At 47.8% G+C, this 144,179-nt stretch overlaps 1 long non-coding RNA gene across 1 annotated transcript; it reads right to left on the bottom strand.

Annotated features, from left to right (window-relative positions):
- Positions 1-45,069: 45,069 nt before the first annotated feature.
- On the bottom strand, positions 45,070-93,389 carry LOC121290314. Its single transcript, XR_005945765.1, has 4 exons — positions 93,334-93,389; positions 60,285-60,398; positions 56,909-57,000; positions 45,070-45,341 (listed from the first exon to the last, which is right to left on the bottom strand). It is a non-coding gene; the product is annotated as an uncharacterized LOC121290314 (long non-coding RNA).
- Between the last annotated feature and the right edge of the window lie 50,790 nt (positions 93,390-144,179).

Below are 144,179 nucleotides of genomic sequence, written 5' to 3'. Positions count from 1 at the left end.
GTCCTTAAACTGTTCAGGCCGTCCTGGTTAGCATGAGACTGGAGCTCCAAGGTGGCATCTGGTGGGAGCGGGTACCTGGTACCCATCCCTCCTCATTATATAGATTGTGGGTGCCTATAAAATCCTCCCATTACCTATCATCTGGCATGAAGGTGATTGCTGCCAGAAAATCCTCCCGCTATTTCACCCTCTTCTACAAGGGAAAAGTTGGCTATGTGTGGCACCATTAAAAAAACTGGGAATATTGCTTCAATGCCAAGGCAGTTTGTAGCCGAATTGGATCTTCAAATGTTTGTGCCAGAGAACTAATCCCCTCTTCCCTTGGACATGATTTTTTCATTAAGATCAAAGAATGTGCTTCAACACAATGTTTTTATTACACACTGTTCAGCTGATGGTTGGTGTCTTTGCATTTTCAAAATCAAATATGCAGAGGCTTGAATTTCACATAATCTGCACCATAAATTTGTAGATTTTGGGATAGATTTTTGGTTTGGGCACTAGTTACCCAATTGGAACTGCACTCATAAGGTTACAGTTCAATTTCTGCTAAAATTCATTTGCACAAAATCTTCCACGCATTATAACAGAGGATAATCATTTCTTTTCACTCAAAAGTATTCCCTAATGTAGTTACATAATGGTGACCTGGTATAGTTTTATTAATATTGCTAAAAATGGGTTTATCACTGATAATAACCATTTTTAATAAGTGTCCAGTCCTCCACCTTGAGTATCTGATGTAATATTGCTGAAAATGTCAGATATTACTTGCCTCCATATGCAGCAACTTAAGGTAGCCACCTCCTTTCCAATGTCGGCTGCAGCCCTTTAGATGCTGCTGATGCGTCAGGTATCCTATATTGGTTCATGGCACCTTTAGAGCCATAAGGCGGGCTAGAAGGCCAATGAACTGAGTCCATACTGCACTGATGCAAAGTTCATTGGACACTGTTGCCTCTCACCCAAAATTTACCCCCTCATTTTCTGTTCAGATTAGCAAACACATCATACACTTGACCGGTTTGTAGTCATCGACAGATTGTTTCTGCTAGTCAGGGAGTCTAAAACACGGGGGGCCAGTCTCAGGATAAGGGGCTGATCATTTAGGACTGAGATGAGGAGAAATGACCTCACTCAAAGGGTAGTGAATCTTTGGAATTCTCTAACCCCAGCAGGCTGTGGATGCTCTGTCACTGAATACATTTAAGGCTGGGATAGACAGATTTTTAAGTCTCTCAGGGAATTAAGGGATATGGGGAGTGGGTGGGAAAATGGAGTTACAAACATACAAACATACGAAATAGGAACAGAAGTATTCGCCCCCCCCCCGAGCCTGCTCCACCATTCAATAAGATCATGGCTGATCTGAGTTGAAGCCCAGGATCAGTCATGATCAGGTTGAATGGCAGAGCAGGCTCATTGGGCCATATGGTCTACTCCTGCTCCGATTCCTTATGTTCTTGTAACTCAGCCTAAGTTGCCTCTTAAGTTTAGAGCTGATTAATTTTCACAACATATTATACTTCAAAGCTTCATTGTGATTTGAATGATACTTATATTGCAAAGATAAATGGAGGGAAGGTTAGTGTTTTATGGACTCATATATATTTGCAGATAAGTACTGAGATAAAACTATGTTATCCGTTTGTGCAAGATTATGCAAACATTGTAAAACAGAGCTGCAGATTTTTAGGAATTATTATGGACTTTTATTTATTCTTTCATGGGATGTGGGCGTCGCTGGCTAGGCCAGAATTTAGGGCCCATCCCTAATTGCCCTTGAGAAGGTGGTGGTGAGCTGCCTTCTTGAACTGCTGCAGTCCAAGTGGTGTGCGTACATCCACAGTGCTATTAGGGGGGAGTTCCAGGTATTTGACCCAGTGACAGTGAAGGAACAGTGATATATTTCCAAGCCAGGATGGGTGAGTGACTTGGTGTTCCCATGTGCCTGCTGTCCTTGACCTTCTAGGCGTTAGAGGTCATGGGTTTGGAAGGTGCTGTCGAAGGAACTTTGGTGAGCAGCTGCAGTGCATCTTTTAAGCGATATATACTGCTGCCACTGTGCATCAGTGGTGGAGGGAGTGAATGTTTAAGGTTGTTGATGTGGTGCCAATCAAGTGGGCTGTTTTGTCCTGGATGGTGTCAAACTTCTTGAGTGTTGTCAGAATTACACTCATCCAGGCAAGTGGAGAGTATTGCATCACACTCTTGACTTGTGCCTGATGGCTCATAATGTTATTTTTAAAAATTGCATGACACAAACACAGTATGAAAGAATTTTGCAAATTAAAATTCATTCCGGCTGCAGCAAATTAAAAAAATAATTTTGCTCAGAATGGATAAAAATGATGAGCTCTTTCAAGTGCATTCAAAATGCACAACCTAGTCAGGGAAGCAGAGCAGAAAAATTGCTTATCCCACAAATAAATGAATAAGAAAACTATTTCCACTTCAATGTAATGATAAGCCTTAATTTAAATAAAGATGAATTCAAATTTGGCCTTTAACTTCAAATGACATTTCGAAGCCAGTGTTGCTTTGTTGTGTAGCTGTGGTGATAGAGGAAGGGGCTGCAGCCAATAACAAGGCCAGTTGTCTCTTGAATTGAATGCTTGTAATTGGAGAATGTGCAGACTGTGTTGTCCCAAGTATCAGTGAGCAGTAACACATTTGTTCTGAAGTTCACTCCATTGAGTTGATGGGCAGAGGTCAAAGTCTGTGCATCTGTGACTGCCCAACCAGTACTCCTTTGTGTGCAACCCCATCCTGGGAGCAGCCATTCTAGCAGTCACCCCTGAAAACAGCTCCATCTGAGAGAGGGTTTCTAGAGGGCTCTGTGTTTATAAGCTCTGTTGTGAAGTTGTCGTCATTTCCTAAGCTAGGGTTTTTAGAGTAGATAATGAGTCTCTTTATGTCCTTACTTAAAACATCAGCAGTGTGTGATGCGTAGATCCAGGAGGTGACTATGGATGTGGAAAGGAGACCTCACGTGTAGAGCTGAGACAGGGACACAGAAATTGGAGGGTGGGGGGAGCGTACAGTTGCAAAGGCAATTTAATTAAAGATTGAAGATGGCAAGGATGAGGAAGAAGCTGCTCAGTGCAAAAGTGAGGAGAAAGAAGGAACGATTGGGCATGGCTAAAGGCCTTGCAGAAGAAGCAGATCAAATGGCAGGAAACACGGTAAGTGTAGCAGAAAATGCCCAAGGGAAAGTCATGGGCATGAGAAAGAAGTGCACTTACTCCGGAACGGTGGCTGAGCCCTGGAAGAGCACTGGTAGAGTTCTGGAAGAACACTGGAAAAGTACTGGAGGGGCACTGGAAGAGACCTGGAAGAGTTCTGGAAGTGCACTGGAAGAACACTGGAAGAACATTGGAAAAGTACTGGAAGGGCACTGGAAGAGTACTGGAAATGCACTGAAAGAGCATTGGAAGAGTACTGGAGGAGCACTGGAAGAGTACTGGAAGAGTTCTGGAAGTGCACTGGAAGAACACTGGAAGAGCACTGGAAAAGTACTGGAAGAACATTTGAGGAGCACTGGAAGAGTATTGGAAAAGTACTGGAAGAGCACTGGAAAAGTACTAGTGCAGACAGAGGGGAGAACAAGGGTTTGAGTGAGAAGAAGTGTTAATGAGAGGAACCAGCAGGAGAAGGAAGATAGCGGAGGAACAGAAAGCTTTACTCTGTGCACTCAGCTGGGTGTGTTATGTGGAAGACACCACTGACTGTCTCATCAGAAAGCTCTTGCAGAATGTTGCTAAGTAACTGGTGTAAACAGTAAAATCTGACCTATTGGTACTGTGGAATGCACAGCACTGGGGAGAAATGACGTCGATAGCAGACAGCAGCAGAAATCCTGATTTGAAAACAAACATCTCAAAGGTCACCTTTGTCAAGATTATGGCAAGAAAGACTGCTCTGTATGGGGGAGGGGCAACAGACCACTAACTAGAGGGTCAAGTCGATACAAGAGGCCATGGCACTATTCCATAATATGGAGTCTGCTACCCACAGAGATAGCCAAACGGAAGTAGCATAGCGGAAAGGTAGTAAAAAAACATTTAACCTGCCATTTACGGAACCTCTCACACATTCCAATGACCGTTGATGCAAAGAGAGTTGGAGGTGTCAGATTAAGTTACTTTAAGTAGTTCAGTGTACTTAGCCCGAACTGGTCCAGTGAACTGCTGCAACTACAACACAAAGGAAAGTAATGAATGGGCTTGAGAAATTAGCACAGTGAAATGAAAAAGCGGAGAGCCTGGAGAGATGCAGTTTAGCAGTTATGAAGATTGATCCCAATTCTTCACACACTGCTCTCAAATGTTCTCTCAGCCGTTCTGCTGGAAAAGGTGCTTTATATAAACTGTGCTTTAAGCCACATTACTGTGTGTCAGATTAAAAAGCAAAGCATAGGATAATCCGTTCATTCAGTGCATAGATGTTTGGCTCTCTCCTTACAGAAAAAATAAGGGGCAGATGGTCAGTGAGTCTCAGCTTGTGGAACAGGGTCACCCCTTAAAAATTGCAGATCATTGGCTGGTGTTTTACAACACGATGTCATACGATTAAAAAAGTGTCAAGCAGGTACTGCCACTATAATGCACAGGCCTATTATTCAGAAGTGACTTTCTACTCCTTGACCTGTTTTTTGATTTACGTCAGGCAGAAGGAAGGAAGGTTTCGATTTTCTACAGACTCCCAAGTGAAAATAATTCTCTTAGTCTCTGTGAAGCCTAAGTTCGTGCCATCGCAAATTTGGCATTAGTTTTATTCAGTCAATTCCGAATAAGGTAGTGTGAATTGAACCTAGAGTTATCAGTTTGTACGAATTTTAAGCCACTGCTGGAAACACCCTAGTTGGTGTTTTGAAAAGTCTAACATGTACAAATGTATAAAGTTATAACAGATCAGTGTGCATACAGATACCAAGTAGATATGGTATCATAGCGTAGTGGTTATATTACTGATTTAGTAATCTGGAGTCCTAAATCAGCAGCATATGAGTTCGATCCTAATGCAATAGCCTGAGAATTCGAATATTAAAAAATCTGAATTGGAAACAACTGGTTTTAGTGAAAGTGGCAACTGGTTCACTTATGGCTCCATTGGAAAAGGAAGCTTACTGTCCCTTCCTGGTCTGACGTCAGTCCCACGCCAATGTTGGTGCTTCTTACCTGATCCAGCCAGCTACTCAGTTGTATTAGGCTGTTATTGCCAAGATTCAAGGAGAAGGCCCACCTCCAGCACCTTCTCAGTTTTATCATACACTTTCTTTTCCTCAAAAATTGAAGAGAAGAAAATCAGACAGTTAAAAATGGACCACCAATGTGTCAGTTTGGCACTCGTTTGACCTCAATATTCCTGAACCTTCTGCATTGCGTGAGGAGAGGGACACGTTGAGACGTCCACTTAAGTTTCTCACACTTCAGCTTGCAGGCTCATAAATTCAGGTTGCTGCAGCTAATTTAAAAGGCAGCCTGTCATTTTACTGAACGAATTGAAATAACATGTGCATCACAGATAACACAACTGTTGGCGATTACTGTACTGTCGCTTGATCTTGCGGCTAGGGTCAAATTCTGAAACTAAACTGAGGTGAACTCTGAGATTTCATCCAATTCAGAAAGCTCCGAAGGATTCAATTTAGAATAATGCAAATTCAGGAAGGCTGAAATGACTGCAGCTCTTATTTTCCCAGAAGAAAGCTCTGAGGGGACATTTAATAAAGGTCTTTGTGTAAAGTCTCAGCCCTGAAAGTTTAACCCTGGGCGGAACCATCTCAGATTTGCACTAAGTGCGGCTGAGGGCAGGAAAAACGACATCTTACCCGCTGGCTGCAATGGCGGCTTTTCACTCCGTGTCGTCCCAATCCCGCCGCATTAATTATGCATTCCCGGGAAACACGCCGTTTCCATGGCAGGCAGGCTCCGATTCGCCTGTTACATTGTCACCTCGCCGCTTCATCACGCCAGGCACCACATTTAAAGTACAGCCGCACTCAGTGCTTCCAGCCCAGGACTGCAGCAAAGACATGGCCCTGACAGGCAAGAAGACTGCAGCCCTCGAGCGCCTTTTGGACACAGTGGAGGCCCCCCTGTGATGTCCTCTACCCTTACTCTAGCCGCAGAAAGGGGCAGATACATTACTGCTCCGGCTTGGTAGGTGATGGCAGTGGTGATCAGTGCCAATGCTGCACAGAAGAGGTTGGTCATCCAAAGCAGAGAGAGGATGAATGATCTCACCCGAGCAGCCAGGGTATGGGAACCAGCTCATCACTCTAAACTCACACACTCACAAGCCCATCACACATTCACTGGTATCTCACTCACTGCTAGCTCAAGGGACATCACCACTCACTCTCTCACACACACACCCTCACATCTCCATCTGGCCTCATCTCCTCTGGAGACTACTCCCCAGCCCTCACCATCTTGAGGCCACTGGCACAGATCAACATGTGCCCCCACACACACCCTGGGATATCCTCCTTCCCCAGTACAGCCCTTGCCCTGCAGCCTCTTCCCTTGCCTGAGGCCACTTCTCCCCCTTCTCTAAGCAAGCCCTTGCCCTGCAGCCATTGAAAAGCCAGCCATGCATGGCTGATCTGATAAGTAGAGACCTGCCCCTGAACCTCCCTAAAAGTGATGTGGTGCTGTCTGTGAAGCCTGGCGCTGATGACTTCGAGTGCTGACTGAGGCAAGGTAGGCAAACACAACTTGAAATCCCAAGTGAAGTGCAGCCCACCAGGTGCACGTCTTACATATGCCGTTGTGAAACACATCGGCGTGTTTTCCTGCCAACGTGGGTGGATGATGGAGCAGTGGGGGGATGAGTCCAGTGGGCTAGCCTTATGATGATCTGCCGTTGTATTACAATGAAGTTCCCGATGTCCAATGGCAGGATACACGGTCCATCATCGATGGGCTGAGCGGACCATCACAAACTGGTTTCACAATGCTGTGATACTGGTTTCTGGCCTTCCTGTCATATTGTCCGCTCAGGCCACCAAACACACCCAACACCAGTGGGCACAAAAAATTCCACCCCCTGTTTCTCGATCCACAGAAGATGCTAGACCTACTGAGTGTTTCCAGCATTTGCTGTTTTTATTTTAAGTCTTTAAGGATTTATGTAGATAAAATGAGATGGACTTAGTGCTGGCAACAGGACTCCCACTGTGGGGACCGAAATCAGAAGGGGGTCAACCAGTTTTCGTGGTCACTAGGTCCCGAGCCACATCTTGTTGACTGCAGCAGAAGACCCAGAGACCCAGCCAGAGATCCAGACAGGGACCCAGCCAGAGGCCTGGACAGGGACCCAGGCAGAGGCCCAGACAGGGACCCAGCCAGAGGCCCAGCCAGATACCCAGCCAGAGGCCCAGACAGGGACCCAGACAGAGGCCCAGACAGAGATCCAGACAGGGACCCAGCAAGGGACCCAGCCAGAGACCCAGCCAGAGGCCCAGACAGAGACCCAGCCAGAGATCCAGAGAGGGACCCAGCCAGAGGTCCAGACAGGGACCCAGCCAGAGATCCAAACAGGGACTCAGACAGGGACCCAGCCAGAGGCCCAGCCAGAGACCCAGACAGGGACCAAGCCAGAGGCCCAGCCAGAGACCCAGACAGGGACCCAGTCAGAGCCCCAGCCAGATACCCAGCCAGAGGCCCAGACAGGGACCCAGCCAGAGGCCCAGACAAAGTTCCAGACAGAGACCCAGCCAGAGGCCCAGCCAGATACCCAGCCAGAGGCCCAGACAGGGACCCAGCCAGAGACCCAGACAGGGACTCAGCCAGAGACCCTAACAGGGACCCAGCCAGAGACCTAGACAGAGACCCAGCCAGAGACCCAGACAGGGACCCAGCCAGAGATCCATCCAGAGGCCCAGCCAGAGATCCAGACAGGGACCAAGCCAGAGGCCCAGCCAGAGATCCAGACAGGGACCCAGCCAGAGGCCCAGCCAGAAATCCAGACAGGGACGCAGCCAGAGACCCAGACAGGGACCCAGCCAGAGACCCAGACAGAGACCCAGGCAGGGACCCAGCCAGAGACCCAGAAAAGGACCCAGCCAGAGACCCAGACAGGGAGCCAGCCAGAGATCCAGCCAGAGGCCCAGACAGAGATCCAGACAGGGACCCAGCCAGAGATCCAGCCAGTGGCCCAGCCAGAGATCCAGACAGGGATCCAGCCAGCCAGAAACCCAGCCAGAGATCCAGCCAGTGGCCCAGCCAGAGATCCAGACAGGGACTCAGCCAGCCAGAAACCCAGACAGAGATCCAGACAGGGACCCCGCCAGAGGCCCAGCCAGAGACCCAGTCAGAGACCCAGACAGGGACCCTGCCAGAGACCCAGCCAGAGGCCCAGCCAGAGATCCAGACAGGGAGCCAGCCAGAGGCCCAGCCAGAGATCCAGACAGGGACCTAGCCAGAGGCCCAGCCAGAGACCCAGGCAGGGACCCAGACAGAGACCCAGGCAGGGACCCAGCCAGAGACCCAGAAAAGGACCCAGCCAGAGGCCCAGCCAGAGATCCAGCCAGAGGCCCAGCCAGAGATCCAGCCAGGGACCCAGCCAGAGATCCAGCCAGAGGCCCAGACAGAGATCCAGACAGGGACCCAGCCAGTGTCCCAGCCAGAGATCCAGACAGGGACCCAGCCAGCCAGAAACCCAGACAGAGATCCAGACAGGGACCCAGCCAGAGGTCCAGACAGAGACCCAGACAGAGACCCAGCCAGAGGCCCAGCCAGAGACTCAGACAGAGACCCAACCAAAGACACTGTCAGTGACACAGGCAGAGACCCCGCCAGAGGCCCAGCCAGAGACCCAGCCAGAGACCCAGACAGGGACCCTGCCAGAGACCCAGCCAGAGGCCCAGCCAGAGATCCGGACAGGGACCCAGCCAGAGACCCAGACAGGTTCCCAGACAGGGACCCAGCCAGCCAGAAGCCCCAGCCAGAGACCCAGCCAGAGACCAGACAGAGACCGAGACAGGGACCCAGCCAGAGGCCCAGACAGAGATCCAGACAGGGACCCAGCCAGAGGCCCAGACAGAGACCCAGACAGAGACCCAGCCAGAGACCCAGAGACCCAGCCAGAGACCCAGCCAGAGACCCAGACATCCAGTCAGGTGGCCAGACAGAGACACAGTCAGAGACCCAAGTCAGAGACCCAGACAGAGACCCAGTCAGAGACCCAGACAGAGACCCAGACAGAAGACCAGTCAGAGACCCAGACAGTGACCCAGTCAGAGACCCAGTGAGAGACCCACACAGAAGGCCAGTCAGAGACCCAGGCAGAAACCCAGACAGACACAGGCAGAGACCTAGACAGACAGCCAGTCATAGACATAGGCAGAGACCCAGTCAGAGACACAGCCTGGCCCAGACAGAGACCCAGACAGAGACCCAGTCAGAGGCCCAGACAGAGATGCAGGCAGAGACCCAATCAGAGAGCCAGTCAGAGATCCAGAGACCCAGACAGAGATCCAAACAGAGACCCAGTTAGAGACCCAGACAGAGGCCTAGTCAGAACCACACACAGAATTTTAAAGGCACAGGAGAAGCCCATTCAGCCCATCATGTCTGTACCAGCTCTCCAAATGAGCATTATGACCTAGTGCCTTTGCCCTGCCTTTTCCCCATACCCCTGCACATTGTTTCTATTCAAATAATCATTTAATGTCCTCAAATGCCTCGATTGAACCTGTCTCCACCACACTTCCAGACAATGCATTCCAGACCCGAACCACTCGTTGTGTGAAAAAGTTTTTTCTCACGTAACATTTGTTTTGCTAATCACTTTAAATCTGTGCCCTCTTGTTCTTGAGCCTTTTACGAGTGGGAACAGTTTCTCCCTATCTACTCTGTCCAACCCCCTCATGATCTTGAACAGCTCTATCAAATCTCCTCTTAGCCTTCTTGACTCCAAGGAGAACAGCCCCAACCTTTCCAATCTATCCTCATTGGTTGTAATTTCTCATCCTTGGAACCATTCTTGTAAACATCTTCTGCACTCTCTCCAATGTATTCACATCCTTTTTATAATGTGGTGCCCAGAACTGTACACAATATTCCAGCTAAGATCTAATGAGTGTCTTATATTATTTCAGCATAACTTCCTTGCTCTTGTACTCTATGCCCCTATTAATAAAGCCCAGGACACTATATGCTTTATTAACTGCTCTCTCCACCTGTCCTGCCACCTTCAATGATCTATGCACAAATACCTCCAAGTCTTTCTGCTCCTGCACCCATGTCAAAATTTCAACATGTCTCTCCATGTTCATCCTACCAAAATGCATCACCTCTCACTTCTCCACATTGAACTTCAGCTGCCACCTATCTGCCCACTCCACCAACTTGCCTATGTCCTCTTGAAGTTCCACACTGTCCTGCTCACAGTTTGCAACACTCCCAAACTTTACATCATCCGCAATCTTTGAAATTGTCTCCTGCACACCAAGATCTAAATCTTTAATATATATCAGGAAAAGCAAGGGTCCCAATACTGACCTCTGGGGAACTCCACTACAAACCTTCCTCCAGCCTGAAAAATATCCATTGACCATTAGTCTCTGCTTCCTATTTTTCAGCCAATCTTGTGTCCATGTTGCAACTGTCCCTTTTACTCCAAGAGCAATAACTTTTCTCACAAGTCTAATGTGTGGCACTGTGTCAAATGCCTTTTGAAAGTCCATGTATACCACATCAACAGCATTACTCTCATTGACCTTTCCTGCTGCCTCTTCAAAAAACTTCAGCAAGTTAGTTAAACATGATTTCCCCTTTAGAAATCCATGCTGGCTCTTCCTTTTTCATGTTTTTCCATGTTACTACTAAATCTACCCCAGGTAATTGTTTCTAGAATCTTGTCCACCGCTGAAGTTAAACTGACTGATCTGTAGTTGCTGGGCTTATCCCTACAACCTTTTTTGAACAAGGACGTAATGTTTGCAATTCTCCAGTCCTCTGGCATCTCCCCTGAGTCTAGGGAAGACTGAAAGATTATGGCCAGTGCCCCTGCAATTCCTACTCTCACTTCCTTTAATATCCTTGGATGCATCTTGTCCCGTCCCAGTGCCTTGTCAACTTTAAATATCAACAGTCTGTTCAACACTTCCTCTTATCAATTTTGAACCCTTTTAGTGACAGAGTTTCCTTGTCTGTCACCATGGCCTGGGTAGCATCTATCTCCTTGGTAAAGATGGATGCAAAGTATTCATTTAATACCTCAGCCATGGCCCCTTCATCCATCTGTAAATTCCCATTTTGGTCCCTAATTGACCCTACTCCTCCTTTTACTACCCTTTTACTATTTCTATGTCTATGGAAGACTTTGGGATTCCCATTTATATGGCTGCCAGTCTTTTCTCATAATCTCTCTTCACTTTTCCACAGCAGTACATGTCCAATCCAACAAGAAAAGACACAAACACAAAAATAAAAATAGCTGGAAAATAGCTGTATGACCTAAGAGTCATACAGACTTGAAACGTTAACTATGTTCCTCTCTGCAAATGCTGTCAGACCTGCTGAGTTTTTCCAGCTATTTTTATTTTTGTTTTTGCTTTGGACTTCCAGCATCCGCAGTTTTTTGCTTTTAGAAAAGACACACTTTTGGACCTGATTCTTGGAAAGTAAAAATATGTTTTTTCACTTCCCCTCTGAACCTTCTGTATTCCTCTTGGTTCTCAGATGTATTTCCTATCTGACACTAGTCATAAGCACACTTTTTCTTTTTTATCTAAATTTCTATCTCTTTTTTTGTCCAGGGAGCTCTGGATTTATTTGCCCTACTTTTTCCTTTTGATGGAATATACCTTGACTATGCCCAAAACCAATTTGTTTTTGAAGGTAGCCCATTGTTCAGCTACTGTTTTTCCCGTCAATCTTTCATTCCAGTCTATCTGGCTCAGCTCTGTTCTTGCCCCATCAAAGTCGGCTCTCATCCAGTTAATTATTCTTACTCTGGATTGCCTTTTGTTCTTTTCTATCATCCTAAAACGTACTATACAATGATCACTGTCTCCTAACTGTTCCCCCATCTACTTGGCCCACCTCATTTCCAAGAACCAGGTCCAACATCTTTTCTTATTGAATTGGACACATACTGCTGTAGAAAACTTTCCCGAACACAATCTAGGAACTTTTGCCCTTCTCCACCCTTTACACCACCACTATCCCAGTCTATATACGGGTAATTAACATTACCCATTATAACTACTCCATAATGCTTGCATTTCTCTGTAATTTCTTTGCAGATTTGTTCTTCCACATCCTTCCCATTGGTTGGCAGCCTATACAGTACACCAAGCAATGGAATTGCACCCTTTTTGTTCCTTAGTTTGAGCCAATTTGATTCTGTCCTTGAACCCTCTGGGACATCCTCTTTCACTGCAATGCTCTCCTTAACCAATACAGGCACCCCTCCTCCTTTCCTTCCTTTCTTATCTTTTCTGAACACATTGTGCCCGGGAATATTTAACACCCAGTTCTGCCCTTCCTTGAGCCAGGTCGCTGTTATTGCTAAATTATATTTCCACATAGCAATCTGCACTTGAAACTCCCCAATCTTATTTACGCTCCGTGCATTCACATACATGCATAGTAATCCTGATTTAGATTTTGTTACTTTCTCCCTCACCCCGACTTCACCTGTTAACTTAGTATTAGAACCGGACAGAGGCTGAGGCAGAAACCTAGACAGAGACCTTATCAGAGACCCAGACAGATCCAGACAGAGACCCAGTCAGACACCCAGCAGAGACCTAGGCAGAGACCCAGACAGAGATCCAGTCAGAAACCCAGGGACCTAGTCAGACCCAGTCAAAGACCCAGACAGATCCAGACAGAGACCCAGTCAGACTCCCAGCGGAGACCTAGACAGAGACCCAGTCAGACCCCCAGCAGAGACCCAGGCAGAGACCCAGACAGAGATCCAGTCAGAGACCCAGGGACCTGGTCAGACCCAGTCAGAGGCCCAGTCAGAGACCCAGACAGATCCAGACAGAGACCCAGTCAGACACCCAGCAGAGACCTAGGCAAAGACCCAGACAGAGATCCAGTCAGAAACCCAGGGATCTAGTCAGACCCAGTCAAAGGCCCAGACAGATCCAGACAGAGACCCAGTCAGACCCCCAGCAGAGACCTGGACAGAGATCCAGTGAGAAACCCAGGGACCTAGTCAGACTCAGGCCGACACCCAGTCAAGGGGCCAGTCAGAGGGTCAACAGCCTCAACAACATCAGAGAATAGTTAAAATGTGGAACTCACTTGCTACCTTTAACAAAGCAGTTGGGGTGTAATAGCAAAGAGATGTTTAAGGGGAGGGGGAGAAAGGATTACCCTGATTATGCTGTTGTATTTGTGTGGGAGGAGATGCATGTGAAACATGGGGCAGGACTCTCCCCTCGTCAGGTGGGTGCGGCAGACGTACCTGGGAGCAGCCGTGAAACAGGCCGGCCCGCGATCAGGCTCTGACCGCAATTTCACACCGACGGGCCCACCCAGTGTGAAACACAGCTCCGCACTGACCGGGAAGGGCTGAGCTGGAGCGGGGGCGGGGCCTGCCAGCTGCCAGCTCCAATGGCGACCCGGCGGCCATTTAAAAGCAGCCCAGGCAGCCCCCGGATGGCTGCCATGGAGGGCGCCCCCGGCACGATGGACCTGAGTGCAGCTGAACATGGCAGGCGGGAGGGCAGGTCGGGTGGGCACTCGGCCCTCTGCTTCTCTGATGAGTGCCTCTCTGTCCTCCTTTGGCTACCAGGAGGGACACCCTTGTCCCCAGGGATGGGAGGAGGAGGACAACGCACCTCACAAAGAGGGCACGGGAGGAGGTGGCAGCGTTGGTTAGCAGCCATAACGTGGTGTGGCACACATGGGTGCAGTGCCATAAGCACTTCAATAACCTGCTGCGCTCAGGAAGGGCAAGTGGGTCAGTATTGGCATGGGTCAGTGCACAGATGTGCTAAGGGCTGGCCGTTCCCCCCCCCCCCCCACCCCCCCCATGGACCTCAGGGGTGCTAGAGCCTGAGTGTCATACGTCAATCACACCAGAGCTGGCCAAGGGGGTGAGCGCTGGCTGCTTGGACTGGGTGCCTTGCAGCTCGAGGGCCACGACTCGGATATGTCCTGCGAGGTGTTCCTCAGCTGGGGTTGGCCAGGCTGCAGTGGCGCTGCAGATGGAGAGTGGACTCATCAATGCTCCTCTGTCCTTTCAGGAAAAGATGGCCCACAACAATATTGAAAGGTCACGGACCGGTGGAGGCCCTGCTAACCTCCGATTCCTTTCCAGGCATGAGCAAGATGCCCTAGAGCTCGAGAACCCCATGTGCAACTGGGCGCGGAGAGGCTGGGGTGCCAAACAGAGGTAAGAGCGCAGTGCACAGAGGTGAGAAGTTCAGCTTGTGCAACCATTCTAGTGAAGTCTCTTCATTGATGTGAACCTCAAACCTGGAGTCCCCGTTGATCATTGGAAGACGAGGGCACCATGATTCAGATCTCCATTGTCTCACCAGGGTGCCTGGCATGTACAGTGACCATGTGATGACTTTAACTTAATGTCCTTCTTCTCCTTTTTAGGTTCGCCAGCAGGCGTTTGATCTCCAGACCCCAAAGGGCCACCCCTGACATCGGAGGACCACCAGCATCATTTACACCTGTTACAGCTACTCTCTGAGACAGGCACCAGTGCAGATACCAGCACCTGACTGGGCATTAGATCAGCGCCTAGAAAGTTGGTGCACAATGGTAAGGGCACTTCACAATTGCTTGAGGTGCAGGTGGAGGCAGAAAGTGCTCAGGCAACAGCAGTCAGAGGACAGCCAGGATGATGCTCAGTCAAAAGCAGATGATGAGCCTCTGGAGTCGTCCATTAGGCGGCAGATGCTGAATGTGCAGGAGGATATGGTGGAAATCCATGAAGGTCTGCGTGCCATGGTCTCTGTGATGTGGAGTGTGAGCACGGCATTGACCCTCATAGTCGAGCACACTGCCTCCCCCATGGAGAGAGTAGCGACTCTTATGGGGAGGCAGCTCCAGGAACAAAATGAGGGGTTCCTGGGGCTGCGCTCGGACCTGCAGCCCACACACAGGCACTGACCTCAGGTGGTCAGTATCCGTATGTGATATGGATGAGGAACCCAGTATCCCAGTTAAGTACCCATCCATCAATGGCGAGTAGGGAGGTCTACAGTCCTCATGTTGGCACACGAGCTGCCTGTCATCACTGCGGGCTCTTCTGGTGCACTGGCTGATGGTAGCAGCTCCTCCGCCCTCTGCCAGTGACTGTGGCACCTGATGAGGCTACAGCGACTGGGGAGGTGCCAGCCGTGGCACTGGCCACGCCCTCCCAGGCAGGGCCAGCACAGGCTCCATTGGGCAGAGGATGACCACCAAGGTCATCAAGGTCAACAAGACAGCAGAGTCCAATGCTGGTGCCAGCGAGGGGGGATCACCTAGACGTAGCACTCGCAAACATAAGTTAAAGGCACTATGAGCACAAGAGGGTAAGGTCACAAGTGATTTTATGTTCATTTTTGTTTACTTTATGTATACTGGTCTGATGTGGATACCAGAAATATTTCTGTTAAGATTACTGAACTGTCAGAATGACATAAATTGTGTTTTTGTCATCATGGCCTGAATATGCTTCATCTTTTTTTTTATTTCATTGGTGCAGGGTACACCAGTATGTAATACTGGACGTAGGTGCCTCTGAACTTTATTGCACAGGCACTGAGTGTTCTCTGTGTTCATACAAAACGGTCATTTCAGACATCCAGGTTAGATGTGGCAGCCCTGGCATGTGTTTGAAGCTGATTTTTGGCAGCCTAGCTGAAGCAGCATTGGATCAAGGCATCTCTGACGTCCCTTCCTCACTGGAGGTTACCAAGGTCTGGATCCACGCCCTCAGCTTTCTCCTCACCATGCTCCTCTTCAGACTCACTACTGGACTCATCAGCTATAGCCTGTGGAGCTACGTAAAGATCCTCTTCCTCCTGTGGGTCCCCCCTTTCCAGTGCCAGATTGCGGAGAGCTCAGTTTGCAGCCACTCTCAGTGACACCCGCTCTAGGAGGCATCGTAGTGCTCCCATTGAACAGTCCAGGCATCGGAAGCACATCTTGAGAAGACCTATGGTCCTCTCTACCACCGCCCTTGTGGAGGCATGGCTCCTATTGTAATGCCTCTCTGCCTCTGTTCTTGGGTGGTGGAGAGGTGTCATGAGCCACCACTTCAATGCATGGGCCTCTCCTCTCACAGGCCTCTCCCCTGGAAGCTGCATTGGGACACCAGGCCTCCTCTCCCTTCTGCCCCTCTCTTCCTCCTCAGAGGAGGTACCTCCAGCGGAGAGCACAATCCCCATTACCAGGGTGAGGGAAAGCTGTCTGATACCTGGAGGGGTCCACATGGTCTGAATCCTCCGGGCGCCTGGCAGACAGCAATAAATCCTGAAATGAAGCCCGGAAATGCTAAGAATGAAGCCCTGAACAGAGATAAAGCTGCCAAATACCAATAAGCAACCAGCTGCAAACTATCTCCAAAACTCCTCACTACTCACACTGGCAATGCTGCTGAAACTCTTTATCCCACCCTTGGGTGAGGTTTTTGAAAATGTTGACTAGCTGCCTGCCTGTTTTATCCATGGGACGAGTAGAAAATTGCACAGGCAAGGAAAAGTCACAGTCAATTGGACTGCTTGGGGCCTTAAGTGGCCACTTAAATAATGGTGGGCGCCGCTCCAGCACCTTCCGAGAGAAATATCGCACGTCAGGACACTCGCCCAACATCATCGCGCATTATTTTACTCCCATGCAGGTTGGGCACACACCCACCCTCAGGATGAAAACTTCTGCCCATAAACACCAGTGCAGACAGCTGAGCTAAATAGCCTGTTTCTGATCTGTAAATTCCTTATAACTTCTGGTGGACAAAAAGGCAGACTGGAGAAAAGGAACAGTATCTCCCTAAAGTTTCATACCTCGCTCCTTTCCTCTGCAGAAAGGAAAGGAAAGAATTTGCATTTATACAGTGGCCTTCATGACCTTAGGCCGTCCCAAAGCCCTTTCCTGCCAATGAAACGTTTTTGAAGGATATTTTCCCACCATTTTCCATCTCAGATGGCCTCTGCTATCCTGATGGGCAAAATCTACAAGATTCTTCCTTTTAAAGTAAAAATTTCTTTCAGTTTTACTTCAAGGTGTGAAAGGGTGCATAGGATTCCTATCAAATAAATAATAAGCTGTTGAATATTTTGTGACTCTAATGGTCTAATAATCAAGACTGCTTGCATCCATTTTCTCTGAAATTTCAGTGGGAATCAACTCATACAGATGTCCACATCCGATTCTCCACACTGTCATTGAGTCGAATTTTAACTGGCAAGAGGAGCTGGGCTTGGGTGCAGGCAAGGAATTAAAGCCCCAAAAAGTGGTGTTGGGTCAGCAATCCAACCCAATTCCCTCCACTTCCAGGTTTAACCCTGGGCAATTTGCAGGTGAGTGGGGAACCCCCATCAAGCTGTTGGGTAAGTAATCAAAATGGTTGAGCTGCTTACATCACGCAGATCAGACCGTCCTGTGAATGAATGTAGCCTACGAAAATCTGCTGAAGGATTCAAGGCTTAACACCACACAGTGTCGAGGCTTGGCTGCCCAACTTGGATTTAGATTTGAGTAGCTGCAGGATGTCATGCACAAGATGAAGACTTAATTAAAATATTCAAAGTGACAATTCACTGAGCTTATAACCCAGTACTCAGGGGCGCCGGGGGGTTGGGGTTAAGTTCTGCCTGACTGGTGTCGGGGTTGGGGGGGTGAAGGGTGGCAGGGGGTGATCAGAGAGCAAGTGCAGCCCTGCTCTGAGGTGACATTTGAGGGTGTGGGTGAGTGCTGTGATGGGACTTCAGGGAGGGTTCCTCCAGATTCCTCTTCAGAGGTTTCTTCGAGGCTTGATTGGAGGCATGGACTCCGTTAGTTGTTTCCCAGATGTGCCTGCGAAGGGGAGATAATTAGTACATGGCAGTGACCTGTGAAAGAGGACACATCACCCACAGCATGGTTGTCTGATGGATGTTGCACAGTGGATCCTCACTTGGTAGAGCAGCGCCAACCTCACTGTCAGCACAGGACCGGTCCCGGTCATTACCGGCCAGCTGGATGACTCTGGTTTCAAAGTCCACGAGGACCCTGATGTCGGGCATTCCGCCACCAGTCTGTGACCTCGCCCTCTTGTTGTGTGCCAGCTTGTCCTGCATGGTTCGAGATGGAGAAAGTCTAAGCAGGAGGCCTGCCAGGCCAGATGACAGGTGTGGGTGGTGAGTGGTCCCATGGACAGGATAAGGACAATGATGGTGAGTGTGGGAAAGTGAATGGTGATGTCCCTTGCACTGGCAGTGAGTGAGGGCCCTGTGGGTGTGTGATGGGTTTGTGAGTGTGTGAGTTGAGAGCGATGAGAAGAGTGACTTACCCTGGCAGAACGGAGGAGATCATTCATCCTCTTGTGGCACTGGATGGCCGTCCTCTTTTGCAGGGCATTGGCACTGACCACCGCTGCCACCACCTCCAAAGCCAGGCTAGTGCTGTTGCTGCCCATCCTGCAGCCAGAGCGGGGGTAGGTGACATCCCGATGGCCTCCACAGTATCCTAAAGTTGCCCGAGAGACGTGTTGCTGAACCTGGGGGCTGCAGTCTCCTTCAGTTTCAGGGCATGTCTTCCTTGCAGCAGAGGTGAGCTGGAAGCACTGAGATGTGTGCTTGTGGCTGGACTTTAAACATGGTGCCCGGTGTGATGCAGTGGCGAGGTGATGGCAAGTGGGCGAATGAGAGCCCACCCACCATGGAAACGGTGTGTTTCCCGGGAATGCATAAATAATGAGGCAGGTTTGGGACAATATGGCATGAAACCCCCCATCGCGGCTGGTGGGTAAAACATCGTTTCACCCACCCACTACCACACTTAGTGCAAATCTGGGAAAATTCCCGCCGGGCATGTCTGATCAGCAGTGGCTCCGGAGGTTCAGGCTTTCACAGCAGGGATGGTAGGTCACTGCTGATGTCTGCAACCTCCTGGCAAGGGAGCCCTTTCCCAGTGGGCTGAGTAGGCATGCATTGCCAATGCTGACAAGGTACCTGAGACACGGTTATGAGATGGCACAAAAGATGAGGGAGTGTGTTGGATATTCAGATGAGAATGTAAGGAGGTGCCTGGAAAAAGAGGAATGAATGGAGTTGCAAGTTATCTTGGTCCAAGAAGTGCTGTGCAGGTGAATGTTGAGGATGTCAAGAGAGTGGGAGCTGGCACCTGAAACTATTCTTCTACTCATGTTTCCTTCCCTTCTGAGTTACTTAAACCTCTTGGGGTACTGTCTCCATAGGAATGTAGGACATGGGAACATGGGACTTAGTATCAGCAGTAGGCCATTTGACCCTTTGAGCCTGCTCCACCATTCAGTAAGATCATGGCAGAACCTGGTTGTGGTCTCAATTCCACTTTGCCATCTGCCCTCTCATAACTCTTAACTCCCTTGCCTTTCAAAAATCTGTCCCACTCAACCTGGAATAAGTTTAATGACCCAGCTTCCACTGCTTTCTGGCAAAGATAATTCCAAATTCTAATGGAACTCTGAGAGAAAAATATTCTCTTCATCTCCATCTTAAAAGGGAGATGTCTTATTCTTAAACAGTGTCCATTAGTTCTAGTGTCTCCCACAAGAAGCAACATCTTCCTGGCATCCACCGTATCAAATGTCCTCAGGACCTTATATGAGTCAATAAGATCTACTTTCATTCTTCCAGACGCCAATGAGTATAGGCCCAACCTGTTCAACCTTCCTTCATAAGTTAAGCTCTTGCTCCCAGGCTAAAGGGACCACATTGTTCACTCCCTCGACCACTTCCATCCATGCCTGGTTAGGTTGAGAGGCTGGCCTCTTCCTCCCACCCTTGGCAATCACCTCATTTTTCTCCCTGACATCCTGCAGCCAGACCTCCAGGTAATAGTCAGAGATCCTGGGAGATAGTCTTCTCAGGTCTCTTATCCATTCCTGTGATTGCTGAAGCCACAGGGCTCAATATACAGGTTCAACCATGCTGATCCCTGCTGGGGCCCATTTACTTAGAAATCCTTCACAGATTCAGCAAGTCATCCCACCCACCCTCTGCTTGACTGGGAAACCCAGAAGCAGGACGCTAAGACCATTGCTGAGTTCTAGAGCCAGGGCAATGCTCACTACTGAACCAAGTGTGTTCCTTGCCCACTGCTGGCCTCCCACCTATTGTCTCTCTGTGGAATCCTTCGCTCCATCAAGGTCTGTGTATTTTCCAGTACAGGAGGATGGATTCACATATCTGTTTAAAAGCAGCTGGTCTATTACTCTGCATACAGTTGGTTATGTTATTGGTCCAATTATCCAGCATATGTGATTTCAAATACTGCCAATATGACAGTTTGAGAATTTCAATTCAGTCTAAAAAGTTAAAAAGTTGACATCAATAAAAATCCCATTGAAACTACTGGATTATTGTGAAAATCCATATAGTTCACTAATGTACTTACCTGGTCTGGCCTATTCCATTCCTACACCAAAATTGTTGACTCTTGACTGCCCTGTGGACTGGCCTGGCAAAGCACCAATTTGTATCCAGGCTGGGCAATTGAAGATGGACAGTAAAAGTCAGCCTTGCCAGTGCCACCCACATCCCCATTTCAGAGTGAATTTTTAAAAAAATCATGAGAGGAGCTTCACTTGGTTTTGTTTTTATTCTTGAGAGGCCTGTTTCTTTATCACTTTTTGCTTCAGCTACGATACAATTGATAATAAGACCAACACTTTCTCCGCTTGCAGTTATAATTAGCAACAGCAGCAATGGAATCTGACTCAAATCAGGAGGATGTAATTAGTGCCTGTACTGACGTGACATGGCAGTAGTGCACTGTTTGCACTTGACAGCAAAGGTGCTGTTCTGTACATTGACGACGTGATATTTAGCTCAATTGTACCAAAATGTAAATTATTATTTCAGCTGAGCTCCCACTATGCTGACCTACAGTGAGATTTGTGGTAACTAAGGAAAGGGGGGAATGATTACCTCAAAAAAACAGATGCACAAGATTATTCAGAGGGAAATAATAAAGCAATTTATTGACTTTAGCCTGCTAGGAACATCAGGCACTCACTGGTTTTCATTCTATAATATGTTTCAAATCAAAGGAAGTCTGCTTTGAATGGGCCTTCCAAAAGAATCAGAGCATAGAAACAGGAGTAGGCAGTGTAGGCCCTTGAGCGTGTTCAGCCGTTCGATTAAATAGTGGTTGATCTGCATTTTATCTCCATTTATCACCTTTGCTCCATTTCCCTTGATGTCCTTACCCAACATAAATCTATCAACCTCAGTCTGGAAAGTTCCAATCGATCCCACAACGTTTTGTGGAAGAGAGTTGCAGACCTCTGCTAATCTCTGGGTCAGGAAGTACTTCCTGATTTCCCTCCTAAGTGACCTGGTTCTAATTGTTCCATTGCTCTTGAATCCCCCATCAGAGGAAATAGTATTTTTGCAACTGCCCTGTGGAATCCTTTTAAAATTTTAAATGCTTCGATTAGATCAAATCTCAATCTTGTAAACTGAAGGGGATACAAGCCAAGTGTATGCAACTCTGTTATTGTAATCTAACCCTCTAATTCGCAGAGATAAAAACAAAAAAACTGCAGATGCTGGAAATCCAAAACAAAAACAAGAACAGAATTACCTGGAAAAACTCAGCAGGTCTGGCAGCATCGGCGGAGAAGAAAAGAGTTGACGTTTCGAGTCCTCATGACCCTTCGACAGAACTTGAGTTCGAGTCCAAGAAAGAGTTGAAATATAAGCTGGTTTAAGGTGTGTGTGTGGGGGGCGGAGAGAAAGAGAGAGAGAAAGAGAGAAGTGGAGTGGGGGTGTGGTTGTAGGGACAAACAAGCAGTGATAGAAGCAGATCATCAAAAGATGTCAACAACAATAGAACAAAAGAACACATAGGTGTTAAAGTTAAAGTTGGTGATATTATCTAAACGAATGTGCTAATTAAGAATGGATGGTACGGCACTCAAGGTATAGCTCTAGTGGGGGTGGGGAGAGCATAAAAAATTTAAAAAAAATTTTTTTTTAAAAAAAAATGGAAATAGGTGGGAAAAGGAAAATCTATATAATTTATTGGGAAAAAAAAGGAAGGGGGAAACAGAAAGGGGGTGGGGTCCGGACTGAATATTGAATTCAACAACTTTAGGTCGTGAGCTCCCTCCCCCATCCCCACCCCCTTTCTGTTTCCCCATCTGGGGATGGGGGAGGGAGCTCATGACCTAAAGTTGCTGAATTCAATATTCAGTCCGGACCCCACCCCCTTTCTGTTTCCCCCTTCCTTTTTTTTCCAATAAATTATATAGATTTTCCTTTTCCCAACTATTTCCATTATTTTTAAAAAAAAAATTTTTTTTTTAATCTTTTATGCTCTCCCCACCCCCATTAGAGCTATACCTTGAGTGCCCTACCATCCATTCTTAATTAGCACATTCGTTTAGATAATATCACCAACTTTAAATTTAACCCCTTTGTGTTCTTTTGTTCTATTGTTGTTGACATCTTTTGATGATCTGCTTCTATCACTGCTTGTTTGTCCCTACAACCACACCCCCACTCCACTTCTCTCTTTCTCTCTCTCTCTCTCTCCGCCCCCCACACACACACCTTAAACCAGCTTATATTTCAACTCTTTCTTGGACTCGAACTCAAGTTCTGTCGAAGGGTCATGAGGACTTGAAACGTCAACTCTTTTCTTCTCCGCCGATGCTGCCAGACCTGCTGAGTTTTTCCAGGTAATTCTGTTTTTGTTTTTGCCTCTAATTCGCAGTATCATTTGGAGAGCCACACAGCTCCCATCTGCAATTCTGTCCTTTCTGTACTCCAGGTAACATGATAAAAGACACCAGCCCCTCTGTATAAAGAAATTCAGAAATACCATTTTCCATTAGCTCTTATGTGATTAAAGCTGTTCTTGTTTGTCAATGCTGAGTTAATGGTTACTTCACGCACTGCATTCGAAGAAGTTCTTGCACGCAATACACTTTACATAAGCAAGTTGTTGAGCTGCAAACAACATGAACGGTGAGCATAGTAACAAATAAAATTCTTTTTGCAGGCATTTACTATAGATTATGACCCATTTATTTCATATACAGGAACCAGAGTAAAAGAAAGAAAAACATCTTGCATTTATATAGCGCCTTTCACAACTTCAGGTCACCCCCAAAGCCTTTACAACTATTGAAAAAAATGATCAGTTCCTCTGTTTAAAGTGTTTGTAATGGGATAAACATTCATAATGACACCATGTGAACTGTCCCCACCCTAACTCTTCATCTGAAAGTGCTATGGGAACTTCAGTACCTACTCGAGAGAGCAGAAGGGACCCTTAACATCTCATTCAAAAGACAGCCCCTTTGATGGTGCAGTACTCTCTCAGCACTGAACAGAAGATTTACACTTAAATTTCTGGGGTGGATCATGAACCCATAACCTTCTGACTCAGAGGTGACAGAACTGTCTCTGGGCCACAGCTGATGTAGCCTCTCAAGCCTGTTCTGCCACTCAATTAGATCATGGCTGATTTGTCTCAATTTCTTTTACCCTCCTTTGTTCTATGTCCCTTACATCTCTCTGGGGTTTCTGCTGATCTGCTGCCTGCAGTAGATGGGGAGAATCCCTGTGGAAATCTCAGGCGGGGTGTCTGGAATTCCTCACCTTCTCATAGCTTCTTTGCTGTTCAACAGCCTCAGCACCAAGCCTGATAAATGCTTCAATGTAACTGTATACTTGATAAAATGGTGGCTTCATCAGTGCCAGCACTTAGACCCCATGACAATGACCCCATGTGTCCTTCTTTACACTTGGCTTCTTATATGCATCAACCAGTGCAAATATCCAGAGAAATGTCTCACCTTCCTCCTGGGCCTTGGATCTAAACCTTGACTTTAGCAACTTCAGGCTGTAGTTGTTTCCTCCATTTCCTAAGCTGTTACAAATGTCCCCCTCCTCTTCCGTTATAGAACTGATTTTATTTCCCCTTTATTCTGGCATTGCCATTTCACTTCTATATTGATGATCTTTGTATATATAAGCACTAGCGTTTACCTCAAGCTTAAAAACTCTGGTTGTTAATGAGTGTAAATGTTTAAGAACAATGTATAATAATCATTAGCAGACCGGACTATTCACTCTCCCTTCTTCACTTGGTCCCATCCTGTTCATGGCATGTGGGCATCACCGGCTAGGCCAGTATTTAGGCCATTGCTGTCACATGTAGGCCAGACCAGGTAAGGACAGCAGATTTCTTTCCCTAAAGGGCATTAGTGAACCAGATGGGTTTTTACAATGTTGTCATGATCATCATCAGATTTATTACTGAATTTAAACTTCACCATCTGCCATGGTGGGATTCAAACCCAGGTCCTCCAGAGCATTACCCTGGGTCTCTAGAATACTAGTCCAGTGACAAAACCACTACATCACCACCTTCCCTACGTGACTATCTATTTTTCCTTTCTGTATGCTCAGGGCCTACTGCTTATTTCCAGCAATTTCTACTTTAGCGCGAGCAAATAGCTGGTTACTTGACAGTATTAGCAATAATTACATACATTTAAACTGTAACACACTTCTCTTGTTGTTGTTGATGAGATGTCAGACGCGATGTCAGCTGCAAACAGCAATGAAGATTTTTCCAAAAATAATTCCTTCTTTTTCCAAGTGAATAGCTTGCACTCTGTTTTAAATGAGATGGGTACAACAAGGCGCAGCTGAAATTAACTGGCACAAGGATAAATCCCGGGTTAGCTTTGGGGCCGCGATTGGCCCCCGGCTACCATTTCACGCTGGCTGGCCAATTAACGGCCAGCTCAGCACTGCCAGGGTAGGGGGCGGTGGGAGGAGACCTGTCCACAGGCGCGGTTGAGCACTGTGAGAAAGCCCCCCTGAAGGCAGGCAGATGCCCCAGGGAGCTGCAGACCTGAGAAAGCTAAAATACAAGATTTAAAAGCCGAAAAAGAGAGTGTCCGTTCATCGTAATCAATCACCCGGGAATATGGCCGATAAAGATGCTGTCTACGAGAATGCGTTTTTGTTTTATCTCATCACAGAAATTTCATCCCGCCCTTGGATGAGGCTCGATGAAAATTTGCAAAGTCCGCCTGAGCGATTTGCCTGTCCGCCAACTGTAAGGTTGGACAGGCAACGAAAAGCCGGGGACAATTGCGCCGTTAAAGGGCTTCATTGCCCTCTTAATTGTCGGCGGGCGCACTTCCAACTTATGCGCGTGCTCACCGAGCGAAATATCACACGAGTGCTTGATGGCGTCAGGACGCTCGCCCAGCATCTTCTTGTGCGATTTTACGCGTGATCGGTTCAGGCGCACGCCCACCTGTGGGACGTAAAATTCTGCCCCTGGGCAATGGGGGTCAACGGTTATGTATCCCACTCCAGCGAGCCGGGCTGGTGGGCTAGTTCTGCCACCATTTCATACGAACGAGGCAAACCTTGAACAAACTCTCGCTATGGAACGTCACCACCGTAGCTCAGGGACGGGTGGGGGTGGGGTAGACAGGGGGATGGTGTGAGTGGGTGGATAGGAGGGTGAAGGGGGAGGATGAGGGTAGAGTGGTTGGATGGGGAAATAAAAGAGGAAGGGGGGGATGTGGTGGGAGACTGGAGGGGATGGAGGAGCAGGATGGGGTGGAGGGTATGGGAGGGGTTAAGGGGAATGCAGGGGGATGATGGTGGAGAGGGAGAGATGGGGAACAGGGAGGGGAAATATTGAGGGGAAGATAGAGGGGAGGGGGAGTATGGAGATGGAGGGGAGGATAGAGGGGAGATGGGAGGTTGACTATGGAGATGGAGGGTGAGGATGCAGATGGAGGGGAGGATAGAGGTGGAGGGGAGGATAGAGGGGAGATGGGAGGTTGACTATGGAGATGGAGGGTGAGGATGCAGATGGAGGGGGAGGATAGAGGGGAGATGGGAGGTTGACTATGGAGATGGAGGGTGAGGATGCAGATGGAGGGGGAGGATAGAGGGGAGATGGGAGGTTGACTATGGAGATGGAGGGTGAGGATGCAGATGGAGGGGGAGGATAGAGGTGGAGGGGAGGATAGAGGTGGAGGGGAGGATAGAGGTGGAGGGGAGGATAGAGGTGGAGGGGAGGATGAGGGAGGCTGAGGACGGAGATGAAGGGGAGGGTGGAAGGGGAGGGGAAGGGGTGGAGGAGGCGGAGGGTGAGGATGGAGATGGAGGGTGAGGATGGAGATGGAGGGGAAGGATAGAGGTGGAAGGGAGGATGGAGGGATAGGGTGAGAATGAAGATGGAGGGGAGGATAGAGGTGGAGGGGAGGATGGGGTGAGGGTGAGGATGGAGGGAGGGGGTGGACGAGGTGGATGGAGGAGGAGGGAGGATGGAGACGGAGGGGAGGGTGGAAGGGGAGGGGGAGGGGTGGGGTAAGTGGTGGGTGAGGATAGAGGTGGAGGGGAGGCTGGAGGGGAGAGGGAGGATGGAGCGGGTGGATGGAGGTGGAGGGTGAGGATGGAAGTGGAGAGGGAGGGGATGGAGGGGGTGAGATGGGTGGGGGTGGAGGGTAAGGGTGGAAGTGGAGGGTGAGGGGAAGTGTGGAGGGGGTGGATGGAGGTGGGGGGGTGGTTGTTTGAATGAAGGGGTGGAGGGAAAGATGAAAGAGGGTCCATGTGCCTGAAACCTTCCTGCCCTCGCCCACAGCCCATCACATTGTAGAAGCAGGTCCCAGTGACCAGTCTCATTTCTGTGACTGAATGTACCAGGAGGTTCGAGCAGGAGAATTAAAGGAACATAAACCACATAGGGGAAGCTGAACTATCATCCTCTTTGAGTCCAGTTTTTCTGCAGCTCTCAAAAGGTTAATTGTACTTAGTTTATATCAGGTAATTAATAAGAAGCTAACTTTAACAGACATGTTCCAATGAAGATTTTGTGTGGAACAGTCATTATATTTTTAACTTGCAGGACTTAGGGGACTGCAATTGTTTTGTCACATCTCATTTCTAATTTTACTGATCCAACGATAATTCTGATCCATAGCCAAAATAATAAGAGGTCCTGTCTGGAAATTCTTTGCAGCTGACTTGATCCCACATCAAACCCATTGAGATTTTTTCAATGAGCCGACTGCCAGGAAATTGGCTTTGTAAGCCAGGCAAGTATTGTTCATGACCTAATGCAGAAATTATTGCCAGTCCAATCTGAGTAATTTTGATGTGGGATTTTGTGCAGAATGAGACCACGGATATCTACACCCATGGCCAATGGGGCGAACCAACATTTTTCTCAAGCCCGGAGAAGTGCTGAGTGTTTCAGCTTTCAAACTTGGTGAAGAAGATTTAAGGCATCATTCTGTGACTACACAGGAACGCAGATCTAAGATAAGGCTACAGCCCTCGTGGCCTCGATTCTCCAGCCCAGAAAGAAAGGATTCCCATTTACATAGCGCCTTTCACAACCTGAAGAAGTCCCAGAGCATTTCACATTCCATGAAGTGTAGTCACCATTGTGATGTAGGAAAAACAGCAGATCTTTGTACACAGCAAGCTCCCACAAACAACAATATGATAATGACCAGTCAATCCGGGGTTTTTTGTGATGTTGACTGAGGGATAAATACTGACCTGGACAACAGGGATAACTCCCCTGCTCTTCTTCAATATAGTGTTATGTGATCATTTATGTTAACCCGAGAGAGCAGACAGTCTCATCTGAAAGATGGCTTCTCGGACAGCATCAACCTGAATTAGGTGCTCAAGTGTATGAGGTGGGACCTGAAGTCCCAAGGTATGGAATTTGTGTGAATAATTCCACCGCTCCAAGATGTGAGGTGCACTTGGGGGTACAGGTCAGGATCATGACTGGAACTACCAAAGACATTTTTCCAGCATGCTTAATGTCAAACCTATGGGGTACTGATGGCATTTTCATGGGTGCTGGGGCTGCACCTTATCCTTCATATTGTGCCTGAGGAGGCCCAGATTATTCCTATCAGGTGACGAGCAGTCAGCACATACTGTGGCAGGGTCAGCACTGAGGGTCACAGGCTGTATTCCAACTATAGGCCAGGCTGGGCAACCTGTGAATAGTCGAGGTCTTATGAACTCTAGATCCATCTCCATGGAAGGAACGCACAACAGAAGGTTCCATTTAAGCAGGGAAGGACAAAGAGGCAAAGGAGGTCACTGTAAATTTTAACCGGAAGGGTTACGATAGAGTGGGTCCACGGCTTTCTGGATGAATAATCCTGAGGAATTGAGCTCAAATCCCATCATGACAGTTTGAAAATTGTAACGATGTTTTTAAAAAATCTGGAATATGTCACTTTTCTCAGTTGATCACAGCCAGTTTCTGTTATGTTGAGTGACTGTATTGAACAGGGCCTCTGCCATTTGCGTGAATTTAACAAAATTACAGATTTCTCCTCAACCAGCATTCTCCTACTGAAAGGGGATTAAAAATCACCTAATCTCTTTCTCCTCATATCATTAAATAAATGAGCAGAAAATAATCAGTTGTATAACAGCATTTTAAAAATGATTTTCTAAGTTCCAACCTTGAAGGCAGAATAATTATTAACTGAGGTATCGCAAGACGTAAAAGTAATGTAACACTGAAAAGATTCAGTACAGCCTCAAGGTTAAAGGTATCCAGTAACACAGGAATAAGTTTAACACTTCATTCAGTGTTTAAACTAAGCTTCACTTACAGGTCACTTAAAGTAACTGCCTATTCATACATAGTAAGTGAAAAATATAATCTGCACTAAGAATGAATACACTTAATAGACGCCTGCAGCATAACACATGCAAAGTGCCACTTATAAAGACCCTAATGTTCCCGATAAGAAATAGAAAACCATTCCTTTTTATGCAATGGGATGTCTTAGGGATCAATCTCTCTCACAATATTCAAGCTGAACAGTCCACAATATCGTCACATAATTCCCCTAGCTCAACTCGCAAGCCCATCTCAGCTCCTCAGTGGTGGCTATTTCACCTCTGTCAACTGATTCAAGCCCCACTCCAGAGACTCCAGCACTGAAACAAGGCTGGTGCTTCAGTGTAGTACTAATGGACTGTTGGAGGAGCCTTTTGATGGAGAGGTGTTAAATCCATGCCCCGTCAGTTGATAGAAAAGATTCCATGGCACTATTTTGAAGAAGAGCAGGGGAATTCTACCCAGTGCTCTGGTTAATATTTATCTCTCAATCAACATCGCAAAAAAAACACATTAGCTGGTCATCATCACATTATTGATTGTGCGAGCTTGCTGTATGCAAACTGGCTGCTGTATTTCCCTAAATTACAACAGCAACTACACTTCAAATATCCTTCATTGGCTATAATGCATATTGGGACATGCTGAGGTCATGGAAGGTGCTATACAAATGCTTTCTTTGCAGGTTGCTGCACGATTGCACACAGGCAGATCATAGAAGAAACCTTCCTTGTGCACAGCCTGTTTCCAGTAATGCATGCTCTTCCAGATTGCTGCACACCCATGCAGCTTGGTTGTGTGGCCCCTCAGTTATGCTGTGAGGCTAGTGGGTCCTGGGGCACTCCTACCCCGCCCTGGTTCCACATGAACTTAATTTTTTAGAAAGCATAACCTTTTTCAGTAGTGGCTGGTTACAAGGCTGCACCTAGGCCTAGAGAACCTGAGGCTTGAGGGAAGCAGGTCTGATCAGTACGGCTCATTTCCCTCAACAGAAAAGTATGTCTAGGTGGGGTGTATAACAGGCTGCCAGCTCGCTATGGTCTGTTTTGACCTACTACCCAAGATCAATTTCACCCATTCCCCCATCCGCAATATCTGAGAAACTAAGACTACAAGAGTGCCCTTGTATCTCTGCTCCCAAAGCTCAGTACTAGCTGAGTTGTCAAGGGGAGTTGTCAAGAGAGTTACATAATGCATTTAGGTCCTTAGATACAGAGAAGAGCAACCGACCTGTATTTTGGAATAATTATCCAGCACAATCTGACAATTTAGATATAAATTGTAAAGTGATTGGTGGCCATTTATAATTTTTACCCAAATCTGCACATTCCAATTCCACGTTGCATTTTATTTGTGTGACTCACTGGAGACAGTCTAAACCAAATTCCTAGTTGAATCTACCCAGGACTTGGGCTGGAATCTTGTGCTGTAGCTGGTGGTGAGCTTGGAGGTGGGAAGGACAATTAATTAGGTAGGATGGTGGTGTACCTGGGCCCCACTGCCTTCCATATGAACATACAAACATACAAATTAGGAGCAGGACTAGGTCATTTTGCCCCTCAAGCCTTTCTCTGCCATTTGATAAGATCATGGCTGATCTGATTGTGGCCTCAACGCCACTTTCTTGTCTATCCCCTTCAACTCCCTTGTAGTCAAGAATCTACCTACCTCTGCCTTAAAAATATTCAACAGCCCGTCCTGTAATGCTCTCTGGAGAAGATAGTTCCACAGGCTCACAGCCCTCTGAAAAGAAAAATTTCTCCTCATCTCTGTGTTAAATGGGAGACCCCTAATTTTTAAACTGCGTTCCCTAGTTCTAGTCTCTCCCATAAGGGGAAACATTCTTTCAGCACCCACATTTTCAAATCTCCTCAGGATTGTGTATGTTTCAATAAGATCACCTCTCATTCTTCTAAACTCCAATGGATACAGGCCCAGCCTGTCCTACCCTTCCTCATGAGATAATCCCTCCTCTCAGGAATCAGTCGCATGGACCTTCATTGAACTGCTCCTTGTGCAATTATCTCCTTTTTTAAGTAAGGAGACCAAAACTGTACACAGTATTCCAGATGTGGTCTCACCAACATTCTGTACAGCTGTAGCAAAACTTCCCTACTTTTATCTTCCACTCTCCTTGCAATAAATAACAACATTCCATTTGCCTTCCTAATCACTTGCTGTATTTGCATACTAACCTTTTGTGATTCATGCACCAAGACACCCAGATCCCTCTGAACCTCAGAGTTCTGCAATCTCTCTCCATTTAGACAATATGCTGCTTTTCTATTCTTCCTGTCAAAGCGTGCAGGTTCACATTTTCCCACATTGCGCTCCCTCTGCCAAATTTTTGCCACTCAGTTAACCTGTCTATAATCCCTTTGCAGGTTCCTTATATCCTCTTCACAACTTAACTTCCTACCTATGTCCCTGTCATCAGCAAATTCAGCAACTATACGTTTGGTCCCTTCATCCAAGTCATTGATATAGATTGTAATAGTTGAGGCCCCAGTATGGTCCCTGTGTTACTCCACTCATTGCATCTTGCCAACCCGACAATGTTTCATTTATGCTTACCCTCTGCCTCTTGTCAGTTAACCAATTCTCTATCCATGCTAAGATGTTACCTTCTACACCATGAACTCTTATTTTGTGCAGTAACCTTTGATGTACCTAGTCAGATGCCTTCCGGAAATCTGCCCCCCTCTGTCAGAATCAAGTGCTGGGCAGGCAGACCCATTAATGACAACTTAAGGGCCTCATTGCGCTGCTGGTATTAACCCAGCTGCAGGTGGGCCTGTCTCCATGCCGCAGGTGTGGCAGCTAAAACCGTGTGGCCAGCCTGTCACCTCCTCTGGGAAGGGGTCCCTCGATCAAAGGCACTCAGCCCCCCACCCCCCACCACATGACTTACCTGTGGCCTGGGTTGCTCCGCGATCAGGGGACTCTAGTACCTGTCCTTCCGGCAGCAGCCATGGCCTGCCCAGTGACGTGGCTGAGCACAAGAGCTGCCAGCCTCTGATTGGCTGGTGGCTCTTACCAGCCCAGGGCCAAACAACAGTAAAAGCTGGGAAATAAAAATACTGGTCCAAACTGTTTTTTCCTTCTTGGAGGTGAGATTCCTGCCCCTCTCGGCATCTTGATTCCAGGGGTAGGCCCTGCTGCTGGCCTCGTCACTGCCTGATTGGCGTGTGGCTCGGCGGGCCTCCCCGAAAAGAGGTAGATCGGGCCTCTCACTGGCTGTCCGACAGGCAGACCAGACCCCTGGCCCCTCCCTCAACAAGATTCCGCCCAAGGCACGGGGCATGAAACAGGCTGCTGTTTGACTACGGGCCCATCTTGCATAACTGCCCAGCACCATCGAATGAGCGGAACCTGCGAGCTGTTCAATGGGACCTATTTACGGCAATTCTAAAGGTGCCACCTTCTCAAGAATGTATGGGAAACTTTTTTGTTGGTCTGGAGTCAGAACACCACTTCAGAGGAACTGGTCACCAAGTGGCACCGTTATTGCACGCGCGGGTGGTGCAGACATATCCACCATCTTACGCTTTAAGGTTTCCTTTAAAGCTTGCCAAGTACTTTTTCAGGAAGGTGGTTCCCCTTTACATCATTGCATCACACCCTGCCAGTACTTCATTGAAAACAAAGATTGCAGGGAAGCTGGCACTGTAAAGATTAAAAGTTTAATCACACGTGTGGCTCCTTAAATAGATACTCTGTGAGCTTTATTGTTTCATGTTATTCAGAGAACGCTATGAATAGTTAATATTTCAACAGCCAATTGGCACATTTGTTATTCTCATTAAGCTTTATAATCCTGTATTCATGATTGTAATACTGTTTCAATGCTTTACACGTTAGAAAACGCTGGCAAAATAATTTCACTGTTTTTCTTCTGCTTTCCCATTCATTCCTTGTTTCCCCAGCGAATTAAAACTGTGACAAGGTTCAACTGAGATGGTATCTAGAGAATTCCAAAAATGGCACAAATCTCTCTCATTTCTGTGTAGCGTCGGGCAGTAATTAATGTTATGCGCAAGTTGTTTTACGCTGTGAGATTTAGCAGTCACAGTTGTGGACAAGCAGGGCCCCTTGCAGCAATGAATAAAGAAGGCTTTGCTCTAATATCAGCAGGCAAGCTTGCTGTTGTCTAGGAGACCCCTCCCCAAGCCAGAAAAGCACAAAGTGACTCAGTGTTGACAGAGTGAGGTTATAATTGAAGGCCAGAATCTGAAGAGATTAGCAATATTGGACAGCTCTGCCACCTGCTTCCCGGCTGCAAACTCGGGGCTTCTGGCTGTTTGGTGCTGCCCCCTGTTGGTTTAGCTACAAATACCCTTTGGTAACGGTGGGTGGAATCGTCCCAAATTTGCACTAAGTGTGTTACCTGGCAGTAAAACGACGCGAGCCGCAATGGAGGGTTTCCATGCCGAATTGTCCCAAATCGGCCGCCTTAACTTTGTGTTCCTGGAAAACGCACCGTTTCAATGGTGGGCGGGCTCTCATTCACACACCACACCATCACCTCGCCGCTTCATCAGGCCAGGCGTCATATCTATAGTCCAGCCACGCACATATACATCCCAGTGCTTCCAGCCTAGGACTACTGCAGAGAAGATGGCCATGAAAGTCAAAAAGACTGCAGCCCCCAGGTTTAGCGGCACATCACTGGAACGCCTTTTGGACTCTGTGGAGGCCCGCCGTGATGTCCTCTACCCCCGCTCTGGCCGCAGGATGGGCAGAGGTGTGACCAACCAGGGTTGGTAGGCAGTGGCACCAGTGGTCGGTGCCAATGCTGCGCAGAAGAGGTTGGCCATCCAATGCAGATAGAGGATGAATGATCTCATCTGTGCCACCAGGGTAAGGCAACCATCTCATCACTCTAAACTCACACTCACAAGCCCATCACACACTCACTGGCATCTCACTCACTGCCAGCTCAAGGGACAGCATCACCCATTCTTACACACGTACCCCATTACATATCCATCTGGCCTCATCTCCTCTGGAGACTGCCTCCTCAGCCCTCACCATCTTGAGGCCACTTGCACAGATCAACATGTGCCTCCGCACACTCCCTGGGTTACCCTCCTTCCCCAGTACAGCTCTCGCCCTGCAGCCTCTTCCTTTGTCTGAGGCCACATCCTCCCTTCCCTGCAGCCATTGAAAATATATGGCTGATCTGGTAGGTAGATGCTTACCTGTGAGTCCCCTAAAAGTGAAGTGGTGCTGTCTGTGAAGCCTGGCGCTGATGACTGTGAGCGCTGATCACAGCAAGGTAGGCAAACACACCTTGAAGTCCAGAGCGAAGTGCAGCCCGCCGGATGCATGTCGCTTATGTGCTGTTGTGAAACACGTCAGCGTGTTTGGGCAGCCGATCCAGCGGTTGGGGCGAGGGGGGGGTGGGGGGGGGGGGGTTTGGTGATTCCTTGGGCTGCTGTATTACAAAGAGTTTCCTGACATCCGATGGCAGAGAATGTGGCCCACTATCGGAGGGGCTGAGTGGATGATAACAAATTGGTTTCACGCTGTCGTGAAACTGATCGCACCATATTGTCCGCTCACGCCGCTGAACACATCCAACGCCGGCGGGCATGGAAAATCCGGGGTGGTGAAACATGTCCACATTTAGAAGAGCAAGCTTGCATTTATATCATTCAGGAGGTTCCTCGCAGTGAATAACGCCACTGTTTCACAGTTAAACTAAAGTGTTGTGCCTGCTGGTGGCTGTGGGAGGAACTACACTTGAGTTTCTTGGGTAGGTTCATCCATTGGATTGGACATTGGCATAAAAATAGTGTAAAATGGGTGTAAGTAACTGAATTGCATGGAAACCCCATTCAGCCTGCACACTTCAACAGATAATTGGGGGAGAACCAAGTTGGAAAAGAACGAAGCTCAACTCTTTCACTTCGCTCTCGCAGCACATCTCATTGCTGCATGTGGGATTTGGTTCTTGTGTTTGCATAAATACCGACAAAAATAATTCATTGATGCAAAAGACATTATAAAAATCTATAGTTTTTCCTAATTAAAGCTTTTGAATATATATACATTGCCATTTGACATTACCATTTCAGATACCAGCCATATTCACGGATCTTTTCAGTTAGGTTACTGAATGAACCCCATTTGTGCTGCATTAAACTCTGAGGGAAGAAGGATTATACTGACAATTTAGCCTATCTTTTAATAAACTATTTATTCATAAGAGGCTAGAAATGACAGCTTTAGGACAGTTATTGTTTTTGTATTGTCAGATCTTTACGATGAAGAACACTGTGATGCAATGGAAAGATTCAGAAGCTGATTGACAGTCGGTCAGACCGTGACATCCATGTTCTTTCCAAGGCCATAACCATCTTTATACTGTAATCAGTTCCATTTAGTGGGAGGGCGTTATCGTCCCCCACAACCCATATGATGAGTAGTGGGGCTTACCCTCACCCCCACCGTCAACCCAGAAGTCAGAGCAGGAGCTCACCAGGACTATCAGGAGTTGGGTTCAAACCTGGCAGCTTCTGATCCAGAGGTGGGATTGACACCACTGAGCCAAAGGCCTTGAGTTTTAACTCACCATACCCAATGAGTGGAACAGCAGCCAGGAGAGAACTGAAATTGTGAAGCATGAGGAGATATTCAGCTCTTGCTGGATATAATTTCAATACATTAACAGCTCATCCCTCTTTAATAAACTGCCTTCCACCCATATTGCCTGTTTCTAGCAGAAAGCAGACTCTAATCTGAGCAAATTTGAGGCCATAGCTGATTAGATATGATTGGAGCAAGAAAGGAAATCATAGAGGACTTCTCTCCACACTTAGCAAGAGTATAGAATAAGGTAGCAAGGAAAATCATTGTCAGGGTTAATATGAGTGGGTGGAATATGTGGCTAAGTGATCTACTGAAGAGAGATGTGATGGAGGGGTGGAAGACAGGGAATAGAAGGGCAATAAAAAAGGAAGGGGCATGTTAGTTATAAGAAATATTTTCTTCTTTTGTAAGAGACACTGAAGTAACAGTTGTCGTTCACTTGTAGCACTCGGCCTTTGAGGTTCTGAATTCAAATTTCACTCCAGATACTTGGTGTTCATAATCTAGGTTGACACTCTGGTGCAGTACTGAGGGTGTGCTTCACTGTCTGAAATGTTGTCTTTCATACGAAAGTTTAAGCCGAGGATCAATCTGCCCTCTCAGGTGGTTGTAAAAGATCCCATGGCTATACCTTGAAGAAGCAAAGGAACATTTCCTGTTGTTCTGGCCAATGATTATCCCTCAGCTAACTTCGAGCATTTTGTGAGAAAAATTCAACCTTGCATATTGTTATAGAGTTTATTTTCCAGGCAACTTTTCTTAGTGACACATTTAACTTTATTTACAAGACAGCAGCAGCCACCACATGTGTGCACCTAACTCTACAACGGAAGGAGAACTCTCTCCTAGATGTTCCCCACGCTGCTAGCTCATTGGTTTACACAGATCATGTGATTTTACAACACAGGATTATTCTTAAAGCCACAGTCCTACATTTATCCAAACTATAATTGCTACATTCCTCCCCCTTTAACTTCTCTGTACATTTTGTATTTACACGGATATTTATCTCATGACATTACAATATTTACGCAGGTCATGAAATTACAAGTTCAGTCTTTCAGGTGGTTTCCTGATCCGTATGGAATGTCGCAGCTCCATGACTTCAGATTCTTTTTCAGGAACCACATTCGCTGGAACAGCATTAACATCAGGTACCTCATTAGGCACAGGCAGCTCACTGTCTTCCACTCCGACAGAGACATTGGGCATGTCTATCCCTGGTTGAGAAACTTCAACAGGAACCACAGGTTCAGCAATGGTTACAGGTGGAACATCATTTTGTTGGGGTATCTCCCTGCTTCTTAAAAGATCCACATGCTTATGGGTGATCTGGCACTCCATTTCCACATGGTATGACAATGGCCCGGTCACAGAGCTTACTTACCGGGTAACCACTTCAGTCCTCCACTGAAGTTCCTTGCATATCCTGCTTCTCCAACAGTAACTTGTCGCTCACAACTATGCAAATCATGTGTTGCTTTTTGGTTCCCTTGACTTTTCTCCACCTTCCCCTCCAAATTGGGAAATATTAGTTCAAAGACGGCACCTCATCAGTAATTTTGCAGGTGTTGCTCCTGTCGTAGTGTGGAGGAGTCGTCCTGTAGTGAAGTAGGAAACAAGCAAGTCTAGTTTCCAACAATTCACCTATTAACATTTTCATTCCTGCCTTAAAAGTTTGTACTGCTCTTTCCGCCAGTCCATTAGTTACGGTGCAGTCTTCATGTGGGTGATAACATTGAGGCTGATAAATCATTGAAACTCAGCACTCATAAACACAGTACCATTATCTGAGACGATTACCTCTGGCAATCCATGGATATAGTTATTCTATAGTAGTGCCTGATTTTAACGACTTAACCTCATAAATGTCTAAACACTTGGAATGAACATCTATAATCAGTAGAAACATGGTTCCAAGGAAAGGGCCAACATAATTACTTGCGTTGTCATAGCCTCCAGGGCTGTGGGCCAAGTGCTGGAAAATGGGGTTAGTGTTGTCAGATTTCTGTTGACCGGTGCAGACACGAAGGGCCGAATGGCCTCCTTCTGTGCTGTAAACGTCTATGAGTCTATGAGTCTATGAGTCTAACCTATGTGCAATCTCACCCAGAGTCTATCAGACCCACTCCCATGGGTGTAATGGACAGCACCAGCCACCACATGTGTGCGTCAAGCTCTATAACTAAAGAAGAGCTCTCTCCTAGGGGTTCCCCATGCTGTTAACTCCAAGCTATAATTACTACATATATGTTGCTAATGACAAAATGATCTTACTCCCAATCAGATCCACAACTCATCCACATTTTGATGGTAAGGTATTAAAACATACTGACGATAAGTCTGACTTGGGCAATAACCAATTGCAGCCTGTTGTAAACTCAACAGAAGTGAATCAGGCTGTATTTGTTTTTATTTATTCACACAGGGTGCGTATTTTGAGCAAGGCCTGCATTTATTGCCTAATTACCCTTAACTCAATAGCTTCCTTGGCCATTTTTGTTGGCAGTTAAGAGACAACCACATTGTTTTGGTGATGGAGTTACATGTAGGTCAGACTGATTATGGACAGTGGATTTCCTTCCCTAAAGGCATTAGTGAACCTCGTGACAATCCAATAGTTCTACGGACCATCACTGCTGATACTAACCTTTTATTCCAGATTTATTAGTTAATTGAATTGAAATTCCCCAACGGGATTTGTAACTCAAATCCCCAGGTCACTACTTCAGGCCTGTTGGATTACTAGTCCAGTCACATAACCACCAGTATTTATATGGGTTACAGACCATGACAAGTTTCTACCCCACACCTTCCTATGTTTTTGTTAGGCCTTGGCTTCCCAGTAACCCTTGTTGCCCAGTGGAGTGCAAGGGATGGAACAGCTTGTGAGCAGTGAACTCCTCTTCACCTGACTGGTCCATCTTTAAACTTAGATGCAAATGCCAGACATAAGAAAATTGTCCTGCAGTTCTCATTCAAGTTCATTTGAGTCAGGTACACCCATCCTGACATGACTTCAAACTGGAAAACCCATTCAGAACAAATCCGGGATATTCAAATTGTTGGCGGACGTGAATTGAGTTAACAATCGACTATCATGTCAACCTTTGCTGAGGACAGCTTTCTACACGCTTGGGGAAATTCTGAGATTGTGAAAGATGCTACAGCTTTAAATGGTATCCAGTGCCCAAGAAGCTTGATAATATTACCAATTATTGCCAATGTTAATATCTCACATCCAGATAACTATTTAGGTTAACCTCCTTCGGCCAAATTTGACCGTTTCCTCCACATGTTTCTAGACAAGAGGGCCTCTCTTGTCAGAGTATTCCTGTGACCTTAATTGTTTCGAAAGGCAGCATAGGGATTTCCTGTTGGTAGTGGCTGCATGTGTGACTTGAAAAGGGAGGTGAAATCCTTGTCCAGATTAAAAGTTATTTCAGACCAAATTGGCTTTAAAAGGTGCCAGCATTAGGCAATGAACCAGCATGATACAACACTGAAATAGCCCCACTCCTCCTACTTAATGCTCATCATAGTTGCAGGAAGGCATTAAGCTGGAGTTAAGCACGGTACTGTGCAGGTACCAGGGGAAAGCGTCCTCCTTCAGGACAGCCGCTAAACTAAGGATCAGTTTTGCCCACAGGTAGATGCAAAAGACCCCATGCAATAAATGGAAGAGGGCTAGGTAATCTCCCATTGTCCTGACTAACATTCTTCCCTCAAACAACATTTACCACTTGTATAAGTTTCTTATGCACAAATTGGCAACCTTGTTTGTTGACATGTTAGCATGGCAGATGCAGTATAATGTGGACAAATGTGAGGTTATCCACTTTGGCAGCAAAAACAGGAAGACAGATTATTAACTGAATGGCTATAAATTGAGAGAGGGGAACGTGCAACGAGACCTGGGTGTCCTCGTACACCAGTCGCTGAAGGTAAGTATGCAGGTACAGCAGACGGTAAAGAAGGCAAATGGTATGTTGGCTTTCATAGCGAGAGGATTCGAGTACAGGAACAGGAATGTCTTGCTGCAATTATATAGGGCCTTGGTGAGACCACACCAGGAATATTGTGTGCAGTTTTGGTCTCCTTATCTGAGCAAGGATGTTCTTGCTATGGAGGGAGTGCAGCGAAGGTTTACCAGACTGACTCCTGGGATAGCGGGACTGACATATGAGGAGAGATTGAGTCGGTTAGGATTATATTCGCTGGAGTTCAGAAGAATGAGGGGGGATCTCATAGAAACCTATAAAATTCTAACAGAACTAGGCAGGGTAGATGCAGGAAGGATGTTCCCGATGGTGGGGGAGTCCAGAACCAGGGGTCACAGCCTGAGGATACGGGGTAGACCATTTAGGACTGACATCAGGAGAAATTTCTTCACTGGGAGAGGGTTGAGCCTGTGGAATTTGCTACCACAGAAAGTAGTTGAGACCAAAACATTGTATGTTTTCAAGAAGGTGTTAGATATAGCTCTTGGGGTGAAAGGGATCAAAGGGTATGGGGAGAAAGCGGGAGCAGGCTATTGAGTTGGATGATCAGCCATGATCATGATGAATGACGGAGAAGGCTCGAAGGGCTGAATGGCCTACTCCTGCTCTATGATAACAGTAATTGTAATTCAAATATAACTCAATGGCTGCAAGGCATTTTGGGATGCCCTGAGGAAGTATCACTTTTTTCTTTATTATTCTGTTCACTTGGTTAGGAAAAGGCAACATTTGCAATTACACAAGGAAATGTTGGGTAACTGGAGATAGCTCTTTTGTGCGAGGGAGCACTCATTAATGGAATCCCACAGGGATATGGCTTTAGCTGAGAGCCTCTCAAGATTGTCATTAAAGATAGGATTGAGGGGATTCAGAGTGGAATTTTCAATTTTGTTGATCTGAACAAAACTCTGTCAAGGGGTGGGGGGGCGCGGGGTGGAAATTATCCAGGGGGAACTTAGATAATTTAGCATTTGAATAGGAAATGGTATGAAATATATTGGCAAACGTGAAAGAGTTCATAATGATGTGGAAATATTAGCCCTTTTTACAGCTCTGCTGCTCCCCACACACTCTCACACTTCTCCCTCCAGATTCAATCCTTGTCCAGCTGCATGCAGTTGAACTGCTAGTGGAGGGGGGGATACAGGGGAAGGACCTGCAAAGCCTTTAAATGAAGCTGAAAGACACCATTACATATTATTCAATGAGAGTGAATATACATATTCAGATTATAAAGTGACAAAGTGTGTTCACCTGCACAACCACTTGTGATCAGAATTTCTTAACATTTCTAGGCCTACCATTTCTTCTAGGTGCTGCCCTGACATCCGCAGCAGGGGTGGAGACAGCCTGTGCAATGGTTGGCCCTGTTACCTCTGATGACTTCGGCATGCATCCTCCGGAGAGCTGAGGCCTTGAGGCTCCTGGCCTGCTTTAACTATCCTCCTGTGGGCCAGCTGCTCCCTCTGCAGTGACAGAGGATGAGGTTGAGGGGGTCACAGGCAAAGGGGATTCAGAGAGAGCAAACAGCCTGTGAGATTCCTGATTGGGTAACCCAGGGGTGTCCAGCTGCCTCTCCTCCTCCCTTTAAATGCCCGATGGCCCATGCCTGTCTCCTTGAGGAATGGAGCACCTGGATGATGAGGTGTCCTGTCTTTCCCTCGCGTTGCCACTGCAGGAACTCACCCATGGCTACCACAATAGAGTGCAGGTCTGTGTGCATCTCCGTGTTCTGCTGGACCAGGGTTTCCATGGTGTCCACCATCCTTCCCATAAAGGCCTTCATGTGCACACATGTGGGCACACCACTTCATCAGAGAGCAGGCAGAAGCACACCTACAACTCGCGTGCCACTCTGTTGAGGGCTTCTAACAGCTCTACATGATGTTCCCCCGCCTTCTGCTATCTCTCCAGGATGAGTTGGGAGGCCGAATGCAGAGGCTCCTCATCTGACTCGGACCTCACAGATGTCTCTTCCCCAGCAGTCCTCCGAGTGCCAGGAGCTCGGCTGAACCTGCCTCCTCCTGCTGCGGACATGTGTCCGTGCAGTGACCACCAGATTGTGAACCCAAGCCTACTCTAGATCTTGTTCCTACCAAGGTGTGTGTCTCTGCGCTGGTGGAGGGTGTGGGTGAGCGCAGTGACAGGTCTTCCAGGCTGCTTATTTCCAGCTCTTCAATGGCGGAGGTGTCCTCTTGGCTGGAGGTGAGGACCTGGATGGAGCTGAGGGACTAATTGGCTGAGAGAGTCGGTCACTTGGCAGAGCTCCCAGTGAACCAAAGTAGAGATAATTACTGCATGACAGCAGAGTCAAAAGCAGACAAAAAAGCACTCACATTCATGCTGAGAGAGGGATAATGTGGTGCAAGATCATAACGTGGGTATTCACCACTGACCTCACCGTCACTACAGGCAGGGTCCACGTCCTCACCAGTCAGCGTGATGACACACTCCTCAAAGTGAGAGAGGGGCCTAATGTGGGTCACTCCACCAAAGTCTGGGATCTCACACTCCTGTTGTGAGCCAGCTTCTCCTACATGAAAACAGATGGAGAGAGTGTAAGCAGGATGCATGGCACCGTGTGGAATGTTTGTGTGGTGAGTGGAGCCATGGACAGGATGAGGACATGAGCTCGAGAGGGTATGAGCCTGATGGAGATGTGAGGGTGTGTGAGAGAGTTAGTGGTATTGTCTCTTGAGGTGTGAGATCCCTGTGGATGTGCGATGGGTTTGTGAGTGTGTGAGTTGATGAGGTGGTTGACCTACCCTGGTAAAATGGATGAGACCATCCATCCTCTTCCTGTACTGGATGGCTGACCTCCTCTGTGCTCCGAGGGCACTGACCACTTCTGCCGCTGCATCCCAGGCCAGATTGCTGACTCTGGTGGACCTCCTGTGCCAGAGTGGGGGTAGGGGACATTGCGACGGCCTTCCTCTGTGTCCAGCTGGTGCCCCAGAGAGGCACCACTAAACTTGGGGGCTGCCATTTTCTTTGCTTTTGGAGCCATCTGTCACCTGGAGCAGTCCTGGTCTGTAGACATGAAGTAGGCTGCGCTCTGGTGAGATTTAAATATGGTGCCCGGAGCGAGGAAATGCTGAAGTCAAGGCGTAGCGGACAAATCCAAGCCCGTCTGTCAGCGATCTGGAGTGTTTCCCGTGAATGCATCATTAATGAGGCAGGATACACCAGCAATGGGATGATATGGCACAAAAACCTGCCATTGCAGCCAACGGGTAAAACGTTGCTTTTCACATCCACAACCACACTTGTGGCGAATTGTCCCAGATTCACCCTGTGTATTCAATCATGTTAACTAATGGAAAACATATAGAAACTGGAAAAGGCCTTTAGCTTCCAGAATAGTTAAACCCTCTGTTACTTATGGATTTTAGAAAAGGGGAAATTTCACTTCACTATCGTCGGGGAGGGAGGGGAAGAGGAGGGAGGATAAAGGGGGAAGGAGGGATAGAGGGGGGAGGTGGAGTGGAGGGGTAAGGGCTGGGAGGGTGTAGGGGTAGGAGGGGTGGTAGGGGTAGGTGGTTTGGTGATAGAAGGGGATTTAGGATGGCATGTGGAGGTTGGAGCAGTGGACGGGGGTTAGGGGGAAGGTCAGGGGTGGGGCTAGGAGGGGAGATGGTGGGTAGAGGGGGTAAGGGTGGGTGTAGGAAGGGTTGGGGAGAAGAAAGTGGGGGTGAGGAGGGAGGTTGTGACTTGGAAGGGGGTGTGGGTGTTTGGAGTGTGGGGGTTGGGAATAGAGTGGGTGGGGGTAGAAGGTGTGGGTGGTAGGGGTGGGGGTAGGTCAGTGTGGAGAAGGAGGTGGGTAGGGGTGGAGTGTATGGGGATGGGGGAGTGGAAGATAGGATGGAGTAGGAGGTGGGAGAGGGTAGGGCGTTGGGGGCGTTGGAGAGGTTGAGCTTAGGATGGGGTGGCGGAGAGGGGTGTGGAGGAGGTTGAGTGTAGGTGAGGGGTGGCCCCCACTAGTCTTGAGACTAGTCCATGTCTGGTACCCATGTCTGAAAAAAGCTTTTTAAAATTATGGTTGATTCCAAACATATCTATCTTTAATTAAATTCAGAGCTGTCCCCTCTGTGTGCAAAGTGGGTAAAAGGTTTTGAGCCTTTTTCTGCCTGTTAGCAAGCTGTAATCATTTATTCAATTCTAAATTTAAGGTCCTATTTACATATGGATTCTACCTAATATCTATACTGCATCTAATTATATCTCTATGCCCCCTGATACCAGAAATTGGGACATGTTCACTACCAGGCCGGCCCATACTAATTGCTGGTACATGCTCTTAATCACTCCGCAGAGGCAAGTCTCCAGGTACGGGCTGTGTGGGATTTACTTAACTTCCAACAACAACTTCTACCTGTGCCACTTAAACATGCCAATTTACTTCCGTAAGCACACTTGAAGCTATCTGAGATCGGCATTCTATGTCAATCCAACATCAATGATGTCAGCTGAGCGGTTGCTGTTTGCAACAGATGTGGTTTCAGGTCAGTTTCTTCACTTGATCACTTTCAGATGTCAAGTGATGACTTAAAAATCACTTCCGAACACAGAGTATCACACCCAAGTGCACATTAACACTGTTGTTCACAGAATTCGGTCAAAGTTTTCAGGTAGGGTACGAAGATAACTCAAACAATTTTATGCCTTGGTTACAGGTAATACTGAGTGCAGTACATGTTTCCTTCAATCCCTAAAAGCTTCCTATTCAAATGGAACTCAGCCTTGGCTCAGTTTTGACATCCTTGCATCTGACTTAGAAGGCCACAGGTTCAGGGCCCATTCCAGAGACTTGAGCATGTAATCCAGGCTGATACCTCAGTGCAGCAGCAAGGGCAGATGCATAGTCTTTTTGGATGAGACGTTAAACCAAATCCCCATCTCTCTTCATCGGTGGACATAAAATACCCCACAACACTATTCGTAGGAGATCAAAGGAGTTCTGCCCTAAACAATCACACAACCACCATCACTAAAATAGTTTATCTGATCATTTATCACTATGCTGTTTGTGGGATTATGCTGTGGAATGAAAGAAGGAATGAAGATTGTGTATTTATATAGCTCCTTTCACAACCTCAGGTCATCCCAAAGCACTTTACATCTAATAAAGTGCTTTTAAAGTGTAGTCACTGCTGTAATATAGAAAACACGGCAGCAAATTATGCACAGCAAGCTCCCACAAACAACAATGTGATAATGACCAGATAATTTGTTTTGGTGATGTTGATTGGGGGGATAAATATTGGCCAGGACACAGGGGCTCTCCTGCTCTTCTTTAAAATCCATGCCATGTACCTGAGGGAGGAGATGGGACCTCCTGAAACTTGAGTACATATTCTAGGCTAGCAGTTTAGCTCAGTATAGAGGGAGTCCTTTCAGAGCTGCTCCCTTTCCAATGTAATGTTAAGCCAAAACCCTATCTGTCCTTGCAGGTGGGCAATGAAATGTCCATGGCTTGCATTGTGGTACCATAAATTTGTGGATTCCAGCAATAAATAGAATGGTACTAGTCCTGATCTTGGAGCAGAGGGCAACAGGATAAACAACACCGGTACATTTATATTATGCCTGTAACATAGAACATATCCCAATGGGCTTTATTGCAGAAGGTAAATGAAAACGCGGTGGCCAAGGGTTTCATCCTTGTCAATCAGGCCCAGTATAAAGTCTTCAAAGTGTCTGGGAGCTTTTCAAACTGGATCCTGCTATTTTATCCTTATGTATTCCTTCAAGGAACAGGAATTCCTGAAAAGAATCAAGTGTGTACAATGATATACACACAGCCAGCAGGTTCCTCCTCCACCACTGCCACCTCCAGTCATCCCTCTTCCTTCCTTCTACGTGCTAACATCGTTTGACCTAAGTACTGAGATGTCAACTTCTGCTATGACATGGCATGTTGGAATTGTTACTTGGGAGATACCTACAGGAACAGAAGCAGAAGAGAGACATATGTCACAATGATTTACCACCAACTTCACAGAGTGTTAAAAATTGAAACGAAGAGGGAAAGGCAGACTTTTCATGCAGGTTTCTTCTGATTTGGAGAATGAATGTTACAAGCTCCTGACAATACATAAACTTTGTTTACCAAGAACCAGCAAGATGTACAGTGATGAGAGCCTTTGGCCTTGAGTGGCAGGTCCTGCGAAAGACTGGTTGCCTCACAACAGAATAATGCATTGTGGGTGATCTACTATGACACCCCTAGAACTGTGAAGCAAATCATCCAAAAACTGAAGCCATACCATGGAAGGCCTCATGTATTGCATTTATTTCTCTCTCTCTTTAGATGGTAAAATATCAAAAGAAATGCGGAGAAGTCTGAGCCAGTTAGATTTATTCCACATCATTTCCCTCTAAAAGCAGGAATGCTGTAATTTTCATCCATTGGAATGTCCCCCTTTGTAACGCAAATAAACAGTCTGAACCAAAGGGCAAGCATGGATTGGTAAGGAGCTACACATGGAGAGAGGTCTCCAAAGATCCTGAACATGAATGCTCTAGTCAGAACAAGCCGGGCTCTTAAAGATATTGCATTCCTTGTCCGGTTCTTTTCAGAGTTTGAGAATTACTGTCTGTGCCATCGGTGTAAACTGATCCCAGCTCTCGACGGCTCAAATCAGCAACTGTCAAATTCAATAAATCTGCATGTCAAAGTAGCACACCATCCCGGCGTGGTCACATATCACTGTTCCTCCATTATTCCCTGGGTCCATAGCCTGGTCTTCCTCACTTTAACAGCATTGTGGGAGCACCTTCACCATATGAACTGCAGTTGTTGAAGAAGCTGGCTCACCACCACCTTCTCAAGGGGACCAAGGGATGGGGAATCAATGTCACTTTGCCAGCAATGCCCGATACCTCGAGAATGAACAGTGAAAAAAAATCTCCACCAGAATTGTAACTTGGAGCTATGTGAAGCCTGCGTATGGAAGAGAGATCATTATTTTTTCTTTCCAAGACTTTGGGTCTACGGCTGTGTTAAATTACAGTGTAGATTTTCATTGATGTTCAGGGAATGAGAAGGAGCCAAGTTTAGAATGGAGTGTAACTGAATAGAACAGACCCACAAAGAAAGGGAAAAAAAACGTGCATTTATATAGCACCTTTTGCAACCTCAGGATGCCACAAAGTGTTTTATGGCCAATTAATTACACTTGAAATGTAGTCACTGTTGTTACACAGCTGCGAATTGTGCACAGCAAGCTCCCACATATTGCAATAATCATCAGATAATGATTCACTATTTGGCAATGAAATGATCAAATTCCCTGATCTTGTAATTGACAATTGCAAAAGTCATTACATAATGATTTCATGTAATAAACATCAACAAAAGTTTAAAAGACTACACAGTTGATTTCAGTTTTGGACCCAAGCACATCATTGAGTGACCATCCTATCCAAACTTAGGGGCTCAGTGTGGGTGGGGATTGGCCCTCAATCGGGCTTAACTGGCACTGCGGACATGAGCTGCAGGGATTAGGAATGCCTCCACGAGCAGTTCGCTCAGGCAAAGAGACCAGCAACATCCCTGACACCCATGCACTCCTGCCCTCTGGGTCCCCTTACCTGTCTAAGTCACACCCTCCGGTCCCTGACCACCTTCCAAATCAGAAGATCCTATCCTAAGCAGTGTGACTGCCTCCGGGTACAAAGCATCCAGGTAACCATCCCCCTCCCTGATGTGTCACAGTGTCCGCAGCTCAGCCTCCAGCTCAATGACTCTGAGCCAAAGCTCCTCAAGCTGCAGACACTTACTGCAAATGTGCTTGCTCTGGATAACACTGGTCTGGCCTCATTGCCATGGATCTAGGCAGGTATACATGCAACTTCAGGCACATTTATGGCATATTGCCGGTCCGCATTTGCCACATTGGGCTGGTATCATCCCATTCTGGCCATTAGCTCTTCACCCTTATCCACCCCAGCATTGAGACCAATCTTCCAAACATTAAAAAATGTCTTTGGGGTTTGGACCTCAATGATGTCACCCCCATCTGCTCTTAATGAAGTGAATATGGAAGGAAGGAGGAGTAGTCACTACTGTAATGTAGGAAATGCAGCAGACAATTTGTGATACATGGTCTCACACACAGCAATACAATAATGAGCAGGTAATCAGCTGTTGAGCGATGTTGATTGAGGGATAAATATTGGCCAGAGCACCCTTCCTCAAGAAATGCCGTGGGATCTTACAGATCCATCTGAACAGATCAGCATGGTCTAATGTCTCGTCTGAGAGACAGTGGCACCAACAATGTAGCCCAACCTCTGTAGTGCCCAGGAGCACCAGCCTTGCTTATCAAGTCTCCTAATTAATTTTAAGAATTTAAACTTTCTACATTTTATCAGGACGTCAGCAAAACAGTTGTCTCTTCAATACTGTCACTGCTGTTTTAACACGATTCCAGGTGTACAGAGGCATGCAGTATAATTGACCTCGCTACGTAAGAAAGTATCAATATCAAGCCAATATATCAATCAACAACACACATTGAGAACAAGGAACAATGGACTAACATTCCAGTGAACAAATCTTTCTGGGGAAACCTTGAAAACTAGCAGAACTTCCCTCACATCCATCTCAATTATGTGACCTGACTATATAGCCGATGCAACAAGTAAAACTTCAATTTATATAAGACTTTCAACATTGTAAAAAGTTCCAAAAGGCACTTAGACAGAATCAGACATAAATTGAACTGGGCCAAAGACCAAGTGACCCAAAAGCTTGGTCAAAGCGGTCGATTTTGAGGGGAGAGAGAGGGATCGATGGAAAAGTTTAGGGAAGGGATTCCAGAGCATATGGTCTAAACAGCTGAAGACGCAGCCACCATTGGTGGAGTGAAGGAAGTAGGTGGACAAGGCTTCAGAGTTGAAGGATTTCAGGAATCTCAGCGGGCTGTCAGGCTGGAGGTAGTTACAGAGATCAGGAGGGGTGCGGTAAAGAACAAAGGCAAAATAAAATTACAAGAAGCAGACAACATCATAAAGGCAGCCAATAAAGTAAATAGTAATCCCTTCAAATGGAAGTCCTTTGTCAGATGTGCAGAAAAAATAAACACAGAGGAACATTCAACCACTCTATTTATTGTTTTTTCACCTCTCATTGAACTCCTGCAGACTGATAACAGGACCAGCAGACAGCAAAGCTTCAGTAATAACAGATGTGTAAACTGTACTGAGGCTAACATATGTTTGAGCTGCACGCCAAAGAATTCATCCCCATAGCATGTAATCAGAATCAATGCAAAACCGTCTGAAATGCTGAATAATAACAGTTCTGGCAACAGATTCCAGCTACAATCAGTTTTACTCCAGGGACCCAAAGTGCCAACAGTCCAACAACAACGGTATTTTTTCCCATTACTTCCAACTCTCCTTACTGTACTGCATTATAAAACACCCAAAAAGTGATGGGCAGGGACAGACCACTAGTCCATCGAGCTTGCCCCACACTCATGTGGCCAAATTTGCCCAGCTCATTGGTGACAGCTGGGGAGGCAGGAGGACGGGCAATATGGTGCGGGAAAGCATCTGCAGCGGAGCTTGACGTCTTCCCACCATCATGGCACATATTGCCAGTGGCGGGAACCTTAGTGGCAAGGCTGCCCATCGAGCAGCCAATTGAATCATTTAAGTGACCAATTAAAGGTCAACTCCTACCCCTGTGGGAATTTTATCCATGTTGGGAGGGCCTGCTGCCACATGGGGAGATCGCCAGGTTCACCCCGGGGGCAGCACAGTGCGTTCCGGGGGCCAGTCTTGATGGGCACTCAATGACCCATGGAGGGGCCTCTCTGCAGCAATGGCATGTGCGCCACAGCCCCCTACCCTCAATCATCAGTATCTACCTGCCTGGCCCCGGCTGCCCCCTAAGACCAAACTCACTTCTCTTTGAGTGAGGCAGGTCATTGACACGCCCTCCCCATCCCCACCTCCCTGGTCATGCAGTCTCAGAACTGGCCACCAGTAGCAGTGGCGCTGCTGAGGCTGCCAAGCTGTTGGTCCACCGCTTGAGCCGGCAGCTCCTGGAGGGTGGGCACCCATCCTCTCACTTAGACGCCACCGCCAAAATGTCACCCCAGGGTCTCACCAGCCACCGGAGCAAGGCCTCCCTCTTTCAGGAGTTCAAGTTCCCCCGAAAAATTCAGCCCACGATGTCTGTAGCATGGTGAACCCTCAAGCTGTCCGTTGAGTTTAGCTTTCCCTTCCTCCAGCACTCACTCAAGCCAAAACACGGACTTTCAAAAGGTTTTCATTTTTTTGTTGCTGTAACATATTGGGACAAAAAAAAAAATCAGGCAAAGACCAAAATGGAAGGAGAGGGAGGAAGAGAGAAGGGCTGGAAGAAACGTTTAATGTCCAATGCAACACTTTCAAAATAAAAACAAATAATGCTAGAAATACTCAGCAGGTCAGGCAGGAGAGAGAAGCAGCGTTCATCGGGAGAAACCTTCATCTCCCCACAAGGACCGGTTTGAACGCGGGACCAGAAGGAATTTCATAAAAGTAGCCACCAGTTCACCGGGCTGACACATTCCCAGCTTGGGTGATTTTCCCAGAGGCAGATCACAGCAGAGGCTTTTTTTTTTAAACAAATCCAATCCTCTTCAGAGGGCGTCTCAAGATGGATACACAGTCACGTTACCCCTCCAATAGTGGCAGCACCCAACTCTGGTTGGGGACTGTCATCCTTCCAAAGCTGCAGGTCCTCAGATGGGGCCTGTGATCTCAGGTATCTGCCTGCCACGCTTAAGTGGACAACAGACCCGGAGGTGACCTCTTAATTGCTCACTTCCAGGAAGATCGCCCAGACAGGCACACAACAGCCAGTGCAAGATCAGGACCCCGAAAAAAATCCCAACCTTCAACTATCCCTTAAAGTGCACAAGGTTACCCCCAACATTTGAGGCCACTGGCCTTTTGTCACTGTTAGAAGTTAGAGATTTCATAATTTAGAAAAACAAGGTAAAAGTGACAAACAGAAATCCCTTCAGAAGGAAGAGCAGAACCAAGGTGGGCACTCCTGGAAGGGAAACAAAAACAGAATTACCTGGAAAAACTCAGCAGGTCTGGCAGCATCGGCCTGGAAGGGAAGTGGAAGTGAATTAAACACTAATAAAAAAGTAAAATACTGCAGCATGCTGCAAATCTGAAATAAAAACAAGATGCTTCTGATTTGCAGTTATAGTAATGTAGTTGACACAGCAATCAATTAGCAAAGTTCCCCAAAGAAAAGGCCTCCTTCTGTGCTGTAAGATTCTGTGAACACATGCTCCCTCAGTTGCACACTGACTTAAGGGTCAAATCCTAAACACTCAGCCTTCTGATTAAATGGCAGAAGTGCCATTAATGGAGCCAAGTTGGCATTCAACACAAAGTCAACATAGGAAACAGAAATTAATATCCTTTGAAAGAGAGCGGTAGAGTGTGGTATTTCCTGGAATTTCCCACCTAAGGGGAAAGAGTAATTTTAATGTTTGGTGACAGTGTAAACCAGCCAATAGCAGATAAACCTTCTGTTAGGCATTCTGCCCAATGTTCCTTTCCATTGATTTCGGTGGAGTGAGAATCAGTCGTGGTGTATAATGTACAGCTAATTTGATAGCACCCATTGTTTTTTATTCTTTCATGGGGTGTGGGCATTGCTGGCTTAGGCCAGTATTTATTGCCTTCTTGAATGGCTGCAGTCCATGTAGTGTAGATACACCCACAGTGCTGTTAGGGAGGGAGTTCCAGGATTTTGACCCAGTGAAGAAACAGTGATATAATTCTATGTCAGGATGCTGTGTGGAGGGGACCATGCAGGTGGTGGCATTCCCATGTATAAGCTGCCCTTGTCCTTCTAAATGGTAGAGGTCGCGGGTTTGGCAGGTGCTGTCAGAGGAGCCCTGGTGAGTTGCTGCAGTGCCTCTTTAAATGGTTCACGCTGCTGCCAATGTGCATCGGGGATGGAGGGAGTAAATGTTGAAGGTGGTGGATGGGGTGCCAATCAAGCGGGCTGCTTTGTCCTGGAATGTGTCAAGCTCCTTGAGTGTTTTTGGAGTTGCACTCATCCAGGCAAGTAGAGAGAGTTCCATCACATTCCTGACTTGTGCCTTGTAAGTAGTGGACAGGCTTTGGGGAGTCAGGAGGTGAGTTACTCACCACAGAATTCCCAGTCTCTGACCTGCTCTTGTAGCCAGTATTTATATGGCTAGTCCAGTTCAGTTTCTGCTCATTAGTAACAACCAGGATGTTACTAGTGGGGGATTCAGTGATGGTAATGCCTTTGAATGTCAAGGGACGATGGTTGGATTCTCTCTTGTTGGTGATGGTCATTGCCTGACACTTGTGTGGCACGAATGTTACTTGCTGCTTGTCAGCCCAACACTGCATGTTATCCAGGTCTTGCTGCATTTGGGCATGGACTGCTTCAGTATCTGAGGAGTTGTGAATGGTGCTGAACATTGTGCAATCATCAGCAAACATCCCCACTTCTGACCTTATGATGGAAGGAAGGTCACTGTCTTGAACAATTGGCTTCCCAACTCTGTTTATCCCTGTATCCCTGCTGGAGCCAGCATCAGAGGGCAGAAAGGCTCCAGCATAAAATGGTAAATGGGCAAATAAAATCACCAGTCACCATCGGACACACCCTCTCTGACACTGACAGAGAGATCTGGGACACAACCTCTGATCACCTTCCCTGGCAGAGGTAAAATAAAAAGACCACAAAATATGAAGAAGCAGGAGGTCATTCTAAAATATTACACAGAAAAAACAGTGAAAATAAAAATCAGGAGAATTAAAGCAGGCTCCCAACTCGATTTCACACCGAGTCGAGGTTTACCCCAAAGGCCTTACAGTCAAGTCCCGGAATATTTGAGTATGAGCACCTAATGTATCTGTATTGAATTCCTAACAATGTGGTCATGATATAAAATAGATTAAAACCTCCATTTTAATAATGAGCAATTGCATTTCACATTACTTTGGAAACAACATTGCTAGCAGAGCTCTGAGGCAAGCAGAATTTCAACTTTTCCATATTGCAATACTGACAGATTCATTTAAAAAAAAAGTAAAACACTTCTCATTTCCTGCCATTTGTTTTTCCAGCTGTTAGCCCAGCCTCGGTCACCGACAGTGAGTCTGGCAGGTTAATTTTACATTGCTTGACATTCAGATGAACAATAATGTTTTAACAAAGGCTGGACATTTTGTAGTTTATAGAACCAGCGCATCATAAAACACAAGGAAGTGTCCTTTCAACCCGTTGTGCTTGTGCTGGCTCATTGAAAAGGTTAGCCAATCAATTCCACTCCCCATAGACCTAACAATGTTTCCCTATCAAGTATAGATGCAATTTCCATCTGAAAGTTACTATTCAATCTGCTTCCATCATCTTTTCAGGTAGAACGATTCCAGGTCAAAACAATTCCCTTTTGTACAAACATATTCTCACCTCCCCTCTGGTTCTTTTACCAATTACCTTATATCTCTGCGTAGTGATGCACCTTATTTACTCTATCAAAACATCTTATTAGTTTTGAACATCTCTATTAAATCTCCCTAACCTTCTGTATTGTAAGAAGATGAACTCTAGCTTTCAGGTTTCCCCACATAACTAAAATCCCACATCCCCCGCTAGCATTCCAGTAAATCTCTTCCCCAAGGCTTTGACATCCTTCTTAAAGTGTGGCGCCCAGAAGTGAACACAATGGGGTGAATTTTACTAGCCCTCTGGGGCAGGCTGGGGTGGGGAGGGGCAGGTGGGGGCCCGTAAAGTGGCAAGGGAAGCTGGGGTTGGTGTGTCCATCATCCTCCCGTTACCATACCATCTTGCCAGTGATGGGGAAGGTGGCAGGTGGCCCGCCTGCCAAGAGGCCCATTGAGCCCCTTAAATGGCCAGTTAAGGGCCTCTTCCTGCTGCTGGTATTTTTGTCCTGCATAGGACCCCCCCCCCCCAAACCCCACCATTGTGGCAATGGCCAGCCCCACCCAATGGTGCTTCCTGCCCTCACTGCCCAACAACCCCTTCGCAGGACATGCCTGACTGGTACCAGCATCCCCCCCCAGGTATCACTTACCTGGTCGTGAGGGTGGTGTCCATCCACAGTGCCCTCTTCTTCCTGGTACAGCCCCAGCAGTGGCCACCACTCCCTCCGATTGGCCAGAGGCTCCTGGGGGGACGGGCGACCATCCTTCGTCAGCTGCTGCAAGGCTAAGGCCCTGGAGCCTGCTTTCAGTCCCATTGCGGTGGGATTCCCACTGTGATGACAAAATCCAACCCAATATTCCCACTGAGACTCAACCAGGGGGTCCAGGCAGCTGGGAAGCTCAGGGTATGGTCCTGGCCTTATTTAAATATTCCAACATTGTCCCCTGCCCAAATCCAGGAGGGCTGATGAGCAGGAGCAGGAAATTGGCAATGGAGACTTAGGGCACTGGGGCTCCTAAGGAACAACCTCAGCATTGGTGAAGGACTTGGGCAGGCCAAGGCCAGAACACAGAGAAAGAGTCATGTCAGCGAGTGGGGATGCCTGGTGGGGGGAGGGTTTGAGGAGGACCATTGCTACATTCCCTACCCTATGAGGAGTCTTCAAAGTAGACCTCTTCTGTGGCATCTTCTGGCCAGTTGGCACCTCCCGCTGTGCCTCAGCGGTGAAGTTCTGTGCAGTGCAGGACACCCTCTGATGTCACATTAAAAATGCATCACAACTTTGGAATTCAAATTCGGCCCCCACCTGCCTGTCATGGGAGCCTCGGCCTGTTCCATAGCCAGCCAAGTTAAATTGGCTCCAGGCAGGGGTTGAGTGGCTTCAGCTTGGTAAGTGGGTTTGGCCTAACCGTAAGCCCTCATACTCGCCATTCTTGCTGAGCGAGGGGATTCTGGGTTTGACGGTGGAGGTGTTAAAAACCCGGTTCAGATGTCACCTGAGGCTGGCAGGAATTAAAATCCATTCAAGTGTTATGCAGGCCCCATGAACTATTCCCAACAACCAATTACTGCAGCACGCCAATCTCGTTGCTATATATCATTCTTAAAAAAATAATTGTGTCATTGCTAACTGACACTCAAAAGATTAATGCCACCCCAATTGAACAAAAGGCAAACATGAAGGATGTTCTTTTAGTTCATTCTCAGGATGCGGACAAAACTGGCAAGGCTGGCATTTATTTACCCATCTCCCATTGCCCCCATGAGAAGGCAGTAATGATGGTGTGCCGCCTTCTTGAACTGTTGTGTAGTGAAGGTGCTTCCACAGTGCAGTGAGATAGTCAACAACAAACCAGATTTTATTCCCCACCATGGATCAACTCTGAAAAAATGCAAGTTGCAATCGGTGTGGCTGCTAACTTCAAATTTAATCGACTAATTTAATACATATTGTGGAGACATTTGGTAGCTATTTATTTTTGAATTTCTACTTCTGGCTTACGCAGCTGTAAGTAGATAAATTAAGATTTTAATTTTGGCAGCTAGTGTAACTCAGTAGGAGAGAAGATACTGCCCTTCAAGGATAAACTGAATGCCACTTTATTTAACCACTATAAATCACATCAGTTATTCAATGATTTAAGTATCTCTCAAATATCCACTAATCAGTACTAATGCTGCTCACAAGTATATTTATACAATCTAAAGTGGCATTTCATTTGGTCAAGGGCTAATCATCTGTGCTATGTCTAAAGGAGGCTGACAGAATAATTGCAAACTAACTGTAAATTGACAAATAATCAAATTTATGCAGTCTGGTCCCCAGTAAGGAAGAACTCTGACCAGGCAAAGCATGGTTTATTCAAGGGGTTCAAAGTTCCTGCCTCGGCTAATGCACTTCAGGCCGTTGAAGAACACACAGTCCCGATTTGAACTGGGGTTGGGGGAACGGTTTGGCATCAAAGCCCCGTGTTGCATCCTCAATTTTACACAACAGCAAAATCAGTGAAGGACAGGATGGGGTGCAGGCCCCCAACAGGCCTTGCTGCTGCCAGGCAGGTACCGGTTACAATCAAAAACAGTCTGGCGATCTCCAACTAAAATGTGAAGACAATAAGGTACAGGAAGTTGGAGTGAAAAACTGAGCAGAGGATGAGTGCTAGATTGTTTCGAGTTAAATGCTCACAACCCTTCGGAAGAATGAATAAAGGACTGGCTTTTAGACAATGACCTTAAGACGTCACAAAGAGATTGCACTTCCATGTAGGCCAGAAACCCTATGCTATCCATATAAAGCTGGTTGCAAAATAGTTTCATATGAACATCAGCATTCAGAGCAAAAATAAAAATACCTGGAAAAACTCAGCAGGTCTGGCAGCATCTGCGGAGAGGAACACAGTTAACTTTTCAAGTCCGTATGACTCTTCAACAGAACTAAGGAAAAATAGAAAAGAGGTGAAATATAAGCTGGTTTAAGAGGTGGGGGGGTGGGACAAGTAGAGCTGGATAGAGGGCCAGTGATAGGTGGAGATAACCAAAAGATGTCACAGACAAAAGGACAAAGAGGTGTTGAAGGTGGTGATATTATCTAAGGAATGTGCTAATTAAGGGTAGAAAGCAGGACGAGCAAGGTACAGATAGCCCTAGTGGGGGTGGGGTGGGGGGAAGGGATCGAAATAGGCTAAAAGCATTCAGAGAGTCTTTTAAAAGGATGTACTTTAATGCGCTTGCATATTTATGAAAGTCCTCCATTAAAATTGCCATCATTCTTTTACAGCCTATTGTGGAGACCCAAAGCAATGACTTGTTAAGTGAAGATAATAACCTTCCATCGTTCATCATTCTCACAAATACTAAGAGGTAAATTTGTTTTTGAGAAGATCATCGTTCCTCAAAGGACCTGGCTGATTCCATACATTGTGCAAATTGTTTCATTTTAAAAATTGCACCACAGCTGCAGCAATAAAACGCACGAGGGATCCCTGTTAATGAGCATTAATACTGCTCCATATTTTCAATAGAACATAAACCTCCCTGCGTCCCGCTGGTGTGATTCAATTATTGATAAGTATATTTCAAACCCATCTATTCATGTTCTTCCTCCATAGTTATCATAAGCAAACATTGTTTAATAGGAGCATAGGAGCTCTGATAACACCTCTCAACTGAAGGCTATAGTTGGAGCCAATATCTTGATATTGTGAAATAGGAAGAATGAAAGAAAGGTTTACATTTCTACATTGCCTTTCACAGCTTCAGGAGGCCTCAAAGCACCTCACTGACAATGAAGTACTTTTGAAGTGTAGTCACTGTTGCAGTGTAACATAAGGCCTTCTGCTCCAAGAAATAACATTGGCAAGGGACCAGAAGGAGCGGTTGTTAGAAAGACAGGAAAACAGCAGGTGACGTTCCTTATCAATAAATTTAGTAGGCCTAATGGTGGATTGAAAGAAGCTACAAGAAATAAAGCTGGCTCGGGATGAAGACAACAGCTGAGATGAGCAGAATGTTTACATACATTTAATCACTACATATAATTTAATTTAATGAGAACAAACCTCCTACTGTTTGCCAGCTGCTGCCCCAGATGATCCTCTTGCAATTTACATGAAGCCCCAATTCACCCTCTTCTGATGGTCCATTTGCAGTTCTAACAGAGATAGAAAACATAGAAAGAATTGCATTTATGTAGCACCTTTCACAACCACAGGGCATTCCAAAGCACGTTTACAGCCAGTGAAGTACTGTTATCAGTGGTAGTGTAGGAAACACAGCAATCAATTTGCACACAGCCAGCTCCCAAGAAATGTGATGTGATAATGACCAGCTCATCTGTTTCAGCGATGTTGATTGCAGAATAAATATTGGCCAGGACGGTCAGGATAACTTCCCTGCTCTTCTTTAAGTTATGGCATGAAATCATTTGCATCCACCTGAAAGAGCAGATGGAGCCTAGTTTTAGAAGATTCATTCAAAAGACAGCACTTCTGGAAGTGCAGCACTCCCTCAGTATTGCACTGGAGTTCCTGTGTTAATTTTGTGCTCCAGTCTCTGAAGTGGGATTTGAACCCATAACGTTCTGACCCTGAAGTGGGCAGGATAACAACTTTTTTTAAATTCATTCATGGGATGTGGGCTTCACTGGCTGGGCCAGCATTTATTGCCCATCTCTAATTGCCCTTGAGAAGGTGGTGGTGAGCTGCCTTCTTGAACCGCTGCAGTCCATGTGATCTAGGTACACCCACAGTGCTGTTAGGAAGGGAGTTCCAGGATTTTCATCCAGCAACAGTGAGGGAACGGCAATATATTTCCAAGTCAGGATGCTGTGTGACTTGGAGGGGAACTTCCAAGTGGTGGTGTTCCCATCTATCTGCTGCCCTTGTCCTTCTAGATGGTAGTGGTCATAGGTTTGGAAAGTGCTGTTGAAGGATCCTTAGCGAATTCCTGCAGTGCATCTTGTAGATGGTACACACTGCTGCTAATGTGCGTTGGGGATGGAGGAAGTGAATGTTTGAGGATTGGGTGCCAATCAAGAGGACTGCTTTGTCCCGGATGGTGTAGAGCTTCTTGAGTGTTGTGGGAGCTGCAGTCATCCAGGCAAGTGGGGAGTATTCCATTAAACTCTTGACTTGTAGATGGTGGACAGGCTTTGGAGAGTCAGGGAGTGGGTTACTCATCACAGGATTCCTAGCCTCTGGCCTGCTCTTGTAGCCACAATATTTATATGGCTAGTCCAGTTCGACTTCTGGTCAATGGTAACCCCCAGGATGTTGATAGTGGGGGATTCAGTGATGGTAATGCCATTGAACATCAAGGGGCGATGGTTAGATTCTTTCTTGTGGGAGATGGTCATTGCCTGGCACTTGTGTGGTGTGAATGTTACTTGCCACTTGTCAGCCCAAGCCTGGATATTGTCCAGGTCTTGCTGCATTTGAACATGGACTGCTTCAGTATCTGAGGAATCATAAATGGTGCTGACCATTGTGCAATCATCAGCGAACATCCCCACATCTGACCTTATGTTGGATGGAAGGTCATTGATGAAGCAGCTGAAGATGGTTGGGCCGAGGACACTACCCTGAGGAACTCCTGTAATGATGTCCTGGAGCTGAGATGACTGACCTCCAACAACCACAACCATCTTCCTTTGTGCTAAGTATGACTCCAACCAGTGAAGAGTTATCTCCCTGATTCCCATTGACTGCAGTTTTGCTAGGGCCTCTTAATGCCACATTCAGTCAAACGCTGCCTTGATGTCAAGGGCAGTCACTTTCACTTTACCTCGGGAGTTCAGCTCTTCTGTCCATGTTTGAACCAAGGCTGTAATGAGGTCAGGAACTGAGTGGCCCTGGCGGAACCCAAACCGGGCGTCAGTGAGCAGGTTATTGCTAAACAAAAACTATACTGAGCTATGGCTATGGCTGACACTCCCAATGACCTTCCTGGCCTACTCTACTATTTTGTCAAACCCATGGGGTTGGATTTTACGGTTTGTTTGAAGGCGAGGAGGCTTTTATAAAATTGAGTGCATGGCCTGCCCACCCCTTCCCACCTGCCCCCAGCCTGTCTCTAATTTTATGGTGGGTGGTGGAGGTGTTGAGTGACCTCTCCCCCTTGGGCCTATTGAGCCCCTTAAGTGATCAATAAGTGGCCAGTTAAGAGCCTCATCCCGCTCCCAGCCCTGCCATTATTTTACCCATGGCAGGGGAGGCACAGGCCAAATGCGAGGGCTGGAAGTTTTTACTGGGTGAGCTAGTGTTGTGTAAGAAAGGGGGGACCTACTTTGGGGAGTTCCCTATGCCCATAGGAGGCATCCAGCAGCCCCCTTCCCAACCAAGGTTAGCCTCCCCCTTTAACACTCCCCCACTGACCTCCCAAACCTGGCATTCCAGGCAGGCCCCACCAATACCCCGGACGTATCTTAAGTCTGACTTCCATAACCTCCTCTTCTACAGGAGCTGCCTGTAATTCCAGCTGTGGCCACCACCTGAACCTGAAACTGCTGCGACTATAGTGCTGCCGCCCAATCAGATTGGTTGACAGCTCTCTAAGGTGGAAGTCCTTCCCCAGATGGGGGTGGAGGTGGGGGGCGGGGGGGGGGGGGCCAGAAGTCTTGCCCTGAACCAATTAGCACCTTGCCAAGTGTAAAATGGCTGCAGGGCATCCAGCTTTTTTGCTGCCGGGCCCATGACTGACATTTTAGTTGGGGGTTGGTGGGGTGGGGGGGTGGGGAACATAGCGCCCTGTAAAATCCAGCACACGATGTCTGAAACATCATGGCTAGACTCTTGATCCAGAATCCCCACCACTACTTTTCCCTGTCCCTCACTCATCCCCACCTTCCCCTCCAGCCATGTAGTCTCCTGGGACTGGCAAAAAAAGTCAGAACCTAGAGTCAATAAGGAAGAAAATATCATGGAAAATCAGCACTCTCCCCACACCATTTGCCAACACTTTGCAGAGTCTTCCTACTCTGGGGTAAAAACAAAGTCTTTCACGTCCAGTCTGTTGATACTCTTGCATAGCTTAATCTCATGCCTCCTGGTCCTTGCGGTAAGTTGCCCATTTAAGTTGTTGATGGCTTCACGGAGTATTCCATAATGGGATAGGTTTCAGGCCAAAGTCTTTGCACTTCCTGCCCTGGTGCTAAAACTGATCCTACACAATAATATTTTGGTCAGCGCAACAGTCAAACTACAAATATGACTCCTTTATCACTGAAGGCTGGGACCCAGGTTTCTGGTTCAGAGAAATGAGACTTCGACATTGACCAGATGTGATCTGAATTTAAGCTGGCCTGGTGAGGTGACAGCCCAAAGAAACAATTTCCACTTTGACAGACTTGAAGACGAAACAGCTACTAATTCTGTTCACAAACAAGTGACTCAGGAAATTTCAAAGCATATGAGGTATTATTACAAGATGAAAACTTACCTCCTTTTCAGGCACCAGCCAGTTTCATCAGTGAAGTATGCCTTTAAAGTGTCCGTCCTTGTCTAGACGGGTACAGTAGTTGTGGTTTTGTTGCTAGACTAGTAATCCAGAGGCCTGAGATTAATAAACGTGAGAACATCAGGGCAGTTTGAGAATTTGAACATAAAAAATTTGGAAATACTGTAAGAAGCTGATATTAGTAAAAGTGACGATGAAGCTGTTGGTTTTTTATTAAATCCCAACTGGGTAAAACAATCACCTGCCCTTACCCTGCCTAGCCTAACTCCAGTCCCACACCAAATGCTTTCTGGAGTGACCACGCAATTGTTTTAGAATCACTACAAAGAATACCAAGAAGAATTTGTCTAGAATGAGATTACTTTGGCACGGATATGGGGACATCCCCCAGTTTACTCTAAGACATCACTAGGTCTTAACCAGATTGAAACAACATCTTGTTCAGAGCCAGCACAGTTAGGATTCTCTTTGTGGAAATACCGAAGTCTCACTGCTCAAGTTGATACACAACATTAGAAAGTGGGACAATGAAGCGTCTACAAACAATAGTCAAATTAGTTCTGGAATATGGTGTTGTGCAAACCAATTAATCTCCATGTATTCAGTACTTCAGTAACCAGAACTATCTGATCATTATTAACAGTTCAAAGATCAAGTGTTGGATTAGCATTCCAAGAGGAAAACCGAGACAGGAAAGCACAGAGTGCTGGAGGTTGAAATTATTGGCATTGATTGGAAGACTTGTGGGAATGATACCTCATTACCAACTCTGTCTAGCCAACCAAACCTGATGGGTTGTGAGATCCATTTCAATAAATCTAGTCATTTGCAGGAGGTCACCAGTCCACGAAATCTGGTGGATTATTATAAAAACTCAACTGGTTCACTGTGATATGCATCAGGAAGGGAACCTCCCACTGCTACCATGGTCTGGTCTCCACATGATTCCAGTCCCACAATACGTGCCTGTATATGAGGGAGTGAATTCCCATGAGCATTCTCCTGCTCGTCTACTTTAGCTTTGATGGAAGTGCCCATTGCAACCCCGGAAAATCAGCATCATGAAGTCATGGTGGAGAAGTGAGAAAAACCCCCATGGAAAAATCATCCCATTAATGCCCTTGGGTCAGTCATGGATGGACAGTCACATCCAAGGACAAATAAATCTCAAGTGTCTGATAGTTTTCCTGTCCATAACTTTCCTTTCACTAATTTGAGCAGTTTGGCCCAGTGTTCTGCTATGTCTTGAAGTTGCGTTCTTGCTTAACTCTATTGATGGATTGAATAAGGGCTTCTTCCAGTCACAACCTTTCGAATTGAAAGGATCCTAGTTTGTCCAGACTTTCCTTGTAACTCAACCTGTTGACACCAGGAATCAATCTGGTCTTCCTTCCCCACAGCACTTGTATGAGTGGAATGATTTGTTTCTCTTATGAGATGGTGACTAAAGCTGAACACAGCATTCAGGCCCGAGCAAGATACTGTCTGACTTTTAATGACTCATCTGCTTGTGCAGAGCTCAGCTCCCAGCCTGTGACTGTTAAACATTTCAAAAGCATGAGTAAGAGCATCAATCCAATTAAAACAAAAACAAAAATACCTGGAAAAACTCAGCAGGTCTGACAGCATCTGCGGAGAGGGACACAGTTAACGTTTCAAGTCCATATGACCCTTCATCAGAACTAAGACATATAGAAATGAGATGAAATATAAGCTGGTAGAGGGGATAGGACAGGTAGAGCTCGATAGGGGGCCAGTGATAGTTGGAGGCCAAGAAGAGACTGCCAAAGATGTCATAGACAAAAGGACAAAGGGGTGTTGACGGTGGTGATATTATCTAAAGGATGTGCTAATGGGGACATTAAGGATAGCAAGCAGGACAAGCTAGTAGCAGATGGCCCTAGTGGGTGTGGGGGGGGGGTGTCGAAGGGATCGAAATGGGCTAAAAGGTGGAGATGAAACAATAGATCGAAATAAATTTTAAAATATGTGGAAAAAGAAAAATATATTAGTAAAAAAATTATAAATTATTGAAAAAAGGGGGATCAGAAAGAGGGTTTGGATGGAGGAGAGAGTTCATGATCTAAAATTGTTGAACTCAATATTAAGTCCGGAAGACTGTAAAGTGCCTAATCGGAAGATGAGGTGCTGTTCTTCCAGAGAAGTGTTTGGTAGGACTGATAAAGATAAATTATTTTCTCTGATGGGGGAATTCAGAATCTTAAAACCCAAGCCAGGCCATTCAAGAGTAAAATTAGGAAGCATCTTTTGCACAAAAGGTGATTGAAATCTGGAACTCTTTCTCCCAAAAAGGTTATAGATACTCGGAGTCAGTGGAACTGTTCAAGACTGAGATTGATAGATTTTTGTTGGGTAAGGATATCAAGGGATATGGAGCCAAGGCAGGTAAGTTGAGTTAAGATGCAAATTAACATGATCCAATTAAATGCTGGAACAAGCTTGAGGGGATGAATGGCCTATTCCTGGTTCTGTCTTCTGGTGACCATGGATTTGAGCTATAGTCCACGCAAGGTCAAGCCAAATCAGTGAGAGATGACCTTCCTGAGAGGGCCTCATACTCATCTCTGAGTCAGTTTGGTAGATGCCTTCTCAAATATACTCTCTCTCTCTTCAAGTACCATGCTCTATGAAGGCATTGGCGACCATGGACTTCCATGTGTTGGTCCATGGTTATGTTTGGTCAGCTAATGCATTTGCCATTTCCTTCTGCAGGTTCTGGCTGACCAAGAGACTCTCCTGCTCTTTGCACGTTCATGGAGTGGAAGCCCTTCCTGTTGAAGAAGGCACCGGGCTCACCTGCTGGCGCCTTGATGGCCACATGTGTACAGTCTATAGCACCCTGGACACGGGGGAAGTCAGCAATGGCCGCGAAGCCTCTGGCTCACTGTGTCTGGCTGGCCTGGTCCCAGCGGTAGTGGATGAAAGTCAATGCACACCTGAACAGAGCATCTGTCACCAGCTTGACACAACTGTAAACAGCTGATTGGGACACTCCACAAAGATCACCCACTGACCCCTGGAAAGAGCTGGAGACAGAGAAGTTGAGGGCAGCCTTGACCTTCAGAGCCACTGGCATGGAGTGTCCACCCACACAGTCAGAGCTGATCTCAGGGCTGATCATCTGGCAGATGGAGGTCACTGTCTCTCTTGAGAGGTGGACCCTCCTTCGGCACTGCACCTCAGACATATTGAGGTAGCTGCATTGCCACCTGTAAACCCTGGCAGCAGGATAGTGGCGTCTTCTGCAGCCCCTTCTGCCTTGGACTTCCTGCTGGCCCTGCGCCCCTTGTGCCTGGGCCTGTCCTCCCATAGGTCCCTCCCCTGAAGGCTGAATAGGGACACCCGGCCTCCTCCCCCTTCTGGCCCTCGCTTCCTCCTCAGAGGAGGTGCCTCCAACAGAGACCACAATCCTTATTCCCAGGGTAACGGAAGGCTGTCTGATACCTGGAAGGCCCCAAGTGTTATGACTCCTCCGGAGTTACTTCTCTGAAGTGAAATGAAGTTGTCCTGTTCACACAAGCCAGCAGCAGTAAGTTATAACCTAAAGTACTAACAACTCGCATTAGCGAGCCCACTCACCCCTCTTATCCCGCCTGTAGATGAGATTTTTGAAAATGTGGCCTACTCGCCTGCCCATTGCACCCATGAGACTCCCTGAAAATCATACGGGCTGTGTAAAGTCAAAGACAATTGGTGCCTCAAGGGCCTTAACTGGCCCGTTAATTAGTGGTGGGCACGCCTCCCTCCTCATAGTGCGCCCGCCTTCTGAAATATCACAAGGATGCGCGGTGACATTGGGACCATGCCTGACATCATCGAGCGTCATTTTGCGTTCCGGCATGTCAGGCCCACCCCAGCACATCAAATGTAAAACCCTGTCCATAAAATGTTTCTGATCTTTACAAACTTATAGTGTGATTATTAACAACATCTGGGGACCAAAAAGCAACAAGGGCACATAGCACCGGGCAAAAGGTTTGAATTTTTGATTTGAAGTAATGTAGTTTGAGCTAGATTTTCCACTTTTAACCTTTGTGTGAAACCAGCATTAATACCGATGGAAATGAAAATCAGGCAGCTGATAGCGATGCCAGTTTTACATCCAGGGATCAAGGTGAAAATCTAGCCTAATGTCTGGATAGTTTTATTTGACTCCTGGCAGCTTTTAAAAGATAAAAAAAAATCATAACAGAAGTAATCTGTCTCTGTCAATGAAGGTTGGAATGTTTAGGATCCTCTGTTTCAAAGTCCAGACGATTCCAGTTACAATTCTGAGGTGAATTTTATTAAAGAAAGCTGTCCCATCACTCTCACAACCAGGTAAGCAGATTCCACTCAGGTATTAAGTACGTGTGGAGAAGAGGTTCATCGCTTACCACCAACGCCCCCTGCCCCCAGTCCCCTGCCTCAGGATCTCTCTTCAGGACACATTACACTAACATCAGATCATCGCACCAAAGAATGGTCTTCTGTCAATTTATCACATCATATGCAACTGAAATCTCCATAAATAGAGTTAATCAATGAGAAAAGGCACTTGAAAACTTTGAAGCCACAAGCAATTTAACCTGAAAATGTTACCAGTTCATTCTCAATTGGCTGTTCATCATTCTAAACCTTAGATTTCCCTGATCTTAGTACTGGTAAAACTCCTTCACCACCACCTTTTACAGTTGGGCTACTTGTAGTTAATATTGCTCAACCTGAATTACCACAATTAGAGTTCTTTTTTAGAGCTTTTGTTTTGTAAAACTTCTTTAGTGAAGCACATATAGCTAGCACCTAGTATCAATGGTTACTATGGAGATGCACGGCCGGCATTAAGGTATTTATTCAAAGGCTGGTGGTGGCAGATGATGGAAATTTACTGAGTCCTTGGGGAAAGGATAATCTCCTTCATTTAAAGTCTTCTGTGGGAAACGAGAAATATATCATTTGTAACACATGCACAGTGATGCATATACACACACTTTCTCTGTGTCTGTCTCTTTGTCGTGATGTCAATCTCTCAGTCTCTCTTTCTGTCTCTCTGTCTCTTCCTATCTCTGTCTCTCTTTCTGTCTCTCTGTGCTCAGTCATGTCTGTCTGTCTCCATGTCAATCTCTCAGTCTCTCTTTCTGTCACTCTGTCTGTCTCTTCCTATTTCTGTCTCTCTTTCTGTCTCTCTGTCTGTCTCTTCCTATCTCTGTCTCTCTTTCTGTCTCTCTGTGCTCAGTCATGTCTGTCTGTCTCCATGTCAATCTCTCAGTCACTCTTGCTCGCTGTCTCTCCCTCGGTCTCTCTCTCTGTTCCTATCTCTACCTGTTCTCTCTCTCCCTCTGTCTCTCATTCTCTTTACCTTTCTCTGTCTTTCTATTTATGCCTATGCCTGTTTCTATCTGTCTCTCTCATCTGTCTTTCTCTCTCTCTGTTTGTCCCTCTCATTTGTCTCTCTCTGTCTCTCTCTCTCTCTTTCTCTCTCTGTATTTCTCTTTCAGTCTGTCTCTCTTTCTCTACATGTTTCCCTCTCTAGGTCTGAAAAGCCTTGTCGGACTCAACTCTTCTCTCTCCCTGTGTCTAACATTTTTTTTATTAGTATCAGCCTATGGAATACAAAGCAAGTGAAAGAAAGGTGAGCCCAAAGCATCGACTTTAACCTTGACCTAAGATGTGTACCCATCATCTGTTAAATCTCAGTAGTGTTAGAAATATTCTGCAAAGTAACAAGTGATTTATCATTAAATAAAAAGAGTGAATTAACTGCTGGCTTGTGTGCTGGAATCAATAAAACGCTCTGGTTCCCACACCATTGTCCTGAAATTCAATCAAGATAAAGAATTATGTTGAATATGAAAGGGTAGAATTTCCTTCGTTTTGCCAAGATTTTGAAGGCAAAATTGTTGGGCTGAATGTTGGTTATAGAGTCCCGATCCCCCCTTCAAGAGGCTGGAAATCCACACATGCCAGCGCCGGGACCGAGAGGGCCAATTCTCGACGAGGCAGCCAATTAAATGGCCATCTCTAGGAGCCCTTCCAATTAAGGACAGTAGGTGTCCTCCCAAGTCTGGAACATCAATAGCAGGCCTTCCAGCAGTTAAAGATCAGCAGCCCCATCATCAGAGTTGGGCGCTGCTGAAGTGTGTATGGTGGCACGAGGCACCTCCATTTCCAGCTGTTGGCCACAAGGTCAGAAGTGTTTGGGCCTACGGAAATAGGGAGAAAAGCCCGCTGTAGTAATAGAAACTGACCCGGTCGCAGCCAATTTATGGGGTGGACGTTTCCAAATTAGATTGGAGCCCCTGGTTTCGATATCTGCTCACTGTGCTGCTGAGAGGCCACCACGGGTTCAAGGATGGCCACTTGAAGTGACAGACACACGCACGTATCAAAAATCTGATTAGCGACAGCAAAGTGTCTGGGCAACCATTCCTGCCATTAATCTTTCTCCTTCAAGATCCCATAGAGGTGAGAATGTGTCAGGGAGCCAGCCCATTGGAAATATCCATGTTCAGGCCCACCGTCCGCTTCCAGACCCACACCCGGGGGCCATTGGAAATTCATCCTGGTGCTCAGCTTACCAATTTCACAGTGGGACACCCCATGCCGGAAATGCCTACAAAAAGCAGCTGTCGCCATACTGGTCAGAATGTGAGGCTGATAACAATGTTGCATTTAAGGGGAAGCTAAATAAACACATGAGGGAAAAAGGAACAGAAGGGATACGCTGATAGGTCAGCTGAAGGGAGGAGACTCATGCGGAGTATAAACACTGGCATAGACCAGTTGGACCGAATGGCCTGTTTCAGTGCTGTAAGTTCTGTGTAACATTGATTTATGTTAGGCATCACTGGCACTCAATTACAACTCCTTTTGGAGATTGATGCATGGCAGCGATCGATGCATTCATTTCATTTTCTGATGCCAGAAAAATCATGGCATCAACACTCAGGAAGCTGTCTGAAGCAGCACTATTTGAAGGAGTCTCCACTTCCATTCAAATGAGTCTGGTGGAGTTCTGCAGCACAGCCCTGAGCAAGTCTCTAGATTAGCAGTGGTTTGCTACACGTTGCAGAACTGTGTCACTCGGAGGGGCCATGCCTTGTAGATGGCAGGAGACGGAGAAGGAGCAAGGTGAAGAAGGGAATGAGGAAGAAGACGATGAAGACCAAAGCCAAGCAGTGCTGTCAGCTTCCTGATAGTTAAGGCATAACATTACTGAGAAGAGGTTCCCCTGAGAAGGCCCACATTGAGTACAGCAACAGTCTGACTCTTTACCCTTCCCTTTCTTCTCACCTTCAGAATGCCCTCCAACACTGCTAGCCTCAGTGTCCTTCCTCCTACAGAACTACAAGTAAGAAGACCAACAGCACATCATACACATTGTGGATTTTAACATTTCCTGCTCTTAATGTTGAAAGAAATTATTCTTAATACCTGAACTCTTTGCTCATTTATCTATTCCAATGCTTCTACGAGATGGATTTTCAGCCTCAGGGATGTGAGAAGCTGCAGATCATCCATGTGGGTGAGAAAGATCCCATGACACTATTTCAAAGAAGAGCAAGGGAGACCCCCTGGTGTCTTGGCCCATATATATCCCTCAACCAAGGTCAATAAAACAGCTTATATTATCATTTAGCTCATTGATGTTGGTGGGAGCTTGCTGTGCGCACATTGACTGCCGTGTTTCCTACATTACAACAGTGAATACACTTTGAAAAATGACTTCATTGGCTGTAAAGTGCTTTGGGACATCCTGAGGTCATGAAAGGTGTTATATAAATGCAACTCTTTCTTGCTGAATGTTCGAAGGTTACAGTGTTAACCAGGAAAAATGGATGAGTCCAGATATGAAAGCCTTTTACATGTAAGAAATTGTGGCTATTATGTGGACTCAAGTCTCTGGTTGGTCATCTTGGGGTGATTTAGATCATTTTCAGACTGCTATAGGTAATGTAAGGCTTTCATCTGTTGCCATTTTGGGTCAATAATTTTCATTGGTGGATCGCGCGTATTCTTAATTTGGTGATAAACTTCTTGAACATAATTCTTTAAACGCATTCATAGTATATTCAAGAGAAAGTTATTTACCCAGGGAATGGCAGGGAGTTGGAACTCACTACTACATGGAGTAATTGAGGTGAATACCATAGTTACTTCTAGGGAAGAAGCTAGATAAACGTATGAGGGATAGAAGGATAGGATGGGGTTGAAGTGGGATGGGCTGCACAGTTCATGTGGAGTAAAAACCCTGGCATAGGCCAGTTGGCTCAACAGGCCCATTCTATGCTGTACATCGCACGTAATTAAACAGAGGTCAGCACTAGTTAGCTGAATATTCGCTTTCCAAACCCCTGCATATTGATATTCAAATAGACATTGCATATCGATGGAAATGGGACAAAACCATGCACATTCTGACACAGATGAGATTTTTCATTTCACTCTTGTGCAAGATCAGTCTATTGGCCAGTGAAAGTCATATCGGGACACTTAATCACAACCTTAGACTAAACTCCATTATTACTGTTGAAAATCCATAGATAGCACCGAGCCTTCCTATAATTAAATTGCCCCAAGTGCCTCACTGCAAACCTATTTGTAGATACCAAAAGGTCCAATGCATATCTACGTTACCCATTATAAATTAACATCTGTGGCTTGAAGATATCTGACAGGACGCATGTAGTTTACTTAACAAACCACAGTCCCTTATCTTCTTGCAAAAATAGATCTGCGAGCCTATTTATTTTCCCTCTTGTGCAAGAGAATTACTTTCCCTCCACAATGCAAATTTCAATATGTTAAGCTGCTCTGTGAAATCTTTTCAAGGAAGTAGGGAAAAGAAATGCCAACCAGAGGCTCACAAGAAATTCTTCACTGCTGTCGAGGGCTATCAGAGAGAGCAATGTGGAAAGTAAAGGACGCTAAAGGAAAATACATCAACAACAGAAGCACTCCATTTATCACTGAAGGCAAGTGGACAGGTACAAAAAAAAAATTAAAAAGGCTAATGGAATGTTGGCCTTTATCTCAAAATGGAATACAAAAGAGTAAAAGTGATGGTACAGCCCTGGTTAGACTCTATCTGCACTCCTGTATTCAGTTCTGGGCACTGCACCTCTAAGCAGATATATTGGCTTAGGAGGGGGTGCAAGACAAATTCGTTGAATGATACCAGAGCTGAAAAGGTTAAGTTACGAGGACAGGTTACATAACCTAGTATTCCCTTAAATTTAGAAGATTAAGGGATGACCTGATCGAGGTGTTAAGATGATTAAAGGATTTGATAGGGTAGATAGAAACTCTTTCCTCTGGTGTGAGAGCAGTCCAGAATAAGGGGACATAACATTAAAATTAGAGTGAGGTTGTACAGCCTTGATATGAAAACAAATGGAAATCTGGAATTCTCTCTCCCATTGAGCTGTGCAAGCTGAGTCCATTGAAAATTTCAAAACTGAGCTTGATAAGGGTATTAAGGGACATGGGACCAAGATGGGGATAAATAGTCTTAAAATACAGATCCCCTCAGATCCAATTGAATGGAGGTAAAAACAGAACATGCTGGAAAATCTCAGCAGGGCTGGCAGCATCTGTGGAGAGAGAAACAGAGTTAACGTTTCAGGTCTGTGACCTTTCATCAGAACTTGAAACTGAATGGAGGGATAACTGGAATGGCTTACTTCTCTCTCTATTTTCCTAATCCCTCCATCTGACTCCTTCTTTAAGAGCCTTCTTAAAGCCTACCTTTTTTGACCAAGCTTTTGATCATCCCTCCCAATGGGCAGAATGTTAACTTCCAGGAGTAAGTGGGTCTGGGAGCAGGTGGGGGGTTTAAAAGCATTGAAATTGGCAGTGTGTTCGGAACCTGACTCCAACCATGTTGCAGCACCTGATGGTTGATGTCTCAGCTTCCATTGCAGCGCAAGCAATGTCCTAGTGAAACTGAGGTCGTGAAATCTCAGCCATGCGGGCTCAGACTGCTGCCACCATTGACGCAGGTCGATCTCAGTACTCCAGGATTACATCAATCCATCAATCTGTGCTAGCAGATTACTAGGATCGGTGGCTCCACCCTCAGAAAGTGGTGCTAGCTCCTTGGAACATAATCTCTCTCAGGGTGACAACATTGGTCCTCCTACCACTGTCACCCCACTAGTGGCCTGATGTCATCATCTGCCTACTTTGTACACCTCCCACACATGCTTCTAACGTTTGCTCTAATGACCTACCCAAAAAGGCACTTGGCATGGCCCACACCAGGGGTGGACGCATGCAGCCCAGACACCATTTTGGCACAGGGTTTAGCATTTGTAGCATTGAAAATGCAGGCACTACATAACAAAACTTTGTGACCAGAACTTCTGACAGTGCAGTGCTCCCTCTGTACTGTACAGAAGCATTGGCCTAGATGATGTACTCCAACCGCTGGAATTGGGCTTGGACTCTTGAATCTTCTAACTCAGATGTGAGAGTGATACCGCTGACACCCAACTAGTTTAGGAGAGCAAGTTCAGACCGGTGCCATATTGTACCATGTGTTTATTTACAGCGAGGTGGGGACTTTGAATGCAAAACTTAAGGCTGGATTCAAGCTTTTAGAAGTGAAAGGGCAGTGCACTAATCCACCATCTCACAGCATCTTTGCAAAAGCTCTTTTTTTGCCTCACTAGAGACCATGTATCTTTAAAGTGTGATTTCCCATAATGAAGAAAGAACACATGATTCGAGTGAATGTTTACAGTACCGTGTTCTTGCCATTTGGATCTGAGTAATCCATGCATGATTTGCAAACAAGGTAGCAATTATTCCTGCATTTACAAGGATCAACACTCTACAAAACTGAATAAAAAATGTCAAACCACAATACCATAGCATAAAACGTGAGATAGATTACAGGGATTGAAGAATTACAATAATCAAGCTGGCAATGAAGTACAGCAGAAAGGAGACATCAACTCATCTCTGGTGTTTCACAATAACACCATGAACTACAATTAACAACTTAGCAAAATGCATGTCAGCTGTGGCCTAGTGGTAGTACCCTCATCCTTAAGTCAGAAAGTTGTAGATTCAAGGCCCAATGCAGAGATTTGAGTAAGTAACCCAGGCTGATACTGCAAGACTGAGGGAGTGCTGCACTGGCAGAGGTTCTGTCTTTCAGATGAGATGTTAAACTGAGGGCGTTTTCCATCCTAGATGGAGGTAAAAGATCCATGACACTATTCTCAAGAGGAGCAAGGGATTTCTCCTGGTCACAAGGCCAATATTTATTCTTCTGCCAACATCGCTGGAACAGATTCCGGTCATTATCATACTGCTGTTTGTGGGATCTTGCTGTGCATGAATTGCATGTCGCATTTCCTACTTCATGAGTGACTATGATTCCAAAGTACTTTGGAAGACCTTGAGGATGTGAAAGGTGTTATATAACCACGAGGCTTTCTTTCTTTGACACATAGAGTTAGATGCATATTCACCTTAGGCCCCCAATCTTCTAAAGTTTGCATTGATTGAAACATGAACCAAGCTTAGTGTCATAACTCGATGCTAGACCTTGGTCACATGGCACCGTGGATTGGCATCAAGGAGGTAGGAAAAGGAGAGGCAAGATAGAAATTTGGCTATTCACCGCTGTCATTACAACTAATTGCATTTGTGTGTGTATGTGCGCATGTGTATATGTAGGCTTGTGTATCTGTGCATGTGTATATGTAAGGCTTGTGTATGTGCGCATGTGTATATGTAGGCTTGTGTATGTGCGCATGTGTACATGTAGGCTTGTGTAAGTGCGCGTGTGTATATGTAGGCTTGTGTATGTGCGCGTGTGTATATGTAGGCTTGTGTATGTGCATATGTGTACATATAGGCTTGTGTAAGTGCGCGTGTGTATATGTAGGCTTGTGTATGTGCACATGTGTATATGTAGGCTTGTGTATGTGCACATATGTATATGTTGGCTTGTGTATGTGCGTGTGTGTATATGTAGGCTTGTGTATGTGCGCGTGTGTATATGTTGGCTTGTGTATGTGCGCGTGTGTATATATAAGCTTATGTATGTGCGCGTGTGTGTATAAGTAGGCTTGTGTATGTGTGCGTGTGTATATGTAGGCTTGTGTATGTGCGTGTGTGTATATGTAGGCTTGTGTATGTGCACATGTGTATATGTTGGCTTGTGTATGTGCACATGTGGATATGTTGGCTTGTGTATGTGTGCGCGTGTATATGTAGGCTTGTGTATGTGCGCATGTGTTTATGTAGGCTTGTGTACGTGCGCATGTGTATATGTAGGCTTGTGTATGTGCGTGTGTGTATATGTAGGCCTGTGTATGTGTGTGCATGTATATGTAGGTTTGTGTATGTGCGCATGTGTATATGTAGGCTTGTGTATGTGCACATGTGTATACGTAGGCTTGTGTATGTGCGCGTGTGTATATGTAGGCTTTTGTATGTGCACATGTGTATATGTAAGCTTGTGTATGTGCACATATGTATATGTAGGCTTGCGTATGTGCGTGTGTGTATATGTAGGCTTGTGTATGTGCGTGTGTGTATATGTAGGCTTGTGTATGTGCGCATGTGTATATGTAGGCTTGTGTATGTGCGTGTGTGTATATGTAGGCTTGTGTATGGTGCGTGTGCACGTGTGTGTAGGCATGTGTGTCTGTGAGAGTGTGTGTACGTATGTGTGTGTGTGCCCATGTGTATGAATGTGTGTGTATGTCATACATAGGGGTCTCTCTTGCCTGATCCCTAATCTGGGTTGAATTATTGTCTGCCAGCCAGATGATGAAAACCAGATGCTGGAATAGGTTTGGTCATTCAAGAGCTAATGTAGGAGAAATGTCTCAACACGTGCCTGCTTCTGATCACCTTGCAGTCATGTAGTCACTGTTAAAATATCGGTATTGAATGTGCATGGTCACGTTCAGCTGTGCTTTTTCTCCTCCTCCCCCGCTAATTTAATGTAACAAGTGATGATCCAGGACATTTGCAGAGTGGTGAACAGTTTAGTGTAGAGGCAGCATCTATATTCCCCAGTGAGTGGATACCCAATTGTTGGCAGTCTAGAGACAATAATGAGGATCAATTCAACCTTGGATAATCTAATGGTAATATGAGCTTGGCTCAAGGTTTCCTGATAACTCAAATGTTTAGCTCTCTAAAGCCAATGTTCAAATAGAACAAAATACTCATCTCTCACCTAGCTAGGCAATTTTTTTATATTTCAATTTTCCAATTTTCCATTTTCAGAGGCAAATGTAGTCTTATTTTCCTATCTTACAAGTTTTATCTAAGAACTTACACCTGATAGATCTTAGAGTCACCCTACAACACGATAACCGGCCCCGCCAAGGCTGCCCTCCCATGGGGGCTGCAGTGGGGCAGCCAAGACTCCATCGACTTTCGGAGGGACTGGAAGATCCAGACGGTGGGTGGAGCTGGAAAATCCCACCCGATGACTCTTCGCCGGGACCACCGTTTCGGGTCCAGTTAGAACTAGGTTCAGAAGCTTGAGTCAGGAGGAAAGGGGACAGCTTATTGGGCACTAACTCAGGTCACATGCTGTCAAAGTTATTGATTGTAGTGGAGGAGGTGGGGCTTTGGCCTTGAGTCTGACTTTCTCAAGATGAAAAAGGGCTTTGCTCCTGCCCCTTGTCTATCAAACAAAGACAAAAGCAGCTTATTTAGACACTGCAACATATGCAGCATAGCTGGCGTCATTTTGCATTCTGCTGTAAGGCTTAAAACAAATGAAACAACTGAAATGAGACATGAAAAATGCAGACTGAGTTTAGTGTATGGTTACATCTTCAGCTACTAGATTAAAAAAAAGTCTGATGTTTCTCATTCTCAAGAGTAAATGAGATCTGAAGAAATAAGAGAGCCTCCAAATGGCTACCATTTCTTTAGCATGTTTTCCCCCAGGGTCTTGCTTTGAAGTTACTCATAATAGCTGTATAAATATCACATTATGATCTGGAAAACTTTGGCTTTGTCTGCTTAATGACTGCATCAACAGATAGTTCCCTGGGATTCTTGCTTAGGAGATCAAGGGCCAGTTCAGAGTATGGGGGAGGGAGAGTCAGTGTGCTGGGTCAGGGTATGATTGCAAGGCAGTGTGTGAACCTTGACAGTAAAGAAAGACACATTCTTTCCTCACATAAGTACCTCGCATCAGAACCAATAATAAATCAGCAAGGAACAGAGACACAGTTGCATTGGAGACTGGGTTTTAACTTGCTATCATGGCTTGTTACTTTCGTTGGCATTTTCAGACAAGCTTCTTTAACCTGTTCCCATACTATCCTCATTTAAAAGGTAAATTCACAAGAATTGGACAGAAACTCACTATTGTGCCCCACAGCAATACAGATAAGCAAAGACCTTTCATGACCAGTCGACATCTCAAAGCGCTTTACAATGATGCATTTTTGAACTATAGTAACTGTTATAATGTAATGAAATATATCCACTTCTGCTAGCCTCTTAGCAATCCATCCACCAGCAGGAAACTTACACCCTCAACCAAACCAACAGGAAACTGACACCCTCGACCAAACCAACAGGAAACTGATACCCTCGACCAAACCAACAGGAAACTGATACCCTCGACCAAACCAGCAGGAAACTGACACACTCAACCAAACCAGCAGGAAACTGACACCCTCCACCAAACCAGCAGGAATCTGACACCCTCAACCAAACCAACAGCAGGCTGATATCCTCGACCAAACCAGCAGGAAGGTGATACCCTCAACCAAACCAGCAGGAAACTGACACCCTCGACCAAACCAGCAGGAATCTGACACCCTCAACCAAGCCAGCAGGAATCTGACACCCTCAACCAAACCAGCAGGAAACTGACACCCTCAACCAAACCAGCAGGAATCTGACACCCTCAACCAAACCAGCAGGAAACTGACACCCTCAACCAAACCAGCAGGAATCTGACACCCTCAACCAAACCAGCAGGAAACTGACACCCTCCACCAAACCAGCAGGAAACTGACACTTCCACCAGACCGACAGGAAACTGATGCTTCAACCAGGCCAGCAAGAAATTGAAACTTCTATCAAACCAGCAGGAAACTGTCACCTCCACCAAGCCAGTAGAAAACTGATAGCCCCACCACCAGTAAGTAAGATAGAGAATTTGTCCCTTCAAGGACGGCCGATCAGGCAGTGTAGAGCTCTGAAAACCGATTGTACAAGGTATGTGCTCCTCGCAGTTTTTCATTAATTTTGAAGAAGAATTCTGCATTTAGCACATGAATCTTATTTGCATATTTAAATTGGGCTATTGGTAATTTCAGGTGGTCACCAGGAACACCAGAATACAGAAAGGAGCAATGCTGTGAGAGTCACCACAGGTTGGGTGATTAACCCTGCACCCAGAAATTTAAACACGTTGCACCCATTTTACACTCCAAAAAATGGGTGAAGCAGATCCATTTTTTCAGTTTGTGATTATAAGAGATCTGTTCCCAATGGGTATCAACCGTGATGGTCTTCAACACTCATTGTAAGTGTCAGCGTTGGCTCAGTGTAACACTATCACCTCTGGATTCAAGCCCTTATTCCAGACAATAGAGTACTCTCAACATCCTGGAGGCTACCGTTGACTAGAAACTGAACTGGACTATCCATATACATACTGTGGCTATAAGAGCAGGTCAGAGGCTAGGAATCCTGTGGTGGGCAACTCACCTCCTGACTCTCTAAAGCCTGTCCACCATCTACAAGGCACAAGTCAGGAGTGTGATGGAATATTCTCCACTTGCCTGGATGAGTGTAGCTACAACAACACTCAAGAAGTTGACACCATCCAGGACAAAGCAGTTCGCTTGATTGGCACCCCTTCCAAAAACATTCACTCCCTCCCCCACTGATGAACAGTAGCAGCTGTGTATACTATTTACAAGATGCACTGCAAGAACTCACCAAGTCCTCAGGCAGCCCCTTCCAAACCCATGACTACCACCATCTAGAAGGACAAGAGCAATAGACACATGGGAACACCACCACCTGCAAGTTCCCCTCCAAGCCACTCACTATCTTGACTTGGAAATATATCACTGTTCCTTCACTGTCGCTGTGTCAAAATCCTGGAATTCCCTCCCTAACAGCACTGTGGGTGTACCTACACCACATGGAATGCTGCGGCTCAAGAAGGCAGCTCACCACCACCTTCTCAAGGGCAATTGGGGATGGGTAATAAATACTGGCCTAGCCAGCAACACCTATGCCTCTTAAATGAATTTTTAAAAACATCCAAACTAATGGATTATGTAAAAGATCCCACGGCACTATCTGAAGAAGAGCAAGGGAGCTCTCCCTATCCTGGACAATATGTATGCTTCAGCCAGGACCACAGAAATAGGTTATCTGTCCATTATCTAATTTCTGCTTGGGGGAGCTTACTGTACAAAAACCAACTGTCACGTTTCCTACATTCCAATAGCGACTCCTCTTGCATAGTACTTCATTGGCTCTAATGCAATTTTGGGATGTCCTGAGGTTGTGAAAGGTGCTATATAGATTCAAATTCTTAGTGGGCAGAGTGAGTGAAGCACCAGGACAATTAAATGCTGCACTCTGGAACAGAAATTCACAATGTGCAACAGATCTGTGTGAAACTGAGTAACCCTAATGGAAAAGTATGAAAGTGAAACTCCACACCAGCCTCCTCCTTTTCATCAACTTCATATTGGCCTTTTTGTATATGTTTCTATTCCCTCTTCTCTCACGTACTTGTCTAGTTTGCCTTTTGAAAATCTCTCCTCAGCCACTTCCTGTGGTAGCCAGTCCCACAGTCTAATCACTCTCCTGTGATTTCCCCTTGTTTCCTGATTGGCTTTATTCGTAATCATCTTTTATTTATGGTACCACCTTCTCAAGAGCATGTGGGGATGGGCGATGGTGGCTTTGCCCACAATTGAGAATGAATATTTTTTTTTAATTCCCATTGAGTACCTATGCTGGACCAGAACAAACCTTAATTGTATTTTTTCTACGATTTGCTTGATGTTTAACCATTTAAAATATTCAGCTCTCCAAAAGTGAGGAAGAGTTCCAGAGGTTTATAAAACTCTTGCATTGTTTAAACTCAAGCCTCAAACATGCAGATTAAATTATGTCACAAGATGCCTCATACCTTAACCTTGAACTACAACTATGTGGTATAGTCTGGAGAATAATACTAGATTTTATATATTAAAAAAATGAGACTTAAACTTGGGAGGATGAAAGGTGAGTTTTTTAATGCATAGATGAAATACATGATTATTGAATCACACACTATAATGGCTACATCATTAAAAATGAATAGGATAAATCATTGTAAAGGAAGAATATATTGAAGAAGAGGGAGATGGGATTAAAGGTATGCAATTCCTTCAACAGTGTATTTTTGCAGTTTTTTCCTCATCTCCATTCTGATTGCTGTTAGGTCATCTTGTCCATATGATCCGGCCTCAGTTCCCTCAATCCCCTCCTCACCCATCTCTGCACATCTGAAGCTCCTCTGGTTCCAGGCTGGCTGGTGTTGTCCAGGTTTCTTCTTCCTCAGGCATCGGCCCTCTCACCTTGAAAATTGTCATCAAACCCCCTCTGGAGAAAGATCCAACTCTGAGCCCTAGACGCCTATTGCCCCAACACCAATGTTCCTCTCTTCGCTAAATTCCACAAATTATGCAGCCTCCCAGCCCTGTTGCAATTTCTCCCGACATTCTCTATTTAAAGCTCTCCAGTTCAAGCTGCTCTTTTCACAGTACCCAAACATCCCCAGCAAAGGTACAAATCACATCCTCCACAATTGTGAATGTGCATTATCTTTCCTCACCTTCCTCAAACTTATTGCAATGATTGATATGGTTGACCAGACAACCCTCCTACACTGCCTATTGTCTGCTGTCCAACTCTGCGGGACTGTCCTTGTATGATTCTGTTCCTGCACTGTGGCTCACTGGTAGCTCTCTCGCCTCTAAGTCATGAAGCTGTTCAAATCCCACTCTACAGGCATGAGCACAAAATCCAGGCCAACACACCAGTGTAGCACTGAGGGAGTGCTGCATGATCAGAGGTACAGTCCTTCATTTGAGATCATAAATTGAAGGCCTATCTGTCCTCTTAAGTGTAAATAAAAGATCAAATGGCACTATTTGAAGAGGAGTAAGAGAGTTCTCCCTGGTGTCTTGCCTAATATTTATACCTCAACTGTCATGTAAAAATGGATTACTTGGTTATTATCACATTGCTGTTTGTGGGAATTTGATGTGTGTTGATTGGTTGCCACTTTTCTTATATGTTGACTACATTTCAAAAGTGCTTCCTTAGCTGTAACATACTTTGGGAAGTTTTCAGACTGTGGAAGGTGCTATATAAATGCAAGTTCTTTCTTATTGCCTATTGAATTGTAGCCAGTGCATCTACAGGAATGGCTATTATGTTCTACCCTGCATTTGCTGCCCGTGATCCATCCTCGGCACTTTCTCTTCTTTATCTTCATGTAACCCCTTTGCAGCATCAGCTAGAGGAATGAGATATGCCTATGGGAGCTGATGGCATCCAGCGCCACCTTGCTACACTCAGTTGTCAAAGGAGTGATCTTAACCATGTCCGCCTGGTGGAATTCAAACCAGGCATGTGGGCTGTTAGAACTGCCCTTGGTACTCGCCCACCAACATCATGTTCCCAACTTGCAAGCCATTATCTTAACCTGCTCTCCTGAGGTCACCAGGGACAACTGCTCTACCAGCCCAAGGCCTGAAATGACGAAATGGTTGTGACTTTCCTGTCAGATCAAACTGTTGGGATGAGGGCTCAACATCAGAAATGACCCAAGTGGAAAATTACAGTTTTTTAAACTCTCCTTGTGGTGCTCAGGAATTCAGTTCCATAAGGGAAGTTCAGACCTGTGCTTCCCTGGCTCCTTGCCCCCACAATTGCAATGTCCTCCTGAAACACACTCCCCATGACTTACCCAATTGCTATATCCATCCTTTCAACCCTTGGCAATGGCCTCCAGCTGCCTGACACTTTTCCCCTGCCTGCTTGTCTCTTCGTCCTCTTGCTTGTTCTGTCATTGTGCCTTGTGCCTTAGAGCATGTTGGTCTCATTCTCTGGAACTCCATTCTTGAATATCTCCACCGGCCCATTCCCCCCAAACTTTCAAAATCTTCTCAAAATCCATCTCTTCACATAACCTTTCAATTACCTTTCCCTCCCACCCTGCATCCCTCTCCCTCCCACCCTGCATCCCTCTCCCTCCCACCCTGCATCCCTCTCCCTCCCACCCTGCATCCCTCTCCCTCCCACCCTGCATCCCTCTCCCTCCCACCCTCATCCCCCTTTCCCTCCCACCCTGCATCCCTCTCCCTCCCACCCTGCATCCCTCTCCCTCCCACCCTGCATCCCTCTCCCTCCCACCCTCATCCCCCTTTCCCTCCCACCCTGCATCCCTCTCCCTCCCACCCTGCATCCCTCTCCCTCCCACCCTGCATCCCTCTCCCTCCCACCCTCATCCCCCTTTCCCTCCCACCCTGCATCCCTCTCCCTCCCACCCTGCATCCCTCTCCCTCCCACCCTGCATCCCTCTCCCTCCCACCCTCATCCCCCTTTCCCTCCCACCCTGCATCCCTCTCCCTCCCACCCTGCATCCCTCTCCCTCCCACCCTGCATCCCTCTCCCTCCCACCCTCATCCCCCTTTCCCTCCCACCCTGCATCCCTCTCCCTCCCACCCTGCATCCCTCTCCCTCCCACCCTGCATCCCTCTCCCTCCCACCCTCATCCCCCTTTCCCTCCCACCCTGCATCCCTCTCCCTCCCACCCTGCATCCCTCTCCCTCCCACCCTCATCCCCCTTTCCCTCCCACCCTGCATCCCTCTCCCTCCCACCCTGCATCCCTCTCCCTCCCACCCTCATCCCCCTTTCCCTCCCACCCTCATCCCCCTCTCCCTCCCACCCTGCCCCCCTTTCCCTCCCACCCTCATCCCCCTCTCCCTCCCACCCTGCCCCCCTTTCCCTCCCACCCTGCCCCCCTTTCCCTCCCACCCTCATCCCCCTTTCCCTCCCACCCTGCATCCCTCTCCCTCCCACCCTGCCCCCTTTCCCTCCCACCCTCATCCCCCTTTCCCTCCCACCCTGCATCCCTCTCCCTCCCACCCTGCCCCCCTTTCCCTCCCACCCTCATCCCCCTTTCCCTCCCACCCTGCATCCCTCTCCCTCCCACCCTCATCCCCCTTTCCCTCCCACCCTGCATCCCTCTCCCTCCCACCCTCATCCCCCTTTCCCTCCCACCCTGCCCCCTTTCCCTCCCACCCTCATCCCCCTCTCCCTCCCACCCTGCCCCCCTTTCCCTCCCACCCTGCATCCCTCTCCCTCCCACCCTCATCCCCCTCTCCCTCCCACCCTGCCCCCCTTTCCCTCCCACCCTGCCCCCCTTTCCCTCCCACCCTCATCCCCCTTTCCCTCCCACCCTGCATCCCTCTCCCTCCCACCCTCATCCCCCTTTCCCTCCCACCCTGCCCCCTTTCCCTCCCAAACTGCCCCCCCTTTCCCTCCCACCCTGCCCCCCTCTCCCTCCAAAACTGCCCCCCTTTCCCTCCCATCCTGCCCCCCCTCTCCCTCCCACCCTGCCCCCCTTTCCCTCCCATCCTGCCCCCCCTCTCCCTCCCACCCTGCCCCCCTTTCCCTCCCATCCTGCCACCACCAATGTCCCCACCCCACCCCAGCCACAATCTCTCTCTCCTGGTACAATGCCCATTCCTTTATGCCCATTAGGAGACATTCCTCCATGTTGAAAATGCTATATAAATGTGAGTGATTGCTTCTGCAATTTCTATCGTTGTCTATTGTACAAACCTCATACACATTTGAGTACAAAATAAATCATTCTTGGCATGTCAATGGCAATTCCTGTGAGATTTTGCAACCAATTCACTCAGTCATTTATTTTACATGAAGCTTTGGTCCCTGAGACATTTGGTCAACACAAGCTTCTGTTTTACCTTAATTAGAAAATTACAGTGTTCAATTCTGCTGATGTTAGTCAGAGGGAACAAGTACATATGGGGTATATTATTGTGGTGCATTACAACTGAATTCAAGGAATGTGCATGCTGTATGGTCCAGCAGAGTAGAATGAGTAAATGACCGCCTGAAGCATTCAGTAGACACACTGGTAACTTTTACTGAGAAATCCTCTTGTACAAATATGCTTCTGAAATAGGATCAGCTTTAACATGGTAAACCGAGTATGGGAGTTAGATATGCTCAACAGACAAGCTCAGAGACACTGGGTGGAATTTTCTGTGCCCACCGATGTCGGGCGTGTTTGGCGGTGTGACCGGACAATATGGAGCGATCGGTTTCACGACGGTATGAAACCAGTTCGCGATTGTCCGCTTAGCCCGCCGATAGCGGGCTGCATTTCCCGCCATCGGACGTCGAGAACTTCATTGTAATACATCAGCATTTAATTTTCGGGCCAGCCCTCAGGAATCATCCCTCCCTCACCTTCCCGCCTTACCCGCTGGATCATGCATCCACGCCGCCGGGCTTTCACAACAGTGTATAAAAGGCGTGCACTTGGTGAGCTGCACTTTCAGGGGAACTCAGAGGTGAGTACACAGTAACGTAGCGCAGCACTCGCCAGGGTCGCCTGTTGGGCTTCAAGCTTGAGGGGAGTTGGGGGGGTCAGGGGAGGTCTGACCCAGCCATGGGGAAGCAGGCGGTTGGGGGGGGGGTGGTTGGGTGGGGGGGAAGCGGGCAAGGGCAGCCCAGCCTTAGAATGTAACGCACGGGGTACGGGGTACGGGGTACGGGGTAGGGTGAGCGAGGGAAGTGGAGGTGATAGCGCTGGCATGCCAAGATCAACACTGACAAGATGACGGCCATCATGGAGACCTTGGTCCGGGACATCGCTCCTTCACTGCTGCGCGGGCTGAACTCCATTGCTGACGCTATAGTTGGCCTCCAACAGTGTGTACATGAGAGGGGTGCTGGGCAGCTCAATCTCACTCCAGCTACCCCTTCCACTCACAGAGTCAGCCAGGGGCCCTCGGGCACCCATAGGGAGGAGGGTCAGCAGGTGCACGCTCTGGGGCCATCCACCCAGGTGACTATGAGAGTGTCCGGCCCATCTGAATCCTCTCTTCCTGTGACCTCCGCAGCTCCACATCTACAGGCCGAGGAGGGTGTCACTGCCACACAGCAGGACCCCGAAAGCAGGCCGGGGCCCTCCAGAGGATGCCGCCAAGGTCACCACAGACAGGGCACAGCAGTCAGCAGGCTGCCTCCACCTCCACTGTGGATGTCGGGGGAGCACCAAGACGTAGCAACAGGGTTAGGAAAGTTAAGAAGAATTAGTTGCACATCCTGGGCACGAGTGTTAATCACTTGTACATACTGTTCACTATTGTCAATAAACTCCCAAGAATGTCACCCTGCCTGTGGCTCCTTGTTCTGATGAGCTGTATTCTTGTCAGTCAGATGTGAAACCTTTCTGCACAAGATAAAGGCAGGTGTCTCAGTCCAGGGCCTCTTCCCTGTGCTCTGTGCAGCCTTCAGATAAACGTGATGGTCCAGCCTCACACTCCCTGGAAACATTACTGATGCCTGCACCTCACCAGTGCTGGTCATTGCTGCCAGAATGTAGTGAGCAGACACCACAGAGTTCTCTCATTCTCTCTAAGTGGGCTGGTCCTCATCTCTTCAACATCTGTGACTAGTGATGCTGTGAACCAATTCCTGAAGGGCTCACATGCTGATGGTGGACAAAGGATCAGATGCTTCTAAAGTTTCATGGCTGTGTCTCTATGATGTGACCCTGATCACAGAGCGCAAGTGAGCTGCCCTCTGATCACTCTTAAGGACTGCCAATGAATGAAAGTCTACAACAAATTGCTTTATACCCATACAAAGCACCATTACAGAGAACATTTTGACAAGGACCGCTTACTGCCATTTATAATTGCAGGTTCATTTAGAAAGGACAATTTATTTTGTATTCCTGTTGCTCTCTGAACAAAGCTGCATTTTCACACAGCGACAAATTTGAATACAAAATAAATGACCAGTGAACACGCCAAAGAGGGAGAATGTCACCACCTTGTCCCAAACGTTTAGAGAAATTTGTAAGGACCAACCAAGGCGCCTAACCCTAATGGTCCACGACGTGTATGTGGGAGACTCCCCAACAATCAAACCACACCCTTACCAGCTGAACCCTGACAAGCTGCCTCAGGCCAGACAGGAAACCCAGTGCATGCTGGATCATGATATAGTTGAGCCTAGCCTGAGTTGTTGGAGCTTCTCCCATTGCACTGGTCTCAAATCCGGATGGATCAAAATGGCTCTGCATTGACTACTGGAAAGTAAATGTGGTAACCAGGGCCAATCACATGCCTTGAGGATTGTATCAACAAGGTGAGCCACTCAGCCTACGTAGGCAAAATCGACCTTTTAAAAGAGCACAGGCAAATCCCCATGGCAAGAGAAACCTCAGCCTGTGTCACCCTGGATGACCTATAGCAGTGCAGGGTCATACCCTTTGGCCTTAAAAAACTGCCCCAGCAATCTCCCAGCCATTGACAAACCAGATAGTAGCTGGCCTCAGCAATTGTGCAGTGCACCTGAATGGTTTGAGCATTTACAATGACACCTGGAGTGATCACTTAGACCAGCTAGAGGCAGTGTTCCAGGGTCTGGAATGGAATTCATTTATTTCCTCCAAGGCTGAAACCACTGACATGTCAAGAAGGCATGAAAGATATCAAAACTGCGTACATCAACTTTTATTCTTTTTTGGCTATTTTAAAATGGACTTTTGCTGAACCAAAAGATAGCTGCTACAGGTCACATGACTCAAAGGTTTGGCCATCTGTCCTGGGAATTTCCAACAGGAGTTACAAGAACAAATAAGTTCCCTTCTCATCCTTGTGGAGTCTCACACCTCATTGTATGGACATTATAATGGTGAAACCAGAGGACTTGTAGAGATTGAAATTCATTATACCTGCAAAGGTGTTAAAAGATCCATCTCACACCTGGGACTGTCCGGGTCCATTTCAAAAGGAAACTATTGAGGGGAAAATAGACATGCTTTGCAGCTTTATAAGCTTACCCCTCTAACAAAGTCATAGGGTCTGCCCAGACAATGGCTGGGATTTTCCAGTCCCTGAGGCAGGCAGGAGGGGAAAATATCACGGGAAGGCAAAAGCCAGCTTTCCATCAGCATAAAAGCATGTTGCGATTGTCCACTCCCACCCTCAATGGTGGCGCAAATTTCCCACCCCGCTATGTCAGGAACGGTATTTGAATACATTGGAATATCATGGATGCTCATTATCAAGGCAGCTCTCCGGAATCACTCCCCGACACTGGAACGCCAACGTGATGTACAACTGCATTTCAGCAATGTGCACCTGCGACTTGTACCTTGCTCGTGACTTCGAAGTTTGTTTGCCAACCTTGAGCGTTCATGGCACCTCGGACTCCATGCCAACTTCGCAGGCAGCACCAATTCAATTTCAAGGAGTGGGGGGGGGGGGGCGGGTCGTTACAGAGGCAAGGCTCTATATACCAGACATGCAGTAAGGCGGGGGTGGGTTGTAATGTGCTGCAGGGCAAGAGCTCGACTGAGGGGGGAAGACAAGACAGAGGCAAGGAAAGGGAGAGAGGGTAAGGCCTTGCCTGAGGGGAGAGGGAATACCGGGAAGGTTGCACTCAGACAAATGACCAAGGGGTGGGGTGGGGGATTTATGGCCTGGGCCATAGCTAAGAGAGAGTCTCTTACAGAAGATATAAGCAAGTCGTGGCCAGAATTGGGAAAGAGCCCTTTACAGAAGGTATAAGAGAGTGGGGGGCCAGAGTGGGAGGATTACGGACTGAAGAAGTTCTTCAGCTTACATTGCTGAGCTTCCAAAGATGGTCCTTGTCCCAGTCCAGGGACAGGGAAGGCATGTCAGTCCAATGTCAGTCATGCCCAGCATAGTGTGCGCAGGATGTGGTCATCACCTCATGCACGCTGGTTCGGGGGGTGGGGTGGGGGGGTTTCTGGCATAGTAGTCGGCCACAGAGCAGTCAGTCACAGTCAGGGGAGGCATCTGCTGCCAATAGATGAGGAACAGGTAGTGTAGGGGGATGGGGTAAGGTCTACATGGGACATAGGCACATCCCTCCTCAAACAACTCAGGGGGTAACACAGGGATATCAATCACAATTATAGTGGGATCAAGGATTACAGGAGGAGGACTGAGAGTAATAGGAGGGAGGGAAACCTGAATGTTATGATCCCCCAGGACGATGGGAGGGATTTCCACGGTCACACAGGGAGGATCGAAGCTGGTCTGGTGATAAAACCTTCTTGGAACCTCAGGTGATGGTGCAGCAGGAAGTAAAGCTGAGAAAAAATGCTGCGGGGTGGGCTTTGGGGCTTCTGGGAAGAGTGGATCACATCACTGGGGGCCGATTAAAGGCACACCCATCTGGAATCTGTATTACCAAATGAGGGGGAAAGCACAGCCAACATATTTTAGGAGCATCTCAATAACTATAGAGGCAATCTGGAGCCTTCAATGTAATAACACGGTGTTAATTCCGATGCATCCCAATCATTGATATCCTTGCAATAACCCACTGTACCAATCGTGGTAATTCCCCAGTGTAATAATGACTCCAAAAACAAGTGGGCACCTGGACAAATGGTAAAAGCCTCTTGGAAAGCCTATCTCAGAACCTTGGAGCTACCAGGTTCAGAGATGGAAACTCCCAGGACCCCCAAAAAGAACCTCATCCCCTCACATGTGCCCTCGTGTGTATTCCAAAGGATGTAGTCATAGAGTCCACTGAATGAGTAATTTATCATCTCAAATAAATGCAGGACACCCAAGAGCCTGGCCAAATCTATCTCACAGCTGTAGATCTACTGAAATTGGGCTGGGGAGAGGCAGCAATGGGCAGTATGCTGTGGCACTGAGAGCAGTCATTGTGATGGCCAGGATTGTATTGGCTAATAGGTTCCTAGACTATAACCAAGCCCTTGAACACACAGTTACTCATGAGTCAGTGACAGAAAGAGAACCTTTGGAGGCTGATGCTCAGTCATATCTTTCTTTCAGTGTCCTTGCAGAGAGGAAACCTTCAGGAAGGTGGAAGAGGTATTTAATGTTGGCTGTATCATTGCATGCAGGCAGGAGGGAAGGTGGAGAAGAGTGCTAAGGCAGTGCCAGGCTCGCCAAAGGGAGGAGCCTCACCCTGATGAGCGAGGGGCAACAGGGCGCCCTCCAGACCCAGAGAATGAGGCTCTCAGAAACACTGCGTGTAGGCGCCGCTCAAGACCAAGGGTGTACAGAAGACGCATATCTTTTCTGCAGATGAGCGAGAGGCAGTGTCATCGACACCTCCGCATGTCCAAGGATCTAGAGGTTCACATCTGCCACATAGTCAATGAGTAGCTGTCACAGGGGCTATGTTAAGACATGGCAGGTGATGTGTACCAAGTGGATCCAAACCCATGAGGGAAACTTAGTTCCATGGTCACAATGGCTTTGCAATTTGTATTTATTACATGAAGAGTGAGAACGGAAATCAGAAGTAATGAGTCCAGTAAGACCTTTAGAGTTTTAAAGTTTTAAATTAAAATTTTATTAACAAAAGAAAAGATGTCAAACACATACATAAGATTCCAGTTACTTAATGCTATAGTAAATACTAAAATTCCTACCTAACCTGACTCCCAAACACACCCCCTTGTAAGGCAACAGTCCCAAAACAGATTTTAAAGTTGGAAAGACAGGCCAGCACAGTTATCACCTTTAAAGGCTGGACTTAGCAGACTCATGCAGACATGGCTGGAGGCTGTTTTTCAAACTTCTGCTAGATGTCACAGGGCCTCTCCCAACATAGCCTTTCATTCTCCCTTATATACATTTTCTCTCTTTTTAATCTGAAAATTTCATTGTCCCATATGTCTTTGAAAATGTACTTTCCCATAATTTAAACTTCTCACGGTGCTAATATGGTCAGTAACCTATGGGAAAAATAAACACACTGCTTGGCCTAGCTTATCTGGCTAGATGTAAACATCCTACTATCTCTTTGAAATTCAAACTGCCCCGATTTATCTAAAGATGCAGGTTCTCCTCATACTTCACGTTCTAAGACTTCAGCCATGTTTATGTATTTAGTATTTCAAACCCCTCTCTACCTAACTTCTTTTGATACTTCCAAACCTCCAGACCAGCTGTCTCCAGTTCAATTAAATCCCCCCCCCTCCCCCGACACACACAGAAACTATCCAAGCCCAACTATTAGCCTACTTTTACAATAAATAATATTATGAAAATTATTATACTTTCGTAACAACTGGAAAAACATCCTTTGCCAGTGGGTCTGAAAGTCACCACTGCTGTTAACTTCTAAGTGAGTGGCTCTTTCCAGGACTCCACTGGGGACTTCTGTGGGATCTCTCAAGCTTCCGCTCACAAGTGCATACAGGAGGTGATGGACGCTCTCTTTGCCAAGGCCCACAATTATGTGCACTGGGCTAGAGATCAAGCTAGCCAGGCAGCCAGAGCTGGGCTTTGCTATTTCCGGATTCCCATGGGTGCAGGATGCCATTGACTGCACACATGTAGCTACAAGAGCTCCCGACAACAGGCAATGTTTATACGAGATACCCAGGAGGCTGCCACAACTCCTAAATCTTGAGTAGATCACAGATCCCAGACATCTTCAAGGGACCACACCACATCCAGGGCTGGCACCTCAGTGACAAAGGCTACCTACAAAGTACATGGCTGGTGACGTCTGTCTGGCTGCCACAAACTGAGGGAAGGTAACATGATGCTCATTCCACCACATGAACATTGGTAGAGCAGACAGTTGGCATCTTGAAGATGTGATTCCAACACCTCGACATATCCAGCTGAACACTCAGTACACTCCCGAGAGGATCTCACAGATCATCCTGCACAACCTGCTGCTGCAAGGAGGGAAGGACTTGCCAGATGTTGAGATGGAGGAGCTGCACATCTGCTCTAATGAAGAGGATATCGAGAGGGATGAGGGCAGTGAGGTAATGGCAGCCAAGGCTGCAGGGGAAAAAGCCATAGCACAGGGCAGATGAGGCAGGAGTGCATGTGAAGCACTCATAGCCAGGAGGATGATGACGAGCAGCAGTGATTATCCTGTCAGACCAGTGCCTGCCATAATGGTCCCACATCACCACCAGGGTGGCTGGTCTTCTCGGCCATCCTCTTCATCCTGAGACTGAGTTTTTACATATTTTGTTCACCATGTCCTAATCCTTTGAAGGATGATGAAGCCTCAGGGGCAGGTGTTCTTGCTGAGATGAGGTACCAACTGCAGGAGGACATTCCGGCGTCACATGACAGAAGGTGCTGCCTTTTCAAGCGCCTCTCCGGCATCCCAGTCGCTAAGGCAGCCTACAGGAGGCAGGAGTTACACTGGAGTCCTCAGTGGACTCAGGGCAGTATATCTTCAGCCTGACAAAGTGCCTCAAGGAGATCCATCTCCAGCAATGGAAAAACACCTCATGTGTCACATCGATGGTGATATTGTTAGGCTAGACTTGGGCAAGGCAGGTGAGGACGTTCAACAGATGTTAGCACTTGTACAGATACTCAGTCCTCAGTGTTACCTTAAGCCCCATTATATTGAGACCCTCGACTCTCAGTTAGGGATGCGGGGCTCCAGTTAGCCTGACCTTTCAATGGACATAGATCACCCCATGATGATAATCTTCACACATTTGCCTGATAGACATGAAAAAGCTTCCTCCTTGACACCATCATTTTCCCATAATGGTCAGCCCTGGCACTTGCGACCCTGAAAATGCAGACACACCATGGAGCCCTCAAGGTTCTGCTTTGTTGATAATAAAGAGCACAGATCAGCTGCGTTCCATCCTAGCTCCTTGCCCATTTCTGCCCTCAGCATTGTCTTCCCATCAAGCTAACATATGAGCATCGAGAGTATGTGCAATGGTTCCACTGACCACAACACATCTCCATGTGGATGTAGAATCGCTGAACCTGGCAAGTGCCTAGGCGAGGGGAGGCTAAACAGAATCAATGGGCCAGCGCTGCATCCCTTCTTTTTGACAATTCCAAGGTGAAAAATTTAAAGCTATAGCTGTGAGCGAGAGACAGAGCACCGGCACATTGAGGTGGGAAGGTGCACATACTTATTGGTCAACTTAGCAGATGTACACTGGTAGAGTTGACAATGCGCAAGGCTGGCAGGAGCGCTCATGACCTCCGAGTATGGGCACATAGATTTGCAAACACTCACAGATGACCAAGAGCATGCAGTTAAAGGAATGATGACCCTTCTCCATGCGCACCTCCTTCTACACTATACCATCACCTTTCCACAATGCAGACAAGTTAGGGGACTACATGAGCTTCCATCTTACACAGCCAAGAGTCAACATGGCTTGAACCTGTAATGCATGTCGATGAGATGTCCTGCACGTGCACACTTTACATTGAGGGTGAGGCATCAGTGATGTCGGGAATGAGCTGAGAAGGGACACACACTGTAACGTGATGGCTGCACACAACATCAACCAGAGGCACAGAATGTGAAATCTGCAATAAGTGTGGGGAGGGAACATTATGTGACATCTGATCGAGCACAAGACAACTCAGTATACACCGGAGGCACACACAAGAGGAGATGTGGAACGGTTACAATACTATTTACATTGGTGGAAAGTATAAACATGTGGTGAACACTCGTGCCATTGTTGTGCTCCCAATGTTTCTTGATCTTCCTAACCCTACCGCTATGTCTTGGTGCACCCCCGGCATCCACAGCAGAGATGGAGGCAGCCTGCTGACTGCTACGCTCTGCTGTCTGTGATGACCTTGGCAGGCGTCCTCTGGAGGGCTGAGACTTGGAGGCCTTGGCCTGCTTTGGGTCTCCTGCTGTGGGGGAGGTGCACCCTCCTTGGCCTGTGGAGCTGCAAGTGATGGGCTCACAGATAGAGGAGGTTGGGATCAGTTGGACACTCCCAGACTCACCTGAGTGGATGGCCCCAGGGTATCTGGGTGCTGGTCCTTATTTCTATCAGAGCCCAAGTGCCCCTGGCTGCATCCTTGAGGGGAAGGGGCACCTGGAGTGAGATCTCATCCCATTAATATATCAAGGGTAACGAAGATGCTTCTCCTGAACTCATTTGTCATAACGAACACTTGGTTACCCATTTCTTAAATGTTAAAACCCTAACAGCAGAGAATCGTCCTGCATCCAGACTAGCCTCACACGGACTGAATAAGACACTGATATGTCCTTAATTGGAGGGCTCTGGCTTGAGCCGTGCCCACTAAAGAGACTACAAAGAACCAGGGGGAGAATTTTCCGCTCTTTGGGCACATGGGTGCCCGACCCAACCGAGTATAAAATGACGTGCGATAACATCGGGTGAGTGTCCTGGCATAATCACACGCTCACGCAGTATTTCAGTCAGCAGGTGCGTGCCAGAGTCAGCAACATGCCTGCTGACAATTAAAAGGCCTATTAAGGCCATTAAAAGAGTAATTGAATGAATTTTTCACTGCCCGTCCAACGGTTGGCCGGCAGGTGAAAAGACCAAGCGGTCTTTGCATTTTTTAGGAAATCTCATCCACAAGCAAATAAAAATAAAATATAAACTTTAAATTTAATGAATAACATGTCCCTGCTCATGCGACAGAGTCACATGAGGGGACATGTTTTCTAACATTTAAGAAAAGTTTATTTTTATTGTTTTAAACTGCTCATCTCCCTGAAGCAGCTCTGTGCCCCAGGGAGATTTTCAAGCGTACGAATGTGCACAGGCACCAACCTCCACGCTCGCCCTCCTCTCCCCCTCCACACAGGCAGCGCTGAGCACTGCCGGTCACGTTTCACACTGGGCGGGCCTTCATTGGCCAGTCAGTGTGACATTGAGGTCCGGTCCAGATCGCCGGCAGCCGTTGGCGTCCTGACCACCCCCGTCCACCCCCACTGAGCCCACCCGACGAGGGAAAAATCCCCTCCCCACCCCCCATGTCAATCTAACCCACTTCCCTAAGATGTCAATCACCTGGTATGTTTTGGGATTGAGTGGGTTAACTAGATTCGTTGTGCCAAGTGCAATGGATTAACAGTGATGATTAGCATTTCGCATATTGTCCAGCCACATTACGAGAAATATTATTCGCCCAATAGCTCTCAGTGACTATACATTCCAGCAAACTATTCTTCAGAAAGACTCACAGAATATTGCTTCATTCAATTAAACATAATGACCTCCATCTGATTGCAGCTCTAATAATCCAATTGACATCAGTGGTTTGCAATCACATTTAGAAAAACATTTGTTCAGAACAGCAACCAAAGACTTATTAATTACATCAGCGATAAAAACAAAAAACTGCAGATGCTGGAAATCCAAAACAAAAAACAGAAATACCTGGAAAAACTCAGCAAGTCTGGCAGCATCGGCGGAGAAGAGCAAAGTTGACGTTTTGAGTCCTCATGACCCTTCAACAGAACAAAATAAAAATAGGAGAGGGGTGAAATAAATGCTGGTTTAAGGTGGGGGGGGCGGTGGTTGTAGGGACAAGCAAGCAGTGATAGGTGGAGATAACCAAAAGATGTCACAGACAAAAGAACAAAGAGGTGTTGAAGGTGGTGATATTATCTAAAAGAATGTGCTAATTAAGAATAGATAACAGGACAAGCAAGGTACAGATAGCTGTAGTAGGGGTGGGGTGAAATAAGATTAAAAGGGCATAAAAGGTATAGATTTAAAAATAATGGAAATAGGTGGGAAAAGAAAAATCTATATAAATTATTGGAAAAAAACAAAAGGGAGGGGGAAGAAACGGAAAGGGGGTGGGGAGGAGGAGAGAGTTCAAGATCTAAAGTTGTTCAACTCAATATTCAGTCCAGAAGGCTGTAAAGTGCCTGGTCAGAAGATGAGGTGCTGTTCCTCCAGTTTGCATTGAGCTTCACTGGAACAATGCAGCAAGTCAAGGACAGACATGTGGGCATGAGAGCAGGGTGCAGTGTTGAAATGGCAAGCGACAGGGAGGTCTGGGTCATGCTTGTGGACATGTCCCATTGACCACTGATGCCTCTTTGGACAACTTTCCTAGGCTATGGACCACTGTCCATTGAGAAATGCAGCTACAAAATTCAGATGACTAGCCGCACATGTGACCTTAGATATTCGAAACATTACAAACGTGAAATGAGCAGGCAGCATGAAGTTTGGCAGGCTGCCTGCATCGAAAGCAACAGGCGTGAATTAATTGCACATCACGATTCCCATGTCTGTTTTTCAGGGGACGTTGAATTTCAAGGCCACTCAGTATTAATGCTTCAACACTTCACACTGTTCCTCGGGCCGGAATCTTCCAGCTCCCTGGTGAGCCATTGAAATCTCCGTTCACATCGGCGGGATCGGAAGATCCCTCCGGCGTGAGGGGCTGGAAAATTCCGCCTCGGTGTCAGCTGTGGCTCAATGGAACCTGAGGAAAAAAGCCACCAGCTCAAGTTCCAATCCAGAAACTCGGGCACATAAACCCCAGGCTGACACTCCAGTGAAGCACTGAAGGGGTAACGTCTTTTAACGTTAAACTGAGCCCAATCTGTTCTCTGAAAAAGGTCCTGTAGTACCATTTTGAAGAAGACCAGGGACCTGGCCAATGTTTATCCATCAACCAACATCATAAAGTTCAATGAGATTCTTACAGGGCCTTGCTCTGCGCAAGTTGGCTATCTTGGTGGGGACGGTGGGGGGAGGATTTTATTGAGGCTGCAAGAGTTGGAAACATGGTGTGCGGAGTGACCTAATGAGCCAGGAAGCGAAATGTTGATTTCCTGGTGACGGGTTGAGACGCAGAGATTAAGTCAGCAGCGTGTTTGCAATGTATCGAGCCTCACGTCACCCTGTGGCAGGTTAGTACTTGTAATACATTTGTATGCTGCGAATACTTGTTAGTCTAAAACTTTTTTAAAATTATGTCCTACCTTCAAGTTAAAGCCAGCGGTGCACAAGAATCTCCAGGCAACTGGATCAGGTTTGTTTGAAGCTGGATGTGCCAGTCTGCTTTTTGTGTGCAGTTTGTGTGCAAGGTCAGCAGTTTTATAACTCTACTGCACAAGGGAGGGGGGCAGGAGAATGGCAGCTTATGTGGAGACTTGAGACAAGCAGGGATGAGTCAGTGGTGAGGGGTGGAGGTGCGAAGTAGGCTTCAGCATGGAGGAGTGGAAAATGAATACACGGGAGGCCCGATGGTGGGGTCAGGGGCATGGAGGAGTGAAGCGAGAAGGACCTGGTGTCTGGTGTGGTGGGGGGAGGTGTGGTAGAAACAACCAATCAAGGTAAAAAAATGAGGGGCTGAAAAGGTGGTGTCAGTACTGTCCAAATATAGGTCCATCTCAGGGTATTGGCTAACAGAGTCCTTACAGGGTTTTAAGTTTACCCACAATATTTCAATTATCCCTGCTGACACTGATCTGGGACAATGTTCTTCACAATGCATAGATTGGAATAGCCAGCTAAGCATGCCATTTCCCACAGAGTGATGAGTAAAAAACTGGACTCTAACCTGAGCATTCAATAAACTGAACAAAAAACACAACATTGTTTCTCCTACAATAAAGGGAATATCCCTAACTCCCCTGTAATCATCAATGCGTGCCAACCAGCCAGCACATTTAGTTCTCTGACTAAGCTAAGTCTCAACAAATAACAATGATCTATACATAAATAATGTGAAACCAATGCAATGTAAAATATTTACAAGTGAAATTTAAGTTTGAAGAAACACCTATGTCACTGTTGTGCTCTCCATTAGTCTTATAGTAATGACAATGGAGTTGGGTAAGAAAGTTTTGGCCTTGATACAGAGCCTTCCGGCTTGTCCAGGAGACTTCTTGGTAGCCCACCCATAGCTGCAACACTGTCAGTGAGCCGATGGGGGGTTTCACCACTGAAAAGCTTCTCCTGCTGTATGGTCGCGAGTGTTTCCCGTGCATGCTGCTGGAACTTGAAATTTTAATTGTAACCGCGTGGGTAACAGGAAAAAGCAAGAGAGCGGAAGTGAGGTAAACTTCCGGTTACGCTGTCAGGAATGGCACGCTGTTGACAAAATCCACCCCCTTACAACACCACCCCCGCCCCCCGCACCAACACCACCCCCCCCCACCCACCGCCGCCACCTCCCACCCCCCCCCCCCCCCCCCCCCCCCCCCACCCCCACCATGTCTCTTATATTATAACTGACTGCACTTCAAAAGTACCTCATTCACTGTAAAATGTTTTGGGATGCTCCAAGGAGAAAGCTGGCAGTAATGAAGATGGTTGTCAGAAGACTGAGGAATAAGTTCAATTGTTTTTTAATGGTTTCCTGTGAGTCAGGAGGGGCAAGAGGGCCCCAATGGATCCTTGGAAAACATTAAGCTTCCCCTGGATTCCCCTCACTCACCCATCCCCAACCACAATGCTATCCTGATCCTCATCATCTGATCACTCCATGGCAGTGGCTTCCTGATAGCTGAAATCTCACTTCCATCCAGTGGGCAAGGAATCATTCCCACTTTGGCACTCATTAACTTACACTTGTGGCCTGAGTCAAAGTCAGGGTGAAAGTCTCCAGTAATCGATAATCTAACATGGACATGTTCCACATTTTCATTTTCATCCCAGCATCACAGCATTGAATCCCTCTGGGAGCCCTTGATGAACAAATGACAACAGAATTGTTACTTAAGTGGCTGCGTTCTCCAGTATTCTCTCTTTATATGCCTGGTATGTTGACTGTAGTGTTTTACAACTAGCAATACAGCAGCTGGTGCAGAACATTTTGCTTTCCTCAGAGCTGATGAACTGGAGAGGAGAGCAATAGCCTTGATTATATTGGATACCACAGAGTGTGACATCAGTGCAGCACTCGACAGAGAAGAACTGAGAAAAACAAGGGACAGCGCCCATGATATAAGGTGGCATGAACTGCGGACCCCGAGGTACCAGTGGCATCAACACATCAAATAGACTGCCCCAGACCTATCTGGGATGGCTGAGGAGCAGTGACTTGAGAAGTTGGGAGACCATGATGGATCATATATAAAGAACAAATTCAGATATTGATGCGAGTGGCGCTGACAAAGCAGTAATTGTTGGCCATCTCGAGTTACTGTGAGGGCATCTTGAGTTGACCATGGAGTGTGAGATTGGAGCCAGATCAGGTTGGGGTGGTAGTTTCCCATCCCTGAAGGACAAGGTGAGCGAGTTAGGCTGCAGGGGTCTGATGCAGATTTGAGTGTTCTGAGAGTCTGCAGCTCAAATGGGAATCTGTTTTTGCAGGTACTGATGGACTTGCTATGTCTTTCCAACATTTTGTTTTTATTTGCAGATCCAATAGGCTACCTGCAAGTCACCAACAATAACACAGAAGTCACAGCAGGCCGTGAATCTTTGCCTTGGAGTTATAGAATATTACAGCACAGACAGAGGCCATTTGATCCATTGTGGCAATGCTGGCTCTTTGAAAGAGATACCAGTTGGTCCCATCCTGTGCTCTCCCTCTGCTCCCCTGGAAATATTTTGTTCTCATATACTTATCCAATTCCCTTTTGAAAGTTATTATTGAATCTGCCTTTACCATCCTTTCAGGCAGTGCATTCCAGATCATAACTACTTGCTGCGTAAAAAATCCTCCTCACCTTCCCACTGGTTCTTTTGCCAATTATCTAAAAACTGTGTCCTCTGATTATTGACCCGTCTGCCGGTGGAAACAGTTTCTCCTTACTTACTCTATCAAAACCTTTCAGAATTTTGAACACCTCTATTAAATCTACTCATAATCTTCTCTGTTCTAAGGAGAACAACACCAGCATCTCCGTCTCTCCACATAACTGAAGCCCCTCAACTGGGTCCCACTCCAATAAGTCTCCTCTGTACCCTCTCCATTTCTTGATGTCCTTCATAAAGTTGATGCCCAGGATTGGATACAATGCTGAGTCATTCTATTTTGGGCACTGGTCGTGCATACAGTGCCAGTTTCGCTCTCCATCATGATGGAGTTAGGTATCTTATGACTTGAGTTACACAGCTCCCCTTCTGTTCCGATGGAGCAACAGGTCACATAACACATTTCTCTAGGTATCATGGCATCCCAGGACTGGATAATACACCTATTGACTGCATGCATGCCGTCATTTTGGCCTCTGTGCAAAATGCAACGCCCCGTGCCAAGCTCAAGAACTTTTACTTTGTCGATTTGAAGCTGTTACCCAACCACCAGTGCAGAATACTGGAGCTAACTGCCCATCTCGCAGGGATTTCACATGATGCCTTCATTTTAAGGCAGTGTCTCAGTGCCACCATCTTTTCAAAAAAAATAAATAAAAGCTGGAAAGACAGAACTAATTACAATAGTGTGCACGCTGGGAATTGAAAACAGCAAATGCTTTGTGTACCCCTTAAAATAATTAATTCCTTCACATAAATCTAAATTTGTTTCCATGGAGACAGGAATAGCTCAGATGACATGTGGTGGTATTGGTGCTATTAATGAGCCAGTTAGACCTGATTTTTTATTCACTCCCATCAGCCCAAGTGGTGTTTTATTTTAAAATTGTCAATATCCTCACAAGTTACCATGGCAATAATATAATTGCAGGAGGACGAATTAGGTACTGATTAGCACCCTGTGACCTTCAGCATCTAGGTCATATCAAATTATTGTAAAGTGCAATTAGCATTCTGGGCCTCATCAGTCACACTGCTAATATTTTAGTGTCAGTAACTTTCTTACACGACTGAAATAAGATAACCATAGAACCATACAGCGCAGAAGGAGACCATTAGGCCCATTATGTCTTTGCTGGCTCTTTGGAGAAGCTTTCCAATTAACCGAACCCCCCAGTTCTTTTCCTACAGACCTGTCAATATCCCCTTTTCGCCATATAAGTCCAATTCCCCTTTGAAAGTTATTGAATCGGCTTCAACTATCCTTTCAGAGCATTCCAGATCATAACAAGTCGCTGTGTTAAAAAAAAAAGCCCCTTCATCATCCCTCTGAGTTTTTGCCAATTGATTTATATCTGTGTTTTTTAGCTAGCGACCATCATGCCTATGAAATGCCAGCTTGATTTCTTTTGGTTCAAAGATATCGTAGATGGAACTTGTATTCACCAATGTTTCAAAATGCCTGTCAGAGGAGGTGGGAAGTCCTAAGTAGGACCCTCTGTAGGGTTAAGGATAAATGGCAGACATGCTCTGATTTATTAAACACCAATGTGTTGTATTGGTTAATTTTGCAAAGCTCTAGAAGGGTGAAAATTCCTATCAGGGAGCAATTTGGGCAGGAATGGCACAATGCATGAGACTCCACCCATGTCTGCAGCTTGAATTCCATATGTCCATGCATTAGGGTGGTCCAGAGAATGCTGCCAGAACAACCCAGAGAACTTGTTGGCACATGAGGAGGAATGTGACGTCTCAGGACAGTGAGATTATAATAAATTTCCTTTCTCAAGTAGGTAGCCCAAGTATGTAAGACAGCAAGTATTTTCTGTTGGTCTTTCACTGCTGCCCCATGCAAAACACACAGGCAACATTCCAGCACTTTGATGGAGTACTACACAGGGTCATACAGTAACAGGACATAAATTTGCACATCAGGACCTTTAGCATCTCATTATAAGCCCTGCTCGCCGGAGTCATTCACCCCCACATCAAATTTACCCCCCATGTCACCATAACTTCAGAACAATGTGCTTCACAACTGCCTTTCAAAGGCCTGCACCAGGCGACCTGAACTTCGAACGGAGCTCGGAGGTGAGTGCCCACAACTTTGCACTTGCAAGCATCGTCCATAGGACATCAAGGAAGAGGCACCACGCATTGGCGGGGTCACAGACAAGTAACTTTTTCCCACCGGCTTTCAGTGAGCTGCCAATGCAAGGGCTCCCATGCAGGTCTGGCCAGGGGTGAGGGGATGGGGGGGGTCAAGGCAGCACAGAGTGAAGGAAGTAAACTAGCACATGCCAGGAGGGTGGGGGAGGGTGAGGGAAGTGGCCAAGCGATTGGAAAAGCTTGTTGAAAAAGAGCATTATTCCACAGCTGAGGCCGTTCAGCTGCAGCTCCATTGAGATGTTTGGGGTTGGACCTCTGAAACTTCTCTGCCCACTCGTGCAAAGCAAAAGCATGAAAGTGCCACTAAATGCTCCCGAACTTTTCACCCCTCAGGTGCAGGCTGCAAATTAATGTGCATTTCAGTGGGCAGCAGAACAATTGGCCGACTGGGCAAGTTGTAGAATCCCCTTGGGAAAGGCAGCCATGGAGCAGTCACTGGTGGAGGCACTCACAGCCTCTTGCAATGTCTTCATTAAGGTTTGGACCAGTATCCATCATGCTTCAAGCTAACAGCACAGCCTTGCAGTGTGGGTTAGGAGAATGTCTGCACCTGAGCTCAGAGCACGGCCTGCAGTCCAGTGGCCAACGCTGCCACCAATCGGTCAAGTGGGTTGGGGTGGAGGTGGGTGGGGTTTCAGAAAGCCAATGTGTTACACATTGGCCATTCAAGTGGTGGCCAGCACTCTGCTGCATGCATGAAGGGGCCTTCAGACTTAAACAAGACAGGTTCTTAGTACTGCCATGCTAATCCACGTGTCTCTCCCTTTGATCCTGCAGGAGGAGAACATCAGGTGCATGGAGCCTGGTGATTTAGCGGTGTGCCTCAGGGCTTACAGGGAGCAGAGAAGAAGGAGAAGAGAGCAGCAGAGGCGCCTGGCTCAGCAAAGGGAGGAGCCCCTCCCTCAAGATGAAGGGGCAGCAGGGCCTGCTGTGTACGCAGCTGAAGATCCACAGAGAGCCGTCGCTCGTAGGAGCCTCGCTAGACCCAGGGTCTATAGACTGCACCTGCCATTCCTGCAGATGACTGAGAACTAGTGTCACCAAAGGCTGTGTGTGTCTAGGGAACTGGTCAGTTACATATGCCACCTGCTGCAGGATTTGGCGCCACGGGGACATGGATGCCATCTTCATGGATCAGGAAAGCCAGGAAGGAAGAATGCTGGGATTTGCGCAGATCTCTGGTTTTGCACAGGTGCAGGGTGCCATTGACTACACTCCACGTGGTGCTTAGATCTCTGTGGCAACAAAGGGTCAACTACATCAACCGCAAAGGTTGAACATTCGCTGAATGTTCAGCTGGTCTGCAACCACCACAAACACTTCCTCAGGTCTGCCCATGATTTTCAGGGACCGTCCACATCTCCTACATCCTGAGTAGGTCTCAGATCCCTGACATCTTCCAGGATCCACTGAGGCTGCAGGGTTGGCTCCTCGGGGTCAAGGGCCACCCACAGAGGACGTGGCTGATGACGCCTGTTCGTCTCAGACTGCAGCAGAGCGACAGTATAATGAGACTCCACCTGGGCTTTGGTGGGGCAAACAATAGGCATTTTGAAAATGAGGTTCCAGTGCCTTGACAGGTCCAATGGAGCACTGAAATACAGTCCACGGAGAGTATTGCGCATCATTATCACTTGCTGCACTATACAATTTGGTGCTGCAATGGCTGGAGGACCATTGCTGAGGAAGAGACCGAAGAACTGCACATCTCCTCTGATGAGGGGGACATCAAATGAGGCCATCGCACTGGCCAGATGAGGCAGGTGCACTTGGGAGGCCCTCATAGCCGCAATGTCTGTGGATGATGATGACGAGATACAGTGAGGACAGTCTTGACATCTTCACCTTGCGCCTGTGAATGTTTGACTCCTGTGTGGCTGACAGCAGCGCACATACCCTCAGTGCTCAGGCTCATGTCATGGGGACACAGCGGAGGCCCTAATAGTCACTCATTTCCAGGAGGAAGATGTTGACATGCAGAGAGGACACTCTACAGATCTTCACAAACCCTCTGTGAATGTCTGACTCCTGTCTGGCTGAGGGCAGCTCACTTGCACAGACTGCAAGTCATTTTGTTTTTATTCATTCATGGGATGTGGGCTTCGCTGGCTGGGCCAGCATTAATTGCCCATCCCTAATTGCCCTTGAGAAGGTGGTGGTAAGCAGCCTTCTTGAACCGCTGCAGTCCATGTGGTGTAGGTACACCCACAGTGCTGTTAGGAAGAGAGTTCCAGGGTTTTGACCCAGTAACAGTGAAGGAACGGCAATTTATTTCCAAGTCAGGATGTTGAGTGACTTGGAGGGGAACTTCCAGGTGGTGGTGTTCCCATGTAGCTGTCCTTGTCCTTCTAGATGGTAGTGGCCATAGGTTTGGAAGTGCTGTTAAAGGAGCCTTGGTGAATTCCTGCAATACATCTTGTAGATGGTACACACTGCTGCTACTGTGCATCGGTGGCGGAGGGAATGAATGTTTGTGGATGTGGTGCCAGTCAAGCGGATTGCTTTGTCCTGGATGGTGTCAAGCTTCTTGAGTGCTGTGGGAGCTGCACTCATCCAGGCAAGCGGGGAGTATTCCATCACACACCTGACTTGTGCCTTGTAGATGGTGGACAGGCTTTGGGGAGTCAGGAGGTGAGTTACTCCTCGCATGATTCCTAGAATCTGACCTGCTCTTGTAGCTGCAATGTTTATATGGCTAGTCCAGTTCAGTTTCTGGTCAATGGTAACCCCCAGGATGTTGATAGTGGGGGATTCAGTGGTGCTAATTCCATTGAACATCAAGGGGCAATGGTTGGATTCTCTATTGTTGGAGATGGTCATTGCCTGACACTTGTGTGGCGTGAATGTTACATGCCACTTGTCAGCCCAAGTCTGGAAATATTGTCCAGGTCTTGCTGCATTTCGACATAGACTGCTTCAGTATCTGAGGGGTCATGAATGGTGCTGAACATTGTGCAATCATCAGCGAACATCCCCACTTCTGACCTTATGATGGAAGGAAGGTCATTGATGAAGCATTGATGAAGATGGTTGGGCCTAGGACACTACCCTGAGGAACTCCTGCAGAGATGTCCTGGAGCTGAGATGACAGATCCCCAACAACCACAACCATCTCCCTTTGTGCTAGGTATGACTCCAACCAGCGGGGGGTTTCCATCTGATTCCCATTGACTGCAGTTTTGCTAGGGCTCATTAATGCCACACTTACTCAAATGCTGTCTTGATGTCAAGGTCAGTCATCTCACCTCACCTCAGGAGTTCAGCTCTTTTGTCCATGTTTGAACCAAGGCTGTAATGAGATCAGGAGCTGAGTGGCCCTGGCAGAACCCGAACTGGGCATCAGTGAGCAGGTTATTGCTGAGCAAGTGATGCTTGATAGCACTGTTGATGACCCCTTCCATTACTTTACTGATGATGGAGAGTAGACTGATGGGGCAGTAATTGGCCGGGTTGGATTTGTCTTGCTTTTTGTTGGGCAATTTCCACATAGCTGGGTAGATGCCAGTGTTGTAGCTGCACTGGAACAGCTTGGCTACAAGTGCGGCTTGTTCTGGAGCACCAGTCATTGCCGGAATATTGTCAGGGCCCATAGCCTTTGCAGTATCCAGTGCCTTCAGCCGTTTCCTGATATCATGTGGAGTGAATCGAATTGGCTGAAGACTGGCATCTGTGATGCTGGGGATCTCCGGAAGAGGCCGAGATGGATTATCCAATCGGCACATCTGGCTTAAGATTGTTGTGAATGCTTCAGCCTTATCTTTTGCACTGATGTGCTGGAGTCCTCCATCATTGAGGATGGGGATATTTGTGGAGCCTCCTCTTCCAGTGAGTTGCTTAATTTTCCACCAACATTCATGACTGGATATGGCAGGACTGCAGATCTTAGGTCTGATCCGTTGGTTGTAGGATCACTTACCCCTGTCTATCATTTGCTGCTTATGCTGTTTGGCATGTAAATAGCCCTGTGTTATAACTTCACCAGGTTGACACCTCATTTTTAGGTATGCCTGGTGCTGCTCCTGGCATGCCCTCCTGCACCCTTCATTGTACCAGGGTTGATCCCCTGGCTTGATGGTAATGGTAGAGTGGGGGATATACCGGGCCATGAGGTTACAGATTGTGTTTGAGTACAATTCTGCTGCTGCTGATGGCCCACAGCACCTCATAGATGCCCAGTCTTGAGTTGCCAGATCTGTTTGAAATCTATCCCATTTATCATGGTGGTAGTGCCACACAACACGATGGAGGGTATCTTCAATGTGAAGCTGGGACTTCATCTCCACAATGACTGTGCGGTAGTCACTCCTGCCGATACTGTCATGGACAGATGCATCTGCGACAGGCAGGTTGGTGAGGATGAGGTCAAGTATGTTTTTCCCTCTTGTTGGTTCCCTCACCACCTACTGCAGACCCAGTCTAGCAGCTATGTCCTTTAGGACTCGGCCATCTCGGTCAGTAGTGATGCTACCGAGCCACTCTTGGTGGTGGACATTGAAGTACATTCATGTACATTCCAGAGTACATCTTGTGTCTTTTCCACCCTCAGTGTGATGTTCAACATGGAGGAGCACTGATTCATCAGCTGAGGGAGGGTGGTATATGGTAATCAGCAGGACGTTTCCTTGCCCATGTTTGACTTGATGCCATGAGACTTCATAGGGGACAGAGTCAATGTTGAGGACTCCCAGGGCAACTCCCTCCTGACTATATACCACTGTGCCACCACCTCTGCTGGGTCTGTCCTGCTGGTGGGATAGGACATACTCATGATGGTGGTGTCTGGGACATTATTTGTAAGGTATGATTCCATGATGATGACTATGTCAGGCTGTTGCTTGACTAGTCTGTGAGACAGCTCTCCCAATTTTGGCACTAGCTCCCAGATGTTAATGAGGAGAACTTTGCAGGGTCAACAGGGCTGAGATTGCCATTGTCGTTTCTGGTGCCTAGGTCGATGCCAGGTGGTCTGCCCAATTTCATTCCTTTTTTGTGATTTTGTAGCGGTTTGTTACAACTGAGTGGCTTGCTAGTCCTTTTAGGGTCAACCACATTGGAGTCACATATAGGCCAGACCAGGTAAGCATGACAGATTTCCTTCCCCAAAGGGCATCAGTGAACCAATTGGGTTTTTACAACAAATGGTTTCATGGTCATCATTAGACTTTTAATTCCAAATTTTTATTGAATTCAAATTCCACCATCTGCTGTGGTAGCATTCAAACCCGGGTCCTCAGAGCATTACTCTAAATCTCTGGATTACTAGTCCAGCAACAATACCACTACACAATCGCCTCCCCCTAAGTCATAGGTCATATCATAGAGATGCAGCCATGAAACGTGAAATGATCCTGACCCTTTATCAGCCTTCAGCACCCATCCCCTTCAGGACCACAGCGTTACCAGTCACAGATGCTGAAGAGCTGGGGGCCAGCCCCACCTTAAAGGTGCTGAGAGCACTCAGAGAGAATGATGGAACTCTGTGACACCTGCCCACTACATTCTGGCAGCAATGACCAGCACCATCGAGGTGTAGGCATCACTGATGTATCCAGTGAGTGTGAGGCCGGACCATCCCTTTGGTCTGAAGGTCACACACTGCACAGGGAAGAGGCCTTGGACTGAGACACCTGCCTTTATCTTGTACAGGGACCAAGGTTTCACAACTGAGTGACAAGAACACTGCTCATCATAACAAGGAGCAATAGACAAGGAGATATTTTTGGGACTTTATTTCCAACCATGAACATTATGTACAAATGATTAACACTCATGCCCAGGCTGTGCAGTTACATCTTCTTAACCTTCCTAACCCTGCCACCACTTCTTGGTTCTCCCCCAGCATCCACAGCAGAGGGGGAGGCAGCTTGCTGACTGCTACGCCCTGTTGATGATGATCCTGTCCTCTGGAGGGCCCCAGCCTGCTTTCAGGGTCCTCCTGTGTGGCATGGCACCCTCCTCAGTCTCTCATTGCTGGGGCTGCAGATATCACAGGAATAGGGGATTTGGAGCATCCAGACACTCCGAGTCACTTGGGTGGATGGCCCTGGAGGTGTGCTTCTGCTGATCCTCCTCCCAATGTGTGCCTAGGGAGTCCTGGCTGGCTCCTTGAGGAGGAGGGAAAGCTGGAGTGAGATCAAACTGCACCGCACCCCTCTCGCATTGACACTGCTGGAGGCCAACTATGGAGTCAGCGATGGAGTCCGGCTCCAGCAGCAGTGCAGGACTGATATCCTAGGCCAACATCTCCATGGTAGCCACCATCCTGCCAGTGTTGACCTTGATGCATTGGCATGCTGACACTATCACCTCGGGCTGAAGGCAGACAGACTCCCCCAAACTGAGGATTGCACCAGACATCCCTTCCTGATGTTCCCCTGATTGTCGTTGCAGCTCCAACAGCTGATTGAGAACCAAGCCCAGAGGCTCATCCTCTGACTCGGAGTCAGCAGATTCCTTGCCTCCAGCAGTCCTCCAAGCGCCGGCAAAAAAGGATGTCCCTGCCTCAGTCTGCTGTGGAACAGACTGTGCGCTGTGCTCACCAGACTGTGATCCCGAGGCTACTCTGCATCTGGGAGTGTGTCATTGCGCTGGTAGAGGATGTGGGTGAACGCCATGATGGGTCTTCAATGGTGCTGCCCTCAGGGTCCTCATCCAAGGTGCTCTTGGCACCGCGGTTAGGGTCACGGGTGCCTGAGTGTGACGTGCTAGATGTGCCTAGGAGAACAAGTGGAAGCTGTGTTGAACACAGAACAGTGGACTCAGAGTAGTGTTGAGAGAGGGTTGACGTGGGGCAGGATCTTCACATGGGTGCCCGCTGCCAACCTCACCATCTCCGCAGAAACAGTCGACATCCTCTCCGGCCAGCTCCAACGCTCGACTCTCATCTGGAGCGATGACCTTGATTTCCAGCAATCCACCCCCAGTCTGGAACCTCTCCTGGTGATTGTGCACAATCTTGTCCTGCATAAAGACAGGTGGAGAGAGTGTGAGTAAGGCACATGCCAGGCCAAATGGGAAGGATGCCAGGCATGCGTGTGTGCTGAGTGGAGCCATGGATGAGATGAGGAGCCGCTCTACAGAGGACATGAGGCCAGATGGAGATGTGTGTGTGTGAGAGCGAGTGTTGATGTTCTTTGAGCTGACATTGAGTGAGATGCCAATGAATGTGTGAAGGGCTTATAAGTGAGTGAGTTGAGAGTAATGAGATGGTTGACTCACCTTGGCGGCAAAGATGAGATCATTCATTCCTTTTCTGCATTGCCAACCTCTTGTGTGCAGCATTGGCACTGACAACCTCTTCCACTGCCTCCTAAGCTGGGGCAGTGGGACTGATTGGCCAGATCAGGGATAGAGGACTTCACGGCTGACTTCCACAGTGCCAGAAGGTGTCCCAGGGATGAGTCACTAAGTCAGGGGTCTGCAATCTTCCTGGCTTTTGGGACTATGTTTTCAGCAGAGCAGTCCTGGGCTGCAAGCATTGAGAAGTGTGCACGTGCCTGCATTTTAAATGTGGTGCCCCGAGTGAGGCAATGGCGTGGTGGGCCAATCACAGGCCTGCCAACAGTGATCCTGTGTTCCCCATGACATACGAACAAGGAGCAGGAGTAGGCCATTCAGCCCTTGAGCCTTTAATAAGATCAGTCTGACCTGATAGTAACCTGAAACCTGCATCCCACATATTCCGATAACCTATCACCCCCTTGCTTACTAAGAATCTTTCCACGTTTGCCTTAAAAATATTCGAAGACTCTGCTTCCACCGTCTTTTCAGCAAGAGAGTTCCAAAGACACTCGACCCTCTGAGTGAAAAAATGTTGCCTCATTTCTGCCTTAAATGGACAAGCCCTTATTTTTAAACACTGACCTCTAGTTTTAGATTCTCCCATGACTGCATAATTTATGAGGCAGGAAGGGGACAATATGGCATGAAAACCCACCATTGCGACCGGTGGGTAAAATGTCTTTTTTCTCACCCACTACCGCACTTAGTGCAAATTATCTGGGACAATTCTGCCCTATAGTTTTACCAATATGCCAGACTTGGCTTGGCATCTCCAAGACCTAAAGATTAATGAAGAACACTGCTGCAGGCAGCCCAGGAGAGAAACTGTATGCTTCCTTTGTTCATCTCTTTGAACACTTTCACTCTTTAATTATGAGAATGCTGGAGATGTCGGTCCGGTTTTACTTGATTGGTTAGTGAAGAGACTGTTTATTTTCCAGCTGGTTTGGCCAGGTAGTGTGTTGCAAGGATGCTTGTGTTGATGTGGAGAGTGGGGAGCAGTCCAACAAGAAATGGCAAGCCCATGACACCACAATGAGCTCCCAAGAATGGCGCTTGTGTCACTTTACCTGCTCTTGAAACTTGTAGCATCTCTGAACTGCTTTTCCATTTACTGGGCAAGTTACAGGAAGCAGAACAAAGCTGAAGGAGGGCCTGAACTATCAAACCCTTCCTTGGCTGACTTTGAAGAGGCTCGGTTGGACCTGATTGACTGGAGACTATAGTCATATTAAAGGTGGGTTACAGCATCGGCCTTCCCAAACTAAGGGCTACTACTAGCCTGCTTGCCATGTTTTACTTCTTGCCTGCTCACTCATTAGCACACATCCAATAATAAAATCATCATAATGGCAGATGGCACGGAATCTGTACCCAACATTATAATATTGATTTCTTCTAATTTTCATCTCTGGAATATACAAGAAAGCTGTAGGGTTTCAGTAAACTGATAACCATATGCAAAGGTACCAGTCAAATCCTTAATTCCCTATTTAATTCCTCATGAAGGAACCAGCTGAGGTCTTACCTCATAGCAAAGCTCTAGCGGTGAATAACGCCTGACTCTGCTTTGATCAAAATGAATTTCATTTGCTAACCCTCGATTAGGTTACTCTCAAGATGATGAGTAAGTGAATTAACTCCTCTCAAATCACCAAGGAACAATCCAGACGACAAGTCACACACTAAACACTATTTATAGGTTACAAATCACAACATATGGGGTGGGCCCAACACGCCAGAATGTAAAATGCCACATGATGACATCAGGCGTGTGTCCCGACATCACTGCACACTGTTGCGATATTTCAGAAGGTGGGTGCGCTATGAATTCCGAAGCGCGCTCGCCACTAATTAATGGACCAGTTAAGGCCCTAGAGGCACCAATTGTCCTTGTCTTTACACAGCCCGTATGATTTTCAGGGAGTCTCATGGGTACAATGGGCAGGCGGGTAGGCCACATTTTCAAAAACCTCATCCACAGGCGGGATAAGAGGGGTGAGTGGGCTCGCTAATGCGAGTTGTTAGTACATTAGGTTATAATTTACTGCTGCTTGCTTGTGTGAACAGGACATCTTCATTTTGCTTCAGAGCTGCTTTGACAGAAATAACAGGTTTCAGTTCAGGACTCCGGAGGAGTCATAACACTTGGGGCCTTCCAGGTATCAGACAGCCTTCCCTTACCCTGGGAATGAGGATTGTGGTCTCTGTTGGAGGCACCTCCTCTGAGGAGGAAGCGAGGGCCAGAAGGGGGAGGAGGCCAGGAGTCCCTATTCAGCCTCCAGAGGAGCCACCTATGGGACGACAGGCGCAGGCACAAGGGGCGCAGGGCCAGCAGGAAGTCCAAGGCAGAAGGGGCCACAGAAGACGCCACTATCCTGCTGCCAGGGTTTACAGGCGGTGATGCAGCTGCCTCAATATGTCTGAGGTGCAGTGCCAAAGGAGGCTCCACCTCTCAAGAGAGACAGTGACCTCCATCTGTCAGATGATCAGCTCTGAGATCAGCTCTGACTGTGTGGGTGGACACTCCATGCCAGTGGCTCTGAAGGTCAAGGCTGCCCTCAACCTCTCTGTCTCCAGCTCTTTCCAGGGGTCAGTGGGTGATCTTTGTGGAGTGTCCCAATCAGCTGTTTACAGATGTGTCAAGCTGGTGACAGACGCTCCGTTCAGATGTGCATTGACTTTCATCCACTACCGCTGGGACCAGGCCAGCCAGACACAGTGAGCCAGAGGCTTCGCGGCCATTGCTGACTTCCCCCGTGTCCAGGGTGCTATAGACTGTACACATGTGGCCATCAAGTCACCAGTAGGTGAGCCCGGTGCCTTCGTCAACAGGAAGGGCTTCCATTCCATGAACGTGCAGATAGTGTGTGACCACAGGATGCAGATTCTACAAGTCTGTGCAAGGTACCCAGGCAGCTCCCACGATGCCTACATCCTCAGACACTCCCAGGTGCCGGGGCTCTTCAGTGCTCCAGCCCGGCTGGATGGATGGCTGGTGGGTGACAAGGGCTATCCCCTCAGAAGGTGGCTCATGATGCCTCTCCACCATCCAAGAACAGAAGCTGAGCAGCGGTACAATAGGAGCCACGGCTCCACAAGGGCTGTGGTGGAGAGAGCCATCAGTCTTCTCAAGATGCGCTTCTCATGCCTGGACTGCTCAGGGGGCGCACCCCAAAAAACCCCCAGATCGTGTGTCACTGATAGTGGTTCCATGCTGCACTCTCCACAATCTGGCACTGGAAAGGGGGGACACAGTGGAGGAGGAAGATGTTGATGCAGCTGCTCTGGCAGCAGACGATGAGTCCAGTGGTGAGTCCGAGAACGAGCACAGTCAGGAGAATGCTGAGGGGATAGACACTGTCCTGGCCAACATCCAGGGAGGCAGGGACACCTGGGAGGCTTTGATCCAACGCTCCTTCAGCTAGCCTACCAACGATGAACCACCACATACCAGGGCTGCAGGCCCCATGCCTGATACCTGACCAGGATATTTGCTTGGTGAACAACATGCACTATGTACCATTTCAATAAAGCTCAATGACAAACAAATCACTCATAACATATGGGTTCCCCTTCACCTGCAGAACTAATGAAGCACCCAGAGGTTTGTTGATCACAAACACATTTAATGGTGTGGTGCCTGGCATACATAAAACAAATTAAATGGAAAGGTGTCCTCCATCATACATACTAATAACTAACTTAAAAGTGGGGGAAAAAATATCACTAATGATAAGCCCGTGTTGTGCTTAAGGTGCTTAAGTTTGTGGGTGCTACGTCTAGGTGCTCCCCCCTCGCTGGCACTGGTATCTGAGCCAGCCTGCTCACTCTGCTGTCCTGTTGGCCTCGATGACCTTGGTGATCGTCCTCTGGCCCGTGGAGTCTGTGCTGGTCCCACCTGGGAGGGAGCTGCCAGCGCCGCAGCTGGCATCTCCCCAGTCGTCACAGCCTCACCAGATGCCACAGTCATTGGCAGACGGGCGGAGGAGCTGCCGCCCTCATCTGGAGTGCCCTGAGAGGAGCTTGCAGCGACGACAGGCAGCTGCTGCACCGACGTGAGGTCGCTTTGGGCCTCCCTGCTCATCATTGATGGATGGGCACCGAGCTGGGATACTGGGTGCCTAATCCATCTTCCACACTGACACTGACCGCCTGAGGTCATTGCCGCTGTGAGGGCTTGCAGGTCTGATCACGTCCCCAGGAAGCCCTGATTGTTCTCCTGGAGGAGCCTCTCCATGAGAGTCACCACTCTGTGTATGGAGGAGGCAGTGCGCTCGGCCATGAGGGTCATTGCATTGCTTGTGCTCCACATGGACTCCTCCATCACAGAGACCATGGCACACGTTCCCTCATGTATCTCCACCTGATCCTCCCACACACTCTGCTGGACTTCCAGCATCTGTTTCCTCAGGGACACCTCCAGAGGCCCATCATCAGCCACTGACTGAGCATGTTCCTGGCCCCCAGCTGTCCTCTGATTGCTGGTGCCCTGGGCAATCTCTGCCTGCACCTGCACCTCATGAGAGTGTGAAGTGCCCTCACCAATGTGCACGGAGATAATATCTGTTGATCTAATGCCCACTGAGGTGCTGGTATCTGTGCTGGTGCTTGCCTGGCTGAGAGGGTGTGACGCTGGTAAGTTTCTATCATCTGTGTCCTCTGGGGTCAGAGGTGGGCATTCAGGCTCCTGACCCCGACGGGATTCTGATGAGCCTGAAAGGAAGAACAAGGACATCTCATTAGTTGAAGTCATTACTGTGCATGCCTGGCACCCAGATCAGGGTGCCCTCATCTTTCCATTATCAATGGGGATTCCGTGTTCGAGGCTCATGTTAATGTAGAGATAACAGTGGAATGGTCGCTATGACAGACATTCTGACCTCAGTGCACTGCACTCTTACCTCCCTGTAGCACCCCAACCTCACCGTGGCTGGTTGACCTGGGTGGATGGAGTCTCTCCAGCTCCAGTACCTCCTGCTCATATCTGGACAGGATTAGAAGGTAGGGCAATCCTCTGCCAGTCCCCAGCCTCTCTGCGTTACTGTGGGCTGTCTTCTCCTGAAAGGACAGAGGAGCATTGATTAGTCCACCCTGTATCTGCAGCTCCATTGCAGCCTGGCCAACCCCACCTGAGGAACACCTCACAGGGCTCAGCCGATTCGTGACACCGGAGTCACAAACACTCATTCCAAGCAGCCGGGGCTCACCCCCTTGCCTAGATGCTGCCTCATTGACATTTGCCTCTCACACTCTAAGAAGGTCCAGGGGGAGTGGGGGGGGTAGGTGGGTGGCGCTCCTAACTGCTGTGCTAAATGACCCATGCCAACACGGTACTCACCCTTCCCGATCGGAGGAGATCATTGAACCAGGAGCTGACTCTGGATGTCACCTCCTCCCAGGCATTCATGGTGAGGCTGTGAGGGCCTCCTCCCCACCGTCCCTGGGGAACAAGTATTTCTCTGAGTGCTGCCAGCTACACCAGGAGGGCAGTGAGACACTCGCCCGAAAACCACACGGCCGACTGCACCGCCAACCCGCCCTCCCACCTGCCGTGTTCAGCATTGACATTCTGCAATTCTGCGATCTTCCGAGTCAATGGTAGCCTTTGCATGGACCGGGCAGACATTGAGCTCCCTCCCCCGCCCACCCCTTCTCGCTGATGCTGGAGTCACACATTACACTGGGCGGGCCTTATTTGGCCTGCCCACGTTAAATGGCGGCGCAGAGCCAATCGCAGGTGGCGGTCGGGTTCCTGACCACCCACGCCCGCTCCCACCGAGCCGACCCGACCCGACCAATGCAAAATCCTGGCCATGGTTAAAGTTGGGTACATGAACACGTCACAGACTTTTATAAGTGGCAACAGTGTTATGTCGCAATTGAGCGTTAATGGCAAGTTTGTTAGACAAAAGGAGCAGGAAAGATTACAGAGGCAATTCATTGTATCACTGTAAATCAACACAAACGATATTGAGTATCAACTAATGAAGGTCTCAGAACTGCTAGCTAATCCATTGGTTAATTATTTGATATAACTATGGAATTGAGTGATCATGTAGCCTGTTAAAACACTGACTTAAGATGGCTGCCAGAAGTCACCTGACTTGAAGGCAACCGCAAATTGGTCAAGTTTCTGGAAGTTTCCAACATTGTTTATAAATAGGACATGTCCAGGCAACTCTCTTCTGGTATTTCACACCTGCTGATGTCAATTATCACTTCAAAGATGGACCGGAATTTAAAATGGGCAATAAATGCTGGCCTAGCCAGCGAAGCCCACATCCTTTGAATGAATACAAAAAAAATGGTGGCCACCATTTGCATTCAGACAATGGACAACTTGGAGGTGTTGGTATGGTTCTTCCAGTTCCTTACATGGGAGAATGGATCATTCAGAAGTGCAGGTTTGGTCATTAAAAATGAATCATCTAGGCCACAACCTAGGTCAAGGTCTGTCAGTTCTTGACCTACCCACAGCTGACTGAATTGCATGGAGTCAGGGAGACAATGAGCACTCCACTCCCTGCTTACCCCTTCCAATGCTATGGCATCCCCCACATCCCAGCCCAATCCCATTGGCCAGATTAACTTCCACCCATGGTGCCTAATTGTATTTTCATTCATTTGTCTTTATTATATTGCCAGGTAGATTAATCCAATCATTGCTACTCATTGAGTAAAGATGTTTTGCCCAATATTTGTTTCACATTTACTTTTCTTAATTTGCATTTATGTCCTCTAGTCCCATCATCTTGACATACTATTAAATAGTTTTGTACCTTTAAATACCATTTAATATTAACCGATATTTTTCAGTAAGTTCCCTCTTAATCGCCTTCATTCTAGATTGTAACGCTAAACTTATCCAAATTTGGACATACATCACAATGTAACCGAGAGAAGAAGGAAGTAACTTGCATTTATATGGCACCTTTCACAACCTCAAGACACCCCAAATCGCTTCATAACAAAGGAAGTACTTTGGAAGTGTAGTCACTGTTGTAATGTGGGAAATATGGCAACTGACGTGCACATAACAAGCTCCCATAAACAGCAAGAGAGATAAAAGTCCAGAAATTTTATATGAGTGATTGTGGTTGAAGGACGAATAGAGCAGTGACTGCACTTCAATAAGTAGTCATTGGTTATAAAGGTACAAGAAAGGGGAGGTGATGCTGTATTGTCACTAACCTAATATTCCAGGGACCCAGGGGAATTCTCTGGGGGTGTGGGTTCAAATCCCACCATGGTAGATGGTGAAATTTGAATTCAATAAAAATCTGGAATTAAAAATGACGATGGGTGGAATTTTCCCAGAATGGCACTAAGTGTGGTAGCAGGCAGGTGAAGTGGAGTCCAAGCTGCTGCTGAAAATGATGGGTTTCAATGCCGTATTGTCCCGAGCCCACCTCATTATTTATTCACTTCCACGAAACACTCGGTTTCCATGGTGGATGGGCTCTCCTTCACCCACCCGCCGTTGCATCACACGGACAGTCATCTTCAAAAGGCAGCAAAGCTCTCATTGCCACCAGCTCACCACCGCTGCCTGGGAGACATGGCCAGCAAAGGAAAATAGACAGCAGTACCCCGCTTCAATGAGGGGTCCCTTGAGCGACTACTGGATGCTGTAGATGGGCTCTACCCTGGCTTTGGCCACAGGATGGGCAGCAAAGTCACCAACCCAGCTTGGGAGGCGGTGGCAGCGGTGGTCAGTGCCAATGCCCTTCAGAAGAGGACAGTCACCCAGTGCCGTAAAAGGTTGGATGATCTCCTCCATTTTGCCAGGGTAAGTCACTCTTCTCATCGCTCCCAACTCACACACTCACAAACCCATCACTCATCCACTGGGCCCTCACTCACTGCCAGTTCAAGGGACACCACCATTCATTCTCTCATACACAACTTCATTATCCTCATCCTGTCCAAGGGATCACTCACCACCCACACAGGCCAGGCATACTTATCATCTGGCCCGGCTGGCATCCTGATACACTCTCCCCACCTCTATCCATGCAGGACAAACTGGCTCACAACAGGAGGGAAAGGTTGCAGAGAGGTGGAGGGATGCCGGAAATTAAAGTTCTGACAGAATTCGAAACCAGAGCCATCCAGCTGGCCGGTGATGACCGGGACCGGTCTTGTGCTGACGGTGAGGTCAGCGCTGCTCTACCAAGTGAGAATCCAGCAGTGCAACATCCATCAGACAACCATGCTGTGAGTGATGCATCCTCTTTCACAGGCCACTGCCCTGCACTAATTATCTCCCCTTTGCAGGCACATCTGCCAAACTGCTGACAGATTCCATGACCTAGGCCTCCAATCAAACCCCTAAGAAACCTCTGAAGAGAATCTGGAGGCCACCTCCCTAAAGTCCCATCACAGCCTCACCCACACCCTCCACCAGTGCAGAGACATGCACCTTGGTGGGTCCTAGCTTTACAGTAGGCCTTGGGATCACAATCTGGTGAGCACATCGCACTGTCTGATCCACAGCAGGTGGAGGCAGGGATTTCCCAGGTCTCTGGTACTCGGAGGACTGCTAGAGGCCAGAACGCTGCTGAGTCTGAGTCAGATGATGAACCTCTGGACTCAGTCATGTCACAGTTGCTGGAGCTGCAAAGGCAAGCTCAGGAACATTAGGAAGGGATGTCCACTGCACTCCTCAGATTGCAAGGCATGATGGAGGAGTCTGTCCATCTTCAAGCTGAGGTGATAGCGCCGGCATTTCAATGCACCAAGGTCAACACTGGTAGGATGGTGACTGCCATGGAGACCTTGGTCCAGGACACCACTGCTGCGTGGGCTTAACTCCATCACTGATGCCATAGTTGGCCTCAAACAGTGTGCACATAAGAGGGGTTCTGGGCAGCTCAATCTCACTCCAGCTACCCCTTCCGCTCACTGAGTCAGCCAGAGGCCCTCGAGCACCCACAGGGAGGAGGATCAGCAGGTGCACGCTCTGGGGCCATCCGCCCGGGTGACACTGGGAGCATCCGGCCCATCCTAAACTCCTCCTCCTGTGATCTCAGCAGCTCCAGCTTCACAGGCCGAGGAAGGTGCCACTGCCTCACAGCAGGACCCTGAAAGCAGGCCTGGGCCCTCCAAGTCTTGGCCCTCCAGATGACGCCCACCAAGGTCACCACAGACAGGGTGTCACAGTCAACAGGCTGCCTCCACCTCCACTGTGGATGTCCAGGGAGCACCAAGATGTAGCGACAGGGTTAGGAAAGTTAGGTAACAGTAGTTGCACATCCTGGGCACGTGTGTTGATCACTTGTACACACTGTTCACTATTGTCAATAAACTCCTAAGAATGTCACCCTGCCTATGGCTCCTTGTTCTGCTGAGCAATGTTCTTGTCACTCAGATGTGAAACCTTTCTGTACAAAATAAAAGGCAGGTGTCTCAGTCCAGGGCCTCTTCCCTGTACTTTGTGTGGCGTTCAGACCACAATGATGGTCCAGCCTCACACTCCCTGGAAACATTACCGATACCTGCACCTCAGCACTGCTGGTTATTGCTGCCAGAATGTAGTGGGCAGGTGCCACAGAGTTCTCTCACACCCTGTGTGCTCTCAGCACCTTTAAGGTGGGGCTGGCCCCCATCACACCAGCATCTGCGACCAGTGATGCTGCGCACCAGCTCCTGAAGGGCGAAGGTGCTGAAGGTGGACACAGCATCAGATGCAAGTAAAGTTTCATGGCTGCGTCTCTGAGATGACCCTGATCACAGAGCGCAAGCGAGCTGCCCTCGGCCGGACAGAAGTCAGACATTCTCAGAGGCCATGTGAAGATCTATGGAGTGTCCTCGCTGCATGTTGTCATCACCCTCCTGCGATTGAGTGACTATTTGGGCCTCCACTGCATCTCCATGACAGGGGCATTCTCACAGAGGGTATTGGTGCTGCCATAATCCAGACTGGAGTCAAACTGTGATGTGATGATCTATGAGGTCACCACACTGCATGTCGTCATCATCCTCCACAAATCTGGCAGTTATGAGGGCCTCCTGAGCGCACCTGCCTGGTCTGGCCAGTGCGAGAGCCTCATCCCCATCATTGTCACCACTAAGGGCCCCCTCACCCTCATCCCCATCAGCATCCTCCCCATGTGAGGAGACCTCCAGCTCCTCCATCTCCTCCTCAGCCAGCTCCTCTCCCTGTTGCAGCGCCAGGTTGTAAAGGGCGCAGCAGACAGCAACGATGCGTGACACCCTCTGTGGACTGTATTGCAGGGCTCCAACAGACCGGTCCCACATCTTCAGCATCCCGATGGTCTGCTCCACCAAGTTGCGAGCTGCTGCATGAGCCTCATTATAGCGTCGCTCTGCTGAATTCTGAGGCCACTGCACAGCCAAGTACTCTGTGGGTAGCCCTTGTCCCCAAGAAGCCAGCCCTGCAGCCTCTGTGAACCCTGGGAGACTGCAGGGATCTGCCAGCAAGTCAGGATGTCGGCGTCATGCACACTCCCTGGAAACCGTGCGCATACCTGCAGGATGTGTTTCTGGTGGTCACATATCAGCTGTACGTTCAGTGAGTGGAGGCCCTTGCGGTTGATGGAGTCCACTGAATGTAGCGATGGAAACCTGAGCACCACGTGAGTGCAGTCAATCGCACCCTGCACCTGTGGGAATCCCAAGATCAGGGTAAGTCCAATGGCCCTGGCGTCCTGGCTATCCCGGTCCCAGGCAGAATACACAAAGTTGTGTGCCCTCGAGAAGATGGTATCCGTGACCTCATGGATGCATTTGTGGGTGACAGATTGTGAAATCCCACAGAGGTCACCTGCGCAGCCATGAAAGGAGCCACTGGCATAGAAATTGAGCACCTCAGTGACTTTCACAGCCATTGGCTGTTCATGCCCTCCATGTCCCCTTGGCACCAAGTCCTGCAGTAAGTGGCAGATGTGAGCCACTAGGTCCCTAGACATGCACAGTCATTGGTGACACTGGTTCCCAGTCATCTGAAGGACTGCCAGGCAGCATCTATCCTGGGTGTCACTAGGCACCAACCGGCCAGATCTCGCCGTCGCTCCTGGACAGCGTGTGCAGGAGCCTGTTGCCCTTCTTCATGAGGTTGCTGCTCTTGCCTTTGCGCAGCCAGAAGCTTCAGTCACTCTCTCCTCCGTCTTCTACAGTCTCTGTAGGCCAACAGGCACACAGCTAGGCCCCAGGATCCATGATCCTGACGTAGTCCTCCTGCAGCACAAAAGAGAGAGGTGTGGTTATCATGGCTTTACTTAGCACCTTTCTTGGCCCTGTGTGACCGCCCCTTAATGCTTGCCGGAGAGTGCTGGTCACCCCTCGGATGGCCAGAAATGAGTGCGCTGCATGGCTGCCCTATAACATAAGAGGCACTGGTCCAAACCAGGATGCTGAGATTGGAAGGGGCTGCGAGCGCATCCCACAGTGACTGCTACATGGCCAGCATTGGTGAGGAGATTGTACAACGTGTGCAGTCCAACTGCTCCACAGTCCAATAAAGTGGTGACGGACTCGAAGTCTGCGTTGGGGGAGTGGTTGAGTGCCGGGGGTGTAGGATATGGAGCGCTTGGTGGCCCTTTGGTGCCTCTGCGTTGCTTGCATGGGCGAGCAGGCTAGGAGCCTGATGCCTGATCTGTCTCAGTTGCAGAGGCTCGGTCAGTTTATACAGATGTCTCTAAAGCGTGGCCAATCCCCTCACTTATCCTGCCCCCCACCTCGATTGCCTGTGCATGGAATGCAGCATCAGGGCAGCACTCGACCCCCTCCAACCCCCACCCCACCACCGACAACGGTTGCCTCCGAGGCTGGCCAACACTTGCCCCCACACCCCTTGGCAGTTGCCTCCGAGGCCAGGCATTGGTTGCTTCCTCCCCTTGGTGCCCCTGAGGCCTGTAAACAATGGGTGAGCTGTGGAGAACGCTGCTGCTCACTCACCTCAGTTCCCCCAAAGTGAAGGCTGCCAAGTGTACATCTCCTGTGTGCTGTTGTGAAACACGTCAGTGTGCTTTCCCGCCGACATGGACAGACGATACGGTGGGGTTCCAAGAGCCTTTTCATTATTTGCTAATGTATTACAATTAGCTCCCTGCTGACCAATGGAGGGAAACATGGCCCACCATCAGCAGGCTGAGTGGACAATTACAACCTTTCTTAACACCCTTGTGAAGCAGGTGAAGCCATATTTTCCATACATGCCACCTATTGTGCCCACTGCCAGCGGGCTCAGAAAATCCCGCCCCATGAAACCATTGCTGATTGTCGTAAAAACCCAGCTGGTCCACTAATGTCCTTTAGAGAAGGAAATCTGCCATCCTTACCTGGTCTGGCCTACATGTGACTCCAGATCCACAGCAATGTGGTTGACTCTTAAATGCCCTCTGAACAAGGGCAATTAGGGATGGACAATAGATGTAGGCCTAGCCAGCGACACCCACATCCCATGCATAAATTAAAAAAAGGCACCAAATAAATGCAAATTCATTACTGCTTGAAGAATTTGTGTTTAAAGTTACAGTTGTATACATCTTGAAAGGCCTTGGCTCACTTCTAATATCTCTGGTAACCCACAAACTAGCAGGTATAGAAGTATAGTCATTTTCTGGACTAATAATCAGAGAACATTTTTTTTAAGATCTGGAACTAAGGAGTTGGTATTAGTGAAAGTGACGGTGAGACTTTCAGATTGTTATAAACATCCCAGCTGGCTTGTGGATTAGCCACTCTGGGTTAAATGTGACTTTGGTCTGACCACTGAAGTGACCTAGAAAGCCACTGAGTTCATGCTACAAAGGAGACCACGCAGACAGGAACAGGTCAAGAATAAGGCTCATGACTTCACTCTTGGGTCAACTTGGAACAGACAACAAATACCAACCTTGACAGTGATGCCCACCTCCCGAGAACAAATAAACTAAGGCTTGGAGGAAGTAGTCCCGCTTTGGAGTAGAGTTTTGCCTCCGAAACATTATGCTTCATATTTCCTACTTTAAAACAGTAGCAATGCTTCAGAAGTATTTCACTGATTGTAAATGGTTTTGGGACATCCTGAGGTTGTAAAAGGCACTATGGAAATGCAAGTCCTTCTCTTTCATGGCAGCTTCTTTGTGCATTGAGGACCAGTATCAAACCAGTGCTAAAAGTCAAACACATCTTTACTTTAAATGAGCCAAAGCTGATTATTTACAATTTGTCTTCCTTACATCCATGGGAAAAAAAAATAATCACAACTGTCCAAGTGCAAAGATCAGCAGCTGAAACCTGGTAAAAGGACTGCATTCTTTGAAGTGTGGTGCCTGGGGTCTGGGAAGCTGAGAATCAGGTTTCCTGATCTCAGTCAAGCTTTCTGTTTGAAGTGTGCCTCGTGAGTGGTAAGCACTAGCTGTGAAATAGTGTTTGTGAAGTGATTTGTAATAGCGCGCCAGCATGAAGAATCATATTGATCAAATGTGGCAAGATGTGGATCATCCATTCAATCACCCTCACATCAACCACCTCACTAACTTTACCAAATAAACAAACTATTTTAGAAAGGCAACAGCATTTTCCTTAAAAACAAGCTGGGAAACATCATTGAAACTAAGGGAATGATGGGCAGGAATAGACTAGCTGGTCCATCAGGCCTATTCCACACTCACGATGGGTTGCAGCATCATGGCTAGACACCTTCAACCCACTCATAGACATGACATTTACCTGAGAAACGCAGTGAGGCACAGATTCAGTCAGCTTGTTGCTGCATGTTCTGATAATTAGTGTAGAAATAGTTCAGGGTGTATAATAGCCTGCTGATTTGCTATCGCCCATTTCACACTATTGCCCAATCTATCATTACTGTGTGGCTATAACCCACCAGAATATATTACAGGCAGAGAAAGAATCAAATATGCAGGTTTATTCAAGAGCTGAGACTGTACCCTGTAATATTGCCAGTCTCATCACCACCCTGAAGGTTTTTGCTTGAGAAACTGTTCAAGTTGAGATTCATGACTCCATTTCATCCCTTTACTGCTGGTTAGAGAAATTTGGCACAAATTTATGATTGGGAAGCTACATGGTTGGCCTACGTGAGCGGGCTGGCTGCCAGGCTCCCATTTGGTCAGAAGCTGTGCCTCTCGAGGATGAGCATCTCACGTATCTCGGAGGCTGAATCTTCCTTCAATGGAAGAGGAGCAAACGAGCTCTCCAACCAAGTCCCAGAATCTCCGCAAGCAATAGGGCTTTCCTCATTTACTGTATAGCATTGCCACAGGTCAGGCCTGGTTTTGCAACATGCTGTCAGTCCGGCTTGTTTTGAAAAAACCGTAATGTTCGTATTCGTATCGATATTCATAGAATCTTAGTGTGGAATTTAATGCTCCCCCAGGAGTGGGATGGGAAGCAGTTTGGGGTTTTTGGGGGATGTGGGTGGTTGGGGGTGGGATTGGTGGCAGGGGGGCATATGATGGAATGGGAAGTCTCAAGGTGGAGACCCTGTCTTCTTGCTGACTCCCCAGTCAAGTCTGGGGAAGGAAGAGTGGAGGACGGCCTTCCAGCTCTTTAATTGGTCAATTAAGAGCCATCTAAGTGTCTCAGCCACCACCACTGTTATTCTGCCAGCAGCTGAAGAAGACCACGGTATGTGGAAAAGCCGCCAGATATACCCTGGCAAGCCTGTGCCCAACGGAGAGACCTCCCAGCAGCGAGACCCTCCAATGGGAGACCACCCCCCTTAAAACCCCACCCCTCCCCACTCCCCTTCCTGGCTGGCCCCAGTGAGTCTTCCTCATTCACCGGCTTCCAGCAGTCCATGGCTGTTTGTCCTTCTGATACCTCCTGCACTGCCAGCAGCAGCCATCACTCCCAGTGGCACTGCTGGTACTGAAGAGTTGCCTGCTTCTGGTTGGCCAGCAGCTCTCGAAGGCGAAGCCCCCAGGAACCCTGGCGTTGACCAAGTAAGTGCTTGATTGGCTTTTGATTGCATTCGATCGGCCAGGAAGGGCTACAGCAGGGTTGCCACTGGCTCTCCAGCCAATGAATGAGCTCACCATTATGGCCATTAAATCCAGCCCATAGAACCTTACAGCATAAATTACAGCCAATCATTGAAAAAGCTAGTTAATTAATTCCACTCTCCTACTCACCATAGCCCTGCAAATGTTTCCTTTTCAAGCAATTATCCAATTCCCTTTTGAAATGAAAATTTGCATTTATATAACTTCTTTCAGGACCTGCAGCCATCTCAATCACTATACAGCTAATGAAGTACTTTTGCAGTGTAGTCACTGTTACAATGTAGAAAACGCAGCAACAAATATACGCACAACAAGCTCCCATGAACAGCAATGCGGTAATCTGATTTTTGAGCTGTTGATTGAGTTACAAATATTGGCCAGGACACCAGGAATGACTCCCCTGCTCTTCTTCAAAATCGTGCCCTAAGACCTTTCACATCCACCTGAGAGGGCAGACAGTTCCTCAGTTTAACATCTCATCCAAAGGACAGTGCCACAGACATTGCAGCACTCCCTAGGTACTGCACTGCAGTGTCAACCTTGATTTTTGTGCTCAAGATCTGGAGTGGGACTTGAACCTTCTAACTCAGAGGTGAGAGAGCTATCAACTGAGCCGCACTAACCCCATCTTTTCAGACTTATTACGGAGTCTGCTTCCACCATCCTTTCAGTCAGCACATCCCAGATCATAGCAAATCCCTGCATAAATCTTCTCATCTCTCCTTTGTTTTTTGTGTAACTTATCTTCAGTCTGTATCCCCTGGTTAATGACCCTTCTGCCAGCTTCTCATTTACTGTATTAAAACCCCTGTTGGTGTTTTTATATTTTCACACTCTGTCCTTGGAGCACAGCAGTGGGAGGATTCGCAGGCTGGTTAACGGTCTAACAGGTCACGATGCGAATGCTCCTTGCTTTGCTATAAACATCTTTGCACCTACTGAGAGGGTGGTTGGCCCTATGCAGCAACAGAGCTTTTATGAACTCCCACAGCCCGCACAGTGAGGGGAGTCGTAGGCAAGTGGCAGGGAAGAGATCCGCCCACACCCATTGGATTCAAGCATCCTGTTGGAAGTCAACCCAGAATTCGGAGCCAGAGTTCCAGTCTCCACTCACCGTGACTGCTGCAGTGGGATTTTGAACCCAGCACCTTGTGAATCAGAGATGGGAATGTTACCACTGAGCCTGAGGCTTGCTCGCAAATTGAAGTAAACAACCAAATCAAAGCTCTCTTGTTCACTCCTTCCTGTTTATTGTCGTCTCAAGTTCCTCTTCACATCAGACTAACATGAGTTCAAATAAATCTGAACTGTTTAAAAATGAGTCATAGTTAAAAGTATAATAGCAAAGACTATACTATTGAAACTATGCGATTACCTAGACACCAGCCTCCTTTCACCGAGCAAGTGTCAAATTCCTTTTGATCTTACACACCCTTGTCACAGATATTATTGCAGATGTACTTTAGTTACTTCATTAATAAGCCTATCAAAGATTCTGAGGAGAAGTGAATGGGATTCTTGGTGAGAATAACAGCAGTTTATAGTCTGCTGTGGGTTTAAACGGCACTCCCTCATCTTGCTCAATACTTTCTGCAAATCTTTTATCACTATTGAACTGAAAACAAGCTGAATTTTGCCTAACTAACTAACATCTGTCCCTCCTTTTTTCACTGTGCTGATTTTAGAATTGTGATGCCAACGTTGTAACCTGCACTCGCCCCCCAACTAGAAACCTGGCAGAAGTCACCACCCAAACTCTTTTCACTCACAGGTCCTTCACAGCCATTTGGATGAAGGTGGAATTGAACAGGGTCCTGTAAGATCAGAAATATAAGCAAAAAATGCTGGGAACACTCAGCAGGTCTGGCAACTTCTGCGTGGAGAGAAACAGTGTTTCGCACCTTTCATCGGAATTGGTCATGGAGCTGAAAAGGTAACTCTGTTTCTCTGTCCGCAGATGCTTTCTGAACCGCTGAGTGCTTTATGTCAATTCCTGTTTTTAATTTCTGATTTCCTGTATCCGCAGTATTTTGCTTTGTTCCCTGCAAAATCAGTGGAATCCAATCCACAGGCTTTGCTTTGTGGCCAAGGAGAAAACAAGCGAACACATCCCATTTGCTTTTCCTTATTTTCCTGGCTGTCAGTTACAACTCCCAAATGGGTGACAGGAGGGAAAATGAGAAATCTTCTTATATCTAGCGGATTTGAATGAATCAAAGCAACACGACCAGGAACAGATGGCATGCTCACCGTACGCCTATTTGTGAGATCTTGCTGTGCATAGTCCGGCTGCTGAGCTTGCCTACAAATGACAGCGACTCCACTCCGTTGACTGTGAAACACTTTGGGATCTCCTGGAGCTAGGAAAGACACTGTATAAATCCAAATTCCTCCTTGCTGTTTCCTAGGTTCTGGCTCCCTGGTGTGAGAACTGTCCCTCTCTCTTCACTCTGGGGAATGAAGAACTGTGTAACTAACCCTTTTCACTGCAGTCTGGTTAAAGGATGCACAGACTAGGGATCAGTCAGTAGGTGGAGCTATCTCGCCCAACAGCAGAACCTTAGAACTCCTTCTTCCACTTTAACAGGGTGATACCTTGGATCCCCAATGCAACCAAGAAAACAGCCCTAGACTGCAACCTTCACCTAATTCAACTAAACTTGTTGCAGAAGACACATGCATATCACATCAGCTAGAGACAATATCAGAGGGGCATTATCATATTAAACAACTTGTCACTGGTCTTGGAGGTGATACTGCTGTGTGGAGGCTGTCAAAGGGGGGCAGATATCCAGCGTTGGCCTCTTACACAGTCACTATGGCATCTCTGTGAAGGAATACACAGCCACTACCTTCCAAAACCCCCCCTCTGCTTTCTTCATCCCAAGGGAGGAACTGTTCATCCATTCTTAACCTGCATAATCCTTCCTTGCTCATTCACCACAGCAGAAAGTGGTGAGCATTAGGAAGAGGAGAAGGGTGAGGATTAGGAGGAACAGCAATGGTATTTCTTCCTCATCCATTGGAAGGACGGAGAGACAAGGATGGTGATGAAGAGACAAGGATGGTGATGAAGAGACACGGATAGTGATGAAGAGACACGGATGGCGATGAAGAGACACGGATAGTGATGAAGAGACACGGATGGTGATGAAGAGATATGGATGGTGATGAAGAGACAAGGATGGTGATGAAGAGACATGGATGGTGATGAAGAGACACGGATGTTGATGAAGAGACACAGATGGTGATGAAGAGACAAGGATGGTGATGAAGAGGCATGACAGTGATGAAGAGACACGGATAGTGATGAAGAGATACGGATAGTGATGAAGAGACATGGATGGTGATGAAGAGACAAGGATGGTGATGAAGAGACATGGATGGTGATGAAGAGACATGGATGGTGATGAAGAGACAAGGTTGGTGGTGAAGAGACAAGGATGATGATGAAGAGACAAGGATGGTGATGAAGAGACACGATGGTGATGAAGAGACACGGATAGTGATGAAGAGACAAGGATGGTGATGAAGAGACACGGATGGTGATGAAGAGGCACGGTGGTGATGAAGAGGCACGGATGGTGATGAAGAGGCATGGATGGTGATGAAGAGACAGGGATGGTGATGAAGAGACAAGGATGGTGATGAAGAGACAAGGATGGTGATGAAGAGACAAGTGGTGCTGGACCTGGTGCTGGTGCTGGTGCTGGTGTTGGTCCTGGTGCTGGTGCTGGTCCTGGTCCTGGTCCTGCTGCTGGTGCTGGTTCTGGTCGTGGTGCTGGTGCTGGTGCTGGTGCTGGTGCTGGTCCTGGTGCTGGTCCTGCTGCTGGTGCTGGTGCTGGTCCTGGTGCTGGTGCTGGTCCTGGTCCTGGTCCTGCTGCTGGTGCTGGTGCTGGTCCTGGTGCTGGTGCTGGTGCTGGTGCTGGTGCTGGTCCTGGTGCTGGTGCTGGTCCTGTTCCTGGTCTTAGTCCTGCTGCTGGTCCTGGTCCTGGTCCTGCTGCTGGTGCTGGTGCTGGTGCTCGTCCTGGTCCTGGTCCTGCTGCTGGTACTGGTCCTGTTCCTGGTCCTGGTTCTGGTCCTGTTCCTGGTTTTGGTCCTGTCCTGGTTTTGGTCCTGTTCCTGCTGCTGGTCCTGGTGCTGGTCCTGGTGCTGGTGCTAGTGTTGGTCCTGTTCCTGGTGCTAGTCCTGGTCCTGATCCTGGTGCTGGTGCTGGTGTTGGTCCTGGTGCTGGTGCTGGTCCTGGTCCTGGTCCTGCTGCTGGTGCTGGTGCTGGTCCTGGTGCTGGTGCTGGTGCTGGTCCTGGTGCTGGTGCTGGTCCTGGTGCTGGTGCTGGTCCTGTTCCTGGTCCTGCTGCTGGTCCTGGTCCTGGTCCTGCTGCTGGTCCTGGTCCTGGTCCTGTTCCTGGTCCTGGTCCTGCTGCTGGTGCTGGTCCTGGTCCTGTTCCTGGTCCTGGTCCTGCTGCTGGTGCTGGTCCTGGTCCTGGTCCCGGTCCTGTTCCTGGTCCTGGTTTTTGTCCTGTTCCTGCTGCTGGTCCTGGTGCTGGTGCTGGTCCTGGTCCTGGTCCTGTTCCTGGTGCTGATCCTGGTGCTGGTGCTGGTGCTGCTCCTGGTCCTGGTTCTGGTCCTGTTCCTGGTGCTGGTGCTGGTCTTGGTCCTGGTCCTGTTCCTGGTGCTGGTGCTGGTCCTGATCCTGGTCCTGTTCCTGGTCCTGGTCCTGGTCCTGGTTTTGGTCCTGTTCCTGGTGCTGGTCCTGGTCCTGGTCCTGGTCCTGTTCCTGGTCCTGGTTTTGGTCCTGGTCCTGGTCCTGTTTTTGGTCCTGTTCCTGGTGCTGGTTCTGGTCCTGTTCCTGGTGCTGGTCCTGTTCCTGGTTTTGGTCCTGTTCCTGGTGCTGGTCCTGTTCCTGTTCCTGGTTTTGGTCCTGGTCCTGGTTTTGGTCCTGTTTCTGGAGCTGCTGTAATTTCTGGTCGGAGATCGAGCGGTGCCATGCCTGCAAGGAGGTGGGGCATGTAAGGAAGAACTGCCCCACCTCCACGGCAGCCAGCAACACTCGGCCATGGCAGCCAACGCCACTCCCCCCCACCCCCCCACCACCACCCCCCACCTCCCCCTCACCCCTCCCCGCCCCACCCCCGCCATCATTCCAACTACTTCCCTGCAAGGGGAGGTGATGCCAGTGGCCAATGCCACCTCGGCTGCTGGCAAGGTGGCCGGGGGAGAGACCCCGTGTTGAGAGAAGGTGAGGAGACAGAGGCAGCAACCCTCCCCACTCCCACAAAATGCACCCTGATCCCCCAGACCCCCAAAGGCACTGGCTTGAGGGGAATGATAACATCTGGCCCCAGCAGCGTGACCACACGATGCTCATGGGCCTGTAGGTGCATTAGCACCAGCTGCTGGGCCCTGGTGTCATCCCTGCGCTGATTCCCGGTTCCCCCTGCGGTGAGGCGTGAAACCCTGCGCCGGTGGTGCTATTGGAGAGGGTTAACCTGCCCATACCGCAGTGGGTGGTACATCCTGGGGCGGTGATTGAGGCACCAGAGGCCTCCCTATTGGAGGTCTCCCCAACTCCCAACCTACCACGGAAGAGGCACCACCCGCCTGTGGGGAAGGACCCTGTAGCCGATGAGGTTGGGTTGTCTCCCCTCCTGTTGGGGGAAGTGGTGCCTCCGCCACAAAAGACCTCATTTTGCTCCCTGGGGGTGCACAAAAGTTCATAAATTCCACTGCAGTGCCCCTCGGGGGTGGGTGAGGGTATCCCTCTTGCAGTGGTACCCCACCCCGATCCACCTGAAGCCCCCCAAGATACCATCTGGCTTGGCAGGGGGCTGTGGCTGCAGGTGCTGGGTCATTGGGCAACAGTGACAAGGGAGGCCTCCCTGCTCCCTCCCAGCCTTTGGCACCAAGCGCCACAGTTCTGGGCCCGGAACTTTTTCCAGACCTGCGAGGCATTCCGGTGCCGGGGAGGGAGTGAAGTTCTGAGCTGCAGCACTATGTAAGGAAAGAGAGAGAGAGAGAGAGAGAGGACCCCTCTGGCCTTGATCCTTTGGGTGGGATCGAGGCAGAGGTAGAGCCAGCTGGTGGCTCCGGATCAGCCCCTGCACTCGATGTGGGGGAGGGGCTGGAGGCCGGAGGCGATGATCCGGAGGAGGATGAGGTTCCGGTGGTGAGCACTGGGGACGACTCAGAGTCGTTATCAGGTGAAGTGGTGGATCCTCTAGCGCCCGCTGTCGATGCGCCCCTCATCCCCATTGGGGAGCTCCGGGACTTTCTTGCGAACAATCGCGGTCACCGAGACAGGGCCCAGTTGGCCTTGGACCGTTGGCATTCTTTTCCACTAGTGTTCTGGTCCACCCATGAGGCCCTGGAGGCTCCTGGGCTGGAGCGGAACACTAAGAGGAGGGTCCACACACTTCTTGCTGGGCTCCTGAAGGGGAGGAAGACTTGAAAAAATGCCCTCTTCTTCTTACACTTACATTGGGTGATGGGAGCACATATCTGGCAATGAAGACAACCATAGCCAGCCTCAACATCCACAGAGGCAGGGACGCACAGCGCAGGTTCCAGGACATCTCGGTCCTCCAGGACAGGAAGTATACGGTGTGCTTCCTGCAGGAAACCCAGACCGTTCCGGGAGACAATCTACGTGGCTACTGGAGTGGTGAGGGGTGGGGGGTCTACATGAGTCACCCAGCCTCTAATTTTGATGGGGTGACCATTTTGTTGGCCCCAGCGATCTTGGGGGTCAAGGGGCCAGTGCCAGGCCGGTTGCTGCACCTTGGTGTGAGCCTAGGGGCTGCGGTGCTTCACTTTGTGAATGTATACACTCCCCTGGGCCCGCAGCAGCAAGTGGGCTTCTTTGAGGAAGCATCCACTCATCTGGGCTCCACTGACGCGGGCGAGTGCATCGTTCCCCCAGGGCTGGGGGGGAGGTATAGGGGGAGGATTTCAATAGTACCCTCGAGGCCAGGGATTGTCTCAGTGCCCAGCACCGCACACTAGGTGTGAGTATGCGGGTCCTTCAACTTGGTGACATCCCCATCCTGACTCCAGCGTTTTCACTTTTGTGTCACCTGGAGTAGGAGCGTCCAGACTTGACCGCCTCTACATTTCTGAGGCGTTCATGTCCTGCATTCCATCGGCTTCTGTGCGGCAGGTGCCGTGCTCGGACCACCGTCTGGTGTGGGCGGAGCTCACTTCGTTCTGCGCTTGGAAGGGGTCCACGTACTGGCCCTTTAACAACCCGCTGCTAGAGGACGAGCGGCTCCTGGACTCATTCCATCATGGGCCGGCTGGAGAAGGAGGTGGGGAGGCTTCCCCTCCTTGAGGCTCTGGGGGACGTGGGCAAGACTCACATCCATGTCTTCTGTCAGGGGTACACGAGGGAGTCGATAAAGAGGCGCAAATCCAGGGTCGAGAAGGAGGTGCTCGAACTGGAGGCACGTCTCTGTCAGCCCAACGCAGACCCGGCCCTGCGGTCAGTGTACGATGAGAAGAGGGGCGCACTGCGGGACCTGCAACTGGTCGGGTCTCGGGGCGCGTTCGTGAGGTCGCGGATCCGGTTCCTCAAGGAGCTGGACCGCGGCTCCCCCTTCTTCTACTCGCTGAAAAAAAGGCACGGGGTCCATCAGCAGCTCTTTACGCTGCTGGCCGACAACGGATCCCTTGTCTCGGACCCGGAGGGCATCAGGGCCATCGCCCGAGATTACTACACTGCCCTGTTCTCTCCGGATCCGTCCAGCAAGGACACTTGCAGAGTTTTGTGGGAGGACCTGCCGCAGGTCGGCCCGGAGTGCGCCGGAAAGCTTGACTCCCCTATAAGTCTGGGGGAGCTGACCGGCGCACTCGACGGTCTCTCCAGGGGCAAATCCCCGGGGCTGGACAGACTGATCATGGAGTTCTTCAGGGCATTCTGGGATGTCCTGGGGAGTGACTATGCGGGTGTCCTGGGGGAGAGTATTGCAGGGCGGTCATTACCCTGCTGCCAAAGAAGGGGGATCCCCGCCTTCTTAAAAACTGGCACCCGGTCTCCCTCCTCAGCACAGATTACAAAATCTTTGCCAGGGCCACATCTTCTCACCTTGGCACCGTGCTGGACCACATGATCCACTCTGACCAGTCCTATACCGTCCCGGGCTGTAATATCCATCTAGTCCAGGACGTCATCCACTTTTCCCAGAGGGCTGGTCTGTCAGGCGCCTTCCTGCCTCTTGACTAGAAGAAGGCAATCGACAGGGTTGATCATGAATACTTATTCGGGACTCCGTGAGCATTTGGGTTCGGGACGCATTTTGTTGCCCATTTCCAACTTCTGAATACTGCCACAGAGTGTCTAGTGAAGGTTAACAGGGTCCCTGACGGCACCTCTTCACTTTGGAGAGGTGTGCGTCAGGTCTGCCCCCTGTCTGGCCAATTGTATTCTATCCGCGCAGAGCCTTTCCTGCGCCTCTTGCGGAGGAGGTTGTCATAATTGGTTCTGCATGGACCGGGCATCGGGGTGGTCCTCTCGGCTGATGACGTGCTCCTCATGTTCACTCGCCCGGCTGACCTGTGGAGGATGTGCGAGTGCCAGGAGATCTACTCTGCCGTGTCTTCTGCCAGGATCAACTGGGGTAAATGTTCTGGACTCCTGGTCAGTCAGTGACAGATGGATCCCCTACCCGAGGAGCTCAGGCCTTTCATCTGTAGCAGGACCTGCCTCCTCTACCTGGAGGTCCACCTCTGCCCTGCTGAGGAATCCTGGCCAGCGAACTGGCAGGAGCTGGAGGCTAAAGTCACCGCTCGCCTACAGCACTGGACAGGACTGCTCTGAGTGTTGTCTTACCGCTCAGGAATCTGTCCCTCTGTCCTTCTCAGTGGCTGGCGGAGAGGAGGGCTGTGGCTGTCGGGGTGACCAGGATCGGGGATGTGCTGGGTGGCGGAGGAGCTGGCACATCACACGTCAGTGGACATCCAGCTCATGGCCAGTGCCATTCAAGACCTTAGGACGGTCATTCTCAGCCCCAACATCACACTGGGACTCGAGGTGTGCGGTGGTCTTCTGTCCGGGAGTACCACATTGGCCCCAAGCCCCGAACCCTCCCTCGGGAGCCGGTGCCCCACAACCTGAGTTGTCTCGCGGAAATGCCCTCCGTGTCCTTTAGCACGGTGTGGAAGGGTTTCCTGTACGGACTGCTGCTGCACACCCTTCACTTCCTTGCCCTCGCCCACCGCCTGGACACACCCTGGTGTACTTTGTTACCGTCTGGTGGCGGAGATCCCCAGTGGGGGATCTCTGCACTGGAGTCATCCCCCTTTCCATCGGAGACCTAGGGTGGAGGATGTTGCACACAGCAGCCCTGGTGTCGGTTCATGGACTCCCAAGATGCCTGCGCTTTTTGCGGCCTTGTGGAGTCTGTGGACCATGTGTATGTTGGTTGTTGCAGGCTACACCCCCTTTTTAGTTACTTGAAAAACCTTTTGCTGTTGCTTTGTTTGCACTTCAGCCCCACGCTCCTGATCTATGGGCACCCGGTGCGGAAGGGGGTCGGGAAGGAGGAGGACCTCCTCGTGAACCTGCCCCTAGGCCTGGCCAAGTTGGCCATTAACAGGTCCAGGCAGTGGGCGATCGAGAGGGTCGTCCCACCCGTCTCTCTGCCCCTCTTCCACGGCTACGTTCATGGCCGGGTGTCCCTGGAGGGGGAGCACGCAGTGTCTGCCAGCACTGTGGAGGCCTTCATTGCCCGGTGGGTACCGTGGGGTGTTTTATTGACCCCTTTAATCACATTTTGATTTAATGTTTGTAAGTTTCCTTTGTGTTTTGTCTTTTGTTTTTGCAGTTTCCCTTTAAGGGCGCTGCCTTTTAATTTGTCCCTGATTTTGTTCATTTAGTTTATTTGGTTGGGTCAAAAAAGTTACATCTTCCTAACCCTGCCGCTACGACTTGGTTCTCCCTGGACATCCACAGAGGGGGTGGAGGCAGCCTGCTGACTGCTATACCCAGCCTGTGATGGCTTTGGTGTGCATCGTCTGGAGGGCCGAGACCTGGTTTCAGGGTCCTGCTGTGTGGCAGTGACGCCCTCCTTGGCCTGTGGAGCTGGAGCTGTGGGGTCACAGGAAGAGGCGATCCAGACGCTCCCAGACACACCTGGGTGGATGGCCCCAGGGTGTGCACCTGCTATGTCCCTCCCTATGGGTGCCCAAGGGCCCCTGGCTGACTCCTTGAGGAGAAGGGGTGGCTGGAGTGAGATCGATCTGCCCTGCATCCCTCTCGCATACACACTGTTGAAGGCCCAACTCCATTGGATCCAAAAGGTGCTCAAGGGGGAGCGTCATTAAACCGGGCGGGCTACAGTCCTCTTGTCTTTCAGGGCCATGTATTCTGTGCAGCAGTCCTGGTCTGGAAGCACTGAGAGCTGCGCTCACGGCTGCTCGTTAAATATGGTGCCCGGCGTGATGAAGTGGCGAGGTGATGCCCGCCATCGAAACGGAGTCTTTCCCGGGAATGCATAATTAATGAGGCAGACTGGGACGATCCAGCGTGAAAAGCCACCATTGTGGCCAGCGGATAAAACGTCCTCTTTCCTGCCTGCGACCAAACTTAGTGCGAATCTGGGACAATTCCGCCCATTGTTTATTGTTTACAGTTTTGAGGTGCCTGTTTAAAGGGGATGAGTTGACAATCCTCGTTCATTCTATGTCAGTTTAAAAACATTGACGACAGAAGACCATATTGCCCAAAACTCAAATTGGTCAGTTGGAGTTACCACAGGATTGGAATCCACTTGGCCTCCTTTTCCCATTCCATCTCTCGTTGTGTCTAATGATGGTGGCCATTTCGATTGGGAAACAAGCTCAGATCAGGCTACAATCCATCACTGAGCCACTGAAACCCAAGGAAACCACATTAAAATTGCCCCAGGGATATTTTTAATGAAAGATGATCAGACTTCATAAACCTTGGGGACTGTTTCTTGTTAATGCGACACTTTTGATAAACCTGTTGCAGTTTTAGCCTCTGACGTTAACATGAAGACACCCATTATAAGCAGCAGGGACTGTAATAATATTTGGCAGAAAGATGGATCCCATGTGATAACTGTCACCATGAGGGAAGTTTACGCTCTGTTAAAATGTGCCTGTTCATAATTTCTCATCAAACTAAGGTTCAGTGTTGTTGCAGCTGAACCACGGTGGTGTACTATTCTAAAATGGAGGGCAGTGCTTGGAATGGATCTGGGCAGTGTTCAAAGTCTGAGAAAGTCTGGTAAACAAATAGTTCTCTTGGGATACTGAAGTCTGCACAGCCTGAAGAGGAGTAACCAAATTGCGTGAAGCAGCTGAGGTACTCGGGTTTCCCCTGAAACACGAACCCTTTTCCATGGCCTGGTTTTATTTGCAGCAAATGGTCACAAATAAAGGGGCAAAACATACAATAAAATATTACACAGGTTTTTAACTGTCAGTATTGCTTACGATAATATTCAGGTGATATATTTTAAAGCGTATTTAATTAAATTGCCCTGGGCCCTGTCCAGAAGACAGGAAGGAAAATGTGTATAGATATCTACGTCAACCTGGCTACCCTATAAAATTATTATTTGATTTTTTTTATTTTATAAGTGGACAAGGCTTTACCCTGACTAGCCGTGATTCATACCAGATGAATTTCTAACCTTCAGAAACCAGCAGGAACCTCATTATCTTTAAAGAGGTGCTAATGTCCTCTGTGACTGTCGACAATCAAATTCCAAAGAAACCACCTTTAAGTTTCTAAGGCAGAGATCTGGCCAATGGAGACAGTATGTCTGCAAAGGATATAAGGGACCCTGACTCCTTTATTAAACACCTCAAAATTCCAGACCTGGGAAAATGCATTCTTTGACTGAGCCCTGGGAGAAGTGGGAGGTATGTCACATGACCTCCCCATAAGCGGTTAGAACCTGTAATACTGCCGTGTGGAACTGAATCCAGGCAGACTAACATCTTACCATCTAACGGGTAGCAGCAGAAAGAGCTCTGTCCAGGTGAAATGCCTGACCCTCATCTACACTGTGAACTACTGGAACATAGGAACTTCTGTATCTGTGCCTTCAAGACTAATTCATCTCTATGTGCCCTTTCCCATCATGGAAGTCCTCATTTCTGTGAAGTCGGATCACCCTGCAACAGTTTCAGCCTGCTAACCTCTGAAAGAACATGTCACCGGACTTCTGATTCTGGACCTAGACTCACAAAAACATAACTCTAATTTTTATCATGGTCTTGCCCTGTACCCTGTTCTTTCCCTTATGCCTCTTCTATTGTATGAATGCAAAAAGGTGCGAAACCCCTTCCTGTGTTTTGTGTGTGTGCAAAATAAACTACCCCTCTTATTTTACCTTACCTCAAGTTTGGTGTGCGGACTGGATCACTCCAAAGCTGAAGGGTTGGGGGAAAACACATTACCATCTGTAAAGGGGGAAATCAGAAATCAAAAACATCTTTCTGTTTATGGATGGGTAGTAGAGGAGAAACCAGGGCTGTTTAAATTAATCCCTCTCTGGTCTGTAACACCATTCATTGGGTTACTACTGCTACCATTAATTTCCCTATATTCAGCCTGGAAGGTTGGAATTTGAATTTGGTCTTTGACTGAGAGCCCAACACTGCCCAGCTAGGAGCAATAAGCTATCGGAATTCTCTCCACTGTTTTTAGTTTATATTGGTCTTCTCAATGAATTCAAACCAGCAAAAATATTCAAAATGGGTATTAAAGGAGTTTTTTTTAACAAAAGCAAACTTCCTCTCCCTCAGTGGGCTATGGTTGCCAAACCCCCAGGTTTAGTGTGGCAATTCCAGGAATTGAAGATCACTCTCCAGGACAGCACTGTGTGCAATCCTGGAGAAAAATCATGGGGCCATAAAAAATAAAGGATTTTTGTTTTAATTTTCTTTAATCATTTCCCTTTCCCCAATATACAACTGTTGAAAAGGGGGCAGGCAGAGCAGGTGAGGGGGTAAATGCTGTTTAGCTGACAGTCAAGCATCATCCGATTTGGCAATGAATCTGTTTGCTTTCCATGTGGTGTAGGTGTAGTATAAAGGTTTGATATAGCAATGGTTAATGTGGAACTAGAGAACAGTACTACCCACAGTATGATTTAGAGATTCACGTGATAGTGGACTGAGTACAGTAGAGGCTAGCAGAAGCTAACATGGGGATAGTACCAAGTGAGAGCTGTACCTTGGAGATGTAGATAACAATGAGTTGTTAATAAACATTCAATGTCCAACCACACTCCAGCCCTCTTTGTGAGGGACAGAACAAATCCTCACAGCAGTAGGAAGGCAGTGCATCATAAGAATGATGCACTGTGTTGGCTGAAGGAGCGTGAGGCAAGTCAAGTAATGAAACCTCCAGGAATACATTTAATCACAGTTGGCAACCCTATTTGGAGATCCCTTTAAGCACTTTCCTCTCCTACTGAAGGAGCTAACATTCAGGGATATAATCCAATGAGGCTCAACACTTCACACAACTGGTCTTTCCTTATCTGCGGCCTTAAGCAAACTATACGACTGTGGGACGCTATCTCAGCTGATCTCCTTCAGAATCTACATTGTTCTTCCCGCAGAAGCCACAGAATAGGAATCAGAAGTGGAAACTCTGGTTAATTTGCCACCTGGCTAGATGAAAGGGCAGACAACAGGACTTGCCTCCTTGTGTGAGATCAGGTACCTCAGCATGGAGCAGACATCAGGCCCTGGACCTTCCTGATCCTTTTGGTTCAATATCACCTTATAGGGTGTGGCTACACATCTAGCCATTGTGGAAACTGGGAAAATAAATTTTTAACACCTATAAGTATCTATTATTATGACTCCTGAATCTACTTTATTGCCATCCCATCATACCTGGAAATGCTCCTCAAAAATATCAACATGTTGCAACCAGAAGTATCACATCCCACACGTGGGAATTGTCATATCTCTAAATCATCACAAGCCCAGCCCACCAGGACAAACTGTTGTGACCAGGGCAAACAAAAAATACAACAGGCACAAACAGCCACTGATCTGTTAATCAACCAATCAGATATCTGAATCACCAAATGGAAATGATTTGCAAAGCATCCATTGACGAACAAGTACCCAATAAAGAACAAACATAAAGGACTTGCATTTCTATAGTGCCTTTCACAGCCTTAGAATGTCCCAAAGTATGCTACAGCCAACAAAATATGTTTGAAGCGTGGTCACTGCTATAATGTAGGAAATATGGTGGCCAATTTGCATCTGGACAGCCATGAGATGAAAGACCAGGGACGGGATTTCCCAGTCCTGCCAGCAGTGGGCAGTATGGCAGCTGGGACCGGAAAATTTGGTGCGTGGCCAAAAGTCAGTTTCCTGCCGGCGTAAAAATGGATTGTAATTTTCCCCTCCTGACTTTCGGGTTGCCCACCGCGCCATGTCAGGAACCATATTTACATCTCATGAATGCTCGTTAAAAACCCAGTTTTCCAGAAGCACGCTCCACTCCAAATCCAATGATCACGCTGGCGGCCAATTAGACAATCGTGAACCATAACCGGATAGAACTGACGTTCACTGCCAAACTCAATTCACTCACAACCTTGAGGTTTGTGTGTGCAGCAATTGACCACCTTTGTCTGCGCTGCAATTGCGGCTACTCTGACTCTGTGTTTAGGCAATACCAACAGGAAGACAAGGGGGTGGAGTCTGGAAGGTAAACACTTGACTGGGGGGCGGTGATGAGTTGGGGGGGGTAGGCTCAGCTGACTCCTTGAGAAGAAGGGGCGCCTGGAGGAGGATCGAGGTGCCCCATCCCCCTCTCGCATAAACCACGGACGCATCCCACTCATGGCTATAGCGATGTGGAGTGCAGGTCCAAGCACCTATCCGGTACAAACTGCTAAACCAAGGTCTCCTTGGCGGGTCGCCACCCTCTCAATGGTGACCTCAATGCATGGGCATGTTGGTGCCATGACATCAGACAGAACGTAGACAGACTCCTCCATCCTCCGTTCTAATCTGGTGACAGTCTCTGAAAGCCCTGCCTGCTGTATCCCTGCCAGTCTTTGGAGTTACAACATTTCTCTGAGGGACAATTCCAGAGGCTCATCATCGGACTCAGACTCAGCAGGAGCCTGGCCTCCAGCAGTCCTCCGAGTGTCAGTGATCCTGGCTGTCACCACCTCCGCCTGCAGTGGACCAGAATCTGTGCTCTGCTCACCAGATGGTGACCCCAAGCCTGCTGTAAAACTAGGTCTCACCGAGGTGTGTGTCTCTGTGCTGGTGGAGGGTGCAGGTAAACACAGTGACAGCTTCACATCTAGTGGGTCCTCAGGATGCTCATCCGAGGTAGTCTGAGGCTGGGGCTGATGGGATATGTGCCTCCTGCTTTTCTTGCTGGTGACTGTAATAGAAGAGATAACTAGTGATTGGCCAGATAGTTGCCTATATTAAAGAGCACTCACAATTTCAGCGGGTGGGCGAAGACTAGTGGTGAGGCCTCACTGGCTTGTTGGGAGACACCCATCTCACTTTTGGCCCAGGAACAGTCCTGGTTCTCACTGGCTAGCTCTGCTGCCTGCTCCTCAATTGCGGGGGGAGCAGTGGCCTGAGCTCCTACACGTCCCCTCCAGCCTGGGATCTCTCCATGTTGTTGTAGGTGATCTTTTCCTGCATAAAGGCAGATGGACAGACTGAACAGGGCAGATGCCAAAGATGATAAGCGTGCCAGCCTTGTGTGTGTGCTGAGTGGACCTATCACACAGAATCACACATGCAGAAGAGGCCCTTCGGCCCATCGAGTCTGCCCTGACACGTGAGAAACACCTGACCTACCTACCTAATCCCATTTACCAGCACTTGCCTCATAGCCTTGAATGTTATGATGTGCCAATTGCTCATCCAGGTACTTTTTAAAGGATGTGAGGCAACCCACCTCCACCACCCTCCCAGGCAGCGCATTCCAGACCGTCACCACCCTCTGGGTAAAAAAGTTTTTCCTCACATCCCCCCTAAACCTCCTGCCTCTCACTTTAAACGTATGCCCCCTTGTGACTGACCCTTCAACTAAGGGGAACAGCTGCTCCCTATCCACCCTGTCCATGCCCCTCATAATCTTGTACACCTCGATCAGGTCACCCCTCAGTCTTCTCTGCTCCAAAGAAAACAACCCAAGTCTATCCAAACTCTCTTCATAACTTAAATGTTTCATCCCAGGCAACATCCTGATGAATCTCCTCTACACCCCCTCCAGTGCAATCACATCTTTCCTATAATGTGGCGAACAGAACTGCACACAGTACTCCAGCTGTGGCCTCACCAAGGTTCTATACAACTCCCTACTTTTGTAATCTATGCCTGGATTGATAAAGGCAAATGTCCCTATTGCCTTTTTCACCACCCCACTAACATGCCCCTCTGCCTTCAGAGATCTATGGATACACATGCCAAGGTCCCTTTGTTCCTCAGAACTTCCTAGTTCCATGCCGTTCATTGAATATTTCCTTGTCAAATTATTCCTTCCAAAGTGTATCACCTCACACTTTTCAGGGTTAAATTCCATCTGCCACTTATCTGCCCATTTGACCATCCCTTCTATATTTTCCTGTAGCCAAGACACTCAACCTCACTGTTAACCACCCGGCCAATCTTTGTGTCATCCATAAAATTACTAATCCTACCCCCCACATAGTCATCCATGTCGTTTATATAAATGACAAATAATAGGGGACTGAGCACAGATCTCTGTGGTATGCCACTGGACACTGGGTTCCAGTCACTGAAGCATCCTTCTGTCATCACACTCTGCCTCCTACAACTAAGCCAATTTAGTTGTAAGGGATGAAGGTGTGACTTGTGCAGAATGTGACAAAAGACGAAGGTGTAAAAATGTGTGTGAGAGTATCAGTGGCCACGTCCCTTGTGCTGACAGCGTGTGAGATTCCTGTGGACTGTAACCCTGCAAATCCCTTTAGGCTTTGTCAGAGTGTGAGTTGAGACTGAGGAGAAGGTCGACTTACTCTGGCGGAGCGGTTGAGATCATTCATCTTCTCCCTGCACTGGAGAAAGGCTCTCTTCTGAGAAGCACAGGTGCTGACCACCCTGCTGAGCTCCTCCCAAGCTGTGGTGATGAGGTTGGTGGACTTCTGGCTCCCATCACAGGGTAAAGGATCTCCCACGGGTCCTCGACTGCCTGGTGGAGTGCCACCAGAAGCTTGTCGCTGAACTTTGGCACTCGTTTTGTCTCTTGTGGGGGCCATTCTGCTGCCTGCCACGACAAGTCCTGGGCTGCAGAGATTGAATGCGTGTGTTGGTGCTGTTAAAATCTGCCTCCCAGAAACAGGACCTGGTGAGGTAATGGTGGGGCGGACGAAACCTAGCTCGCCCCACCACAGGATAGGACAGGCTGCTCCTTCATGCATACATAATGGGGTAGAAAGCGGGCGATCTGGCACTGATACCTGCCACGCTGGCCTTTTCCTCCTCCCACCGCATTTTTGAGGATTGAATCTTGGCCGAAACACTGAGGAAAATGAAGTTCTTTTCATTTTTTTCTGCAAAGCGACCACCTGTTTCAGAGTCGGGCACGTTAAGCCTTGATGCAAGAATTTGTGCCCGAGCTGGACTACACGTCAGCAAGAACTAGTAGCTTTTCTACTCATTCAAATAACGGAGAACATGACAATTTTGTTGAGGGAAGTATGTACTTGCACCTCAGTCACAAGCTGCAAAGCTACCGTGGAAGCTAGGGCAAAAGATAACTATATTATAATGTACAAGTAATAAAAAGGGAGGGAAGAATGCACAAATAGCACTCGTTATAGAAACATAGAAACTAGGAGCAGGAGTAGGCCATTCGGCCCTTTGAGCCTGCTCCACCATTCATTATGATCATGGCTGATCATCCAACTCAATAGCCTGCTCCCGCTTTCTCCCCATCTTTCCCAACTATGCTTGCTTTTCCAAGACTAATGTGCAAATTGGTTGCCAGAGCAAGCGTTGCCCAAATTTAGAATCCTGACATTGCGTTGGCTGGGTAGTTTGTGTGATATCAGGATAGTTAAATCAAAGCTTCCTAGTGTACGCGAGGGATGCAAAGGTATGCATACTGCTGCTGCAATGCCACGTTGGGTTTACTGGGTGCAGCCAGCAGTGCGGGCCACACCATTGAAACAGCACCAGGCATCCCTGGCACCGCTCGAGACAATTCCACTCCCAATGAACAGCTCGGAGATCCGTTCAACACGGCCTGAAATGTCACCACCAGAATAGAGGGGAATCATTCGGCAGCAGAAGTTCAGCTTATCGATTAACTAGGTTGAAGTTTACTGGGATTTTACCCTTAAACCCCACCCAACCCCCAACCATGTTAGAAAATCTTTGATTGAAGGCAGATGTTTTCATAGTATCCTCAGCACAGCAGGAGGCCATTCAGCCCATCACATCTGTGCTGGCTCTTTGAAAGAGCTATCCAATTAGTCCACCGCCCCCACCAATAACCACCCCCCCCCCCCCCCCCCCCCACCACCCACCCCCACACCCACACCATGTTCTTTCTCTGCAAATGTTTCCTTTTCAGTTAATTATCCAATTCCCTTTTGAACTTTACTATTGAATCTGCTTCCACTATCCCGTCAGGCAGTACTTTCCAGTTCATCTTAACCCACTGTGTAAAAACATTCTCCTCATTACTCCCTGATTTTAATCTACTATACTTAAGACATATGCAATTTATGGATAATTTCTATTCATGAATGGACTGCTCAGAGCAGTAAATATTTGAAGCAGATGATGGTGAAGGCCTTTGGGGGGATGGTTTTGGATTGCATTAGTGAAAGGCCTACACAAACACAATGGGCATCAAGGGCCCCTTCTGAGCTGTATACTTCGACAGTGCTGCAGTAAAAGCACAATGTTAGAAGGTTGGTTAATGGTTCACTGAGTATTAGTCAATTGAAATTGGAGCAAAGAAAGATAAAAAAACTTGCATTTATGTGGCGCCAATCACAACTTCAGAATATCCAAAGCCCATCCAATTAAGTATTTTAGAAGTGTAATCGCTGTTGTAATGTAGGAAATATGACGATCAATTTGCACACATCAAGTTCCAATAAACAGCAATATGATAATGACCAGATAATCCATTTTAATGATGTTGATTGAGGGATAAGTATTGACCAGGATACCTGGGAACCCGCTACCGGCTCTTCTTCAAAATAGTGCCAGTGGTTCTTTTATTCCGAACTGAAAGGGTTGACGGGACATCTGTTTGTTGTTTCACCCAATAGATGGCAGCTGACAGTGCAGCATCCGCCCCCTCAATACTGGGATGTCAACCTAGACAGTACGCCGCAGTCTGTGGAGTGGCACTCGGACATGTGCTGAGTCAGGGGTGACAGTAAGACATTTAAAATTGTTAAATTTTGGACCGAATGCACAGGGCTAAGGAGGCCTTAACCATAGACTGAACATTGGAGTAAGAATGGATTCTCCCTTATTGTCACAGTACCCTCATCACCCACCCCCACAGCTCAGAATTCCTCCAGCAGACTGTTGACTGGTATTAATCTCAGCTGCTCTACATGTAATCTAGGCCTCATGTGATGGTGAAGATGGAAGACATTATTGCTTAAGCAAAAACAAATGTTAAAATGATTAACTCTTTCAAAATTCCAAAACTATCTGGAGCTCTTCATAATGACAGCTCTCAGAGAGAGCAATTAATGGACATTGCTCATTTGAAGCACTGTCAGAGGATTCAGATATTGTGAATGTATAAAATCTGAAGCAACATTTTTTTTCTGCCATTCACAATGCCTTTTAATAAAATCGTCTGGGAAGCACTGGAATTCTGAAGGAGATTGAACGCACTACAAATTCATTTTGCATAATCATTCAGCACAAGTTTGTAATGACACTCTTTGCACACTTCTCAAAAGCTTACAGTCGATAAAGGGGACAGATATAAACTGGCCTTAAACACAATGGCTCAGCGTGGTACTGTACGCAATAACATGCCCCCAGCCCACTCCCAACCCCTCCACCTTGGATACATTAAAGGAAGGTCAGCTACAGTTCTGTCTTGCTGATTAAAATGAGAGCAATGGCAGAGAGTTTTTATTCATTAATGGAATGTGGGCATCGCTGGCTAGGCCAGCATTTATTGCCCATCCCTAATTGCACATGAGAAGGTGGTGGTGAGCTGCCTTCTTGAACCGCTGCAGTCTATGTGGTGTAGGTACGCCCTCAGTGCTGTTAGGAAGGGAGTTCCAGGATTTTGACCCAGCGACAGTGAAGGAACGGCAAGATATTTCCAAGTCAGAATGGTGAGTGACCTGGTGGGGAACTTCCAGGTGGTGGTGTTCCCCATGTATCTTCTGCCCTTGTCCTTCTAGATGGTAGTGGTCGTGGGTTTGGAAGGTGCTGTCTAAGGAGCCTTGGTGAATTCCTGCAGTGCATCTTGTAGATGGTACACACTGTTGCTACTGTGCGTCGGTGGTGCAGGAGTGAATGTTTGTGGATGTGGTGCCAGTCAAGCAGGCTGCTTTGTCCTGGATGGTGTCAAGCTTCTTGAGTGTTGTAGGAGCTGCACTCATCCAGGAAAGTGGAGATAATTCCATCACACTCCTGACTTGTGCCTTGTAAGTGGACAGGTTTTGAGGAGTCAGGAGGTGAGTTATTCTCAGCAGGATCGTTTGGGCGAGATTTTCCGGCTCTGGCTGCTGCTGGGATCATCTGGTCCCATGGAAAGTCAATGAACTTTTAGCTTAGCTGCCGTATCTCCCACGGATCTCCAAGGTCCCGCCACAATGGGGCTGCAAAATCCCGGCCCTAGTCTCTGAGCTGCTCTTGTAACCACAGTATTTATATGGCTAGTCCAGTTCAGTTTCTGGTCAATGGTAACTCCAAGGATATTGATAGTGGGGGATTCAGCAATGGTAATGCCATTGAATGTCAAGGGACAGTGGTTAGATTCTCTTTTTAGGGATGATCATTGCCTGGCAGCTGTGTGGGTGAATGTTACTTGCCACTTGTCAGCCCAAGCCTGGATATTGTCCAGGTCTTACTGCATTTGGACATGAACTGCTTCAGCATCTGAGGAGTCACAAATAGTGCTGAACGTTGTGCAATCACCAGCCCCACTTCTGACCTTATGATGGAAGGAAGGTCATTGATGAAGCAGCTGAAGATGGTTGGGCTGAGGACACTACCCTGAGGAACTCCTGCAGTGATGTTCTGAAGCTATGATGTCTGACCTCCAACAACCACAACCATCTTCCTTTGTGTTAGGTATGACTCCAAACAGTGAAGGTTTTCCCCCGATTTCCATTGACCCCAGTTTTGCAAGGACTCCTTAATGCCACATAGTTGGGTGAATGCAAGTGTCGTAGCTGTACTGGAACAGCTTGGCTAGGGGCACTGCATGTTCTAGAGCACAGGTCTTCAGTGCTATTGCCAGGGCCCATAGCCTTTGCAATACCCAATGCCTTCAGCCATTTCTTGATATCACGTGGAATGAATCGAATTGGCTGAAGACTGGCATCTGTGATGCTGGGCACATCCGGAGGAAGCCGAGAGGGATCATCCACTTGGCACTTCTGGCTGAAGATTGTTGAAAATGCTCAGGTTCTAGACCGTTCGAGGCTGAGAGTAGCCTGGGTAAGTGGAAGGCAAGCTCACACGTTGAGAAATGGAAAACAACATCCTGAACAGTCTTGTCCAGTAGATATCACTGACTAGCGACAGGTCTGAACACAGCAACATTCTTAGCCACACATGCACTAATTTATTATGAAGCTCCATACACACAATTGCAGGTAAATAGCCTTCACATTTACATTGACATGGTAAACATGCACTGCCATTCAATCAGGAACCATTCAGTGGCTCCATGTGTGGGATTGTGCCCTGACTTCATCAGAAAACACATCTCTGAGCAGCTTCTGGCTTTCTGTCTAGCAGTTACAGAGGATACTTCAACTTCAGAATAATTGCTTACAATGTCGTTGCCTGAACCTCCCCCACCATCACCCAACCCCCACCACCGAGATCCGGCCCAGCTGTACCCCAATGCCCCACCGTCCACCTGATCCCCCCACTATTCCCTACCACCTCCTCCCCGCCGCATCTCTATCGGCCACCTTGACCCCACCACTGTCCACCCTGAGCCCCCCTCACTGTTCACTCCAAGCCCAACGCTATCCACCTGAACATACCCCACTATCCACCCAGACCCCCCTGTAATGTTGTTCACTCAGACACCACCCCCACCATTCCACCGTCCACCCAGACAACTCCACCCCCACCCCCGCCGCCCCACCGTGCACCACTATTTTACCATCAAATGCATTAAAGGTTAAAGTTTGCACACTGGGAAGGCATGACCTCCTTCTGAGGACCATTTTCCCTCCTCCTCCTCCCTCTTCCAGCTGCTTGCTCTACTTTTAGTCCTCCTCTACTTATTTTCCCTGTCGCGCTTTAGTCTCAGGGGGGATACAAACTACTCCAGCAAAGTCTGGGAGTAAATGGTATGTGCAGAATCCTTGAAGTCAAGATAAAGTCCTACAAGAGATTCCACATAGTAATCTGAAACAACTCTAGGAATCTGCAAACACTTCTACAATGGTAGCAAGAGCCAGTAAAACTTAATCAGCAACTAACCTGATAGTATTGATGGTCCCTTTAAATAGCATTGGGTGGGGATGGGAGGGGAGGAGCGGATCCTTCCTGTTACTGAACATCTGTGCAGCTGTGCAAGGTTACAAGAGGTCACTGTAGAGGGTTGTGCTTCAAAATCGCAGCATTGGCATCAAATCAGTGTTATACCTGATTGATGTCACAATCTGGCTTACCCTGTCGACTTCTGTCAGATACTCCCTGCTAACATCTTCAGCAAATTAGTATCTGGTGCTGCTCACAACAGGAGTCGCTCCCACAAATTGGGTGCCATTTTGGAACCAGAACTGCACTTGCAGCAACAAAAAAACTGGGCTCCGAGGAGCTGAGTTTTCTAGTCCTAGCCTCAGTAAGAGTGGCCACAGAGCTGTTGGATTGATCCAAAAACCTGCCTGATTCACTAATGTTCTTTATAGACGGGAAACATCCATCATTACTTGGTCTGGTCCATAGGTGACTCCCGTCCCACATCCCTGAACTGGTTTTTCTCACTGTTTGATGTTTCGTCTCCCCTGAGTTTTCAAGAATGGGTTTCAAAATTACGTACACAAGTCAGCAGTTTGGAATACACATGGTAATAATAAATACAAGGAAATCCACTTGGACAAATAAAGAAGCTGTAAACAACAATTTTGTTTCAAAGTTTTTTTGGTGGAGTCACCCGACTGGTATGTGGAGTCAAGGACAAAGCCATACAGCGCCACTTGCTTGCCGAAGTCGATATTGTCTTTAAGCACCCCCTAGAAATCTTCCTCGCCATGGAAAGTGCTGCGAGAGGCTCACGGGCTTTGCAACACATGGATAATGGAACCGTGCTCCATGTGGGGTGGGAACCTGCCTCCGAGTGTGATGCGAAAACCAGACCTGCAGAATTACAGCGCAATTCAATGTTCACTATGAGAAACATTCAGAGGCCTAACGGAAACACTTCATCAACAACTTCAAGATAAAATTGCCATCGATGTGGAGGTGACCACGGAGCAGATACCTGTAAATTCAGAGAGGCAGAATGTCATTAATGTCATT

The sequence above is a fragment of the Carcharodon carcharias genome, chromosome 18, assembly GCF_017639515.1.
Source record: "Carcharodon carcharias isolate sCarCar2 chromosome 18, sCarCar2.pri, whole genome shotgun sequence".
NCBI classification, from domain to species: Eukaryota; Metazoa; Chordata; class Chondrichthyes; order Lamniformes; family Lamnidae; genus Carcharodon; species Carcharodon carcharias.
Note: the sequence above shows the minus strand (reverse complement) of the source record. Positions and strands in the feature narration are given on the sequence as shown.